The sequence below is a fragment of the Onychostruthus taczanowskii genome, unplaced genomic scaffold (assembly GCF_017590055.1).
Source record: "Onychostruthus taczanowskii isolate IOZ18803 unplaced genomic scaffold, ASM1759005v1 scaffold40, whole genome shotgun sequence".
Lineage (NCBI taxonomy): Eukaryota > Metazoa > Chordata > Aves > Passeriformes > Passeridae > Onychostruthus > Onychostruthus taczanowskii.
In genome coordinates this window covers 1,697,820-1,841,492 of record NW_024501460.1, presented here as the reverse complement: position 1 = coordinate 1,841,492, position 143,673 = coordinate 1,697,820, and the positions used below count along the sequence as shown (strand labels likewise).

General features: G+C 40.0%; 4 protein-coding genes across 17 annotated transcripts in view; 2 read left to right on the top strand and 2 right to left on the bottom strand.

Moving 5' to 3' along the window:
• The window catches only part of LOC121340462 (tRNA selenocysteine 1-associated protein 1-like), a 13,562-nt gene extending 4,853 nt beyond the window's left edge, over positions 1-8,709 (top strand). For 5 of the 8 annotated variants that reach the window (XM_041413240.1, XM_041413236.1, XM_041413239.1 and 2 more), the window contains 5 exons: positions 510-641; positions 1,545-1,664; positions 3,774-3,969; positions 4,533-4,578; positions 5,096-8,709. In XM_041413240.1, coding sequence (XP_041269174.1) covers positions 510-641; positions 1,545-1,664; positions 3,774-3,969; positions 4,533-4,578; positions 5,096-5,232 — 631 coding nt within the window. In that variant the 3' untranslated portion in view covers positions 5,233-8,709. The remainder of the gene's footprint in view (positions 1-509; positions 642-1,544; positions 1,665-3,773; positions 3,970-4,532; positions 4,579-5,095) is intronic. The other 3 variants (XM_041413243.1, XM_041413242.1, XM_041413237.1) reach the window with 2 other exon arrangements.
• A 2,121-nt stretch (positions 8,710-10,830) lies between these two features.
• NUP153 (nucleoporin 153) lies at positions 10,831-54,507 on the top strand. Of its 5 annotated transcripts, XM_041413227.1 has the most exons (23): positions 11,038-11,110; positions 14,997-15,156; positions 26,836-27,052; positions 29,269-29,517; positions 30,790-30,929; positions 31,012-31,140; positions 32,867-32,983; positions 33,111-33,155; positions 33,252-33,305; positions 35,971-36,117; positions 36,837-36,889; positions 39,402-39,540; positions 41,144-41,281; positions 41,647-41,739; positions 41,968-42,058; positions 42,360-42,479; positions 44,135-44,749; positions 46,187-46,381; positions 46,983-47,825; positions 48,405-48,764; positions 50,411-50,683; positions 52,726-52,885; positions 53,347-54,507. In XM_041413227.1, the coding sequence occupies exons 3-23, from the start codon at positions 26,875-26,877 to the stop codon at positions 53,429-53,431; spliced, it is 4,224 nt and encodes a 1,407-aa protein (XP_041269161.1). In that variant the 5' UTR covers positions 11,038-11,110; positions 14,997-15,156; positions 26,836-26,874; the 3' UTR covers positions 53,432-54,507. The 5 variants fall into 5 exon arrangements, with proteins under 5 accessions (XP_041269163.1, XP_041269160.1, XP_041269159.1 ...); XM_041413229.1 differs by lacking the exon at positions 14,997-15,156 and having other exon boundaries at positions 10,831-11,110; XM_041413226.1 differs by lacking the exon at positions 14,997-15,156 and having other exon boundaries at positions 10,851-11,110; positions 31,039-31,140.
• Positions 54,508-56,605: 2,098 nt separating this feature from the next.
• On the bottom strand, positions 56,606-65,732 carry FAM8A1 (family with sequence similarity 8 member A1). The gene is made up of 5 exons (XM_041413230.1): positions 65,205-65,732; positions 60,749-60,869; positions 58,421-58,544; positions 58,057-58,196; positions 56,606-57,741 (listed from the first exon to the last, which is right to left on the bottom strand). Exons 1-5 carry the CDS (start codon positions 65,695-65,697, stop codon positions 57,597-57,599), a joined length of 1,023 nt encoding a protein of 340 aa, XP_041269164.1. The 5' UTR covers positions 65,698-65,732; the 3' UTR covers positions 56,606-57,596.
• Positions 65,733-72,676: 6,944 nt separating this feature from the next.
• On the bottom strand, positions 72,677-141,435 carry CAP2 (cyclase associated actin cytoskeleton regulatory protein 2). Of its 3 annotated transcripts, XM_041413186.1 has the most exons (16): positions 141,253-141,435; positions 135,368-135,477; positions 129,433-129,557; positions 125,827-125,927; positions 107,167-107,244; positions 105,692-105,698; positions 100,176-100,180; positions 94,871-95,002; positions 94,559-94,644; positions 92,725-92,830; positions 81,080-81,275; positions 80,076-80,251; positions 78,731-78,854; positions 78,425-78,507; positions 75,792-75,932; positions 72,677-74,250 (listed from the first exon to the last, which is right to left on the bottom strand). In XM_041413186.1, exons 3-16 carry the CDS (start codon positions 129,554-129,556, stop codon positions 74,167-74,169), a joined length of 1,443 nt encoding a protein of 480 aa, XP_041269120.1. In that variant the 5' UTR covers position 129,557; positions 135,368-135,477; positions 141,253-141,435; the 3' UTR covers positions 72,677-74,166. The 3 variants fall into 3 exon arrangements, with proteins under 3 accessions (XP_041269120.1, XP_041269119.1, XP_041269122.1); XM_041413185.1 differs by lacking the exon at positions 135,368-135,477; XM_041413188.1 differs by lacking the exons at positions 135,368-135,477; positions 141,253-141,435 and adding an exon at positions 141,021-141,041.
• Between the last annotated feature and the right edge of the window lie 2,238 nt (positions 141,436-143,673).

The window sequence follows — 143,673 nt, the reverse complement described above, 5'->3', positions numbered from 1 at the left end:
ATGTCATCAGTTATTTAAAAAATACTGAAATGGCACATCTGGTGTCTATACACTAAGTATTGCTTATGGAATTGAATTGCCATTTGAATAACGATTTTTTCCTGGCTTGTCTTTTTCATAATTGCTTGAGATGTGGTGTCAAAATAGTCTTAGCTGTCTTTGAATTCTGGCTGTAACTTAATATTTTTTCTTGGTGTTTTTGGGTGTCCTGCCCTTCAGACAGCAAATAATAGTTTCTAAAACCAACTTCTAAGAGATTCTTTAATAGATCTGAGTCTTTATTGAAATGCTTGCAAAAGTGGTAGAATGGACTCAGAAATTAAGAACGTGCTGGAGTGATGGCATTGCAGTTCTGTACAGTGCTTAGCAGAGTTTTGCAGTTAATACTCTTTCTATTTTGTCTCCTTATTTGTCCAGTGATAACTACTTGCTTGTATGTTAGGGGCTTCAATACTGACGTGAACTGTATTATTCTCAGTCTTAATGGTGGTCCTCTTATCTTTTTAAAGACCGGATTATTCAATATTTGTTGGGGAGCTGACTCCAGAAGTAGATGATTTTCAGCTCTATGACTATTTCCTAAAGAGGTACCCTTCATGTATTGACTGCAAAATAGCAACAGACCTGCTGGGATATTCCAGGTAATGCCTGTGAAAATGTGTTAATGCTGTCAGTGTGTGTGTTGCTGTAAGTAATATATGAGAACTTATATTTGAACTGGTTTTGAATTTTCTTCAGAGGCAGGAAGAGAGATTATTCTCTGGCTTATTTTTAACAACATAGATCCTTGGGGTTCTGAAGCTTTATGGTTAGTTTTAGCTAACTAATGTGTTAAGATTCAATTCAGCCAAAAGCATATCCACATGAAAGCAGTTAGATGGTGGGAGAAAGGAGAGCTCTGCATGGACATCTGTGCTTACCTACAGCAGTGTGTCCACTTAGTGCAGTACTGATGACAAAATAATTCCCTTTTTACACGTGGAAGGGAAGTGTAAGGCCTAGCAAATCTTAGGGGGTTGGGAAATGGAAGTACTTGTATTAGTAAATAAAGCTTAGTAGAAGTTACACTGACCAGGCAGAGAGTGAAGCAGGGATAAGTGAATTTGCTGAATTTTCAGAAACCACTGGGTGTAATACTAATTTAAGAAAAAAAAAAAAAAAAATAAGTCTGAGAGAGTAAATTTAGAAAGAATGTTAGAGCTGTAGAGCAGTAGGAATGGGTTAATACTGATACATTGAATATACTGAACTGCTGTAAGTGCAGAAGTATATAATCTGGTTACTTACACGGATAGCAGTTAACATGTATTGTTTTGCTGGCTTTCAGCAAGTTGCATCTTAATGCTATCAACAAAGCTTTTTGCTTCTGGCCCAAGTTTTTAATTTTGTGAAAGCATCTTCTGTGCATGCGCACATGCCAGAGAGGTTGCTTAGGTAATAGAAGCTGTAGTAGCTACTGTTTTCGTGAAGACAGAAATTGAATTAATTGGCTTTGTAACTGTTATGAATACTAGAATTTGTTTTCTCCCTTTTGAAAATTGTAGAGGGTATGCCTTTGTCAGATTTGGTGAGCAAGGTGATCAGATGAGGGCACTGCAAGACTGCCAGAATGCACCAGGTCTGGGGGGAAAACGAATCCGGCTGAGCATAGGAATTTCTAAAAGGTAACAAATGAGTTGTGCATTGATAAAGTAATTCTGAATAATTGGATTCTTTTAGCTCTGCGTTTGTAAAGACTGTGGCCCTTGTTATAATGGCTGTACAGGATGCAAAATCAAAATCAAGAAGCATTGTGTTTTGACTACCTGGGTCCATCAGCCTCTTTGAGGATTGCTGGGGAAATCCAGCTCTTAAGTCTAGCCAGATTTTATAACTTGGGCTTAGCTGCTGTTGTGACCAGCCTTAATGCTTATGTAGTAGTGAAGCTGTATGTATTTGTAAGTGTTTCATGTTTGGGCCTGAAGAAGGTAGAAGGGACAACAAGTGTTTATTTTTATGCTAGGAAGATCTTCTAGGCCTTTTGCCTTGGCTTAGACAAGGTAGCACATTGATAGTTTTAAAGTAGGCTGGCAGAGGAAGGCTCTCATTAGTGGAAAAACACAGAATATAGAGGGGAAAAAGCCAAAGGAGATGTTGCTTGAATAGTTTGTTGAGAATACTACTCTTTGCTCCTCAAGTGATTAGGGCAGCAGGAAATTGAAAGTTGATTGGGTTTGAGAGGGTTTTTTCCTGCCAGCTCAGTTCTCTGTCAGTTATTCAAGACAATCCAGTTAGAGACTTGGTACCAAATTTGATGAACTGTGATCCAAAATACAGACAAAAATAGAGCTGTCTGAAACAATTTCAGTATATATTGATGAGGTTAGCTTGTGTGTTCTGTTAGAAGGCTAAAAATAACAGCTCCTGCTTCTCTTCCCTGGATAATTTTGCCAATGTTGCCTCATTGCTTTGGAACAGAAGTGCCCTTTCTGAAGAAAGCACTGTCCAGATTTGCTTTCACTAACTTGCTCTGAAAATGAGGTCCCAAAGAAAGTTTCCTCACTTCTGCTATCCAGAAGAATGTCAGCAGTATTTTTAGATGTTTCTTTCCTACAGAGATAGACGTAGGAGAGAAGTTGGAAGCAAAAGACTGAGACATTATGAAGCATTATTTATTTACTACAGTAGTAAGACAATAAAATACCTATTTATTAGAATGTGTGTGTAGCTTCACAGTAATGAAGTGGAAATGTAGTGTGAGTATTGAAATACACAGCTCTAATCTACACCCATTTCTGAGTGGCTGAGTACTACGTTCTCACAGCATCCAAAAATCCAGCCATCAGAGTAGTTTGTCATTAAGTCACTGACACTGGAAATTATTTCTGAGCTCCTTCAGTTTGTGGTCTTGGCAAAAAGCCCCAATCTGAATTTTCTGTAGCGAAATGGAGATAGAGATGTTGGACACTGCAAACACAGGAGGTCTGCTTGTATGTAATCAGTGAGGAAATGTCTCAGCATAGGGGATTTCTTGGAATGTGTAGCTGATTTATCCCAATGTTTTTCATGTGATATATCTCTGTTTTAGAACAGACTGTTCTCGTTTGTTGATACTTGTCGTTAGTCAACTTGAAGTTGCCCCTGGGAGAAATCTCCTCAGGAGAGGGAAAGCAGTGAAATCTAATCACCTGGCCCTTTGGTCTTCATAACTAATAAGTTTTGTAATTTTCCTGCTGCTTTGGCTTCATTCTGGATAACGGCAGTGCTGACTTCACCTGACAGCTAAGCTTTGGCAGCTGTTCATGGACCAAAACTTGAGAAGGTGAAAGTAGACATGGTAAATTGACAGGCAGTGTCAGATGCTCCTCTGAAACAGATAATCTGACTTTACCCTGTGTTTCTGGAAATAGCAAGATTTAGTGTTAACAAAACAAAAGATGGAAGGACTAATTAAACATTTCAAGTGCCTTTAAGAAAGTAGTGCTTGGTAAGGGTCTCTGATCTTAATTTTTTTTATCAGTAGGTTGCTTAAACAATACCAAAAATATTCAAACTTAATATAGATAAGTGTAACTCAACTTAATCCATAGAAGTAATTACTTTTGGTGTTGGTGAAGGTGAACATTTGCTCTCCTCATAAACATGAGTTATTGTGCTGTGACATAAATCTTTGGTAACTATTTAGGCAAGTTTCCTCATAAATTTGGAAGTGTGTGAAATTGTTTAACTTCAGCACTGGATTGACAGTTGTTTGTCCTCAAACTCTTAACTGTATATACCTTCTCATATTTCAGACTGAAAGCAGAATTCCAGCGGTACCAGTCATACAACTATAATGATTATTATCAAGATTATCAGAACTACTATTCACAGTGGAATTACGATCCTTATGCTGACTACAACTACAGCTCCTATACTCCCTATGATAGCATGCAAGCTGTTGGAGACTGCTCTTTAGGAGATGCTGTTATGGCTCCAGCTGTTTTTGAGGTAAAGATGCTACACAATTAATTTTAAAAACCCCAACATAATTAACGTGTCATATGGGTTGTGTAAATCAGAGGAAAAAAGTCCTAAAACTGGAATCATGTAGTCAGATAAGTGTGAAGGTTATGTTGAGAATTTTGGATTTAAGTGCTTGCGTGCATCTGTAGAATTAGATATTTATGCAGTAGTATTTGTTCATGTATGTCAAATAACAGTTCCAACAGCAAGTTTTTGCATTGTTTCTCTCACCCTGTTTTTCTGATAATACTTTGCTTAAAACAAAATAAAGAGTTGTTGTAAGATGATCATATCTAGGTCAGTCAGTTGATCAATTACACCTTCCAAAAGTGCATTTTAAGTGGAACTATACTGTGGTTTTCTTAAAAAACCCAACCAAAGCATTAAAAAATAACAAACACCCCACAAGAAACCCCTCCCCAACAAACACCACCTGCTCCTGCTTATTTTATAGTTGTGGGAGGAGGCGAATATTAGGGAGCATAAAATTATTTTGGGTTTGTGATGCTTTCTGAAACTGACTATGAATACTTTCTTTTTTTTTTTAGGAAGCTTCAGCTATGACTGAAATCAATGATGACCTAATAACTGAAGGTAATGATAATTCTATCACTGCAGGTTGAATTTAGCCATATTTCTGCCCTTTAACAATACAAGCCAGTGACTATTGGATAAAGAATGGGTTATAGCTAAGATGAAGTAGAATTTTAAAGCTTTGCAGTAGGTTCTTGTAACTTTGCCTTCCTTCTCCTTCTGGAATGGTCTGTTGGAGAAGGTACTATATCTTTGTATTGATTCTGCTAAGATTATTGTATGTTAAGCTTATTAGTAGAGACATCTTGTAATAGTGTCCAAAATTTTTAATTATCCCAAAATCTCTGCTTCATGTGGAAATACCAGTCCTAGCATTTGACTACACTAATTCCAAAAGAAGCTGGACTTGTTAGCTTTGTTAAAATTCTAGGTGAGTAAACATCTTACTAGGTGTATTATTAAGTTAATTAAATCATTAAATTTACCTAAAGTACACTTTGTTAGGCATTTACTTCAGGTTTTTGTGTGCAGGTCTCCCATGTTCTGACACTTGTAATTACCAGGCTTTTATTTTCAGATCCACAGCTGTACTTAGATGTTGACGAAATGAACAGACAATTTATGGAGACAAGTGAAGAACTCTATGATGCCCTCATGAATTGTCACTGGCAACCTCTGGATACGGTCACTTCTGACATCCCCTCTGCTATTTAAGTGTCTTATATAGCATGACCGTTATGACCAAGGTGCTAAAATTACATTTCTTCTACATTACTCTAGATCATAAGTTTTAAAGCACAATGATAGGTTGGGGTTTTTTTTGCTATGCTTTTGGCAGTTTCTGTAATCTTTTTTTGTTTTGTTTTGTTCATCACTTGGAGCATCTTGAAATCATGTAAATATTCTAGAAATGTAAAGAGTTCAATGGGGTCTAAAGATAGACTTGCCTGTGTAAATAAAATTTTGTTTCTGCAAACTGGCCAGCAAGGGATTTTACTTATATATGCAAAACACCTCCTCCTTCTGGCTTGTGGAGTTTAACTGGAGGCAGTAGAGGTATTTCACTTGTCTTTGGTATGGGCATCAGCACTAGCAAGAACCAGCTCTCACATACTTCCAAGATACCCAGGCAATCTTACAAGGTGTAAGATTAATCTTAACATGCTGTACGGTTTTGACATACAGAAGGGTAAACTCAGAGCTGCTGTTGCTGCAAACATTCCAAAGACTAAGGATGATACCTACTGATAGTTTTATTTGTACCCTTCTTGTTAGTCTTCTCATCTGACCTTTTACAGCAAAGAAACTGGTGTAATATAATACGTGTTCTTATCCATAAAAATTGGAGAAAACCCTGTGGTTCAAGGAAGGAAGAAAAACCCATCAGGAATTAAAGTATCCCAGTATCCTCTTCAACTAAGTTGCACCCTATCCTAAACATATGTTATTTGTTCAGTCTTCCTGCTCAGATGTTTCTTAGTGACAAGGTTTATAACACTTTAGGATGACAGTTCTCAGTATTCAAGTCAAAAGAGGTTAGGGGAGATGGCAATGAAGAAAGTTCTGCTTTAAGATAGCAACTTCTGAGTGGCTTCCTCTAAACTGTTCTTAGCTAAAAGTGTATAAAGTATTTTCCAGTCATAGGGTCAATTTAAGCTCCTGTTACTACTTAATGTACACAATTAAATAAATTCAGGCTGGAAACAAAAGTACTTCCTGAAGAGAAAAAGGCAGAAATTATCATGTAGCTAATACACGTGAAAGGTACTCCAGGTGTTTTGGTACTGATGTGTGTTTTGGGAGCAGTCTAAACAATAATTGCTAGGATAGCAGGGTTTTTTTTCTTTAATGACTTAATTACATTGAAGTGGTGGTCATAACCTATATGCTGTTCCTAAATGTGAAACTCGTACTGCATTGCAGAGTGATGACTTTGCACAGCATGTCCCTTCTACCTGGTCACCAGAATCTCCCTCTTTTCACAGTTTAATTTCAGCTGGGATTTTTTTTAAAGTCCCACCCATGAAATACAGGTGGTCTAAACTAGAAAAGTCTTTTGGTGTGATATAGGAGTTTCATTCTTCATAAATTTTGTGCATTATGTATGTAGAAAGAGAAAACAAAAGTCCTTCATTTAGGCAGGGAGATTACTATCGCAGTCTTTGGTGAGAACTAGTTGCAAAATGGCTGAAAGCTGGGATTTTGTACATGAATGTTTCTCTGGTGTGAGCTGGTCAGTCTTTGGAGGGTCACAGTAGGGAAATTAATAGTGAGAATGTGACAGAAAGTGGAATAAATGAAGCAAAGAGAATCTGGATGGGGAAGGGAATCGCGTGTCTGTATAGAATTGTTTCACAGGATTGCAGAAGGGAGGAAGCTCAAGATCGTTGATGCAGGCCCCTAGAATTTGCTTGTGGGGTTGTTAAACTTTGAAAACCATGCTGGATTTGATGTCACTTCAGTTGTAGTGCACAGTGGTGCTTGAGCTTGGTAGTACAGACCAGTTGCTAGGCAAAGGATTTTGTATCTAGCGAGCACCGTCATCACAAGCTGAAGATTATAACCCAGGCAGAGACCTGGCAGCTTCCTGCTTTGAAGTGCATATCCTGCTTTGCATAGCATTACCTAACACCGTACTTCACTTGCAGCAAGTAATTTGTGGAAACCTTTCATTGTGTTATCAGATACTAAGGGTGCATGTTGGCTTGGTAGAAATACTATAGAGTATCTACTGATTTTTTTTTTTTTTTTTTTAGCTTTTGGGAGGTTGATCCATGTGTGGATTATGTAATAAGGAGCCCATGTAGTTGTGTGATGTCACTTTGATCAGCACTGTATCACCACAGCACATAAACCTCAGAGTCTGTAGTCACCATATTTATGCAGATTTTACATCTTAGCAAGGTCTCCACGCTCTGCAGTAGACTGTTGTCAGATATGCACCTTCTGTTCTGGCCTGTGAAGTACCCCTATAGTGAAAATACTGTTTTTGAAATGTAGTGAAAGAGGTTGTTTGGGCCATTAGTTGTGCAAACCTGAGAAATGTTGGGGAATATATTTTCTTTAGTCTGCACAGAAGAAAAGTGAGGTGAAGGGGACGTCTGCTGGTTGCAACCTGTGTGATAGTGTTTTAAATAGCTCTCTTTGTTTTCTGTCTCGTGAGCCTTTCTAGTCTATGCTGCTTACCAGTTAGGAGTGTATATATGGGATCAAGATACTGTGTGCAGCACACTTCTTTACTGTAAATGCACACTGAAAAGGCTTCTGTATTGGTGTAAGCACAAATTTGAGAAAAAGTGAGCGCATCAGATCTGCTGGCATTCATTGCTGAGACTTTTAACTGAGGAAACTTCCAGCACTGGTCTGTAGCTTCCAGCTACTGCCTGAATTAATGAGCTTACACAAAGACCTGAACATGTTCATCATACAGATGCCTGCTCTCAATTCTACAAAGAGCTGATTGCAGTAGAAACATTAAAAAAAATGTATTGGGAGCAATGTTTTCAACACCACACTGTTTCACTTTGGTTGTGTTTTGTCTGTTTTACCCAGATGAAATGTCGTGGGGCTGTTTAACTCTGAAGAGGTTTTTTTGAAGAATATCTAGTATTGGTTTTATAAACTCTTCATTTGTGTAGACTCATGTACCTAGCTGTGATAGATAGTGCCTTTACCTGAAACCCACTTATTTCTTGAAGAAGAGTAATGTTTTTGTTTTCCACTTGTCTGAACAGAAAAGCTTTAGTACCATGGTTTGAGGGGCTAATGATCCTGCAGTCAGTGAACAGGGAGAAAAAAACAGGCTAAAAACCAGTGAAGACTGAAAAGTGTTCAAAAAGGTTAAATGGTACTTAAGCCGTCAATGTTTCTTTTTGCAGGGATGCTCTTGGACCAACAGCTTCTTTCTAGTGCTACCTCAAAGTAACTTGCAGATATAACTCACAGGGAAGATTGATCAAATGGTGATGATCACTATCATTCTGCTGGAGATACATATATATTTGCCTTTTGTTTTGTCTCATTTTCAATGACAATTATTTAACTTCAGTGACTCATGTCAATAGATGTTGTTTGACTACATCAACAAGTATTTCTGAGTCATGAGTTTCTTTAAAGGTATGTCACCATATGGAAATTGTTCTAAATAGGTAAAATAAGTAAATAAAGCAGCACTTGAATTTACAGAGCAAATGTCTAGTGTAGCTGCATTTGACGTGTATGTGGAAGAGAAAATTGTGTTTACAGCTTACCTTAATATTCATAGCATGCACGAAGAGGGAAGCTTCTTTTAAACTTGTTCAGCTCCTACCTGACCAGCACAGGAATGATTTAGTCAGTTCCCCACACAGATACCATTTTAGAAGCCAGCATTGTCACTAATGAATGTATGTTACCAACGGGCACAGTTTCCGTCCCCTCTGTAAATCTAGCTCTTCCCATAATGGAAACACATTATGCTAGCCTTCCTTCCCCTCTTAAGCTGAAAGCTAGCATGGTAATTAGCTCCTGGACAAATGAGTTGCAAATCCAGGTGAAAATACTATTTTTTTTTTGATAATTATGTTGATGTAGATCTTGACCTGCCCATTGTGGAAGCAGACCATTGTTCTAAAATTGGGCCGCAGCTGTAGCACAGCAGCCATTTACACAAAATGAGGTGGTTCTTGCAAGTGACTTCAGACAGGTGTATTCCAGGATAGGGATAATCTATCACTGCAAGTCATTCCCCTGCATGTAAAATTGTATTCCCAATTGTGGGGCAGGAGGGTAAGAGTGTAGTCTATTTATGAGGAGAAATATAGCACAGCAGCCATTTACACAAAATGAGGTGGTTCTTGCAAGTGACTTCAGACAGGTGTATTCCAGGATAGGGATAATCTATCACTGCAAGTCATTCCCCTGCATGTAAAATTGTATTCCCAATTGTGGGGCAGGAGGGTAAGAGTGTAGTTTATGAGGAGAAATATGTGGAAAGTAATTCCACTCTGCTGGGTATTGGATAATGATTATTTCCTATAGATAATGAAAATGGGACAAAGAAATTGTAAGAGAGCTGGGAGGACCCCAGTGAAGTTCAGAAAAGCCCAGTATGAAGCAGATGAGGCAGCACAAAATTCCCCAGTACAATTTCTTGTTACAGCTGTTCTTATCTAGCTGCTGCCTGTTTACATTTCTGCATGCTTTCAGAATCACCCTTTTTTTTTTTTTTTTTTGGTGGAAGGGGGGGTTCTTATCTAGCTGCTGCCTGTTTACATTTCTGCATGCTTTCAGAATCACCCTTTTTTTTTTTTTTGGTGGAAGGGGGAATGTGGTGCATCAGGGCTCTGTCCTGAGTAACGTTTTTATTGACTTGCACATAGGGAAGATGCTTGTGATTTTCTGCAGTGCTCAGCTCCATCCTTCCCACGGCAAGTTGATACTAAAAATAAAATGTGAAACCATATTTTTTTCTCAACTTTACTTTCAGTAAGATAAAACCCCCACATTTTTACATATTTTAACTTTGTAATAGGAATGCGCTCTTCCTCATGTTTTGAGGAAGTAAAAGCTAGGGCGAAGCTTTTTCCCCGTACCTCCTTTCCACATGCCACCACTAAGCGATGAAAAACCTGCACCTGCTGTTTCTCTTGCTCACACAAACCCACTCGCTACTGGCAGCCTGGGGGCGCACCGCAGACTTCCCGGTGCCATTTTCCTGCCTCGTTCTCCACGCTGTTCCTGTCCGTTGGGGAAGTTTCAGCGTGGGTAACTTGTGTCCATGGCGGGGAGTGTCAGGAGGACAGAGGCAGGCTCTGCTCGGTGCTGCCAAGCAGCAGGTCAGGAGGCAAGGGGCAGAAACCGATGCACAGGAAACGCCACCGAACTAGGAGGGAAAAAACTACTGCGTGAATGACGGCAGACTGTAACATGGTGCCCACAGAGGGTGTGGGGTCTCCCTCACTGAAGAAACTCAGGAACTGTCCGGGTGCAATCCCGTGCCATGTGCTCTAGAACGACACCGCTTTAGCGGAAAGGTTACACCACATGACTCGCCGTGGTCTCTTTCAACCTGAGTCATTCTGTGAAACTCCGCGGGAAGAGGGGAGACGGCGGTGGAATCACCCGCGGCGAGACCCCGGCACAAAGCTGCGCTCTTAGCCCTCAAGGCGTCCCTGGGCTGCGCCCGGGGGCAGACGATTCCCCCGCCACGTTCCTTTGCGGGTCGCGGCAGCTCCCAGCGAGCGCTTTTCCCGCGCAGCCGGGCCGGGCCCGGCCCTGGCCCCTCCCGCTTCCCTCAGAGCGGGGGCGGTGCGCGTGCGCGGGAGCGGCCGGGCCGTCGGCCCGGCGCCGCTTGCGCGGCGCGTGGCGGGCGGGAGCGGCGCGGGGGGAGAGAGGCCCGGCCGGGCGCGTCCCCGCGGGGACGGTGACAGCGACAGCGCTGCCGGGCCGCGGCGGAGCACAGCGGCCGCACCGGGAGGAGGAGGACGAGGCCGCCGCCGGCGGCGGGCCGGATCGCATCATGGCCTCGGGTGGCAGCGGCGGCGGCAAGATCCGGACCCGACGGCACCACCTGGGCGCCGCGAAGCCGCCCTATGCGAGGAGCAAGCAGCAGGTGAGGTCGCGGTCAGCCCCGTGAACCCCTTCCCCTCCTAGCCCGCTTCTCCCCGGCGCTCCCCTCAGCGGCGGCAGGAGGCGCCACGGAGGCCCGACCTCTTCCCTCCGCCGCCCTCCCCCCACTCCGCACTCCACGCAGTCCCACGTGCGCGGCTTCGGGCCGGGGTTTCCCGGTGGAGCGGCCCGTGGGGAGGGAGGAGGGAAGGGTTTCCCGCCGGGCCCGTGGGGATTGTGGGATTTCCGGGCGCTCACCCCGCTCCGGCGCCGCCGGGCTGCGGGGGGATTCTCGCCTCCCCTTTGTCTCCCGCCTGTCCCCCGCTAGGGCAGGAGCAAAGGCGGGAGGAGGAGGAGGCGGCTGGGAAGGGGTAGGTGCGCATTCCCTCTCCTCGCGGTTGGAGCGGGCTGGCTCCCGCTCCGTGGGATGCTCGTTTTGTTTCCGGGCTGCCCGGTTAAATCTTGATTAAATTGATCTTAACTGGCTTATCAAGTTAGAGTTACTCGTCAGATTTAAGTGCATCACTTCCAATATTTGCTTTTCATGACAAATTCCAGCTTGCAAATGAGTCTGTGAGGGTGCTGGATGCTTAGACATCTTCCATCGTAGTTTCTTTTTTTTTCCTTTTTTTCCCCCTTCTTTTATTTCCTTTTCTTTTTCTTTCTCTTTTTTATTTTCTTTCTTTCTTTTTTTTTTTCTTCTTTTTTTTTTTTCTTCTCTGTAGGATGCTGCCTGCGAAACCCTCAGGTTTTCTTCAGTGTCTTGTCTGTGCCTAAACGTGCTGGTGCTAAATGTAATTCATGAGGCATTTGTTCTTTGTATTGTAGGACAGAATAGATAAATAACAGAAAAAAACCCAGTTTTTAAATTGCAGTACATAGATCCAAAGATCCTTCCCAACTCGTGTTTGTCAGAGAATTACAAAATGCTTGGAGACAGTGCTCTGGAAATGCCTTTCACGTGTATTTATGAACCTGAAATTGACTGTAAAATCAAAGCGTTTACGTTATTAAATCGATAATATAAGCCAGGAGATTAAATACTGTATGTAAAATTGAGGGCATGTTACGCATAAATTGTTGCCCAATTAGTTTTTATTATTTGGGAAGTACTATACTTAATCCTTTGTATGGCACACTGATCAGCAGTGTTGTCCTTGTAAAGCGGGCAGGGTGACGCTTCATCTAAAGAATCACTGCACTGGCAGAGCAAATGTTGAAAGCTCTTACGTGAACAACGGAGTAATGTTGAAATTGCAATATCCTGCACGTGGTGATACTGTGTAGATAACTGATAAAACAGATTAATTTAAAATAATCAGGTGAGATGGTTTTCTGATTGTTCTATTGTCTGTTACCTCTGTGTGTTTTCTAGTAGGTTTATTTAAACAATGGGGCAAAGCAAACACGTGCTTGGGGGGATATCTGTGGGATTCTGCCCAGAGCATGGATGCTGAAAGTCAAATACATCAATCAAATTAACAAGTAATTGGGGAAGAAATGCTAAATAGTCAGAGAGATAGGTGTCAGATATGTGCATTTGTTGTAAGGGATGGCTTTTTAACTCTGTGTAGCTTGCTAACCTGCATTACATAAAAAGATGAACTCTGGGTAGATAGCTGAGTTGAACTGGAATTAATTGATAAGTGTTCCTATTTTCAGTATAACATCCACTCTGCAGAAAGTGTTGTGTGGTTTGGTGTTGTCTCTCAGTAATGAGTTTGGGAAGACGTGGAAGTGCTCAATGCAGTCTGGATATGATCTCCTGCTCCCCTAATTATTGTCAGTAAGGAAGCTCATAGAAGTACTCTGTCAAAACCGTTCTAAGTGCTTGGGGTCAGGACTGCAGTCCTGAAAACTCAGTGTCTTACCACCAAGCTCCAAAGGTGCCTAAGCACTGAACGCCATGTTGCTGATACCTTTGAAGTTTTTGGGGTATTTGATTCTTTTCCATTTGTATGAAAGATGAGTAGCATGATGCCCGGCTTACAGTAGTAAGTCTGTTGTGTGTTTTTCTATAGTTGTTATGCTTTCTTGATGTTGTTATTTTGCCATAATCTCCCAGGGAGCTTGGTCAGGTGGGAATTCTCCAGTCATGCCCAGCATGCTGCAGAGTCAGTCTTCCATTAAGTGCAGCAACGGCTTTAGAAGACATTTGGAAGAGGAGATGCTGCTGCTTTTCAAAGATGATTAGCTGAAGCATTTGTTCAAAATGTGGTAGACCCTGCTTCAGAATTTTTTCTTTTTTTTTTTTTTTTTTTTTTTTTTTTTTTTGCCTAGAGACATCAACCTACATCTTCCACTTTCTGGGCAAATATCCCAGTTGCCAAGCTGTGTGTTGTCTTTGAGTTCTTCTGACTGAAACTGTGTTATTATCCAGAAAAAGAATGTGTGATTCATTGAGCCAGGAAGAGGATGTATAAGATGTTACCTTCCAAAAGTGGAGACGTACAGCCTCTGATCCATGATTTCAGAAGTTATTTGTTTTATATATTCTTGGAATAAACATGGAAAGTGCAGAATTTCCTGCCCTTTTCTCCCCAGGTGCCTGATAGAGCCATATTTCATTTTGCTTGCATGTGTGTTTTTTTAACTGTAGAGTCTTTTTTTAAACCAGTCTCAAACAGGAGGGATGAACAGATGCTGCTGGAGGATGTGACTTGCAGCTTGTATTTTCTCTTGGAAGATGGAGCTATGAGTAGATTTCCCCCACTAGTGAAGGAACTAAACCACGGTATTTTTTTTTCTGGGCTGCCATCCTACTTTATAAAAAGTGCAGTGTCAGCAGCTGTACTATTAAACCCAGAAACAAAAAGTAGCAGCACCATGAGGTAAGGACAGTATCCACTCACTTATCATGAAGATTTGAGGTGGGGCAGTCACATATCAGAATGAAAAGAGTCTTTTTGCATCTCTTTGGTTGGTGTTCTTGGAGTAGAATTGTGGAGTCCTTCCCATTGACTGTGCTTTCCTAGGGGTAGAGTTGACAGCTCCACACTGAATGCATTGAGCTGTGCTCAGCACGCTCTTTACTTGGCCATCCCATGCTGAAGTACCCTGCCTCCTCCTGCACTTTTTAAGGAGCTTAGGCACTTGGGTTAAAATTACAGCTTCTTTGAGAGCTAAGCACATACCAAGTGAGGGAGCTGTTGTGTCCAGCATCTGGGTTTCATCTTCCAGATGTGGCCCCAGTGTTTCTAAGTGCTGGTTTGTCCTGGTCATTTGGATAGACTGATGATGGGAGTTACCGATGCCGATGTGTTAAATGGGAGGGATGTTTGCATTGCTGGCTTATTAAACTGCTTCTAGAAGAGTATTTGTGTGTTCCTATTGTTCATTTTATGTTTAATTTTGTGCTTTCGTGTGTGTGCTTGTGCTGGTTTAACTTGGAACAGTGCCATTCTCATCCAGGTAACAGATTTCAGAGATTTTAAGTGTGACTTAAAGGCGAAGAGAATAAAACAACTTTTTGTGGTAATTTTTTTATTTGAGTATTAAGCATTCAGATGAAGGAGTCAGAGAACTTTGATTCTCCTGCACTTTTATTTATACTCATACAAGCAGATTTAAACATGAGAAAAAAACAGTTACCTGAAAAGTGTTTATAACCTTCCCATAAACTATATTCACGTTAAGCTTTAGCTTAGAGCTGTTTGATATTAGAGATAATGTCTGTAGATTAAAACTTCCACTGAGGAGTGGTGTTTTCCTTTTTTCTACGTGTGTATGTGCCAGGGCATATTTATAAAGTAGATGTCCAAACCCAGAGATGCTTTCCTTGATGAAACCAGTGTAAGTCTGTGCATGTGTTGTAATTGGTCTTGTGCTGATGTAGTTAGGACTTAACCTGACAAAAGGGACCAGAATGCCACTGGAAGCCTCTTTCACAGGTCTGGATTGTGAAAGCCCCTCTGGATTTGTGAGTTTCACCAAGTCACTTGAGACATCTTGTAAAATTCTTCCCAGAGGGACTAGCTACAGGACTGGGAACTGAAAACTGTATGCAGCAGTGTCTACAGGATTGCATTGTTGCCTGCTGCTGTCTTGAAGGTAGGCCTTGCTTGGCAGGGAGTGCAGGCAGTGGGCAGAAGGAATCTACAAACCACCGGGTTTATTTTGTGAGGAAATTTTGAAACTCTGATGCTTAAGGGTTCCTAGAGTATCATATTGAGCAATGTAACCTAGGTAATGTTTCATAGGCCTTAAATGGGAAAACACTAATTTTAAAAGACTTTATTAAGAATGTCTATATGGACCTACACAAATACCATTGTATCAACTCCTGTCAACAGGATTGCACCTTGAAGCACACTTAATATGGTTGTATTTGTATGAAATTCTGCTTGATTTGGTTTAGTAGTAAGCTAGCACATTGAGATAAAACAAATAGATTTGAAGAAATGTTTAATGTATATTTAAAGATTTGTTTTAAATGATGGGCTGATAGTCAACATCAGAAGTTTTGTGTTTGTCTCAGCAGTATGATACTGTATTAGCAAAACAGGTGTTTAAATTTGGCACTTGGCTTTCTACTGCTGCTGTAAAAAAGAATGTATCCTAATTGGGAAGAACTTATAAAACTGAGATATTGCCAGTTTCCTCTCATTTAGGCTAGTAGTACTGTACACTTGTACAAATTGCAGATGATGATTGCTATAGCATTTCATTAATATTCTAGGGTTTGTTTCAAAGTGTTATCATGACAGTCTTGGAGGCTGTGAGGTGTTGGGGACAAACAGTATTAGTGAGTGGTATCTTAGGAGGAGAAAAAAGCAGATGAAATAATTGACTGTGTTAGCTGGGACACTGCAAATTGTCTTTGGTTGCTGGCAGCACATCACTTCCTCTGAGTTATTTATTCCTCCAGTCAGTAATTAGAACCAGTTCTTGCTCCCCTGCCATGGACAAGCTGAGCTGCTGCTGATTCTAACAACTCGGCAGGACAAAGTTCAAGATCTCTTTTGTGTGCCCAGAAATGTTTGAGAAAAAGTATTCCAGGTTGCTGCAGGTGGTGGGCTGCCATAGCATCATGTAATGAATTCGTCACACACTGGGATGACTGGCTCAATGGAAGTGGGGCAAATGGCGGATGTTGTTTACCTGGACTTTAGCAATGCCTGCAGCATGGTCTGCCATGTGATCCCTGTTGTCCACCGGTGAAATACAGACTTGTCAGGTGGACCGTAAAGCGACTGGAAAATTAGCAGGACCATTGACCTCAAAGGGTTGTGACCAGCAGTGCAAGGATCCCGGGGCAGCCAATTGATAATAGACCTCTCAGAGGTTGCTGTTGAGACTGATGCTGTTCTATGTCTTTATTAACAACCTGGGATGAAGGAATGGCAGGGATCCTCAGCAGTTTCCTAGATAATACCAAACCCTTGGGAACTTCAGCCCTGTTGCATAATGAAGAATAGGGCTGTCATTGAGTGAACTTGGCAGAAGTGGGCTGCCAAGAACCTTGTGAGTTTTAATAAAGGCAAATGTGAAGTCCTTCATCTGGGGCAAAACAAGCCCACCTACCTGCTGGACAGCAAGTTGAATGTGAGTCAGCAGCATGCTCTTGAGGTAAAGAAGGCCAGCTGCATACTGGGAGGTATTAGTAATTGTGTGGGAACGATGTTAAGGGAGTTGCTTTTTCCCCTGCATGCAGCACTTCTAGGACTGTATCTGGACTGTTGTGTCTAGTTTTGGCCTCTCCAGTTTAAAACAAGACAAGGAAAACATACAGGAGTGAGTCTGGTTGAGAGACGCCAAAATCATGTTGGCTTAGAGAACTGGGTATGTTCAGATTAAGAGCAGCAGATACCTAATAAGACTACAGAGAAGGTGTAGTGAGGCTCTTCTAGGAGATTCATAGCAATACAAAGGGACAATGAACTCAAGATGCCAAAACGGAAATTCTGATTTCATTATAGGAAAAATCTTTTAGCTGTGAGGCTAGCCAGCATGTTGGAAGAACTGCCCAGAGATGTCTCAAAACCCAGGTGAACCTGCTGGTTTTGGCCATTCTCTTGAGGAGGAGGTTGTGGCAGTAGGTGATCTCTGGGGTGCCATGCAGCCTCTGTGTGTGTGTGTGGCTCTGTCAGAGCTGCTGCAGCTGGACCAAGCAGCACACACGGGCATGGTTTCAGCTTAAATGTCACTGTTGCTCTGGGTTGGTAATCATTTTGCTGGTCCATCTTCTAATTCTGTCTTTGGGGTTGTGCTGTCTCTTGAGGAAGGAAGTAATGCCTGTGTCTCACTTGCAGTATTTCCAGAGTAAATTGCGAGCTTGCCCTCAAAAAGAGAGTAACTAAGAGGTTTTTTTTCCTAGGGTTGTTGTTTTGCTGACCAATTTTTGAAAATGTCTTCTGTCTTTTTAGTGGTAGGTCATGTGATATACTTTTCCATTTTTCTGCTATTAAGTTGTAAAAAATCTTGTGTTTTTTGCTTTTTGATGTTCTGTGTAATCAATTCAGTATTTATTGTACTGCTCTTGGCTTGGTGCAACCCCAGTATCAATGCAAGCTGGGGCACAAGTAGATGGAGAGCAGCTCTGCCAAGGACTTGGAGTTGCTGATACATGAGAGGCTGTGTATGAGTTGGCAATATGTGCTTACAGAAAGCCAAACATATCCTGGGCTGCCTCCAAAGCAGTGTGGCCAGCAGGTTGAGGGAGGGGATTCTGTTCTTCCATTCCTCTCTGGTGAGGCCCCACCTGGAGTATTGCATCCAGCTCTGGGGTCCTCAGGGCAGGAAGGACATGGACCTCTTGGAGTGAGGCCAGAGATGGCCCTCAAGCATTGTCAGGGGGCAGGAGAACCTCTCCCATGAAGACAGGCTTATAAACACCTTTGAGAGCCGAAAAGGGACTTCGAAGCTCCGTCCCTAGAAACATTTAAGGTCAGGTTAGATGGGGCTCTGAGCAACCTCATGTAGTTGAAGATGCCCTGCTCATTGCAGGGAAGTTTGAGCTAGATGACCTCTAAAGGTCCCTTCCAACCCAAAACGTTCTATGAACCTATATGTGTTGCACTTAAGTACAAGATCTTTGGGTGGGTTTGGCTTGAGACTACTGTGGTTTTTTCAAGTAAACATGAGTTCATCTTTGCATTCCCATTTGCTGGGATGAAATGTGTGTGCTAACACAGATACATCAGCATGGATTGAGTCCTACACCTGTGAATAGCACATACACAATTCCCAAATACATGAGCCAGTAGAAAATTTTCTTCTTGCTGAGGCTATTTAATGTTTTTTTGATGGTTCTGCTCTTGGAAAAAGTTGTGTGAGAGTATCTTGGGGGAGCTGGCTGACTTTGCTTTTAGTTATGATTGTATTTTGAATCAAATGTTTTTGAAGTAGATATGTCTCAAGACTCTTTACCTTATTAGAGCTCAAGGCCTAGTGACTTCCAAGACTGAAGTAAATCAAGCAAAGAGCTAAACTGTTCAGTTGTCATTTTCTTTGAGACTGAATTGCAGTGAGGCACTGAAATATTTATAGTAATGAGATAATAAGTTGGTGAGACTGTAATACCAGGTGTATTTGTAATTAAAATTATCCTAAGAAAAACAGATAAAAACAAGGCTTAAACCAACTTAAATGTAGCTGTGTTCAGGAATTGCTGTGGTGCATTCAGATATATATTAAATTTGTCTATAACAGTGCATGTGTTCTAATGTCAGCCCTCAGTATTTGTTACTAAACTTACTTTACAGAGTTGTAGAATATATACATATTTGTAGATGATACTTAAAAGGTAGGAAGGCTTTGAGTTTTGCTGTAGTACCAGACTGTCACAGCAAATAACTAAATGCGATGATTTTAATTTACCTGTTACAATTTGTGAATTAGATAACATATCAAAGGAACAGGATTGGCTGTATATTTTGGGAAATGACTGGTATGTGGTATTATCAGCTCAGTTTATAGCTCAACATGGACAGAAAAGATACTTCAGTGGGAGGATGCGAATATTTTGCTGTTTTTCCCTAATACTGTTTATGTTTAAAAATTTAATTCCGGTCTTCTGTTTTGAAGAGTGTGTTTTCCAAAATGTCAGGAGTGAGATTTTGTAGCTTAGTTTTGTGAAATATGCTTCAAACCTTCAAGCCTTATCCTCACTAGGAAGCACTGGACATAGGAATGGACATTGGCAAGCTGCAAGTTGACCTCAGATGGAATTTAACCGTTGCTTCAGGAGTTGTTGCAGAATTTGGGCTGCCGTTTTTTGGGTTTAAATACATAGTGTGTCCTCACCACTATGTGCCATAGTGTGATGGTACCATGTTTTGTTTGTGAGTGCTTTCAGGCAAAATGACATTGAAATTGTTTAGTTCTTTGCTGGGAGCCTTGTGCATGGTAGCAGGTAGCGAATTTGTAGTGTGGGGTATGATGCATTGATAGACTTTGTATGCATGAGCTCCTTGGGTGTAAATGCAGGAAAGAGGAAGGCTTTGCCATTACCAGTTATGTTTGGTGATGTTGAAATACTGTAATGAATTGCATCTTAATGTCTATAGAATACCTGTAAATAAGATAAGCAATTTTATGCGTAAATAATGTATTTAAATCCTAAATATAAAATGTGTGTTATACTTTGCAGAATCTGATAACTTGTGCTAATGGACTTGTAAAGACCATCTGTTGCCATGGGAAATGTAGTTATTGATCATTCTAGTTTTAAACTTTTCCATGTGGTTATGTCAGAAATAAAAGTAGTAAGTTTAGACTATAGGGTTTCCTTACAGGAAAGATATTTTGAGCAGCATTTCAGTTAATATAATTCTAGATACTGCTTGTGAAACATACCTGGAGACACACTATAGCAGCTGAGTTGAGCAGTCTTCAGTTAAAAAGTATTAACTACTTGGAGTTCCTTCTTAAATTGGGAAAGAAAGAATTTTAAAACTGCTTTTAAAGTTGTAAGGGAAAATAGTCTCATGAGTCTTAAACTGTTTGGTTTTGCTGCTGATAGATTTCCATATAAAAGTGTAATACTGAATGTAATTTACAGTGCCCATTGCTCATTCTGCTGAGGGTTAGCTTGTGCCTGTGTAGTGCTTCCTAAAAGGAAGAAAGAAAGGTGCCTTGTACTTCGTGGTGTGTTTTGTAATGTTGTCACTGTGTCAACTGAAGATGTGGACAAAACTTCAGATAAAACCATTCAGTCTCACAAGGATTTAACCTACAATGTTAGGCACTGATTTATCTCTCAGAGCAAATACTTGTGTTTTGCTGTCATTTGTAAGTGATGATCATGTATACAGATGTGCATACCGTGCCAGAAAAGACCTGAATTTCCCTGGAATGTTTATTCTAAAGCTGACTAGACTAAGGAAAATAAGGCTCACTTAAGCAATAAGAAAAAAATACACAGGCATCTGGTAATATAATCCCTTCTTCAAGACTTTCACGAATAAATCTGAACTAGTCCACTTGCCTTAAATAAAGTTGTTGTTTTTCAAATGTTACATAATTAATAACATTACTGAAACATATTGTTCATATTAAGTCATAAGTTTTATTGTCTTTTTTCCTAAATGAAATATCAAACTCTGCTGTCCTACATCCAAATTGAAGCCACTCCCTGAATAGCAAAAGCAGAGTTAGTCTAATCCAGTCTAAGTCTGCTGCTGCAAGAGACAACCATGTCATGTTTCCATTTCTGTTCCTGCTGTTGCATGAGCATCAGTGCAGGCACATGGTAAGCTGCACCAGCAACCTGATGCCCCTGAGGGGTAGTCCTCACTGTCCTAGTTTATAGACAGATTTTTGGTTGAATCTATTTAATAGAGCCTTGCTACAGTTCATCATTTGGTTGCTTGTATGTGCTAGTTGCAGCACAGGGAAGGGTGAGGTGAAGAGGAGAATGGGACAGTGTTTTTAATGACAACACAGACACAGGATGATTGAAAGAAGGGAGAAGTTTTATTTCATGTTCCTCCAGTTCTGGCTGCCTGATCGTGCTTTCTCTCAGGCCAGTTCTGGTGCACTGAGCCAGTTTAACTCATTGGCCCAGCAGAGAAACACGTACTTTTTGCCAGATTAATGAATTCAGCTAGTATGGAGAGTAGCCTGCTATGTGCCAGAGCTGGCATGAGCTAACTGGGGGCTGGAGGGCAAGAAAATTCCTTTTTGGTGTTTGGAATTGGTTAGATTGATCTGCTCTGTCTCAGTGAACTTCACTAATAGTTTTCTTTTTGGGGACATACTGATTCATGTGTTCTGATAACTGAAATTAGAAGTAAGGAAGTCTCTGAGAGGTAAGAATTTGATGCTTTTCAGAGGCGTGAGTACAGTGGAGTGGAAATCAGCTCTTGTGTCCAGTTATGTATTTTCCCTCTCTGACAAATTTCTGTAAGTGTATGACTGTTAATAATTTTCATACAGTTTTTTCATACTTAAATCTCCTGGACTGAAATCAACTCAGTTACAAAACGGATGTTTTCTAGTAATGTGTCACTGCTGAGTGCTTCTGCCATTACTTTCCTCACTATGCTATGTGAAAGACCCTTACAAGCTGGAACAACTGTCCTATTCTGTAAATATTTTTGGCCAAGAAATATATTTTGGCCAGCTATTGCCTGCTTTTAAGTTTGGAATTCAAACTGTGACCACAAACTACTGATTTTTCTTTCTTTCTTCATATAAATCCTTTGGAGAAATGGTCTTTTAAAGCAGTAAATTATGACACCAGTTTGTTAACTTCTCTCTACATATCTTTTGCTTAGTGTTGCAGCCAGTGTGGGTTTATGAAGGTAGATCCTGCTTGACCAATCTCCTGTGATAGAGTTACCCACTTAGTGGATGAGGGAAAGGCTCTTGATGTTGGATGTCATCTACCTAGAATTTAATAAAGCCTTTGACACTATTTCCCATGGCATTTTCTTGGCTTCCCGTGGTGTGAATGGATGTGATCTTTGCCGAGTAAAAAAAGTGTGTGGATGGCCAGGCCCAGAATGTGGTGGTGAATGGGGTTACATCCAGCTGGTGACCAGTGACAAATGGTGTTCGCCAGGGCTCAATATTGGGGCCAGTCCTTTTTAACATCTTCATCAATGACCTGGACAAGGGGATCGATTGCTCCCTAAGCCACTTTGCAGATGACACCAAGTTGGGCAGGACTGTTGATCAGCTGGAGGACAGGAAAGTTCTAGGCAGGTGTCTGGGAAGGCTGGGTAGATGGGCTGAGGCCACTTGGGTGAGGTTCAGTAAGACAAAATGCCAAGTCCGGAATTTGGGTCACAACAACCCCCTGCAGTGCTACTGGCTGGGGTAAGGTTGGCTGGAAAGCTGCGTGGCAGAAAAGGTGGTGCTGGTCAGCAGTGTCTGAACAGCAGACAGCTGTGCCCAGATGGCCAGGAAGGCCGGTGGCATCCTGGCCTCTATCAGCAACAGTGTGGTCAGGAGGACCAGGGCAGTGATTGCCCCCCCCTGTACTCTGCACTGGTGAGGTACTCCACACCTGGAATCCTGTGTTCAGGTTTGGGCCACTCTCTACAAGGAAGACACAGAGGGGCTAGAGCGTGTCCAGAGAAGGGCAGTTGGAGCTGGCACTTGAGGATGTGGTTTAATGGTGAACATGATGGTAGTGCTGAATTAACAGTTGGACTTGATGATCCTAAAGGATCATCAAACCTTAATTATTCCATGACCTTATGAGAAGAGGGCTTTGGACGCTCCAAGGAAGAATTTGAGTCTTCTGCACAGGGCTTTGGCCTCTGGAAATGGGCTTTTGCAGGTGAGTAGGAGGGTTTGAACCCTGAGGTTAGATTTTCTTGGATTTTGTGCCCTCAAATGATGCTTCAATACCTTGAACTGAGGCTCTGCTCCCTAGAAATGGGTTTTTGGAGGCATAGAGGAAGACTTTGAGCCCATTATATAAAAGGCTGAATCCTAAAGAGGAGGCTTTGGAAGCTAGGGTTTGGGCCTGGAGGTGTGCCTTTGTGCTCTATAAAGAAGACTTTGAATTCTACAAGTGAGGGTTTGGGCCTTCCAAATCAGACTTGGAGCCTTCAGAATAATGCTCTGGGCCCTTCAGATGAGTCTTGGGACCTAAGGAGCAGGGCTTGAAATTCAGTAATGAGTGTTTCTGCCCAAACAAGGAGGGTTTAGACTCTTGGGTCACAGTTGGACACAATGATCTAAGAGGTCTTTTCCAGCCTTAATAGTTCAGTGATTCCATGATGTCAAGCCAATATGCCTTGGAGTAGCTGTTACTGTAGTTACTGTTGCTATGATGTTTGTATACATAGACTTAGATAGACCTAGCAGAGCTGCAGACACTTGAGATGATGCACAGATTTTAAAAAAACTGTTATAAATACCTATTCATAGGCTACCGGGTCTTTCTGGTGGATTTTCATTTTGTTCAGCTTTCCTGCTGATATTTTTTTGGATGAGTGTATTTGAGGTGATAGCAGTTGATACTGACAGCAATTCAAACCTCTGAAATTAGTCAGTTGAGGAGTAAAACATGTTCACTGAATAAAACACATCAGTCACACAGTTGGGATTGCCCCTCTGAGTCTTCTGCCCTTCTGTGATACTAAGTTTGGTACCTGTGTGGCCTGTAGAAATGAGAAGTTATGAGCATCAGACTGCGTGTGCCGGCGCCACGTCCTCTGCTCCCAACCTGAGACTGGGAACTAGAACAGTTTTTGTGCAGTAGCGTGTTCAGAGTAGCTGTAGTGAATGAAGGTGTTCTTGAAGAGGCTGGTTCATATTTGTGGCATGAGAAGATCAGGATCTGAGCAGTTTGCTGGAGAATAAGCCTGCTAGAGTTGTCTATTGCTGTGTCTTTTGTATTTCATATCTGAAGAGCTGTTGGCATCAATGAGATGTGTACTATCTTTGTCAGCCTTCTAGAAGGATTAGTGATTCCTCTCTGAGGAGATGGGATGGACAAAGTGCAGAGCTGGTGACACAGAAGTGGTAGAGGGGGAGTGCTCTACTGCTGGCAGGGTTGGCTTGTTTGCATGTGTAGAGAGAGAGGGGGAAAGGGTGTTCAAATGCATGTGCTGAAGTTGAAGTATAAGAAGACTGCAAGTTAGGGTAAGATTAAAATGCCAGCTTTGAAGACAGTGTAAGGCATGAATTGTTCTGACAGGAATAAACAGTATGCATGTTCAAATGTGTAGTTGGTCAGTGGTATCTTAACTGTGACTTGATCAGGAATCCAACCACAGAGCTTTATTGATTAGCTTTTAGCTCTGATGGGCAGATAAGAGATGATGAAAGGAATTTTTTTTTTTTTTGGTCGTCTATGTGTATTTGAATAGGCATACCTGGGGAATGTGGAATATATCTAGGGGGAAGGGTTTTTTTTAATGGGATCTGTTTTTGATGCTGGCTCATTCATAGTGCCTGCATAGTTCTTTCACAGTGCTTTTAATGTATTCTGCTGACAGAAAATATAGGTGCCTTTACATGTATTTGCCTTCTCCTGCTTTGTCACTAAGCCAGCATTATTGTGGAGTATAAAACTATGCTTCTTGTCTGTCACTGTGCCTAAGCCAGATGGAGCAGGCCACTAGTACTTGATGCAGTACAGCTGTGCTGAGTTCCAGGTCATGGGTAGGTTTGGGAAGTTACCCTGTGTTACCCAGCTTGGAATGCTGATTATGTGGAGAATGGCAAGGCTGCCATTTGCAGCCTTGACAAAAGGGTCAAACCAGTCTGGTGTCAGATATGGATGGTAAAATGTCATCTTAGTTAATTACTAGTCTAGCTACATTCTCCAGTTACTCATTAGGATTACTAATGATTGGGTGTTTACTCTTCTGGATACCTATGGCTTCTTCCATCTTGAGTCTCAGGTAGCTTTCAGTCCTGGTAGGATTTCCTCAGCAAGAGGATCATACTGGCACCTGTTTTATGACCAGTAATGTCTTACTCTGTAATGGAGAGGTTCTCTAGCAATACTGAATATAGTAATGCCTAGCTTTTTGGAAAGAGCAATTGTCTTGGATGCAGTTTGTGTCCTGACCATTTGGTTATTTTGGCAAATTTTGACTCCTCTGAGTTCCTGATACGCTTTTTTTCATAGCAGCAAAATACTCCCCTGAAGGGGGACAGTGTGTCACAAGTAAAGGTGAAAATGAGGGGCTGGGAACAGAGTACAGACTGCCTCTTTGTTGATGCCATGCTTGTGAGCTCTGGTGTTGCACGGTTTTTGTTGTTGAGAAGCTGAGGCTTAGTGTTTATGTAGAAGAGCAGCAGCACCCTAAGCATGGCATATTAGTGTGCGTCTTAGTGTGGTAATTGTGATAGATGCGTTTAGTATGCTGTACTCTGTCTAGTTTAACTGTCCCAGGATAGATATTCTGTCTTTGTGCAAGTAAAAGATTAAATTACAGATCATTATGAAAAATGTCAAATTGTAAATTAAGATGAGTTTCTTTCTGTGAAAAGACTTTTGTTTCCTGCCTTCCTTTTCTCCTCTTTGCCAGCCCCTATCCTAACTCCAGATTCAAGGGTGTCCTGTAAGTTGGTGTTTGTGTTACAGTGTATGAAAGATATGAATGACAGATATGGGCTTCTTCTTCCATGTGTGCTGAAGTTTTAAAGAAAGTTGAATACAACAGGGTTCTTGTTTCACAGTTGTTTACTAGACTAACTACTACATGTTCAAAGAATATTCTCAATTTTCTACATATGAATAATAATTTTTAGAAAATGTTTTTGCCTAAACCCAGAAGAATAAGAAAGTACCTTGATGCATATGTTAGCAACTGGCAGTAAAGTTCATCAAAAATCTTTTTTATGCTCTTGTTGCTTTTCAGTTTCCAAAGTGTTGAAATTGTGGAGGTAGCTTCAGCACTTTCCTCAGCCTGCAGAGGTTAGCAGCTGGTTCTGTGGCTGCAGTCAGTGTAAGAGGGGCAGCTCCATGTTGCAAGCACTCTGCTGCACGGGGTTGAGATTTGACAAGAAGGCGTGTTGAAATTTGAGGATGTGATGGGGAACAAGCGACTGCCTAAAACAAAATGTTAAAAAAATATTTCTGACTAGAATGTAATCATTACAAATAATTGGTAAATGTCAAAATGGAAATGGCTTTTATGTATTCAGTAGCTGCCAAATATTAAGGTTTGTAGATACAAAATTTTAACATACCATGAAATGAAATTTTATCAAATTGAATCTATTCAAAGTCCTGTAGTGAGGAGTCTGTTGTTCAACTGTAGCTGTTTCTTCCAAGACCCTTTCAGGATCCCTTCACTATTCAGAGCATAATAATGGGGGTTTTGGAGAGCATTGTTCCTGCAGTTCAGCATTAGAAAAATAAATACTTAAGTTCACTGATTTTAGTAGCTATTACTGCTCATCACTATTGCTGTAGATAATTGCTGAGCTTCTGGGTTGATGGTTTTTCAAGTGAAGGTGTTAGAAGGAAAAGTCCTCTAAACATCAGGAGTTGTACATCAGGAGTTATTTAGAAATTTAATTTCTTTATGACCTTGTGACTTGACAAACCTTTAGTGAACTTCAGCTGTAGTTTCAGGATGTAGAAGTTTTGCCAAGGTCACTGGGAAGTGCAGAAACTGATGGGTTAGTAGTAAATCAATGTTAAGGGTATTTTTGTCATGCATGTTCCAGAAGTATAGGAATTCTTTATGAAGGATCCGCCACCTTCTTATCTTACTCATCTGAATATTACTATCTAATGTCTGTCTTTGAGGTCTGTGCAAGGTTGCATCCCAGAGTATGCTGCTGACTGTGCTCATATATTTTTCTTTCAAGCTGGGGCTCCTTAGCAGAGTGACCGAATCAGTGAAGAACATGGTACCAGCATGGTTGCAGAAGTATTTCAATAAAAGGGAAGATAAATGTGTAGATATGAATGAATCTGCAAGTGAGGAAGAGAATCCAGTAAACTATCACCACGATTATGCAAATGAAGATGCCATGGTAATTGATGGGAGAGTCACGCCTGAATCAGCAAGAATTAATTTAGAAGGTATGTGAAATATCATGTAGTATTCTGACCATCTGTATTTATTCACAGATTTCTAGTTTTGAATCTACGTTTCTAGGGGAGGCTGGAAGGAGCGTTTGGACAGAAAAAAAGCAAACAAAAAACCCTGCAACAACCAAACCAAAATGACCAACCTGCTGAAAATCCCAACCCAAAATAACCCCACACATAGGAAAAACAAAGGAAAAAACCTTAGTAACTCACTTTTAGAACTACCTTAGCTTCAAAGTTTAAACATACTGGAAGTTCACTTAGAGCCCTTGGAAGTCATGAGTTAACTTCAGGCAGTCAAGTAGCCAAGTGCAAAATATTGCTAGCATTCATCTGCGAGTGTGTTGGGTTACATTTTCTTTTTAAAGGATCTGGGACGAAAGTTTATCTAATTGCTTAAGGTAGTAGAAACATTAATTTGTTTTGTTGCCCTCAAAAGAAAAGACCAGATGCTAGAATGCCAGAGGAGAATTCCTTCGTGTGTCTTGATTTTTTTTTTCTTTTCCTTTGGGCTTCTTCAATCAATTTATTAAATTTCCTTGTTAGTTTAGTGGAGATCTGGGGAACTTTGGTTATGACATTATTATTTTTGAAATATTTTGCAACATTATGTGGCATTACTAGCTTGGGATCTTTGAAAAGTATTTGGATCCTTGGCAAAGAAGTTTACAACTCTTCTATCATATTAAAATTAATCTGTGCTTTATATCTATGCTTCTCACTGTTTCTGTAGTACTCTGTAGATTTGTGTATGCTCATTTGAGTTTCTCTTAAATTAGCAGTTTTGGCAACTCAGTTTGTAATTAGGTGAGAAATTTTGTCTGAGCACATGCACATAACCATCTGTGTGGACAGTCAGCTGCTTCTGTTGTTGGCAGAATGAGGAAATACCTTTCTCACCAATGTTATCTAATTGTAAATAAGGAGCTTTACTGCTCTCTGTGTAGCTGTAGCTTGAGCATAAGTTTGTTTAGAGGAATAGAGAAGGTTTTCATGGATGAGTAACATGTGTTTGCTTTCTTGAAGAATTGTGTGAAAGGACCTTTCAGTGAGAACAGCTGCACAGCAAGCTTTCTAGCTCCAAGAAATCAGGAGCAGATGGGACCTACTAGAACCTTCAGTAGCTTGTGTTGCAGTTTGTGGACGTTGTAGTTAATCTTTCTAGCTATAGTTCATAATATTTTTTTTTATTGTTACTGGTATTTTTATTTTAGAAAGCCTGTTTCTTTGGCTCTGAGTTACCAATGTGCAAGAGCCTGTGTTCCTTTGCTTGGCCAGCCTTTGGTCTGATAACACTTTCTTTCATCTCAAAAAAGACAGTATTACAAATCTACCAGTGCTTTGGAGAATTAATTACTAGCAGTGCAGTGCTTATGAAGATTGAAGTAGCTAGTTCAAGCTTCAGTGCAGATGTCAGGACGATAGTGTCTCAAAATTATGTTCATACCCAGAAATCATGGGAGGGACTATAGACATATGGGTATCAGGCAAGATGGTCATTAATTGCTATTCTGTTCATGTGGCAGGCTGGAGCTGTGAGACCACCTCTTGCAGGACACTGGCAGTGCTTACAAACACTTCTCATGAGGAAAAAATGCCTGTCTTACAGCTGAGGCCACGTTGCTTACTTTTCCTTTGTGCCAAAATCTCAAAAACCAATGGATAGGAGATAATTTTTCTATAGCATGACCTGATATGAATTGGAATTCATAGAATTTGGAAGGGAGGATGATGGCACCAGAACAAATAAACCCCCAAAAATCTTAGCAAATACATATTTTTATGTTACATATTCAGACTAACACTATCTTTTTTACAAGATGATGAAAACTGTCCGTAACTTGTCAACGTAATCTCAAGTTTTGGACAGTTTATTGTAAGCATTATCTGAAGGAGGAGGAATTTATAGATGTTTGATTTAGTGAAAGACACAGTTTAAGCGCTTGAGTGCAGAGTCAGATTTTGATGGAATTCAGAAAAATCTCATCCTTAAGTATTTCTTAATGCGACATTAATGCTTGGTATTGCAAGCAGTGTTGCTGTTGTAATCAGACAGATGAAACCGTATCTGGGTGAGGAAGTTAAATTCGGCTTCTCTATTTTTGTGCATAGAACTTGGCAATAAGCATGGCTGTCGATAGAAAACAGGTTTTGGCTTCTGTGAGCTTGTCTGTAGTGAAGCTGATTGTCTCGCTGTTCTTGTTCAGAACCATCCACGAGCAGGTCTGCACTCAACTTCTCGGATGTATTAACAAGGCCCTCCCTTCACCGGAGCCATTTGAACTGCACCGTGTTGGATTCTACAGTCCCACATTGTCAGCCCTCCACATCTTCCACGCTTGGCATCGGCAGTCCTGGGCTGTCCCTCGTAAAGGAAATAAAAGATTCTACCTCTCAGCATGATGACGATAACATCTCAACAACCAGTGGCTTCTCCTCTAGAGCATCTGATAAAGGTAACTTTTATGTTCTCTCTTTGATTTGTTTGATAACATGGAGTACTTTGTGTTCTTTAATATTCCACATTGCCTTAGTAAATAAAGTAGGAGAATGTCAGCTCTAGATGTTAGAATTAAATTTAATTTTTGGTATTTTAGAAGTATATAATCCTGTCACCTTTTAAATATAACCATTCTTGGAATACATTTATGAGTATGTTATATTCTAAAGAGTCAGTGCTGATAAATACAATTTTAGCTTGATTATCTGTAGATCTTGAATAGGAATAATAGGAGATGACAATGACTTCCTGTAGCTTGATAGCTGGGTTGGTTGCCTAGGAGGATTGATTCAGAATATCTCACAGCTGGCTAAATATGAGTAAATACAGTTGAAAAACAAAAACACAAGATATTCTCAATTTTTTTTTTTCACCAGGAGTCAATAAAGCAGTTATTCTGATTGAGCAAGTTTGGGCTGCCTTTTTTTTTTTTTTTTTTTCCCTGTTTTTGGTAGAGGGCATAATTTGTTTTTTGCCAAATTCAGTAAAGAATGTACACCATTTTTAAGGAAGAAAACCCCCAAGACGTTGTATTTATGTAGAATGTGACCTAGGTGTCTCACTGGGAAAGGGCAAAAGAGCAAGTTTGCAAATTTTTCTAGTTTCCCATATAAATGGGGATGGAGGCATGCTCAAACACTTCTCTGGAGACCATAGTTTGACGATTCAGAGTAGGTGTTTCCAGCGTGTAGCAATATAACCTGAGTTTGCTAGAACTTTCTGGCACGTCTCCATAAGACATACAGAAAACAGGTGGTTAACAGTGTTAATTCAGCCTTCGGGTAATTTTTCAGGTTTAAGACCTGGTCAGTTCTGTCCTATGCTGGTTTCCCCCCTCTACCAACATAGGAAAAACTTGGTATCATTAGAGATGCACCAGTGTTTATGCAGTTCCTTTATTTTATCATGAAAGAAGAAAAAAAATTTTTGTTGTATTGGAAATGTGCTATTAACTTGTGAAAGCTTTTGAAAGATAACTGAAAGGTCATATATTCGCAGTTCTGTGAACAGATTTTAGGTTCATAATTGGTACTTAGGTTTCATACCATATGTGAAATTAATCTGTTTGAAGAGCTCTGAAGGTTAGAGTGCCAGAGAAACCAGTGTTAAGGGACCTTTTCATTTTGTGAGATGGTTTTGTGGAGAACTCTGGAGTTTTTGTGATGTTTGATACCAAATTTCTCTTTGTACACAAGGCATTTACATATGGCATTTGTCATTTTGGCAGATATCACAGTTTCAAAAAATACTTCAGCACCACTGCTCTGGTCCCCAGAGGCTGAAAGATCTCATTCCCTCTCACAGCATCCTGCATCTAGCTCTAAAAAACCTGCATTTAATTTGTCTGCTTTTGGATCTCCCTCTCCTGTAAGTACTGCACAGTATTGATTTTTGTCAAGTTGAATGTGTAGCCATTTTACTAACCACTTACCGTAATACCTTTCTATAGTCACTTGGAAACACTTCTGTCTTTAAGACACGACAGCTTGGGGATTCTCCATTTTACCCAGGAAAGACCTCTTATGGTGGTGCAGCTGCAGCAGCGAGACAGACAAAAGTGCAGATTTCTGCTTACCAGGTAAGAGAACAGTAGTGCAGTGTGAGGGAAAACTTAACTGAAATACAGAATGGGGAGCTTGGCCAAAAAAGCTCTGAGCTGGGAACTTAACTTGAAAAATGTGGCAACAGTTCCTATCTTGCCCACTCAGCCTACAATTTTTGTTTCAATTCTTGTGTAACGCTTTATGTAGAAATGCTTATCGTAAGGTATGAGAATGACAGTAGCGTCTTACTTGCTGGACAGTTTCTTGTATTAGGGATTTCCTCTGTTATGCCTTCCAGAAATTTCCATTTTCTGCCATGGTCTGCCTCTGACTGTATTACGGTAAAATAGCATGTAAATAATTACAATGATGGCATAACTTTGAAAACTTTGTTAATAGCAGCAAAAGTTGCCTCCCTGATACTTGCCTGTAGATCTTATACAAGCACTCAAAACTATGAACGTACCGTGCATTTTTAATATAGTAGTATAGAAAAAGCAAATTTGCTCATCCTTTGCAGTTCTATTACTGAGAGGGAGGCATGCAGTCCTACATGCTACATATCACAATAAACAAAATGGTGCTCTCTATTTTACTGTCGTTCAGATGGCTCATGAGAAGAGCTGCTTGTATTCTTTGTGGTCTAAAATGAACCAGCAAATTAAAAATCCTGACACTGCTCTGAGTAGCTAGAGTTGAATCTAAAAGCAAGTCAGTAAAATCTGATTTGGTTCTAATTTGTTTAAATGAGAATGCCCTTTGTTAAAAAACTAAAAAGTCAAAAGGAACTTCAAGGAACTGAAGATAAGTTTGCTGGAACTATTTTGGCAGTCTGTTTCTACCGTGGAACAAGGGGTCTCAATTTCCTGATTCAGGGTTTTCCTGACTTGATGTTGAGTCAAATTAAGAACATTTAAAATTTCTGTAAGCTAGAAGTCCTCTTGGGCCAGCTAATTTTATTTTTTACAAAAATTCTGGATTATATTGGAAAGAGGAAGCAAATTTTAGGCTTTTAAAGGAGAGACAAGCTTGTTTGTTGCTGCATTCAGTGAGTCTCACTTCTGTGTTCTGTGTGTTGTGTGATCTGCTTCCTGTCTTCATGTCATGTAGGAAGCATGACGTGGTTACATAAGAGGTGTAACATGTTTTTTTTAAAAAAATGGTCACAATGAGGTTTTTTAAAATTATGTTCAGTCATGTGGTACAATATTGACTTCTTCAGTGCATTATTTTAGATCTGTTACAGTTCAAATCAGATCTTTATCTTTCTAAACAGACAATATCTGCAGTCAGCTGCAGTCTTGGGGGAAGGGAGAAAACAAGAGAAGTAGAACTAGAAATTCATGATGACGATTTAATACTCTGGCTTAAGATGCCATGCTTACGCCATCGTGAAACTGCGAGATCCGTTTTGCTACTGAAAGTACTTTCTGCAGCGCAAGCTTTGGCTTAATTTCTGTTTTCCTAATCACTGCTTCAGAGACCCTATGAGCCCAGTGTCTTCATTTTGTGGCCTTTTACATTTAAGGATTTCTTTTGTTGCTGTGTCCCGTGTGCAAGATATACGGGGCCCCACTTAAATTTCTGTAAAGTCAGTGGAGTATATTTTTCTTCTTCATGCCCTGAATGCTGAGTTGAGTGCATTTTTCTCTGTCATTATGAGAGTATTGGTTGTGTCACCAGTGGAGCCGTAGGGCATAAAATGCACACGTGTGTAACTCAGAATGCACCATCGTAACATTGGCAATGCTAATTTTTCAGCCACCGATAAAAAGACAAATGAAAGCTAAGCAAGCAAACGTGCAGTCCTATGGCGTGACAAGTTCCACAGCACGGCGCATCTTGCAGACATTGGAGAAGATGTCAAGCCCTTTGGCGGTAAGTGGTGCTCCTTTTAATGTTTTTTTCCATGTGTTTGAAAAACACAGTGAATGTGCCAGTATAGGATGAAGATGTTACTTGATGTCATGTCCACTTTAATTTATTGCACCTGTTTTTTCAACAGGATGCTAAAAGGATTCCATCTTCTGTTTCTAGTCCGCTGTCTTCTGTAAGTTGATCACAAACCCCCTTTGTTTTTGTTGGATGGAACCCTCTTATAGGGGAAAAAACATCCTCTAATTTTGGCCCTTTTTTCTCCTGTTAGCCTGTGGACAGGAGTGTGCTGAATGTGACTAGCTTCCAATCCAGACAAAAGCAGGTAAGAGCCAGTAACATGTTAAGCTGTGGTAGGTAACTTTCTCTGCTTTACAGCTCTTAGAAGAAATATCACAAACCTCAATGACAACACACACTTGAATTCAGTGTGAGTTATAGCTGCCTTGGCTGTGTGGAAATTGGTAAAAATGTCTTTTCAGTCCACACTAGATGAAGGACTGTGAACATTACTATCTTTTTGTGGTGTTGTGCTGATGCATCAAGAACAATGTCGCTAGAACACACGAAGTGGTTTTATCTTGGCCTGCAACTTGGGGTTAAGTTGCATGTTAACATTCTTGTTTCAGAAAGCTTTCTCTTGCAGAAATAACAAGGAATAGAAAAATATCAATTGATTGTTCAGATCTTGTGCAGATTTCCATGTTTATTTTAAGCAAAAAATAAATACTTCCATTTTTTATTACTGCTCAAGGCAAGGAGAAAATTGGGACAGTCGTTAAATTTTGTTACTTCTGTAAATTTATGCTCCTAAATTCCTATTTGTAAGTAGCGCAAAATTGTTTCTGTGGTAAATCATTATTTCCTTGGTTTTGTTTAAAAAATGTTGGAGTATTATATTTATTAAATTGTGAAACTACAAAAGGTTACTTCTAACTCCAACAACCAAAGGAAGAAAAATGGTTTTTCTTCAGTGCAAACTTTTAGTCTGCTGTTGTAATGAGCATGTGGACAGAATGTTTTTAAACGTTTCTATGCTATTGGCTTGGTTAGAAGTACAATAAATTCTGCAGTCGCTCAGGAGTTTATAAACATCTCAGATCTTCTGTACTATCTTTGGCCAGATGATGAATTACAAGAATGTTGAAAAGTAGAACATGTAAGTTTTTTACCACCTCTTAAATATTATCCCAGTAATTAAAAACAAAGTTGATATGGATTCTGCATTAAAATGCAGAACCACACCTGTGATGTGTGGTTTAAAAAGATCTACCAGATTTGCAGCATAGACCCTGGCATTGGTCAGAAAGTGAATGTTGCATACAGCTGTCACTGGGTCAAAATAGAGAAATTGTCTACTCATAATGCTAGAATTCATAAAATTTGGCAGGGAGAAAGGGTAGCCCTTGATGAAAAGAGAGGACAGGATTGTATGTGCCCAGAGGAGGGTTGTGTGTTTTCCTGCTAAAGTGAACAAATGGTTGACAGGACACTTGGGTACTCAGGCAGAAGTTTTACAGGTGTGTTTTGGTGTGGGTTTTTTTTTTTTGTGGTATTTTTCTTATTTTGAGGATCTACAGACAGAATAACTCTTTATGTAATGAACGTGTAACAGTGTTCCTTTTTCTTCTTGTTGTACCTACCTGTTTCACTAGTTTGGTACCCTTTTGCAATAATGTCATTGGCCAGGTGTGTGAAGATAAGGTGGCAGATGTAGTTTCCTAGATTTTTGTGTGGCTTTTGGTACTGTCCCTCTTGCGTCCTGGGCAAGTTTTCCAGGTCTGGGTTAAGCTGGTTGAACAGGAGGATGCAAAAGGTTGCAGTGAATTTAGCTACATCTGGCTGGTGACCAGCCACCAGTGGTGTTCCTCAGGATCAGTTCTAGGGCCAGTGCTGTTCAAAATACCTCTCAGTGATCTGGAAGCACAAACTGAATGCCCCCTTAGCGGGTTTGCTGATGGTATGAAACAGGGAGGGGCTGCTGACTCTCTTGAGGGACAAGAGTCCTTGCAGAGAGGTAGAGTGGAGCACTGGGCAGTCATCAGTGGGATGAAATTTAACAAATCCAAATGCCAGATTGTCATCATTGAGATTGCGGGACTGAGTGCACCCTCAGCAAGTTTGCAGGTGACACCAAACTGAGCAGTGCAGTTGACACATCTGAGGGATTCCATCCCGAAGGACCAGGACAAGCTCTAGAAGAAGTGGGCCCATGTGAAGGTCATGCGGTTCTGCACCTGGGTTGGGGCACAACCATCTGTTGATACTAATTTAAATACTAGGTACATCCTAAGTCCCACTCTTCCTATCACGAAGGCTACAGGTTATTTGATATATCATGGGGCCTTTTTGGGTCTTCCTTCTTTCTCTATTCACTTAAGCCAATTTTGCAGAATGTATAGTGCTTTCTGTTTAATAATTTGCCTTTGTCTGTAAAAAAGCTTTGACAAGAAAAGTCAGACCGGTGCTTTTAAGAGCATCAAATGCAAATCTAAAATGCTGGAACATGTATTGAGACGATTTCTTTAAAAATATTTCACAATTTTTTTTTTAAAGTGTGACTTCAAAGGAAAAAAATGTAGAAAAAAAAGAAACCCAGAACCTGGTTTAACTCTGCTTAAGAGTTTCAATATTAAATCAATGGATTAAGTCAATAAAAAAATCACGGTGAGGGCAGAGGAGTAGAAAGGATGGGAGCATATTATTGCAACATGAGTTATTCTGCTTATAGTTTATCTTGTCTGTGAAGTAGCTGCCAAAGTTTGACACAACATTCAGTCAGACTTTGACTATTCCTATAGCTCTTTGGGTTTTATAACTGATTTTCTGGTAATCTTCTGCAAGCTAAATGTTTTCAACACTTCCACATAGTTTTCACTGGGTGCTGAGACTGGTGGGAGGTTTATAGTTCTGTAACTTCTATCATCAGTCAATGCTGTGGTAAGTTGGGTGGGTGCAAGGATAAATTGATTGCTGCTTCCCTTTCAAAGGTGGATTCGCAACATCCTCCTGTCCAGAAACTTGTGACACCAAAGCCAATCTCCCTGACAGGGAGTCGGATCACGTATTTTAAACCATCTCTGAAATCAGCTACTAATTCCAGAAAAATTCACCAAAGGGTAGATACAGACCATCAAGTAAGCAAATTTTCATGTCGTAATTTGCCTGCTTCTTGCAAAATTGGAATGTGTCTAACCAGTCTACTAAAGTGCTCTTTTTTGCAAGAGCACCCATAGTATACTTTAGGTAAGCATTAAGACAGTGGGAAGCATTGTGAAAGAGCTGTTGAGAAGTTTTATGAGTATAATTGTATCTTTGGCATACTAAGTGGCTGGTGCTTATTTTCAGAATGTGGTGGTGTGCTGTTGTGCCAGGGTTTTCACAGTGAAAGAATATTAAAATACAGAAACACAAATTTCCTTTACATATGCTGCTGTTCAGAAAGCTGATGGAACATGCTGATGTTGTGTATAAAATGTTTCAGGTGAACTGCGAGATTTCTAGCAATTACCAATTCAGATTGCTTTTTTAATTGCCCATTCTGATCACTTTGGTGTCGATGGAGTCCTTGATAAACTTTCCTTAAAACAATACTGGTATCTCTTTCAGGGAAAAAATCACCCATGGTTTCAGTATTATTCTGTATGTAAAAATGACCAGGTATTAAATATATGGGCTGAAGATTAGGTGGATAGTCAGGGTAGTTAGGGAACAAGCTTAAGCAGATGAGGTATATTTAGTGGTATAAATAAAATAACCAAAACAGCACAAAATGTGTGTTTGGTTGTCTTCTCTTTGTGTTTTGTTTATAAATATATTCAGATAAATCTTGAAATAAATAAAACTTATTTTGCAGGATATGATGGAGGAGAGTTTTCCTGCAGAAAAGCCTGTAAAATCATCTGAAAGGTATGGCAAATCTATTAATTTAAAACACTTGAAAGAAGAAAGGCCCCCCCCCCCCTTTTGTCAGTACACTCTACATGCTTGCTTTCTTTTGGAGGAGCAGGAACAGTTCTCAGTAAAAGGGAACAGAAAAAGTGAAAAAAAATTGTATTGTGAGAGAGTTTAACTACTTGTGTAACTTGGTGTTCATTCGGGGAGCAGCTGCTAGTTTAAGGTAATTAAATAATTACTTGGTGTCTGTAGGCTTTGTGTCCCAGGAATCTCTTTCTGAAAAATTCTTTATAATGTGAAGTGTCTTACATTTCAGGAGTAAATTCAATTTTTAGGGTTTTTTGTGGTGTTGGTTTTGTTTGTTTGGGAAACTGTTTGTTCTCATTATTTATTTATTTATTCATACAAAAACCTAAAGAAGGATTGGTTTTTTTAATCTTCCTTACAAAGGCACTTGTCTGCTCTGTGAGTTTGCATGAAAAACAGAAGCCCTTTAGAGTCATCTGAAGACAAATGCCAGCTTGTCTCTGAAAAAAAAAAATCCGGGAGAGTTAATAATTGTATTTCTTCTTGAGGAGATTGTCTTGCATTATGCTGCTTGCTCAGAATAGAATGACATGAGATAATATTGATGACTCTCCCTTCTGGGGAACTAATCTTTTGGGTGAATTAAGGCACTGTGTGCTCAGAAGATACCCTTTTTTTTTTTTTTTTAAGATTCAAACTTTTCAGATAACAGTATTAGGGAATCTCCTAATGTGTTGGCTCTGTGTTCTTCTTCCAAGCAATTCTTACATTGCCTTGGGCATTCTTTGGCTTGGAAAAAACCCCAAAGCCGACCCTTTGTTTTACAGTCTAATAGTTTGGCTTTACAGGAACCATCTTTGGTTTTGGCAGGGGTGCTAACAGGTGTTAGGTTTTAATTGTGGGTATTCAAACTGTTCTAAGTTTTCTTTGGTGCAATTCCTTTTTCCATGTAGAAGGGAGATCCAGGAAACTGATACTGCTTTTCATTTGTTCCACAAGTTCTACTGCTGTGTTTCTGCTTTTGACTTAATACTAGATGGTCCTTTTATTTTAACTCTTTCATAAAGCCAATCTCTATTGATTGTCATGCTGTGGAGAAGGAATACAAACTAGTAAGGGCCAGAGTCTCTTCCTGCAACTAAACTGCAATACTTTGGTACATCTCTGTTCAGTCTAACAAAGGCTGTTTAGTTTTTAAACCCGCGTCAGAACTGTAGATTGGACTGACTTGCTTGAAGACAGAACTGTCTTTGCCCCTTAGAAACTGACAAGTGTTAACAGAAGAGAGGAATATGGACTATCATAGACATGCTGTAATTGTCTGAGTAAAGGTTTATTTTGACATGAAATTTTATTTCATAATTCAAATTGATTGTCACTTTGGATTACAGAAAAGTTTGAGCATATGGCCTTAAGGATCTGGTTTCCTGTCAGTGGTTACAGTGCTGAGCAGATGTTTGCAACTATCTGAGAGGTTTAGACCAATTCTTTTCCTCAGTCCTCTAGACACTTGACCTGGTACCTTCCAGTGTCATCCAATGTACTTTTGTAATGACGGACTGATTGGCTGCAGGATAAACTTGATATAGTAATTCTTTTCAAGGATACTTATCATAATGCCATGCTACTTTTTATTGTTATTATTCCTTAGTTCACTTCTATTTTGGGATGTGGCTTTGGTTTAGTTTGATTTCTCGTTGTTGAGTGGGGGGGTTTGTGTGCGTGGGGAAGTACACATTTGTTTGTTTTGAGGTTTTTCTTTTGTTTTTTGTTTTAATCCCACTTGGATTAGGGAGTCTTTCTGGTTTAGATCTAGGTTTTTGTAATGAACAGAGAAATGCCTTTGTATGCCTTACAAAAGGGATCTGTATTCATGTCTAAATAGACTTCTGGAATGTTGGCACACCCAAACACCTCTTCTGCTGATGGCCTCAGGAAAGCCAGAGCTGCTTATGCAGCTTCTGTCATATTTTCTTGCCACACAAGTTTAAGCCTCTCAAATCCATAAGAGCTGTTGGCAGCATTTCCTGTGGGCACACGCGCACGCACACGCCCGCCCATGCTCGTATATTTTTAGTTATTCTTTTATGTCCCTTCAGAGATACATGTTCATCACAGAATCAGAGAACTGGCAGTCAAAATTTCCACTGTCTGGACTATTAAAAGCAAACATTAGAAATAACAATCTAAATCAGTTCTTCTATTTCAGGTCTTCTGGCTTAGTCATTACTCATTTATGGATGTTGTTTTTTATGTATGTTATTGTCACTGCTGCTCTTATTCATCTTGTGCTGTTTTGAACACCAGCTATTTACCAGCATTTAGGAACTTGTGGGATAGTTTTTTCTGATTCTAATTAGCACACGACAGTTCTAGAATTAATAGTGGCTATAATAGCTTGAAACAGTTACTTGATAAATTTTGGAGGTTTTCTCCTTTTCTTTTTTCTTTCTTTTTAATCCCCTTCCTCAATCTATGTATTTTTGTTCTGTGCCAGCAATTTGAGCTACCCCAAACTTGATACTCCTGCATCCAACGGCCTGTCTTCAGGAGGAAGGATGGATAGTGCCTGTGGCAAGATGAGAAGGGAAAGGGAGCGATACTGTGCATCAAGACCTGCACAAAACCAGCAACTGGTAAGGGTCCCTCAGGTTAATTGATCTCACTGTGATTACTGAGATAAGTAGCTTCATTGCCTCTTAGTATTTTACAGTAATGCCATTTCAGTTTTGTGGGTGTTTGGCTGTGGGTTTCAGAGCAGGCTCCAGTTCAGTTATCTGTATAAGTGCTTCAACTTTGGTTTTATATTTTTAAAATCTTTCATTGTATTTTCTTGGATATTCTTCATGCGATAAAATTTCTTAGTAGTTGTTGAATGAATAAATTAGGTAGAGGTTTGTAGAAGTTTTAGAAAGGAATGAAGTGCAAAGTATCAAAAAAAAGGGGGTTTTTATTTTGGTTTTTTTTTTATATGTAAGTCATGTAGAAAGGTAAGGGCCAAGAGCCTGAGGCAGAAGACAGTGTTTTGCATGTTTGCTAATAATCATTCACAATTGTTGGCACTTGATCAAACTCCTTGTGAAAGGGATTTTTTTTGTTGTTTTAATGGGGAAACTCCATTTAATGCAATGATAGTCCTTATTGTCCCAAGGATTCGTTTTCTGCCTGAGTGTTACATAAGCTGCCTACTACTGGATCTTAAATCTAAAGAGGTTAATTCAGTCTTCTGGCTGATGCAGAATGAAGAAGTAGTAAATACTGGAGAATGTAACAGAAATGGTCTCAATATCAGATCTCTGAAATACATAATCTGTGAGGTACATTAAATGTCTGTAGTAGCAAAGTGCATCTCTGCTTGGTCACTTCTGAGTAGACATTGATACTAGTGTTCAAATCCTGAAGAGATTGGCTATTCCCAGTTAAACTCTATCCAATATAATCTTGGTAATCAAAGGGTTTAAAAGACAAGGGTAAGAGCAGAAGTTTCTAAGGTACACTGATTTCTGAATTTTAAATTTGCATCCTGATACATGATACTGACTAGATGTACCAGAGTATGATCCTGTATGTCACTCGTCAGGGTTTCATTTTTGACTTTCTGTGCTTTGGTTTGGTTCAGGGGTTTTGGTACTCAAAGGAACATACATCCTTCCTAAAATACTATGTTTTTCTAAGTTCAAGTGACTTCAGAGACTTTGTCAGCTGTCCTACCTCATTTTGCAAGAGGAACACTTTCTTACTTGCCATGGAGTTGTGCTCTTAATTAAAGAGTTAAGGGAATAATAGAATCCTAGAATGGTTATGTCTTTCTAGATCTTTAACTGAAGGACAAAACCAAAAACAAATCTTATCTGCACTCACTCTCTTCTGATTCAGGTAACAATTTTGAGCTTACTTTCAGTACTCTTACTGGAGAGGTGGTGGATATAGTATCACATAGAAACTTGCCTGCCATAAATAAAAATGATGTGGCAGACTTAAGTGGAAGGTTAGGATTCCTTTTGAAAACATGCTTTGTCTGTAGGTCTATTTGTTACATTTAATTTTTGTTAAGAAGCTAATGGGGGGACAGGATAGGATGGTAGTAGGTCTACTGAAAAAGAAAAACTGAAATTTACAACTTTTTATCGAAAGAGAAAGATTAAAATCTAAAACTTCTCTAAAGAAAGTGAAAAATTAAGATTTTTCAGCTTCTTTAAAGAAAAAATCAAACTAACAAAAATTAAAATTTGCACTTAGGAGATGGAGCAAGAAAAGCTACCTGAAGTACCCCTGCCCATCAGTACTGCATCGCTGCCAACATTCAACTTCAGTTTCCCTGCCAGTAGTGCTGTCTCCTCATCACCCAGCATTGTTTCAAAAGCAGTGATGAACAAGGTAAATCTTTCGCTGTATACTGTGAATACTTGTTCAGGGTGAGTATACATCCTTCTTGCTGTATGTTAACTTTTTCTGTGGTGCTCGTGAAGCTAACTAACCTGAGTTTTAACCTGTTGAATTAAACAGGGTTTTATTCAGATCCAGGGGGTGGGGAGGATGACATATTTTGATATGGCTTCTATCTTACACACTCACTTGCAAGCTTTCTCTTAGAACTCTTAGCTGTGGATCAGAAATATCAAACATCAGATTTCCCAACTTCACTGCAGAATATGTGTTAGATAGTGAATTCACGTAGCTGCTGTTGTTTCATTGGGATGTTTTTCTCTTGGGTACAAACCTTAATTCTTTTGAAAATACAGGTACAACCAGCAAGTAATGTTGGCAGTCCTGCATTTGTATTTTCATCTCCAATTGTGAAATCTACTGAGGTGGAAGTGCTACCTCCCTTGTCTGTAAGTAAAATAAATCCCAACGTTTTCTCAAGGCTTTAGTAGAATACTGTGGAACAGTAAAGCAGAATTGGCCCTGGTAAGGTGGCAAACAAATATATAGGTTTCTGATTTGTAATTTTTCATCCTGCACCCACCAAAAGTCTGAAGACTGGGTTTCAGATTATTATTTGTGTGTGAAGCTTGATTAAAATTTCTTAGAATCTAAAAAAAACCTCTCTTTTTTTATAGCAAATTAAGTTTACATTTAGTGTTCCTGTTGTAAAGTCATCGGAGCTTTCTGGATCCACTGATACACCAGTGACATCCATCCTTAGTCCAGGTAACAAAAATTCTAGCATTTCAAACAGAGTGCTAATTCTCTCTCTTTTTTTTTTTTTTTTCTAATGTTAGATAGTTAATCTGTCGTTTCTAAGCTTGTTACAAATTCCAGGCAAAGTGTGTTCTTTCAGTGACAGGTCTGCTTTTAATCAGATTATAACTATAAACTCTTGTAAATAAGGTTAAATTTTGAAGCTTCTTATTTAAGAAGAATGAAGCGTGGAAATTCTTGTTTCTAGCAAACATGAATGTATTCTAAGTGGATTTCTTTGTAAGAGGTGGGTTTTGTTTTATTTTTAAAGGTAGTGCCACTGTAAACAGCACCAGCAATAAGAAGGAAGAAGAAGAAGAACATGATGGGTTCTGCAAACCTGCTAAGTTCTTAAAGCAAGGAAGTGTGTTAGACATTCTAAACAGCCCTGGTGAGATAATGAACTCTTTAAAAAAATATTTTGCAGGGAATACACTTGCATATAGCTGCATTGATTTTTAAAAACCCCAGCACAATGGCAACCAAAAAAACCCCCAGACAATTTGTCACCGTTAAGGCAGTGTCAGCAGTAAACACAGAATTAAATGCTGTATCTTATGCTTCATGCCCCCTTCTGTTATAAGGGGCTTTCATTGCTGATGGGAAAACTGCAGCTCCAAACCAGATGCGCTGCTTCTCCTTTACAAACTAGGTTGTAATTCAAACTTTGAATTAGTGTAAAAAGAGTTAGTCAAAGAATAAGTGTTTTGTTTAAATAAATAAAATGTATGTGATAGGAAAGGAAATGTTTGTAAAATGCATTACACACATTCCTCTCTCACCTTCACCATCTCCAGAAATTAAGAATGGTAAATATAATTTCATTCCTAAAGGTGTTTCAGAAGTTGCATATCTTTTGACCTTAAATGACTATGGGTTCAGATGTAAATTTTAAGTAGCAGTGGGCTGTCTCACTTTAAAAAAAAAAGGTTTTCAAGTAATTGTGATTATTTTCAACTGTTGAGTAAAAAGTGTAGTTGAGTAAAGTGTGTGTAGATGATGTTTTTTGTTTTAGGAAAAAAGGACTGAATTGAACTTGATCCTTCCCATAAGCTTTGAGATACAGCAGGACTTACTATGAAATCTGTGTGCAACTTAAGACAGTGCCTATTTTTCTGTTGGGAAGAGCTAAGTGAGACAAAATACACTGTGTGTTTTGTCTAAGGAAAGACCTGTGGGTGAAGTGGCATTAGTTTTCTTTAGCAGTTTAACAGAATCAGGTTCTAAATCCACACTGTTCGAAGATTTCACTTCTAATATGAAAAAACAATCCCAAAGCAACACTAATAATAACAATAAAAAGAGAAACTCTGTATTTTAGCTTTACACTTAAACTGTGCTAATATTTAAAATGTGTTGCTATAGCATTTTTGTCAGTGTTTCCATATTGGTGGTTCTTGTTTTCTGAAAAGTTTGCACCTTTAAATAAGAGTTGGCCTGTGCCCAGTGCATTTTGAACAAAGTTTATAGGAAAAAAAATTGTGTGTTTGTCTTAATTTTTATTGCTTAATTATTACTCAGTATTTGTGGGGTAATACTGTGTGGATTGCTGCTCCAAGAACCAACTGCTATACAGCTACTAAGTAAATGTGAGTCATCTACTATGGCAGAAATAGCTTTAGAAATTTGATTTGATTGGGCATGGTGTCTTAAAATGAAATTGGATTGTTTCCAGTTGGTGACAGATCATCAGCTTTCAGTTTATACTTGAAAGCATTCAGCTTTCAAGTATAAACTGTTTGTTTATACTTGTATCTACCACTGTAGTGGCAGATACAAATGAGATTTGTATTTAAGACTTCCTTGGACGTGAAGAGTTAAATCAAGCTTTAAATAAGTGTTCTGTCGTGTCCCAGCTCGGCATATGAAATTTCATCCCTTTAGATATGATTTCCGTGGACTTCCTCTTGCAGTTAGTTGGAATGTATGGTTGTAACCATTGACGCTAGGTTTACATTTGTGCTGTCTAGTATTGTAAGTAACTTCCATGTAGCCAGGGTACAGCTTCATCAGTAAGACCTCTCCTTTTTGTTTTTTTTAAACTAGGCTTTGTGTCTGGGAAATCACCCTCCTCTTCATCTGCACAGCCTGTTACGAGCACAGTGGTCTATACAAGGCCCGCAATAAGTAGTTTTTCTGCAGGTAAAGACGCCTCTAAACAAGCGTCCTCGTTTTGGCAGTCTGACACAAATGACCCGTGTCTGCAGAACAAAACCACAGATGGCAAATGTGTAACATGTGAAGCTGCTAAAGTGTCCACTGTCGAGAGTACGAAGCAGACCATCAGTGTGAGTCCGTGTGTCTCCTCCAAGACAGCAATCCCTGCAGCGGCTCCACTGGGTTTTGAAGACAAGTTTAAACCGGCACCCAACACATGGGATTGTGATACCTGTCTGGTCCAGAACAAACCTGAAGCTACAAAATGTATAGCATGTGAGACACCAAAGCCTGGAACAGGAGTGATGCCTGCTCTGACAATGCCAGTTGTCACAGAAAACTCGGTGACAGTGACATCCACCTCCAGCAGCACTGGCACAACAGTCACTCTGGGGTTTGGAGACAAATTTAAACAGCCAAAAGGCTCTTGGAACTGTTCAGTGTGCCTTTTACAAAATAAGGCAGAAGACAGCAAATGTGTAGCTTGTCAGTCTGAGAAACCAGGTTTGTTCTTTTCTTCTCTGTTGTTTCAGTCTTAGTCTATGTGCGTTTTTTAAAGAATAAAATATGTTGCACATAAAAAAATATTTTGAGCAGCATGGCTGTATGCCAGGCAGGATGGATTAGTGGCTCTCTGCAGGAATGGTTGCAGGCACTTTGGAGGTCTCAGCCCAGATTCCAGCCTGTCACATGAGTTGAACTGATTGTCAAATGTGTTAGTGCAGATCTGAACTGAAGCAAATATACCCTGCTTTATGGCTAGTTAGGAAAGATGACTAAAATGGATGCCTTGATTAACATAAAACCAATTGACTCATTTTTATTGGGGGAAAATGTGCACTCTTTGCAAGGAGCTAAAAACTACTGGATTTGTTGGGGTTTTGTTTTCCTCTTTCAAAACATAGGTAGAAGCAGTATTTGCACAACATGTGTTAAAATGTCTTCAATTAGCATTTGTGTGGAATTGAGCAGGGGTATGAAGCCAGATTCCAAGTCAGTGTAGTCTTTAGCTAGTTGTCTTGTGCTAAAACAAAACCATATGTTCAAAATTTCAAAGTTACATTATGTTTGTAAAGGGGACGAGTGAAGCAGGTAAAATGGGAGGACATAAATTCACTGGATGTGCTGTGGAAAAGAGCCATTCCTGTCTAGGAAACGTTACTGCTTTGAATTTGAGAAATTACCTTGTGTCTCTGTCTTGAGTGCCACCCTCAGTGGTTCGTTGTAGGTGAAGAATGCAATTACGTGATGCTTTTGTGCCTTTGGGATGTCTGCTTCACTCCTGACACTTGTGAAGCTGAAGTTTGCTCTCGGGGTGCACCATCAAGTGCCATTTTTTCCTTTACAGGGTAGAAAAGTCAGAGGGCAAGTGTTGGATTTCACACCTCAGCAGCAGTAGGTTTCTACTGCTGTTGAAGGCAGTGTAGCTTGTGTGGTGAACACAGACTTGTGGGTTTGGAAGCTTTCAGTTCCTTTTTTTCTTTTGTTACTATATAGTTTGAATGTGTCCTGTCCTTGTGACTTGCTGATGAATCATTCTAGTAAATTCTCACACTTGCGTCACTTGACAGTAATTATTAACTTGAGTGATGCTAAGTTTGACTACTGGTAACTGGTGTCACCAGGAATTCTTCTAGTAATTCTAGTTCAGTACAGCACCTGTAATTCACATCTGAAATAGGCTGAGTTGCTGTATTTTATGAACTGTAGTTGCTGTTTAAATGTCACTGGTTCAATTTGTTCCTGAATTCATATGTAGATTATAAAGAAGAATCCAGGTGTGTCTATTGTTTACATTCTCAGATTGTGTTTGACTCAAATCAGCTTGTAGCTTGATGGTTTTTTACTGTTACATTTGTGTGCTTTGCAATTTAGTGAGCTTTTCTTAAAAGTTTTGTGTATGATTTAAGCAGGATCGTTAACTATCTTCTCCTTTCTCAGGGAGTTCAGTGCCTGTGACCAGTAGCAGTGTTTCTGCATTTTCTGCTTCTTCTGGAGGTTTTCCGGATTTAGACAAATTCAAGATGCCTGAAGGAAGTTGGGAATGTGAGGCCTGCTTGGTCCAAAACAAAGCAGAAGCCACAAAATGCATAGCCTGTCAAAGTGCAAAGCCAGGCACCAAAGCAGAGCTCAAAGGTAATACTTACTGAGAAGAACAAGGATGTGCATTCTGCAACTTTTTTCCTTCTTTTTTTAAGTACTGTGATTTTTCCTTTGAGTATGGCAAAACTGTCCATTTGTTGTTTAGGAATATTGCTTAAATAGGATTTTGTGCATATGTTTGCACACCCATTTTCCATAAAAGGATTGGGTTTTTTAGAGGAAAGCTTGTGACAGTGACATAGTTGTTTGTTTCAAGCCCTTATGTGTGTTGTTCATTTGGAGTTTAGACAAAACCATGGTCTTTCAAAGAGCTCAGCAGTGTGCCTTTCCAAGCCAGGTGCTGCACAGAAGAGCACCATTGCAAAAAGATACCTGTAGAGAGGAAGTGTGGAGTTTCCTTACTTATCTGTCGGGGAGGGGGGGGGAGGGTGTTTCGTTTTGATTGCAAAAAGATACCTGTAGAGAGGAAGTGTGGAGTTTCCTTACTTATCTGTCGGAGGCGGGGGGGGGAGGGTGTTTCATTGGACAGTTTTTACTCCAGGAAAGCTCAAGACTAGAATCCCATCCATGTGGCTAAAGCCTGCATGTATTACATCATATATTGCAAACTTGACGTTGTTGTTTATTTCTGCAGGTTTTGGTACTGCTACTGTGTCTACAAATGCTGCAATGCCATCATTTACGTTCGGCGTCCCATCATCATCCTCTGAATCTTCTCAAACGTTAAGTAGCGCAGGAAATTTTAAATTTGGAGAACAAAGTAGCTTTAAGTTTGGCATTGCATCCGAATCTGCATCGTCCAACACTGTGACTGGAGGATTTAAGTTTCCTACTGGTTCAGGGAACTTCAAATTTGGAGTTTCTTCCTCAGACTCTAAATCAGAAGACAGCAAAAAAGAAAGTAAAAGTAACAGCTTTACTTTCGGACTTCCATCCGCAAGCAGTCAGGCTCCTTCAACATTTCAGTTTGGAACGACGAGTCTGGGACAGCAGGAAAAGAAAGAGGAACCAGTCTTGGGAGGTTTTGGTTTTGCTGCAAGTTCTACTTCTTCCATAGCTACTAATGAGAATAAAACTGGAGTCGGTGGCTTCACTTTTGGAACTGTGGCAGAAAAGGATGCAGCATCACCTGCTTTGCCATTTAAGAAGTCAGATGAGAAAAAGGATGAAACTGTTTCAACGAAAGGAGGCTTTTCTTTCGGCAGTGTGGAGTCTGCACCTGCCTCACAGTTTGTTTTGGGAAGGGCAGAAGAGAAGCAGGACTCTGTCACTTCTGCTGGTCCGTTAGCATTTGGAAAGAAAGCTGACAATGAGGAGTTAAAGGCACAGCCTATCTTTTCATCTGGGACAGCTGAGCATACCAAAGAGGAGAGCACAGCAAAACCTGTATTCAATTTTAGTTTTGGTAAACCGTTGGAAAAGGAGAATGAGCAGGCAAAGGCACCTTTTGCCTTTGGGGCACCAACCAGTACTTGCGGTAAACAGAACATCTTTTGCCTTCACTTCTCTGCTCGTGTCTCTCAAATAATACCTCTGAGGCTGTACTGGACAACATCTATGGGATTGATACACTACCTGCAGCCTGTCTTTGGTTCTAGTTGTTGATGTGTAGGCAGTTATGTGGCAATTTCTTTGTAGATTTAAGTGAGTTTTAATACTATGTTTAGACAAAAAAAAATAGCCACACCTTAAGGAACCTGTATTACTGCTTGTGTAAGCACAGAAGTTGTACTGTCTCAGTAGCAGCTCAGTTGGTGATACAATCTGTAATATGGCACAGTATAGAGGCCTCATACTAGTGTTGTGTTTTATAGTGAAAGGGAAGAAGAGAGGGAATATCTTCTTTCCATCTACTTGCAGCTGTGCTGCAGTTTCTCTACTGCTATAAAGGTGCAAAAATTACTTCATAGATATTGCGCAGTTTTGTATCCTTTAATTTGTTGAAAGTTTGCAGTGGAGGATTGAAGTTTTTCAGTGATGGCTGCTGTGTGAAAAGTTCTTGGTTGTTAAACTCCATTTGAGTGACTCAGTAGTAACTGTTGTTTCTTCCTTTCAGATCAAGGAGCATCCTTCAGCTTCTTGAGCTCCAGTTCCTCCAGCACAGTGGTACCCACCACTTCAGCCAACAGCAGCAGTGTGTTTGGCAGCACCCTCTCTTCCTCAAACCCTCAGCCAGTTCCCACTCCCTTTGTGTTTGGACAACCCAGCAACACTGTGACCAGCTCTGTTTTTGGCAATCCTGCAGAATCTGCAACATCTCAGTCTTTTGGCTTCTCTCAAGAGAACAAACCAGCAACCACATCTTCCAGCACTGGCTCGACTCTTACTCCGTTTCTCTTTCGTTCAGGAGAGAGCAGTACCAATGCAGCAAATTCAGGATTTACTTTTGGAGCCGCAACTACGTCAAATTCAACAGGTATGTTTTAAATAGCTGTTTCAACAGGTATGTTTTAAATAGCTGTTCTTCTCATATTCTCGTTTTATTTTGTGCAGTAGCCTAAGGAGATGCTGTTTCATGAATATTTTACTTCGGAAAATGTGCAGGCTAAATGCATAGAAGTAGAGAAAAATACTGAGGATTTATATTCAGCAATGTTAATTTGGGCTCATTTTTCTTCAGTGTGGGAAATACAGTTTAGGAATGAACTGACACCACAGTTGTTTTGTGTAAAGGACAAACCTTTACTGGATTTCAATTTGTACAGGAGCTTTTCACCATGGGAATGATAATTTCTTTCTTCAGTCACTGTTAGTCCAGTGTTTACAGTTAGAAGTCAATGAATTACAACGTTCCTGCTTTTGCACTTCTATACCTAAAACTCTGATTTCCTGGAAATAATGTCAAGTTTTGCCAAGTCCTTCCCTCACAAGTAGATATAAAGGGAGTACCTCAACGTGCAATTAATGCTGCTTAAGGGTTGGCTTCTACTAAGTCGTATGGCCAATGCATGTTAATTTTCTAGGAATTTAGAGAAGACAGCAGTAAGAAATACAGAGTTTCTTCATGTTTTATGTGTGTTATTCCACTGCCTGAATTGCTTGAACAAATGCATGACTAAATACACCAAATTATGTGTATTCCTACGAGCCATACAGGATGTTGGAAATAAGATTAACTCTTTCCCTTACAGATTCAATCTAGTTTGATCCTGATGGCTTAACTTTGTCAGTCACGAAAGTTTAATTTGCAAACTTTTTTGTGGATCAGAAACAGAAAACAGTCCTGAATTACAACAACCAACAGATCAATTTAAACTGCTTACATTTGGTGTAATTGTGTTACTAGGTGACACCATATTTCAAATATCATCACAAATTCAGAAATCTTAAGTTTTACCATGTATCTCATCTTGGAAAGAAAGTCAGCCGTTCCAAGTTATGGTGCAGTCAGAGTATTTCCTGCTGTACGCACATTAGTAATGCTGTTTAAAATGCCCCTTTGGCATTGCAGATCTGCCATGTACTTTCGAGTCACTGTTCAGGTGAATTTCATTATTTCTGCTGGCCCTGCAGCTCAGCCGCTGGGCTGGTTCTTTGTTGATGAGAGGTGGAGAACTACTCTGCTAAACCGAGTTTTTGAGGGTTGATTTGGCCTCCAGAAGTTAATAATGGTAAAACACTTAATGGGGAGGGATGAAGCTGCTGAAAAGAAAAGATACATGTTCTCCTAGTCGTAATAAATCAGGAGCTGTATTTTGCATGTCTGAAAATCCAGTGTGAATGAATATTCCATGCATGTGGTAGAAACAGCTTTTAGTAAATACAGATAGATTTCTACAAACAGTATGTTTCAATCTGCGCAACATGAAGAGGCAACCAGTGTGTTTGAGATTTAATTTTGTCAGACTCTCATGAACACAGTGTTTCTCATGTTGCTTAAAAGAAAACATGCAATTCCTGTTGTGGCTGAGGTAGTGTCTGTTTTATATGCTCATACAATTAGTTTGAAATTAGAATGAGTATTCAGCTACCAGACCTGAGGCTTGAGAACCTTTTGTTTCTGGATTCATTCTTGAGGGTGGGAGGGAAGGGACCCATACTGACATCCCTCTTGATCCCAAGGGTCATCGTCTTCGTTTCTGTTTGGCTCTGGGCCTCCAGCGCCTGCTGCTGGCCCAGCCTTTGGCGCCGGTCAGTTATCAGCGTTTGGCCCAAGCCCAGGCTCCGGCCAGCAAAGCGCTCCAAGCTTTGGATCGCTGTCGACAACGTTGTTTTCTGCTGGCTCTCAGCCTGCTCCTTCTGCCTTCGGCTCGGTGACGAGCAGCACTCAGCCCTCGGTGTTCGGACAGCAGGCAGCCCATCAGCCAGCCTTTGGCTCTGGTACCCCCAGTGCTGGTGAGTGCCGACCATCCTCTTCCGTTTAAAGATTATATATTTTATTTTATTTTTCTTGAAGTGCACCATGAATTCTATGGAGAAAGACAACTTCGGCCTTGTTCGTGTGTTTAAATATAGGAATTGCTGTCCATAAAAATAATGGGTATAGGGTTGTCGTTTATGTCCCAGTCCTAACTGTAGAGACACAATGTGCCATGGGTATCCAGCTTCACAGTAAGCCTTCTCCACGAGAGACTTAGCAGACATGGAGGTTGCAACTCTACAACTAAATTTTGAGCTTTATTTTCTTTAGAAACCTAATGATCAAAAGGAACTGTTGAAAACAACGGAGTAATCACTGGTAAGATTGTGTAAAACAAAAGAGCAGACACAGTGCAAAATTATTATTTTTTGATTTGAGAATTGAATCAATAATTTTATTTTGTAAAATACAGTCAGAATTCTTCAGGGGTTTTTAAGCATTTATGGGTTAAGACTGTATTAAGATCTTTTTACTAATGAAGTATAAAATACCATGGGAAAGGGGCAGAGAATGAACCTTATAACTTAAGAAAGACGTGTTCTATACTAGTAATAATTAAAAAAAACCCAAAAACCAGTGCCAGAATGTCTGTTTGATATCACATCAAATACTGAAAGGGAAAAGCCTCCTTTTTTCCTCTCAGAAATTTTACAAAATAGCCTCCATTAAAAGTAGCTGATATTTTTGTACTAATCAGTAGATTAGTACAAGCAGATTAGTGCACAACACATTACTCAGTTGATCTTTCATTAATCAGGTAGCATTTTAAAGGTGACATTCTCTCTAGATTTTCTGTATTACTTATTCGTGTACTCTGATGATTGGAATGTTTGGGGTTTTATCAGACAAGGTACTGCTGGCACATTAAAGGAAAGGAAGTCCCCAGATCCATTGCATGAACACAGGAAAGTTTATCTGAATATAAATTTACAATTTAAGACTTGATTAATAAATTCAGTATGCACAGGTATAAATTTAATGGTGCCATGGAAGCTAGCAAACAACTAATTATCAGTGTGCCAGCAGTATTACTTTAAAAATTCCTCAATCTGCGTGAATGGATGGACGGGCAGAGTCCAACAGGATGAAGTTTAATAAATGAAAGTGCCCAGTCCTGCATTTTGGCCACAATAACCCTCTGCAGCGTTGCAGGCTGGGGACAGTGTGGCTGGACAGAGCCCAGGCAGAAAGGACCTGGCAGTACTGATGGACAGCAGTCTGGACATGAGCCAGCAGTGTGCCCTGGTGGCCAAGAAGGCCAAGGGCATCCCGGCCTGTATCAGGAATAGTGTGGGCAGCAGGAGCAGGGAGGTCATTCTGCCCCTGTGCTCAGCACTGGTGAGGGCACACCTCAAGTGCTGTGTCCAGTTCTGGCCTCTCAGTTTGGGAAGGACGTTGAGACACTGGAGTGTGTCCAGAGGGGGCAACGAGGCTGGTGAGGGGCTGGGAACACAAGCCCTGTGAGGAATGACTAAGGGAGCTGGGGATGGTCAGCATGGAGAAAAGGAGACTCGGGGGTGACCTTACCACTCCGTACAACTCCCTGAAAGGTGGCTGTAGTCAGCTGGGGGCTGGGCTCTTTCTCCAGGCAGCAGCTGACAGAACAAGAGAACACAGCCTTAAGCTGTGCCAAGAGAAATACAGGTTGGATGTTAGGAGAAAGTTTTTTACGGAAGGAGTGATAAAGTACTGGAATGGTCTGCCCAGGGAGGTGGTGGTGTCACCATCCCTGGATATGTTTAAAAAAAGACTGGATGGGGCACTCAGTGCCATGGTTTATTTGAGGTGTTAGGGCATGGCCCAATGATCTTGAAGGTCTCTTCCAACCTAGTCATTCTGTGAATTGTGAATTCAATAAACTGTTTCTGCAGTAATCTGACACTTCTGGTGCACCCCCCCAACTTTGTCATCTTGAGCAACCTGTAAAACCTGGGGAAGAACATGAGGATTTTGCTGAAAAGGATGAACTCAGATTTCACCTTTTTTACTACTTTCTGCTTCCACCCCATCTTCCCAGGTTCTGTATTCCAGTTTGGAAGTAATACTACTAATTTCAGCTTTCCAAATAACCCAGGAGTATTCACTTTTGGTGCAAATCCTCCTGCATCAGCAGCTCCTGCACCACCTTCTGGCACTTCAGGATTTTCGTTCAACCAGCCTCCAACATTTACAATGGGGTAAGAGACCGTATCAGAATTTCCCTTGAGGTTTGGGTAATATCAGTGGACAGTGTTCAGCCTCTGCTGTTGTTAAATCATGAGGTGTTCAGATGAACCTTGGAGTTTGAAACTAAATTTGGCATCCTTCCTTTTATTAGCCTGACCGGCTAACTAAGCACCACTATCTGTAAAGGAGCCTAGCTGTCAGGAATGTCACCCATCAACACACGTGAGGTTGTCTTGTTCTTGAAAGGTAGAACCCATATCCAGCCATTATGCTGCTGCTTACCTTCTGAATAAGAGAGATTTAATTGATTTCTGGAACTCTCTTCCTCCTGTTCATCATTTGCTGCTTGTTGCCAGCTGGTGACTAGTGAGACAAGACTATGAAACAGTTGTTCTGGAATATCTAATCAGTGCTGCTACTGAATTTTCAGCTACACTGTCCTAAACTCTGAACTACTAATTTCTTTTAATAGGACTAATGGGAAAAATGCTTTCTCTGCCTCTGGACCTTCAGTTGCTGGTCGGAAGATAAAGACTGCAGTTAGACGTAGAAAGTAAACGCCTGATCGGTAAAGCATCAGAAACATTGGAAGCAGCTACTGTCCTGAATTGTTCAGCTACTATCCTGAATTGTTCAGCTACTATCCTGAAATGTTCAGCTACTACCCTCAATTGTTCAGTTACTGGGATTGTACCTCACGCTGGCTTGTTGGAAGTCAGATCTGCCTAAAGGAATATAAAACTTAGCTTTCCTGTCCTTCCCTCCCCTCTCCCCGTTACGTTTTTTTGGTAGCAAGTAAAGTTGGCAACAAGGCTGTTCTCGAGCAAAAGTCTCAAGTTACTTCTTTCACTGACTCAGCATGGTCTGGCTGTAGCCCTGAGTAGAGCCTGCACAGTGAATGGCTTGTCGATACCTCTTCATCCGCACCACTACGTGCGCTCATCCGCGTTTACTGACGCCTCAAAATTGTAATTATATCAGCGAGGGATGCTGTATAGAGTAGAGAATGTTGATAACGAATGATTTCTATGCTGAGTTTGTGCTGGTGTATGTGTGAAGTGAGTGAGTTTGGGTGTATTGTGCACTAAAATTTTCTGATAGGGGAAGACTGATTAAAGGATGATCCGTGCTAAGGACTTGTTAGATCTGTAGTTCTTCATTTAATAATTATATGCTATTTCTATATTTTCATTCTTACAGCCCTTTATCACCTGTCTCGCCTTGTTATTTTATTACGAAATGTGTAAATACAGTTTTGTTTCTCTATGTACTTTTTTGGCATAACAAATCTGTGAAATTGAAATTTCAATTTTGTGTGTTACAGCCATTTTTGTTTAGTATTGTCTCAGATTTTATGTAAATCCCATTATTCAAAGTTGCCTAAATCCATTTAGAAAATCTTTAAAATTGGGAATTCTTAAAGTAAGTTTATTGGCTTTTCTGATCCATTTTTGTTTGGACCAAAAACCAGTATTGTACAAAGTATTAAGTATATATTTTTATATTTACTGAAATGGACTGTGGTGACTTTGGATAATAAGGAAAAGTTTAATATTAAAGCCATGTTTATTACAGTATAATTAACATGTTAAACCATGGGATAAATGCCATCAATAAAAACTGCGAAATATTACCTGCAATTCTAACTCTCTGTAAAAGCATCCCCAGCTGTAACTGTATGAGGTGTGCTTCCCTCAACCTGAGCAATGTCTCGTGCTTTCCTCAGTCTCTGCTTTTTCACATTGATTTTGAGGATCTTAAATTCAGAAGTCTCCTGTTAGGAAGGAGAGTTTTATTGTAGGCTGAAGCTTGGAGCAGCTTGTCAATGTGTCAGCTGACTGCAGCTAATTTTTTTGTAATGCTATTAAAGAAACCCAACGCAGCGTTTATAAACATTCACCACTGTTCTAACTGAAGACTGGAAATGAGTAATCGGGGATGGGCACTTCTGTCGCAGTTACAGGAACTTCTTGGAGAACAGACATTTTTGTAGTAAAATCAGAGGAAATGTTTGTTCATCTGGGGACCCACAGCTGAATTTGTAGCAAGTCACAGCAGTCTATCTCTGACTCGGACATGAATTCTTCCCTCAGCTAGAAGGGCAGAGACCTGCATCACTGTCAGTGGTGTAAATGTCTTCAGAGGCACTGCTGGGGCCTTGGCTGGCACTTCTGCCATGCATCCCAGCAGTGCTCCCTGCTCCTGCAGGTACGAGGTGAGATGCCTTTCAAGCCACAAGCTGGACATGACAAGAGGGCAAAGGCCAACTGCTCTTTTCAGGTGTAGGCCCCTGGTCTCTTTGTCTAGAAACAGAAAATGCTCAGAAACTCGACTGTCAAAAAACACACACACACTCCCACTGCTATTCAGGCAGTCAGATCATGCCACTGTAGCCATGAAAGGGTTATTGCCTGTTTCCAGCTGTCTACATGTGAAAAATGCCACAGATTTCCACTTTTCCCCCCTTGGGCCTAAATCGCCTGCCAAGCACTTGTCCTTCAAGCAGAAACAAGCCACATCTGGGACGCAGCTTGCATAAGAGACCAACTAAAAGCCAGCCAACAGCACAAAGTATACAAATTTCCATGGACAGGCTCTGTTCTTGCATTGCAATTGTTTTCTTAACCTGTTGTGATAAGGGTGGTATTTTTCTGCAGGGTAAGAGATACCTTCCCTTATACCTGAATTGGTAGTAATAAAGTTTTAGCCAACAGTGTCGCTTTTCCCTTCCTCCCCCATCCCCCTGCTTTTGAATCCTAGTTTTTAGGTCACTGCTACAGTAAAGAGAATAAAAGTTCTTGTTGTGAATATTACCCTATTGTGAAAAAATTACCCTAGAAAGGACTTTTAAGTTGGTTGTGATAGCTTTAGCTTTCATCAGGCTGATCGCCATGCTTGACCTCAGTGCTTAAGTCTTTGAAAGAATGGAGCACAAGCCCTGTCAGGAGCAGCTGAGGGCATTGGGAGTGTTTAGCCTGGAGAAAAGGAGACTCAGGGGTGATCTTATTCTCTACAACTGCCTGAAAGGAGGGGCAGGGAGTGGGGGGAAGTTGGTCTCTCATTCCAGGTAAGAAATGGTAGGACAATAAAACGGCTTCAAGTTGGTGGCAGGAGGTTTTGACTGGATGTAAGGGGAAAAAACATTAATGGAAAGGGCTGTCCATGTAAGTAGTAGGATCACCACCCCGGGCAGTATTCAAAAATGATTAAGCAAGGGCTCTAACAACAGTGTTCTAACCCAGACAACTTTTTTTTCCTTTACTTCAAAAATAAATATTTCAAAGTAGTTATCTAAAAAGTTAGTGACCTCATTCTGGATACGTAATTGAGGGCAAAATGTCATTCTGCGACTATAAGCATGAGATCTAGTCCTGAATCATTCCAAATGAAAACTGAAATGCACGCACAGTACAGTCATACACAGAACACAACCTGTCCAACAAAAATATTGCAGCATATGAACACGTTACTGATTAAGTTACTACCCTGGAGACAAGAGCGATAACCAAGCTGTCAAACACTGCTACTGTCACCCAAGCCCTTGTGCAAAACTGAAGGCAGGGCAAGAACTGCAGCCACTGAGCGGCATGTTAAGCCTAGGAGAGGAACACACAAAAACTGCGACTGAAGAGTTCCAGACTCTGACCTAGAGTTAGTAAAACATTGATACTGCTTACATTAATTTCCTGAGATACTAATAACATGAGAATAAATGAATCATGGAAGCGATATAGTCATGCAAAATATTAGGTTTCTTTATTCAGTATTTAAGTTATTCTGAATATACAAACAATTAGGCAGAATGATAAAGTGAAAATAACCAGTATTTGTACTTCTGCAGATTTACACCCATAACACATTTCAGTTAATGTTTTCTGCATGCTCCTGAAACACATTCACTTCTGCTCTGCATTATATGCAAGAAGTAGACAAGTGCTTTCACTCCAAACAGAAGCAAAAAAGTTACCTTTCATTAGCATGGTCTGTACTGTTGATGGCTCCAGAATTAATTACACACACCAGATCACTAACACTGCAGTGTAACATACCCTTCCCAGAAGAAAAAGCAGCTATTGTTTCACTTCTTCATTAGCTTGGACAAGTGAAGTAAGTGACAGTGCTTGAGACAATCATGCAAAAAAACTTTTCACATCAATGTTGTGAGAAAATACTTAAAAGGTGAGGAAATATGATCTGTGAAGCAATAATAAAAGACACTGATAACCACTGCAGATCTCTCTAAATACATGGCAATTTAATTAACATCATTTGCCTTGCTGTCTAATACTGCAGGTTTCTTCCCCCTTACCCTGTGACAGGCAACTGCCTGGAAAAGAACTTCATTTTCTAGTTATCTGCCAACATCCAAAACTGCAGGAGCAATTTTAAGCTTTTAAGGTGGTATAGTCTTACAGATCTGCAGTTGCTTTTGCAGTTAAAGCAGACACGTTTTGTCTCATCAGTCAGAGGTTAATATTCCCAGACTTTAATTCATATTTTCCCTCCCAAACTTCTTTGGCGTCTATGAAAACTCCAATACTTTGAAGGTACTTGCTGGCATCATACAGGAACCATACATTTTCTTTAGCTTCTGAATCAGTTCGTATTTAATTAGGCAAAAGATTCCAACAGACACCTCAATTTCAGTCCTGGGGTAGGTCTTTATTCACTGGGGCTTGGAGGGGATGTTCAGAACCAGTCCGGAAATCTCATTTTTTGGTATCATCTGACTCCATTTCTTCTGACCACAATAGTTCCTGCTACAATATCATAGGCGGTTCTGTTATGCTGGAAAAACAGCAGTGTAATGAACGCAGGAAAAAATGATGCAATAGAGAAATTCTTGATCAAAGCTCGTACTGTGGACCTGAAATCAGAATAGAGCATTTAGTGCCTTACTTTCACTTTTCTGCTTACGTTAGTAGTTAACTTCCAAGTTCAGTGCCCAAATTTTGCACAGCACAGAAGTTGAGCTCTAGAGGAGATTTAACCACCTACCCTGAAAAATACTCCATGTGCCTGAATAATTACCATTTTATTCTTAGATCACAGAATCCGACAATAGCTGTTGCAGTCTAATTATTGCAACGGTCAACAACAAAGCAACAGTGAACTTCCTTCCAAATCACACGCTTTGACACGGTACACCTGAATGCAAGGAGACTGAGCCAGGAGCACTTACGTTGTCATACTGACATTAGAGGATGGAATGACTAACACACGGCTGGGTGCAATAAGTACGGAAGTTTCACACGTCACAACTCGCAGCCCAAGCAAGAATTTTCCTGGGGTTGCTCCACCTGCTCCCCAAATACAGATTATCTGTAAAAGAAAGGCTATTTTAATTCCACACACCGCCGTGTTGTTGACAGGTCTCCCAAACTTGGTTATCCTCAGAACTATGTGAATGTCATAAGCCTCAACGTAATCCAAAATACCGTTAAGAGGATTTACTTTATTGGCCAACGATAACTTTACTTTTTAAAACCATTTCTTCAGCAACTCACAACTATTAATTACAGGGGTTAATGTTTATGAGTAGTTACCTCATAAAAGCAGACTAATAACCTGTAGATGAGAGCCACTATCATCATTTTCTGCAAATCTTCCATGGACGTATCTTCATCTATTTCTTCTATGATGTAATGCATGGCAAATTTAGAGATGTCCCTGTACAAAATAAAACTGAACTTCAAAACCATACTTCTTCCAATACCAGTGTTACCCCTTTCATACCAGAATTCACTCCCTCCGTTCTGGTATTATAAGAGAACAAAAGCTCCTTGCCCTCTCTGATACTAAATAAGCCATTAAAATTCAGAACACTCAGTTTCATTCTGAGTTACTGCCTAGTTTGTTTTGTCTTTTTCATTAAGAAAAGATCATTCTTTCTTACCACTTTTGCACAATGGTGTCCCTGGGTAGTGAGCTGCAGAATTGTTCTGGAAATTCTCACACTTCTTGGGAGGTAATCAGATTCTGCACATAATCATCTAACTTGATACAAATGGAAGGCATCCAAGTCTCCAAGTACCTTCTTACACAAACACTCAAGGAGAAAGAAAAGGGCACTCTTTATGAATGCAAGGGAGAAGTTGGCAGTCTTCCCTAAGAAATCAGGGGAGCCCTATATCCTCCTCTGCATGATCAGGGCTCTCATCAGGATTTCTCATTCTTTACGGCGCACCATACTCATCTGGAGGCACCTTGGTATGCAATAGGAGGATTCAAACATAAAGCAATTGAAATCGTAAGGTTTATGCAAAGCATCCATTTGGAGTTAATGGCTGATTTTCATAAGATAAACTCCACAGACATAACATTCTTATCTGATACCTGGAATGGATATACTTGCAACACACTAAGGCAAGAATTTTTCACTCAGGCATCTAATTAAGGTTCACATAGAACTGTGCAGTCCTACTTTGAAACAGCCCATTTGTGCTACTTGCCCTCTTTTTTATTCAGACTTAAGGACTGAAAAAAAAACCCAAAACAACCCAGGAATTAAAAAACCAATGTAGCACAACCTGCATTTCCCTTCAATACAGCTTTGGCCTGAAGTGCCTTTCTTGAGCTTGCGAGGGCCTATGTTTTCCATGACAATTCAGCCTAACCCCAAGCACACCACGTGTCTCAAGCAGAAAACCCCCCAGAACATTTCTCTGAAGTTCCCTGTAAGCAACTGTCTCACAAAACTATTAATATTGAAAATGCTGTAAATTACTCTTTCATCATTTTACAGCAGCAATATACATGTGGTTGTTCCCCATTTTCCCAGTGCTTCACTTTGTATCACTCTCCACCTACTAAAGGTAAAATGGAAACACAAGCTGTCAGGTTACAGCTGGTGAGATCTGGCCACTAAACAGAAATTAATGTTTGGCATTTTAATTGCTGCTTATCTGAATAAAACCCAGCGATCATTGACATCTACGTATTTACTGTTTCGGATTTGACCCTCTTCCACACCCCTTTCAAGCTGCAGGTGAAGTGTCTGGAAGATGTTATCTGTGTATCTGTTATCACTTTACAGTCAGGCAACATTTGGATGGTTCTTGAGCAGAAAGCCTGGGTTCCAAAATGTGTTTGTACAGTAGTGGAATTATCAACTACACCAAGATCTCATCTCTTAATCAGACTGAAATATTTGATTACACTAACCCAAAGCAGAATAAGTGAGTTAAGAAGGAAGATATCTACAGTTAAAGAAGCAGTTACAAAAGAAGTGAGGTAAATTACTCCATCTGTGTAGCAAAATGTGAAATGATGAATCTTTCAGTCTAATGTACAGTTGACACAATGCTTACTTGCACTTTTTAAGAAACCCAATTTACACCCAGTGAAGCCTGCAGTGTGGCAGTATTCCTAGAACCAGGCTGTATTTTCAAAGTACATACATATCTGATCTGCTTGATCAGATTTTTTTTTTGGTGGTGGTTAGCATTGTTTAGGTCAGAAATCTAAAACGCAGCACCACAGAAGATGTTATACAGAAAATTAACTTAATCCCAGCCAGACCTAGTACATTTTAAAGGCTGTATAAAAAGTTTGTCAATGTTTTTAATTTGAAAATTCAAAAGAACTTTTTAGTAATCTTGCTATTTCCCCCCCTCCATAAATGTGCAAGTCTAATCTTTCCTTAGTAGTGAGTTTGTGAGCCGACAGACCAGTACAAATTCTGTGTTTCCATCTGCTGACCCAAAATCAGGATGTATTTACAGTGAAGTTAGCCTAGTGGTGCTTTTCCTCAACTTCTGTCATTTATTTAATGATATCATATGCAAAAACATAGCATAAATACAACCTGACACCTCAAAGAGCATAAAAAGCTTAAAGCTGTACGTAACAAAGCTTTAAATTGTTCAACTTACTTTATTCCACTGAGATGCATAATACTTAAAATGATGGCTGCCTTTATAAAGAACAGAATAAAAAAATCCACCATCTCTGCTATGAACCTGTGTGCCAGTGAAGGGATAAGGAACTCCCGACCTGCAACAGAAATAGTTCACATTACCCAGATTTTACTGCACTAACACGAAGTCAACACTAAAGCAAAACCCACATTAACCTCTCTACAAGAACATAATCAAGAGCTCTGCTCACATGTTCTTTGAGAAAACTTCTAAAAATGTATGCATAAAAAATAATTTGAATTGTTTAAGTTGAATTAGAAGAAGCTTCTTGAAGAACTTCAACTGTTTCAGAACTGAATCTCTCATAATTAGGATCACAGGCAAAATCACACCCTGCTAAAGATCTGAAGTACACTGAAGAGGCATCAGTTTTTGTGTTCTTTTGTTTAGAATAACGTCATAGAGAACAGAGTTGTGTAAATCTGAGAGGTCAGATTAAAAAGAAAATCAGACCCTCAAGGCTTCTATATATACCAAGTTCTCAGAGTAAAACACAGCCTATTTTATCTCCACTCAAATACAAACAGAAATGGATGAAAATATCAGTCATACTTGACATAAACATTTCTACACATTACTTTTATTAAAACACAGCATACTGCTCTACCCCCAGCCAGAAAACATAACATATTCTCCTATTTAATTTGCCACATGCAAATGGGCACAAAGTAAGGAGTCACAAGCTTTTGCTACTCAGGTGATTTAAGCAGAGAAAACATTAAAGAGTGTCTTAGAAAGTTTCCAAGAAATACTGTTGCAAAAGAATTTCATCTGGACCCAGCTACTCCTGTATTTTCCAAAGGGTGAACATGATTCTCACATGAAACGTGCAATGACTCACATAAAAACTTCATTTAGAAATGTCCTTCTACTACCAGATGGAACCTGTGGAAACAGCAACTGGTTTTGTTACTGTTTCTGAGAATACCTATCCCCACACAGAGTAAGGACAAAAGAGGAAAGAAAATCACACCACTCTCTAGTCTGAAAAATCATCATAAAATTTCATTTAGAATAAGCCTCCCCAGTTCAGCTGCTAAGACTGATGCTACCACCCATGGCCCTGTGAGCTGTGAGAGCCAAGCCAAAGCCCACAGCACTTTTAAATGGAGTAAGAAGAATCAGGCAGAGAACAGGCAAGAGCCAGCTCTTATGTAACACACCTGGGTTTATACAGCTTCGTTTCATGCCTGCTGCACTGACCACTACATCAATAGTATCACGTAGCCTGGTTTTAGGTAGCAGGGGCCCACAAAGATGGCCCCTGTGAGAAGCTGCTGAAGCTTCCCACCATGTCCAACTGAGCCAATGGCTGATGGCTCCAAAGATGGGTATGCTGCTGGCCAAAACTGGGCCACTGAGGGAGGCTGGTAATGCCTCTGTGACCACATATTTAAGATGAAAATCAAAACAAACTAATGTGTTTTGCTTCTACTTAGAGAAGAGGAGGAGGAGGTGAGAATATGTGAGGGAAACAACATGGAGACACCAAGGTCAGTGGAGAAGGAGGGCAGGAGGTGCTCCAGATACCGGAGCCCAGATTCCTCTGCAGGCCATGGTGAGGACCATGGTAAGGCAGCTGTGCCCCTGCAGCCTGTGGGGATCCACAGGGGATGTAGAGATCCACCCACAGCCCATGGGGGAGGTGCCCATGCCAGAGCAGGTGGATGCCTGGAAGAGGCTGTGATCCATCGGTAGACCCAGTGAAGAGAGGGAGTCCCTGCATCCAGGCTGGAGCAGCCTGTCCTTGGAGGACTGCATCCTGTGGAAAGAGAGGGAGGACTGTTTGCCTGTGGGAGGGATTCACGTTTGCAGCAGGTGTGGTTGGGACCCACACTAGAGAAGTTCATGGAGAACTGTCTCCCATGGGACTGACCCCACAGTGTCACAGGGGAAGGACTCCTCTTCCAGAGCAGTGGAAGAAAATCTCGGTGATGAACTGACCAAAACCCCCAAGCCATATTTCCCTGCACTGTCGGTGGGAAGGAGGGAGGGGCTGGGGGTGAAATGGTGTTTTACAGGCTTATTTTACTTCTCATTATCCTTCTCTGATTCTGTTAGAAATAAATTTCACTTTGCAATGTAAGTTGAGCGGGTTTTGCCCTTGAAACAGTCCTCCTTGTCCTTATCTCACTCAAGAAGCCTTCTCTAACTTTTTCTTTTTCCTCTCCTTTACTCAGCTGTGGCAGGGGAGGATGAGCGAGCGACTCTCGTGGGTGCCTGGATTTGGGCCAGTGTCAAACAATGACATGTATAATACTAAAATGGATTCCACTGGCATTGGCAATGCCTGTCCAAGTTCTCTATTAAATTCTAATTAGAGATTCTTCAACTAAGGCAGGAGGGAACATAGCAAGTCTAATCCTGGCTTGAGCACACAGCACCAGGTGAAAGCTTTCATCTGCTCTGTCAAAAGCAGCACATTTTTTGAAGTTGGTGGAAGAGACCGATTTATTCACCATTGAATAAATTAAATTAAATTACTACCTAAAGAAGAAGCTACATGGGGCTAGGAAAATAAGTATTCAAATTATGTTTAACTCCATCATATTATGAAACCTTGGCAACCCTTAGATCCTGGCAGATTTACATAGCATGATTCAAGCTGTTCATATCAGAAATCCACTCTTTTGCCAAGGGTTACTATTTTTTCAGCAAGGACAGCCAAATTCAACATCCATCCAGCTCAATGGCTAGGATATTACATCCACATAGTGCTTAAGAGGAGTTTGCAGCAGTCAGCCACAGGGCAGCTGGGACTTGGATGCACCTTTTGCCCTACTGTTCCCAGCGGATGAGCAGTAATCTCCGGCAGTAAAGCAGGGAGGGACGAGGCAAGGAAGTGTCTTAAATCACGGCGACTGTCCACAAAGAGCCTGTCACTGCCCAGGGTGCTGTTAAATTTTGCTGCTCTGACACACACCTGCAGGCAGACTGAAGAGGCAGAGGCACTTAACAATCCCACTTTTTGACATTCCAGTTTGAAATCTGCAACATTAACATAAGCTGTCACTTATTTCAGCTTACGTAAGCACACGGGCTGTAAACTGCACTGGCACAGGGACAGATACATGACCTGCCCTGCCTCACTGCTGTGTGGCAATAATCTACAGCAGGGAACAAGGAGCCATAATCACTTGAGCTGTTCCAGATATATCCATCTGCAATCTGAAGCCAAAGCATCAGCACAGAAGTCTTTGTTTATAACTGTATTGCATCGCTGCATCACATACCTAGTCCCCTCAAGGCAGCCAAATGTGTTGTAATAGCATGCAATACTCAGAATAACCATGTTCAGCAGCATTAAATGTTATTCACACCCTAAATAATCTTTAACATATGGAATTAGCTCCTGAAAAAACAGGTAAAATTCCAAGGATCATTTCAGCCTAGCCTTTGTCCAACCCTCCCTTTAATGACTGGTAATAGCAGTTCATAACCAAACTGTAAAAGAATCAGGCCATAATTACAGAAAATACTATTTTGTGTCCTAACCATGTTTAAAAAAAAACATCTGCTTAAAAACCTAAGAAACAACCTCAGAGGCTAGGCTCTCTTCTCTTGAAAATAAGGGAAAAGGATCGAAAAACATCTTCCACACACATACGGCCACTAAGCTTATAAATAACGTCACAGATCGGGAATGTCGTACTTTGTCCTGCAGAGAGAAACGAGCTCTGGCTTTTTTCCAAAGTCCGTCAGCAGTGCTCTCCTGCACAATTTCCTACCATTGCTCACAGCGGTACGAACATTCAAGGAATGTGACCCAGGCACTCCTCGACTTGTGAGGAGTTGTTGCTTCTCCAGGTTTTACCTCTCATGTGATCAGAATGAGTTTGCTTTATTCCCGAAAAACATAAACAGAAGGCCTGCTGTGCACTGCCTTCCATGTTTACAGCTGCAACAGAGGTTTGTTTATCTCGGGTCCCACTGCCTAAGCTTGTTCAACATCAGCATGTTTTCACTTCTCTGCTTCGATTCAACGAAATTATTTTATTTGAGCACCAAGAGCTCACTAAAACAGGCAAAGTTAGTTTAGATTTCATAATCCAAATGGACTACTTATAAAGCTAGATGCATTACAAGCCTGTGACCACAAGAATAAGTTCCACTGGGAAAAAAAAATTAACTCCTTCGTATGCACGAAAACATCTTAAGTTCTGAAGCTGTATATGCAAGTCGATCGCCCCTAACCTGCTTATGCATCAGGTTCTGGATTTACAGCCTCGGTATGAGGGCTGTCACCCTGTGTCACAAGGCACAGCCACACGCCCGGGGCCGCAGCCAACGGAAGAGCAGCGACTCCCAACGTCGCACACCCCCGCCTTCCCTCTCCAGATCCCGCTGCCCGGAGCTGCGGCTCTCATCAGGCTCCTCTTCCTCCCCAGGCCCAGCCCCGGCCCCCACTCACCCGCCGGCCGCCCCGCGTCCCTGGAGGCGCCGCTGCCGCTGGCGCTGGCGGCGCTGCCGGAGGCCGCCCTGGGCAGGGGCGACACCGCGCCCGCCGCTCCCGGCCAGGCTGGGGTGGCAGCGGCGGGGGCGCGGGGCCCCGTCCCGGCGGCTGCCGTGTGTGCCGGCGGCGGAGCGAAGAGGTAGAAGGGGCTGTAGTAGGCAGCGGCGGCGGGCGGGGGCGGCTGCGCGGCGGCGGCGGCGGCGAGGAAGGCGGGTGGGCAGCCCTGCCAGCCCAGGTACCCGCAGTACGAGTCCCACAGCCACTGGTGTACGCGCCGCGCGTACTCCGCCGCGCTCAGTGGCTTCGGCCCGCCGCCCTCCGGAGGGGAGCACGGCGCTGGCGAGGACGCTGCGTTGGCGTTGGCTGCCTCCTCTCCGGCGGCGCTGCCTCCCTCCGCCATCGCCGCCGCCGCCCCAGCGCCGGCCCGGCCGCGCTCCGCCACCTCCTCCATCGCGGCGGGCACTGAGCGTTCACCGCGCGTGCGCCCGAGACGCGCCTCGCCTCTCCCACTTATCGCGGCGGAGTGGGGGGGGGAAGGGCCTGACAAAGAGAGCACTGCGCCAGGGGAGAAACGGGCTTCCCCCCCGCCCCCACCACGAGATGGTATCGGCGAGCGCTGAGGCGGCTGCCCCTGACGTGCGAACGACGCGGCGTGCGGAGCTGCTGCGGGTGCGCAAGTTCTGCGGTTTTATTTTCCGGTATTAATGATGTGGGGTTTTTTTTCCTCCTCTATCTCCCCCTTTTTCATCTTTTCCCCTATCACATTTCATGTTCGTCGTCTGAAAAAACAAACAAAACCGAAACCAACAAACAAAAAACCCCAAAACAAAACCCCCACAATCCACAGAATCGTTTAGGTTGGAAAAGACCTCTGTAATCGAGTCCAGCCTATGACTGAACATCACCGTGTCAACTAGACCAGGGCACTGAGTGCCACCTCCAGGCTGTCCTTAAACGCCTCCAGGCACGGCCACTCCGCCACGTCCCTCGGCGGCCCATTCCAATGTCTAACCAGCCTTTCTGCGAAGAAATTCTTCCTAATGTCCAATCTGAAACTCTCCGGAGAAGAGGCCGATCCCCACCTGGCTCCAACCTCCTTTCAGGGAGTTGTGGAGAGCGACAAGGTCACCCCTGAGCCTCCTCCACGCTAAACACCCTCAGCTCCCTCGCCGCTCCTCGTAGCACTTGCTCCCCTCAAATGCTGAACAAAGAACCAGCGGCAAGTTTAAACACAGTTCTTCTAACTAACTTTTAGTCTTGAAGGTTTCTGTTCTGTTCAGCATCTCAACCAGACCAAGAGTTCTGTCTGACAGAGATGCTAACACAGCTCAATACTGAATTAACAAGTAAAACATACTGTGGACCTGGAATGTTTCCCATGTTGAAGACAGCACAAGTCACAGCTGAACAAAACCAGAAGTTGCTCCCTCTCCCCGGTGAACTATTTTCCCATTTAATCTCACCTAATTTTTAAAAATGAAGTAATTTCATAAAATCATAGAATCATAGAATGGCCTGGTTTGGAATGGACCTTAAAGATCCCTGCCCCCTGGGCAGGGACAGCTTCCACTAGCCCAGGTGGCTCTAAACCCCATCCAACCTGGCCTTGAACACTTCCAGGGGTGGGACACCCACAGCTTCTCTGGGCAACCTGTTCCACTGCCTCACCACCCTGACAGTAAAGAATTTTTCCCATGTATCTAACAGAAATTTCCACTCTTTGAGTCCCAGAAGTTTGTGTGGAGTGAGTCTCTAATACAAGCTGAGATGAATTGCCTAAGTGATTATAAAATAGTGACCCATACAACATAATGCAGTTATGTAAGGCGCTGGCACTCAGTATGGTTTTAATTACACTGGCATGTTTTGTAACACAGACCTTGGTGAAATCAATATGGGTAAATGATTAGGGAAACACACCAAGTTCTAGCATGATTAGGAAGGAAGAAAGGAGGGAAGATAGACATGTGTATAGAGGGAAACATGGTTTTAAACCACCTATTAATTCCTATTAGAAAAACTATTTTGGAAAACTGACAATAAATATAATGTAACAAGACTTCTTTCCCTATAATATTTCATTTCTTCCTTCATGAGTTGTAGCCTATTTAATTTTTTTTTACCACAAACCCTTCAGGACCAAATAGTGTCTAGCCTTTTTTTTTGTTTGTTTGGGGGTGGTTTTTTGATTGGGTTTTTTTGGGGGTTTTTTTTGGTTGGTTGGTTTGTTTGTTTGGTTTTTTTTTGGTTTTTTTTTTTTTTTTTTTGCCTCCGTGGCCGCAGGTTTTGAAAGCCAGATCAGATCTTAAAGTACAATTACAAGATCTGAGATTTCATATAATGCTGCCAGTCACATGTAAATCTTAGGCTCACCAGCAGCAGCATTACACAGGCATAACCATAGTAAGAACTCAGTATGAGATTATTCTGGATATTCAAGGTGAAACAGAATCACTGACAGCAGAGAGCAGGGGACTAACAGGTAACAATGTAATGTTTCCTCATGCCCAAATTTTTCAGTTATTAGTTTTTCATTCTTCTGCTTAAAAAAAAAAATACCCCACAACTGACCCACAAATTCTGTGAGCATTCAGATTTTCTATTCTGGGATGCATATGACAGAGATGCTGTGACAACACAGCCTGCCAGTAGTGAGAAACTCTCAGCTTGGGCTTTTGATGACAGAGAGTCTTGTTTCAGTGCTGTGTCAGACTGCCACACAGGGCAGTATTTATAGGCTTGTGCAGAACCAATTCCTTGCTACATTGCTTTCCCTTGTGGGTGGGAAGCTCATTGTACCAGCTGATGAAAGTAAGTAGTTGAATGCCTTGGCAGTTCAATATGCTCTTCCCTAGAAATTAGGTAAGAGGAAATGTTTTGAACTTGAACCAGATCAAAAGAAGGAGGTAAGCACCTAGAAGCTGGTGTCATAACAATTAAGGTTTAAGGGGAATCTGGAATCTCACCTTAAGCTCTTTAAGTGTAGGTAATGCTGAAAAACCTGATCAGTCACTCTCGAGTGGGAAAACCTTCATGGTCAATGGAGGTAATGAACAGTGGCGTGCTGTAAATCTGGCTGTTGTACAGAGCTACAGACATTGCACCTTTGCTCATTTCTGATATGCCTTCCAGCATCTTGTTTTCAAGGGTTTTAAGCCACTTTTAAAACCGAGGAATCGCCAAAGCTTTGAAGTTCAGTTCTTTTCTTTGCTTGGGGGATAACAGATCACATCTCCTGCATCATGCTGAAATATTCTATTAATAGGAGCTCTTCTAAAGAGTCCTTGGATGAGAGTTGTTGGACATTAATCAACAACAAGCTCTTGTCATTGCAAAGTGGTTAATTATTGTTGGGCCCAGCAGCTACAATTTATGCTATTTAGACATTTGTTTCTGGCATTTATGATCATGTACAGAGTGAAATTAAATGCAAATGATGGTTAAAGAGATTCTTCATCACTGAAACTATACAGAGTCACTAAAGAATGAGAACCTTCCCCCTTGTTGGGGCAAGCAGACAGATACACAACACGAAACTTGAGCCAAAAAACATATGTATGCACTTACATAATGAAAAATACTATACATCTAGTGTGGAAAATGGTACAACTTCCTCCCAAGTTCAATTAATTTAGCCTTTCACTCTGAAACTGATCTGTCTCATCCATCTAAGGAACTTGAAGGAGAGAATGGCTCTAAAGCCTTACACAGTTGACTGTAGCAACTTCTTTCTAATAGATGCAACTCCAAGTGCAATACAGAGAAAACAGAAGCCTGGTGGTCACAGTTGATAAAAAGGTCATCGCAAATCAGCTGGAGAAAAAAAAAAACCAACAAATTTTTCCACTTTTATCTTAGGGTACCCAACTGTTTTGTGTGGTTGCCTGTTTATTAGTACTGTCTGTTTAGGAGTTGTGCTTAAACACCTTTATCTGCCTTTTACCGTGGCCTTGTTTGAAGGAAGAGTAACAACAAAACAGCTTTACTCAGGAACATGGCACTGGGAAGCCTTATCAGTTACCTAACTCCCTTCTCTGTCACATTCCCTTTTCTTCCCAGGGAGGAAATATGTTGAAGCAGCAGTGGGACTATGGCTTTGGAGAGTAAGAGTCTTTGGTGGTCAGTGGTGATCAGGTATGGTCCTCAGCATCCAGCAAGACCTAGGGAAGAAGGGTTAAACCTAGGAAGTCACCACTGAGTTTTGGGTGGTGGAGTAGGGAATGTTCTCTATTCTTCTACAAAACTTCTGCCACACAAAAAGATTTTTCAGGGTTATTTCAACCATAAAGACAGAGCAGGTTCTTGTCTTCTGGTAGTCAGAACATTCCTTGGGGAGCATTATTTATTATTTTTATCTAATAAGAGGGGGATTTTATCATAAGCCAGGGACCTGTTTATAGGCTTCTTCAGAGAGCAGCAGCTACTTCTGGACAGTATTTTCAGAGCAGCTGGGCCCAGATCACCTCCAAGAGGGAAACTGAATCTGCTTGTATGTTCTTGGTAACTACTGTGCTTGCTAGCATATTGTGCAATTGACTGGACCTCACCTCCATTTGTCTGGAAGCTGTGTAATTTTAGAAGGAGCCCAGTTGAACAGCACATCAGGAGAGAGCACTAAGGGTGCACACTGAACTGAGCCCCTGAAGCATTCCAATGGCCAAATGTTTCATCTCTAGGAAAGATATGTGAGTCACAGGGGGATGAACACACAGTGCAGTAACACTGAAGGAACTCCTGCAGATCCAGCTACGTTGAGGAGTCAGGAAAGAGTAAGAACAAAAATTACTTGTCTGCAAAATAACTATGGCACAGGGAAGCCTTAGCAAGCGCCTACTTTGCTAGCACATGGAAAAGATTTCTGGTTTTCAAACACACATTTGAAATTACTTACTCCTTTATCTTCAATGGCTCTACTAAATATTACTTTTAATTTCTATCAGGTGTTTTTTTTTTTAAATGGAGAGATGCTTAGCAGCATAAAAAAAAAAAAGAAAAAAAAAAAGAAAAAAGGAAAAACAACCCAAAAGATCTATTTAATAATTGGTAACAAATATTCTTCCTCGTTCATCCTCCTCAAAGCTTTGCCTTTCACCAAGATGATAATTTCAAGATCAAGGTAATATTAAGTGTTGTTACAGTGACTTTTAGAGGGCAGAATTCCCCAGCTCCATGGCGAACAGCATTCACGCCCTTCGCAAGCTCCGGCCGGCTGTCGCCGAAAGCTCCCAAGGGCCTGGCCTCGGCTGTTTCCTGCCACCTGGTGGCTGCGTGGCGTTACTACCGCTAACTTCCGTGGGCTCCCGGCAACCGATCTTCTGAACAACTGAGCGAGAATCACAGAACGCGCAAGGAAGGGCTGAGGTTGGCCCTCAGGGACCTCTGGAGTCCACCTGGCCCCTGCCCAAGCAGGGCCTCCTAGAGCCGGTTGTGCAGGGCCATGTCCATGGGACTTCTGGATTCTCCAAGGAGGGAGACTCCATCGGCTCTCTGAGCGACCTGTGTTAATGTTGGTCACTTGCACCTGGAAACAGTTTCCTGATAGACAGAGGGCATCTCCTGTGTTTCAGTGTGTGCCCATTGTCTCTGGTCCTGTCACTGGGCATCCCTGAAGAGAACCTGGCTCCCTCCTCTTTGCACCCTGCTCTATTTTAGAAAGTTTGACATCCATTGAAGCTTTTCATAGGAAAAAAGCTCTTTACATTTAGACACTTAAATTAAAAACTCACCTTCCCTTTTACATGTGTTTTACTGCCTGATTGACGGCATCTGTGCCAGTGAATATCTGACCCATGCAGGTTTATAGAAATGAACTGGCTAATTACACCATACACATTTTTTCCCTATCAATATATGAACCAAATTCACTGTTTTCTGTTTTGGCAGTGGTATTGACTTTAGGGCATGACCACAATATTAGTGCAGTGTAACACAGAAATCAAGGGGTGTATCTTGTGTGACAGCATGCAGTAAAAAAAAAAAAGATCAGTGGGACCTGAGGGATGCTCAGCATTTAGCAGTTCATTCCTTGCCGGAATCAACCATCAAACACAGATCAGTCTTGCTGCTGAAAACTTGGTGGCTGCAACTGCTCATGGTTGAGATGACTCATCAAATGACTCTTCTGCAGTTTGTTGGCTATTTCTATTCTTAAAATAAACTTGATTTTTCACAAAATGAGTTTTTAACCTTTAATTGTTCACAAATTCATGTAAAGTAGAAGCAGAACTTTGTTCATTTAGCACTCCTTTGTAATTTTGAATTTAATGACAGGTTGCAGGGAAAGAACAGTCCAACCTACTGGAAATGTATGACAAGTATTTTTTATGATGACCAAACTGAACTGACAAAAGGTGGTTATAGGTTTGTTGTTGTTGTTGTTATGTGGTTGACTAAGAGTGCTGGGTATGATCTATTTTAGAAGTCCCTCTCCTACTTTTCTGGTGTTCAGTAATGCATTGACTTGGTATCCTTTTCTTCATTGGAAGCAATTGCCTTGGGTCTGTCCATGAAAGGCCTGCATGTCCTTTTCTTTTAAACTTCTGCCCTCTGACAAAGGTCTGAGGTGTGCTCAGACTGTCAGGCACGCGTTGTTACTTTACAGGACCTATTTCTGCTAAGTAACCAGTCAAAGTAACGTACTTAACGTGAATGCTAAGGTGAAGGTCTAGCCATGAAGGAATTTGCCTTCAAATGTTAAAGGAGAATCAGATCAGCCTTCACGGACTTTGTATTTGATGGAGGAGTTAAATCCCTCAGAGGAACTGTAAGAATTTTCCTCTGTAGTGATTCAGGGCTGTCTTGCTGCTTTCTGTTTATCATCAGGATTTGATACCTGGTTTGTGCTTTACCTCCAAAGCAGTAAGTGGCATCCTGCTGCTGCATAATGCCTTGTCCCCTCTTTGATGCTGTATGAAAGAAAAAGTCAGTATCTCAGGCTAGAATGCTCCAGAAAGAGATTATTTTGTGGAACACATTACAATTATGAGTTAAGGATTAAACAGCCCTTCAACAATCCTTTTACCACGACAAGTATGCAATGCCCATTCTTCAGAGATGAGGCACATCCAAGTGATATATGGAGTGGACCACCTGTGACTGAAGCCATATAGAGAAACAACAGGAAAAGCTAAAAATAGAAGGCAAACCATACCAACTACATCATGGTCATCTCCCTAGACATAATCCCTGGAAGATACAGGTGTACCTAGAAGTGAGAATCATGAAAACCTCAATTTGCTGGCTGTCACCAAAGTTATGTGCATGACACTTCAAGTTTATCTACCAGCATACAGAATATGCTATTTTAGTGAAATGGGAGGAGGAGCTACTTTTTCTCACTCTACCTTTTGAAACATGGTTTAAGGAAGAGAAAGCCTATAGGACAAACAGTGCAATAGGTTAAGCTCTGAACAACTTTGTTTTTAAACAAGTACATTTTCCTTTTTATTTCATAAGAAGTTTACTTGTTGAAAAAATGATATATATTAAAGCAAACACAATTATACACATAGGTTAAACATCAGATAGCAAAACTGTAAGGAATGAGCACTACTGGTTGTATTGTATAGGTTTTACAATCAAACGTATACTTAAAAACCCTTAAGAGTTAATGTACTTTCAAGGTAAGTTAGGCACAAAATTTAGCTTGTAACTAGCTCTGCAAGCATGTCACTGTGATTTAACTGACACAAAGTATTACAAGTGATCAAAAACATAAACTGACTTTTAAAATTTTTGAAGTTTTATTTGTACTATGTGCTGAAATAGTACAAATGTATACAATACTCCACCTTTGTTAAAAAAAAGCATAGGGACTGTAAAGTAGGGTCAAAGGGCTAAACCAGAAATCACCCCTTTATTTGGGCTTCTAATTAGTATGGCATAAATCTATGGCTTTGCTTTGTGAACGTATTTGAAACTGAGTAACTCCTACAAATGTGGGGAAAAAACCTGAGGATGATACTTTTGATGAACATGATGAGTTACAATACAAATATTTTAAAGGAACTTTATAAGTAAGGGCAACCAGCTGGTATCAGATGTGTCTGTCTTCCTTGGTTTTCTGTATAAGATGCAAAATAAAATGTGAAATTTTAAAAAGTGAGAGATTGTGTCACCCAAAAAGAAAAAAAAAAGGGAGAAAAAAAAAAAAAAGAAATCCAAGGAGCAAAAAACCTTCAAGTAATTTCCTGCAAGGTTTTAGCATTGATGAGGCTCTAGCTTAGAAAGAATTACTAATTTGCAAGAAATGAGAGGGCAGCAGCAAGTCTGTGAACCATAGTAAAATCTTACTTCACAGAAAACTGTGGGATCTTCTAAATATGCATATTAAAAACATTTTTGATTAGATGGCCAGATTTTCTTTTTTCATTTTCAGTTAGCAAAATATATTGCTGTGGTGAAAGTTGTCCTTTTTTGCTTGTTTGAAACGGAACACATTATGATTGCCACAGAACTGCAAGAAACTGCATACTTTCTACAGGTACATTTTTACTGCATCATACAGGAATTGCTTAAAAGGCAAAAATAAACACCTTGAAGTCTTACTGCTGTTTTGATTAGCAGAAATACAAAAAGGAATGCACTGAAGCAAGATGATAAAAAAAAGTGTATCATGCAGTACGTTGGCTTAATGTATACAAAATTTCAAACCAATGATGTGACTGGAAGGTGGGGGGTTTAACCCATTGCATTCTCATTCAGAATTAAAACTGTATGTGAAGGCAAACTGTGTGGAGACGTGACCAGGACCGGGCTGCCTAACAAAAAGGTGCCAGATGTGTAATTGTTCCTAGCATGCAGAGCTAATGCCTGAAGGCCTATGACAGCAGCATGAACTCCTGCTACCTCTAGTTCTTTACATTACTGCTTTGTGTGTGCTGGCCTCAGCAGTCAGCAAGTGCTCTATGGCGTGAGGATGTCAACCCACAATCTCTGCAGGTTCAGTGACCAACTTAGATCCATCCCATGCTGTCTTGAACTGTTCAGGAACCGGAAATTCTTTCTGGTAGGAAACAAAAGCAACAAAGATGGTTAAACAAACAGGGGATATCTCATGAAAACTGGTGGAATACTATTAGTTCTACATGACTGCGAAAGCACTGATAGCTCAGACATGCCAGGATTAGAGAGAAGCCTTCTTCATTACCCTAGGAAGTTATTTTACAATGCCACACAGGAAAAAAGCCTGATTGCTACCCGGTTTCAAATAGCCTTGCTATGGTATGACTTTGCAATAATCTCTCTCACACCATTATCTGCATCAACTAAGTAAATAAGCCTCGTCAGAAATTACTTCAGATTCCATTGATGTCTGGGTTGGAAGACAGTAGAGAGGATTTAGATGTGGAGATTAACCCAGGAGTCTAATTTTAAGGACAAAAGCTATACTGTAATATGGAAGAATAAAATAGCATTTAAAAACCTAGTCATTTTAAGTGTGATACACTTCAAAATAGTCAGCATCCTTTGTGGGGTACACAAAATGAAGCAGAACATCAAATGAAGTGCCCTGCTATTCTACAAATTCAGTGAAATGGTCGGGTATGTTGTTGAGTATTTCTCTGCACCCAGTGAACAAAAAATTATGTAAAGAGAAGGGTTTTTTGTTTAGACCTCAAAGAGGTGTTTTGGTATCCAGTATTTCTGATGTTATGGTGTTTTTGAGGCAAGACTGAACAAAAGGACTCTTTTTTAAAAAAGAAATAAGTGAATATGAGCCCACTAAAAATTGTTCCCTTTTTACTTGTCTAAAGCTGGGCATCCAGCAGTCACTTTTGGAAATGTGAAGCACAAAAGTTCTCATTACACATTTTATTTTATAAAGCCTAAACCCCTGTACTAAATTCCAGCCCAAAAGACTAACAAGAAATTTAAGTTCTGTCTATGGCCATGCATTGCAATTTCAACTCTGCTCTATTGATGACACCAGGGAACTATTACGAGCACACTTTGCCTGCTTGTGTGTGAAGTGACAGAGCATGACTTTACTAGAAAAGCCACTGTGCATTATATGAAAATTTTACTAGAAGCGGAAGGGAACTGGAAAAATGCACCAGTTTAAGTGGCTTTTAAGGACATATGTTGAAAACAGTACAAAGTACTACAGCTGCTACCCATGTATCAATAGCTTTAGAGAAAACAAGTAAATTATACTGTATTATTTTACCTGTAGTAGCATTACATTTATCTTAGTTTTAGCCTCATCATCTTCAGACTTAAGTGCTCTTCTGTGAAGGCAATTTCTTTGGGAGATTATATTTAGATATAAAAAAAAGAAGATCAAATGGATAGGATATGAAGCCATTATCCATCAGAATGGAAAGAGAGGACATAATTTCTGATCTCTGAAATTACTTTGTGCCCCAGAAAATGAGGAATGCTTCCTTCTGAGATACAGGTACATAGAAATTAAATTGTTTTGGATCATTTTTCAGTGACATAGTTATGTGTGTTACATTAGTTCCTTTCCTAGGAGCTTAAGTGCTCTTAACTGCCAAGACTAGTATGAAACAGAAAGGAAATTTTAAAAAATGTCTCACTCACATAATCACCATCCTGGGGGATGAGAATGTTCATCTCAGATGACTTGGCACTCACAATCTCACAATCCAGTGACTCCTCACTGAGGTAGATGTGGCAGCCTTCTGTTTTGTTAATAGAAATGGTTGGCACTTTCCCCATCACCTGCAAAATAAAATCTATTTCACATCAAATCTTAAAATGCAAACAGAGATACTGTTAATAAAATCCTCATTGCCTTCTAGGTCTAATTTTGGCCACCGGCATCTGATCTATGTGTCACCTGCCTGTGTGACACTTTCATTTGATTTGTTGGACACTGAAAATTCTTGGTGGTGGTAACAAAGACCTATACACAACAGCAAACCTGTAATGTACAGCAAGCTTTTAATATACAGTTTGATGACAGTACTTCTCTGATTCTCTCTAATTTCAATGGTACATTTGTGCTGATATTCAGGCAGTGTTCACCTTGTTCAGCAGTGAGTACTGGCTAAGAAGTCAAACATGTCAACTTCAACGCAGTAAGGGCAAAGGAAAGACTCAGCATAAAGCAGTACTCAACAAGGTATTTGTAATACACTCTGAAGACTTCAAAGCTCTTGCAGCATGCAACAGGAAAGCGTTTTTATCCTCTTCAGGCAAGCTATAGTACTGAATATGTACTAAGATTAATTTAATTAAATCTCTAAAACTATTTTGTATGTCTCTTTAAAAGCAAGCACAAGATTTACGTCAAGCGAGGAAGGGAAATCTTCTCTTGTTTACAATTTTATAGACTGAAAGATTTCTTCATGGCTAACAGTCTGACTCACTGGTTGTCAGTAAAAATTCCTGCTCCTGCCCTCTCTAGCAAGGATGGCAATATACTCTTGACATCAAAACACCATAGATTATCCTAGGCCATAGAACAGTGACAGCACATGACAGAGATGTACTTGTTAATGACAGTGTCCCCCATCACTTAATTAAAGAATATCTTTCAACTTCAGTTCCTTAAATGTGGCAGTAAACCAAATGGTGTGTCCTCTTGCATCCCACCCTTATCCTGAAGTCTGAGCTACACAGCAGATCAATGCATCTTGAAGTTTCCCTTCTTAAATGGGTTCTTAGGCAATGGAGAATAGAAGGAAGGGGTGTTTAAAAAATTTTGCAATCATCTGGCAAGAAAAAAGATACCACTGAGATAAAGGAGAGACAAGCAATATGGCACTGAAGTCACTATAGCAAAATCTATAGGATTAATTTATTGAAATCTGTTGCATTAACATACCATGTATTTGGACATTATGAACTCAGGTCTTCAAATTACTGAGGAAACTGAGGTGCTTAGCACTTGGGGTACACCAGCCCTGTGGGAGCTGCCTGATTCAAGCAGCATACAGCATATAACCAGATCCTGCCTTCTTAAGTGGATCCCCACTCTGTTCCATGACATGCATAGAAGCCTTATGCAATATTCACAGAACATGCTTAATTTTGATTTTAAGAATTTTGATTCTTATAAAAGGTATTTCCACTTTATTTGAGTATTAGCAAGCTGGGGCTTTGCTATTTATTACATACTAATTTTTCAGCTTTCATGAATAGTTTAAGAGGTAATGATTAAAAATAATATAATTATTTTAAAAGTGCCCAAATAAGTGCCTGGGATCCTTAACTAATTGTCTCCTCTGCTGTAAAAAGACATGTAGTGATCATGAATAAAACTGGTTGTTACAGTTCAAAATATAATGCAAGTCACTTGCATAAGGTTCAAAATATAAAAACCCCATCTTGCTTCTATTCCTTGTGGTGGCTGTGACCATTATTTCTGAAACATGGAGCAGGACTGCCTATATTTAATGTCATACAGCAGGCACAGCTTCTTAAGCAAAAGACCTCACTTTGAAGAGTGGCAGTTTGATATAAATAATTAACATTTCTTTTGCACTTAAAATATTATGTCCTGGAGTCCCTTCTTGAGATTACACTCTGTGTGTCAGACACAACCCAGTATAAGAGCAGGTAGTTAGACCTCTTTGGAACAGGATGACTGAAGTACTGTAAATGTCAGGCAGACTGTATATTTTTAGCAGGACAAGTGTCCCCAGTAGAGAGGGCAGTGTGTAGCTTTAAAATATGTGTATCTTCTTTTCATGAGAATCACAAGGAAGATGATCTCTGATTAAGATTTTGAAGGCAAATAAGTACACTACTTAGTTATATAAAGTGTCACATCACTGGCCAGGGAGATTTTTTGAAATCCCAGCACCTACTTTTATGTTATAGCATTTAGTTGTCCTTTGACAGTCTATTCATCAATTAGCCAACTGCTAGAATTTCTTCTGTAAGCACCACTGAAGTTTCAAGTGCTGGGAGATGCTTAGCATAAAAGCAAGCAGATCAAGGACAGAAGTAACAGCTCTGCCACTGTACAGATCTCTCAGCTGCACCAGAACCAGAAGGCTATGGGAGGTTTGTTCAGTGATAGTAAATAGTTTTCACAAGCATTTTTAAAAAACATTAGCAGAATTTAGAGCATATAAAGATCCATTTGGATACTTCTTACATTTGTTGTGCTCTGTGAGTTTTTAAAATGTCTTGCAACTACATGCTGGGCTTTTCTCCCCCGCACTTGTTCTAGGTCTGTCTTCATCTCTCAATTGGATATTTACCTGAATCTGGATATCCCTGGAGTTGATCACTTCCACGATTCCCACAACATTGTCAAACACAAGGCCAAACTTTTTACAGTTGTCTAAAATAAAAGCAATCATAAATAAGAAAGGCAAGACAAAAGGAAATACATGCACACCTGCTACATTAACTATGAAAGCTCCCAGTCCTGCACTGCACAGCTGAGTGACTTTACTCTTATAATCAATCATTAAAGTGAATGGAATGATTCAGATGCATTATTAATCACACAAGTCAGTTTTTTCAAGATTGTCATTTGAAGCCCAGCTGAGCTACCCACTCACCAATAGTAATTGAGTTGATTTTTCCTTTTATCTGAAGTGTGGATTTGTTACACTTAAAAATATAGGCCACTTGCTTGAGTTCAGTGTTGTTAATGACCAGGTCATTCTTATCCTCTTGATATTCCTATTTCAAAAGAAAGTTTATTTAATTGGTTGTCTTTAACTAACAGTCTTTAGCTAACAGTCAGACAGAATTTAGTACAATTTATCCTCCAATCATTGCATCTTCAGTTACAACAGAGCATTATCCTTCCTGTGGCTTAAAATCCTAATCTGCTTGGTGACCAGATATCTCACCTAACTGACCCTTAGATGACACTGTATCTTTTAGAGCTGCAGAGCTGAGGAAGTTAGCACAGACAATGATAAAATCCATTAATTTTGCAGCAAAGATGTTATTCTCACAATTTAAAAAGGCACTCACAAAACGGCTGTTTGGCTCCCATCTGATTCAGACTGAAGAAAAGAGCAAGTTTTCCTTCCCCAAGTGTTACATAATATTGTGAACACACACACAGGCATTACCATATATAATAATGGAGTAATAGGCAAAGAAACTTCCTTTCATTAGGCTTAAAAGAACAGTTATACTCCATGGATGTCCAGGAAAGCCTAGGGATCCACAAGGAAAGTTCCAAGTAGTAGAACCATAACAACATAACACAGGAAAACAGTGACTGCACCTTATGCAAACTGGACTCCACTGCAATATACACTGACCGTGTATATAACCTTCTGCATGACTAAACTTGCATATTCTCTCTGCTCTCTCTTAACCAACAGAGTCACATCAATTTTCATTCATAGATTCTTTGGTATATGCCTACATAAGTTAACACCCAAACTTTAAACAGATTTCCTTTTTCCATCTGTAGATGGGGCAAAAGGAAAACACTCGTCCTCTTTTAAGCACAGAAGACATGTTTGCATGGAATGGGCAATGAAATATAAATGTATAACTCCATTGGCTAGGGAAACTAGAGAGTGTGGTCTGTGATGACTGCTCTCTCTCATTCACAGGAATGGCCTGCAAAAAGGTATTTTAATTGGTGCTCTCTAATGGACTTGTTTCTGGGGCATTGTCTGATTTTGCAAGGAATTCATATGCTGGTTCCGACATTGTCCAGTGAGATGAATTAATAAGTGATTCTCAGAGACAAATGAATTAACTTAAGATCCTACAAGATAGTAAAAGTTGAACTGTAGCAATGCAGAGAAATGAAGGACTCAGCCCTTTTTAGTTGCAACGTTGTTTTGCTGCATGTTAATGACAGACAAGCTGTTTCAGTGCTCCTCCTGGTTTGCAATGTGCAAGGTGCAATTCAGAGGAGTGACTGGAACTCACCACTCTCCACTTCTTTCCCTCTAGCTCCAAGACAGGGGCATGGTTCTGCTGTGGGGAATTCTTGGGAGAGGTAGGACTTGGAGTATGGCTTTTTGTTGGAGAACAAACAGGTGGGCCTTGGGCACGTAGGCTGGGGTTCTTGTGAGTCTTCTGGTCATCAGAGACATGTCGAAGCCCTAAAAAACCAAAAAGAAAGGGTGCTTGTGAAAGAGAGTCTATTTTCCAATCCTTAAAGTGCTCATTTTGAAGCATGAGAAGTTTGTTTGTAGTTGTGTTATGTTATTCTCTGAAATTAATTTTTTAAAAAAATTCCTCAAGGTTTACCTGAAGTGTAACTGCTGACATACTTTTAGCAGATCATATAAAAACTCTTCTACTGTGGATGGGCTCTTAGTATCTTCAACAGAAAATCCCACAATGTCTTCTAGGTCCCTCTCTGTCTGTAGCAAGCTCTGAGAGCTTGTTGTATCATGTTTTTCCATCAGTTTATTTTTCTAATTTATGACAATATTTGATCTATCCCTGCATCATTAAATGCAAATATATCAATCATATGTATTTAAATGCACAGATATATACTTAAATTACAACTGTCAAATATTAATACAAAAAGCTTTATTTCACCTGACACGTAAGACGTTTTGACACAGGTTTGTACAGTCAATGTGAGTCAGAAAGAGGGATACAACTTTATTGCAATTGCAACTTAAGAGGCTGACCAGTTACTGGGGGCTGAAGATATCCAGCTTGGCTGCCTTAAAATTAAAAGGATACTTCTAAATGGTGTGAATGTCAGGTATACTGAACTTATTTGGGTACTGCGGCTTCTAAAGGAGGTTTTGGTATACAGCCTTCTCCATCAGACCATTGCAAGCCTCAGAAGGATCTCAGCTGCTAGACTGCAACTTAAAAATGCTGTGAAAGCTGTGAAATGCTGTGAAAAATGTAACAGCTCTTGATGTAGTTTGAGTCCTGGATCACGACTGGATTTCTTTTCTCCTGACCTTTGGTAATTGCCTCTCCCTGGTTGAGCTGTGCAAAGAGGGCTGAGCGAGATGCAGTTCCTTCGTCCTTGGCGGTTTCGGTTTCCGTATCGAAGATGGGGGGCGGTCCCGGGGGCGGCGGCGGCGGAGGCGGCGGGGAAAGGCAGGAGCCGCTGGTTAGAACAGATCGCATGGACATGGAGGATGCAACAGGACCCTGTTTGAGACAGAGGGAATTTTACATACAGTGTTTCAAGGAACATTGTATCACAACAGCTCTTATTTATTAACATCCTTCAATGCTGCGAGTTCTGGTGACTCTAGAAAGCCACAGGCTCAGGAGAATTTCTGGCTTCATAATCGAATATAATCCTAGGAATCCTTCCCTGCAGCTGAGCAAGCACAGCTAGAAAGACTGACAGACCACACTCTACCCTTACTCCACCTAAAATATTTATCTTAAACACTTCTAAGGGCTGATGTTAAAAATCTTTAACAGTAACTATTCCATAATTTATTCCAGTGTTTACTTACATAAAAAGGAAAATGTCTCCTTTTTTTTTTTCCAGATAAAGAAGATGTTCTGGTACAACACAAATAACTGAGAGGTTCATGAACTGTCAGTTACATATAGGGAACATGATAAATTGTATGCAAGATGTAAAATGCTATCCTTTGAACTGTTCAAGTTATCTGTAAAGATTCACATACCACAGAATGTAAAATGATGGTGATTCAAATATCTTGATTCTGAAATTCAATTTTTGAGTTTTCTGTTCAATTTCTTAAATTCTTTTTTCTTTCTTTTTTTTTTTCAGTTGCAAGAGATCACAGCACAAGTTAGGAGTGAAGGGGGCCTTGTCAAAGTAAGTAACACAATCTTTGTTTCAGTTTGCATAATCAAAAGTATATATTTTGATCTGTATTACAATTCTTGCATAGAATATTATCAAAAAGATGGAAAATACTAATAATTATCTGACTAAAATTTAATAAGAATGCCCTAACATCCTAATAATAGACGTTAGAGACAATCTGAGAATCACTTTTACTATCCTGCCACTGAGTGTCACTCTGATCCTTCATCTCTGCAGCACAGAAGAAACTTTTAAAAGAACTATTGAGAAAATTAAGATTGGTTCTGATTAGTTCAGGTAGCTACAGAGATACTGTGCATTGCAGCAGCAAATACTAACAGGTGGGCAGATACAATGGCAAAATTACAGGGACTTACGGAGTCACAGCTCCTCTAACTGGCTACCTTTGTTAACAGATACAGGTTGTTACTGCATCCCTGGTAATCCATCCTGGAAACAGATACTGCTTAGCTGGCCTCTAAGGATATTTTTAACCATTTATGGTACTACTCTTTCTGCTTCCCTCTAAACTGAAAGAGCAAAACATTGATCTGGTTCATGCATCTCACAGCAGTGGAAACTACAGCTATTTTTTAAAAAGTAAAATTTGTTCTGGCCTGTAATCCCAAACTGATTACAGGAAAAGGGCCGAGGTTCACATGCACCTTTTTAACTTACTCTTCAGATATACTTTGAAAAAAAAAAATAAAAGCCCAAGATCTCCTAAGGGAATAAGCTCTCTTCTTGTTATTAAATCTTTGATCAAATGTAAACAAATTAGAAGATTCTCCTTTTGGAACCAATTATAACTTATTACCAAGATATACTGGGACTAAAGTTGACTGCTTTTAGAGCCATTCCATTGTTACATGGATACATTTAACTCAGAGCTTCTGCTTGGATTCCTCCTTGTTATAGGTCAGTGTTTTAGCCTGGGGACAACTTCTTCACTGAGCCCTCAATTTATAGTGACTTTTCCCTGCTTCTGCTAGTGCTAGTGAAGTTACCTGTAGCAGAGTCAGTAGAACTATGAATTACTATAATTTAAAAAAAACCAGGAATGTAAGTGGATTTAGTGGTGCAATCAGTTATTGCTGCCTGAGTTGCAATACAGATCTTCCCCTTCTGTTGCCTGCAACCATAGCAACTGAATCCACTATGCCCTGGTTATCCAGAATTATGAACATTGCATTTCCAGGGCTTTTTAAAACACTCAGATACTCAGAAATGGCACTCACCATTCACAGTGTGAACATGCAGTTATGAATTATGTATGCTTTATGAAAGGCAATAGCAGTAATGGTATTGGCTAATAACTTTTAGTCTGAGATAAAAAATCCACTTGCCAAATTCCAGACTGACATCTGATTTCTCAAAAATACCTACTGCTTCCACCTGCCTATCAGTACAGGGCTATAATTTTCCAGAAACTTGTGTTAAGTCTCACACATCCACTTAGAATTTACACCATCTAAATTGTGCAAAGGCTGCAAAGATTCATTAGAGAAAAAAATTCTGAAAGCTATCTGGGTATTCTGCATATAACACAGAGTGGTAGCTCACTCTGGCAGTCTCTTTGCTTCAAGTGTCAAACTCAAGACCATCACAGACCAAGGCAAGACACTCTAGGCTAAAATAATTCTGCTGAGTAGAGTATCAAAGGCAGTTTCCCAAATGGCAACTAAAGTATGGGAATATCCATGTAATGAGACAGAAGCAAAACTCAGAAAGGTTTATCTGTGGAAGGGGGTCATCTCTGTCCTAGAACTCTGAAAGAACTTCCTTGTCAAAGTACAGATAAAAGGAAGGATTTTAAACACATCAGTTAAGCTTGGACATGGTTTTGTATGACTGGAGATTGCTGTCATATTTATTTTCAAGAAACAGAATATGAAGGAAAGGATCTGGGAAAGTAGGAGCTTTTTTCCTTTTAGAGCAGTACTGACAAAAAAACAAGTCTACTCAAAAATCTCAATTCTTGACCTGACCAGCTAAGATATTCTAGCCCTTTTAAGTGGGTTCCAAAAGTAAGAAAAAAAAATTTATTCATTGCACTCATGCTGTCCATCTGCCTCTTCTTTTCTTTACAAGCCTGGTCCCTCCACCAAAGTCAGTGGTTATATCCACTGAGCACAAAAGATTTTGAGTTATATCTAATTAAGAACATAGAAGCTATCACAAGGTAAAGACACCTGAGGTTCTGTCACCCTTCCCACTTTTCCTCTTAATTTTGTGCAGTCACAGAAATAAAAGACAGACTGAACCCTGGTTGTTAGCTTTTCTCCTGCATGGCAAATCTTGTCTAGTTTAAGACCTGAGTTACAGCTACACAAGCTAACTGATATTGTAACATGCTATTTTCAACATCTAGGACCATTCTGGAAACTGCAAACAATTTCAATCATAAATTGGGCTAGGCAAAATTGAGGGACAAATCACAGGAAAAAAGGTCTCTGAAGTATATGGTTTAACTGCTCCCCTGTAGACCTCCCATCTTACAACATGGATTCCTCCAGTAGGACAATCTCCCATGGAAATAAAATGGCATGGAAAACACAGACAAGTCTCACTAATGAGAGGATGCACAACCTGCTGGGAAGGGTACAGTCTAACTCTGGCTACAGTCTTCTTTTCTTTGCCATTTTAATGTACCTAACTGAATTAAAAAATTCAAATGAGGTGAAATTCTTTGTGGGAGAGTGGCTCAGGGAAACTCTCAAAAGGGCCAGAAAGCACAACAGCGAACAGGAAATGCAGAATACACATTTCACTTCTTGCATTCCCTGCATGCCAGGAAGATGGGACCTGTGCTGCACTCAGACACACTGATGTAAAGGGCAACATAAAATTAGCCATGTGAAGTAGTTCCAGGATTTTTTTTTTAATTCATTTTGACATCTATTAATAAATGAACCTCCAAGTTACCAACCTCAGTCACTGGCAATTACTTTGCTTTCCTTAGTTCCTCTTCTAAGACAAGTTACACCCTCAGGCTCTAGAATATTTCTGAATCAGACTCTTAAACTGCTGTGGTATCTGGTAATACTTGTGTATAGTCCTATCCAGTTTCAACAGAAGTTCCCTTCACAAAGTCCATTCATTTCTGTTCTGTATAGGGTGGTTGTGAGAGCTGCTGGGAATAAAATAGCATGTTACATGCCCACAAAAGTTCATCTATCCTAAAGCAGCAGGTGCTTAGCAGCTTTGCTATTTGCAAACAACTCTTCAGATTAACTTCACGCAGATGTTAACAACAGTGTGTCTTTACATAAAAAGTATTAGGAGCCATTTGGACCAGTGAAGGCGGTTGTTTGCAAGCTGCCTTTCTTCCTCTTTTATTTCAGCTGTTTGCCTCGGCAACAGCTGCTGTTCTCAGTGCTGTGGTGTCTGCAGACACCAGGTCAAGTTATACTGATTGCTGACTGCTTCCATTAACATGTTTGTACGGTCATTTTTCCATCATTTACAAATATGCCCCTAATGAGAATTACCAGGGGACAACAGATAGATAGAGTCATACTTACTTCGTGAAAATGTAACACAAAAGCAAGCTATAACTTTTAACCTGGTAGCTTTGCATCATAGTGAACTTGATGTGCTTTGAAATGTGCTCCTGGAGCTTTTTGAAATAGAGGGAAATGTAATTCTCTGAGTAAGGTCCTATCAGGAAGAGGAAATGCAGGCCCTGTGACCATGTACTAAGCTCTGTAGGGGATAAAACATTCCAGAAATTTCCCCTCAGGGCTGTCTTCAGCTTTCACCCATGCTCTAAATGGGGTGTCAGGAATGGGTCAGGGTTTGCTCCTTGCCAGACAGGCCAAAGCCATCTGTGGAGAGGCCCAAGAGCCTCCCATTGACTGTGGCAGAGAAGCTTCCTTTAGCAACAGTGTCTGATGCTGCTCACAGTGCTGGGTCTGATAAATGTCACTGTGCAGAGTTTGCAGGATTGTGTACAGCCTCAAAGTATGTTGTATTTCTACCTTCATCTTGTACAACTGGCAGAAGGGTGAGGTACACTTCTTCTTCTCACCTAACTAGCTCACTGGAAGAAAGAAATTATGGTTTATGTTGAGAAAGCTGCCTGGTTGAAATTCTCATTTAATTGCCTTGAATTTACAGCAGAGCTGAGTGAAGCTCTTTGCTTTTGAGAACCTGGGCCTTGTTAAGCACATTTCTCCTAAAGGCTTCCTTCCCCTGGAGCAGAGGGCAAAGCCAATCTTGTTAGAGAAATAAAATGCTGTTCAGATATAACACAAGTGCTCTGGATGCCATACTGTCACTACTTTTCAGTGGCCATATGCAGCTTGACATGTCTTCAGGTCTGAACCCAGCTACCGAGAGACAGTAAGAATTTCTTTTTATGTCTTATCGCAGATGTTACTATTTCCTGAGCTATTCTTGCTGAACAGCTCCTGGGTTAGCCTTCCATGTCACTGTTACTATATTTGTAGAACTGCGGCAGCAAGGAGCTCCAGTCAGAGCTCCTATCTCTGGGGATATGAGGGGCTTATGTGCCAGACCCTGTACAAACACCTGCAATGTCCCTCTGTGTTTATCCAGCTTTCAGCTGACACAGTGCAGCACGGACACTGAGGGCAACAAAGTTCTTGTGCTGGGAGCCTGATGTGGAGCATCTGAACAATGCATTTCTTGTAGCTGCAATGGTTGATTTTACTCTGAGCCAGAAGATCATAAGCCTCTAAGTCATGCATTTAAATAAATTATATATGCATGTGTACGACATACAGTACCTATTTCGTTGGTTATTCCTATTAAGAGGTATCTATTTTCTGAAGCAACAGGTGGCTTAGAGAGAGGTCATGAAAACCATCCCTTAATTTATTGAAACACCTTCTTTTCATGGCAGCAGACAAACAGGAATCCTAATGGGGAATACATTCTTCCCCTCCCCACCCCCCCAAAAAAAAATAAGGAAGAATATCCCTGTTTTCTCCCCCTTTATAGTAATCCTAGTTTCACACCTAAAATGATTACAGCATTCTGTATTGTTCTTTCCATACATATGCACAGCCAAAGACAAGAATTGTGGAGCTCAAAATATCACATATCAGCCTCTGGGAACAGGTGGACTGTGACTCAGAGGCACAGAGCTCTTGTTAAGGTGTTTTTTGTGTAAAAGTAGCTTAGCACAACAGTTCTATTACCTACTCTATTTAAGCCACCTGTCTGCAAGGAGTTATGCTGCCCAGAGAGCTGCAATTTACTGGATGAAACAGCTGACTTACAGGGCCTGTAATCTTTGTCAGTTGAAACACAAAACAACAAAAACCAGGCTATGTTCTCTTCTTGTTACTGAGTCTCAGCAGAATTATTTATCTGCAGAGTTTTCAAGCTTTGCAGCCCCCTGTAATATACTTTTGCTGTTCATCACCTGTTCAGGACTTAAAATGATGCTTACGTCTTCAGAGTTACCCAACCAGACATGTTTTATAAAGCCATGGTCTTCAAAATCATTTGAGAACTGCATGATAATGTAATTGCCAACAAGTAATGTGCCCCAACAGGCAGATTCAACCATCTTTTATTTACAGAAAAATTTGGTTAAAAAGAAGACCAATCCCTTTAGTAAGACAGTGAAGTTTTAATAGGTATACCTTTCCTTTTCTCTCTCATACTTTCAGTTTTGCATTTCCTTTCTCTTTTCCACTGGAACTAGGCTGCAGGCCTTGCCCAAGTTTTCCCTTAACGTGTCTGAATGGTGCTTGGTCCAACTTAAGAGAATACAATTGATATACAATAAAGACAAATATTTTCACCCACTGTTGGAATAAGAGAGTAAAAATACTTTCTTTCAAAAGGACAGGGAGGGATGTGATTGAGGCAGTCTCCACCAAAGAGGCAACTACACTACTATTGTAGAGATGCCAGGATAGCCAGTTTTTTTAATTGATCATGTACCAAAAACCAGAACACTGCCTATTCTCTGAGAAAGAAACGCTTGCAACTAAAGCATGCATTTTTTTCAACAAAAAATCATAAGTGAATAGGGAATAGGGAAGGGGAAGGGTAGAGAAAGGAATGGAAGGTATACAGAAAAGGAGAGAAAAGGCTATCACTGCGAAAAACTGAGCACTGTGGAAATGTCTACGTCTTATCCGTGATACAGGCATCTAAATTGGTAGATCTGTGCTGCCCTTACTTCTATCTGAACAAGGCCCCTGGGATTGCAGTCCTGGCTGTGGTTGGAATTTGGCACTACAGTTTTGACCTTTAGCTTTAGTGAAGTGGCTCAGACGATGGCTGCTTGATAAGTAGGTCAAACTAAACACAGCACAGAAGAGATACTGGGCAGATAATAGGAGGCTTTTGCCTGCAGAAGTTGGTCTTTTGCAGCTTGTTCACATCAATCTGTACAGAGACAATGTATTACAGGAAAATGTTTTGATAAAACAGGAGAGAGGCAGGGCCAATTTATAAGAAAATATCTAGAGGTAATTATTTTAGACTAGAATAAAAACCCCAAGTCTACACTGAGACTAGAAAAATTGCACTCAGTAAGGCTAATGTAGGAATTATGATGGTACTTCTTGGTGTGGAGTTTGTGGAGAATTCCAGCTTTTAAAGAATGTTTTTAGAGTACTATCTAAGGAGTAATAAATGTTTTTTAAAATGCTATTTCAGGAAAAAAAAAGACTTGAAGATACTGGCTTCAATGTAAACAGGATTTAAATAAATCTCAACTGCTTTTAAAGATGTGCAGACTTCATCCTAAGTTGTTTTGATTTGTAAAGGGGGAGAGGATTTCACTCATCACTTGAGTGAAATTCTGTAGTCTGCTGGTAAAATCTATTCTAAATAACTATTGTATACAAAGAACAAAATGTTAAGTACATATCCACCTGCAACTGAAACATTCAAGACAATTATCTTTGAGCAAGATTTGTGTCTTAACACTTATTTGATATATGGAAAACTACAGCAGTCTCTTATTATTACTGGTTGTTTTCTTGCTGCAAGGTTAACCTGCAGAAATAGGAACAGAAGATTCACTTCCCCCAGATTACTCATGCAGGCCTTGTAGCAAACAAACTTTTCATCAGGCATTCTTGTGAGCTTATACTTATATTACAGCTGTTCATTTATTTGCATCACCAAAAAGAAGTGGAGGGTAGAAAGAGGCATGCTTCAACAGAATCTCTTCTTAACAAAGGCACTTGCTCTTTGTCACAAAGAACTGAAAAAGGACAGGTCACTTGTACAGCTGTGGATTGCTTGTTAAAGACAGAAAGCTGTAGCAAGCAAAAATGACACTTACTGCATAGGCAAAATGCTACCCTGGGCACTTAAAATATTTCATTGTAACAACAGCTTTTCCCATAGTCTCACTGACATCTAAGAATGTCATATCTGGTAGCAAATTAAAACAAATCTCCATTAGGCTGGTAATTGCTTATTGTCTCCACTGTCAAGATAGTTAAATTGAGATGTAGTGAATACAGTGAATGGCCACTCAGCACAGGGTGTAGGAGGCAGAAGGACACTTTACATCCAAGATAATGAACTACAAAATTACACTTTTAAGGAAATACTGTAGATCCATCTGACTTGCACTGACAAGCCTATTTTCTCTGCCATAGGCACAATCAGTTAATTACTACTTCAGATTACGTTGAAAATACATGGAACTTTTCACTCTCTGGGACAATCCTGCTCACAAACATAAATTAGTAAGTACTTTTGTTCTGTGAGCACAGTACCATCAAATATCCTAACCATATCCATCATGCCTAACCATATCGAAATGCCAGTTTACACAGTTCAGTCCGGTTCTGTACCACCACTCCACACGAGGAGCAAAACAGATTCAGATGCACAAAAGTCTAAAGGTCCTTAACTACATTATTTCCTTCTATGTGTATTCTTAAATACACTAGATTCTTCACTAGTTCCTTGGCTTCCCACACATCTTGGCAGAACCAAAGCAAGACAGACCTGTGTTAGATCCAAAAATCCATGAACATCTGTTTTTATCACAAACTTTTTATAAATCAGACAGAGATAACTGTTATTGTCAGAAGTGACTGCTTGGACATTATTTCAGCCCTTTGCACCTGTTTTTGTGTCTGTCTTCTAATTTATTAAGACACTTCTTTCTCTTTCCTCTGAAGTGTCAGCCTGTGTGCCTGCTGCCAGAGCCACGAACACTTTCCTGTATGTACCAGTGATCTGTTCTAAGGCTGGCTGCAGCTGCCCTGTGCAGCTTCATGGAAGGGTATGGGGTGCTGGAAATGGCACAGCTTTGGGATATCACATGGACACAAATGTGCACACCACAGTATACAGCACCCACAGCTCAGTGGGCCAAGCGCCAACTCAAAAATCCTGTCCCCTTTTTGGAAACCCAAGCATAGGAAATCCTCTGATCTAGGCTTATGCTCCTGGGGTTTGGTAGGAGTTCAAGCACTGACAATACAGCTGGGAGAGAAGAAGTAGTTAATATTCTTCCTGACTCTTCACTCTCGTTAGAAATATCCAAATGTGCTACTTAAAAGCTTTTTATAGAAACTTCATGCATTGCTTTGTTGACTTCTGCAGATATGAAGGGTAAATTATTGGTATAACACACTTTGAAATCTGTACTTATATGCCCCAAGACATTTCTTTCTTTCTCTCCCCCTCTGTAATAAAATACCTTTTTTACACCAATGTCTACCTTTCATAAATGTTCCACTTTGTTAACGCCTTGCCAAACTACTGCTTTTTCCTTTTTTCCTTTTATGCACGTAAGTGGAAGCTGCTGTGTGCAATGATTAACAACTGTGTCTGGAATATATCTACAGCCTTTATATATCACATTTTTTGTCTAGACCCTGATTCTGCAGGCCTTTATGCTTAACTTCACACAATGTGAATCTGTGACTTCCATTCTCACTTTAAAACGTATAACAAAAATGAAATTATCACTTCAGCAACTCATTACTTTCTGGAATGTACTTGTTACCAAGCTTCACAGAAATATTTAAATAACATTTAAGCAATTTAAACAACTTGCTAACTTACTGGATTCTAATTTTCTTACATGCACATTTAGTAAAACTTAAAAAAATATATACATCCATAAAAATGAGTCTGCAATTTAATTTTTCAGACTTGTATCACATAAAGGGTAATTTAAATGAAGCATACTTCCAAGATAACTTCTAGATATGAGTGATATCCAAAATGAAGTGAAATTAGTACTTCACATGCAGTGATGGGCTCATCATTCATGATGGAATGAGCACTGTCGGCAGGAAACTATGCTTAATATAAACAAGCAAGTCACACCTAGATTTCAGCAATTTCTTGGACAGCTGAAGACAGAGAAATATAAGGACACAATGGCTGAGATAGTGGTTTTAGGATCAGTCGAACATAATCTGCAACAGCTACCCTTCTGAGTAAGACTACCAGTACTCACCAGCACTGAGAGCTCCTCCTGTTTGATCAAATGGCTGTAACAAACCTTTACCTTATAACACTATTTCCACATTTGTGAAGTTCTATTAAAGGTGAAGATTATTCTTTTTCTGTATTAACAGAATGAATTATGTCCCAGATTCTCAGGCTAATTCAGCTAATGGGGTACTACAATTCCTTTTCCTTATGTAATAATAATTTAAATATCATTAGGTCTTCTCACGTTCACTGATCATAACAGAATAGGACGTACCAAGTTTGAAATTTTGTACTAAATAAAGGAATCATGATTAATGTTTAAATTTTTTACTATAGAAACCTGTAACGTAGCTAATAATTACAGTCTTCTAATTTATCATGTTCAAACATTTTTGCATTGCTTCAGACTAAGATGTACATGCAGATCACAGTTCTCTCCCATGTTTGAACTTGCACTCAAATACTTGAGAACTGAAAGGCCTTGTACAACGTCTCATGAAGGGTATGAAGAGAAAGCTGCAGCCTGTTGCTGAGCACAAGTAACCTACATTCTCTTACATGTTATAAGCTCCACTGAGGGAGAGAGAAAGGAACTTTTCCAGGTACCATAGAATCAGGGAAAGGTTTGGATTGGAAGGGACCTAGAAGATCATCTAGTTCCATCCCCCTGCCATGGGCAGGGACACTTTTCATAGACCACATTGATCAGAGTCCCACCCAACCTGGCCTTGAACACTTCCAGGGATGGGGCATCTACAGTTTCTCTGGGCAACCTCTTCCAGTGTCTCATCACCTTCAAAATAAAGAATTTCTTCCTTATATTCAGTCTTTCAATTCAAAACTATTGCCCGCTGTCCTGTCATCACAAGCCTTGGTAATGTCTTTCTCAGACCTTCTCACAAGCCCACTTTATATATCACAAGGTCACAAAAAGGTCTCTATAAAGCCTTCTCTTCTCCTGAGGCTGAAAAAATCCCAACTCTCTTGGCCTGTCTTCACAGGAAGGGTGTTGCAGCTCTTATTCCATGTTAAGCTACACTTCATAGAATGACAGAATGGTTTGGATTGGAAGACTATTAATCTGAAAGTTCTAGTTCACTTCCCTATGTTCCCAAGTTGTTATAAATTGGCTTTTTTTGAGAACTAAATGGTGACCTGTGATCTGCAGCTGAGAGTTATGGCTATAATAATCCCAAGTAATTATTTTCTCTTCCTCCAAATCTGTACTACAATGGCCTGAACATCTCCACCTGTATTTCAAACATTTATTAGCTTGGTTGAGAAATCCATGGACCATGACTTCTGTTCCTGGCATAGATATTTATTTTTCCTGAGCCAATGACCCACATTAAAAGAAAAATAGGTTACTGGCTTTTTATGGTTCTTCTTGAAGAAAGAAAGAGTACTTACAGTTTTACTCCAGGTGAGACCTGTGGTGTGATGCTCTTTGATATAAGCTTGAAGCTCAGACCAGATGTTCAGATATGACTTCACCCAATCAACATGGCGTGTGTCACTGTAAAAAAGAGAGGCAATATTTATGTGTGAATGTACTTAAAAACAGAGAGCAGTGCTGCTTAAAGCAGGTAAGACCCAATGACTGCCTTAAAGCCATGGACAAATCAGTTAGCAGGCAGACAACCAGCCCAGTGCTGCAAAGACTGAAGCTACTACATTGGAAAGCTTCTAGATTCTTCTAGAGGACAAACAAGAGCAAAGGATGCCTCTAGGAGAGAGTGCTTCCTGCTAGAAGTGTGTGTCATCATCCTTCTCAGGCTCAATGTCAGCTGAAAAAGCACTAAAGGCACATTGAGCTGTGCAGCAGGTACCCAGACACAGTTTCAGGGTGCTGAACTTTATAAAATTAAATATCCATGGATTCTGTAAGATACTCTGGTTGCCACATTCAAATGTGGCCAAGGCAATACTGGGTCATGTTGCAGTTGTCAGACTAAAATATTTACACATGAAGAATTTTTAAAATACAAGTCACAAGTTGGCTTTAGAATTTTTATTGTTAGTCCTTCAATGGGACTCATAAATGAAACCAGGAAATATGTAGAGAGAAATTGCTTGTAAGATGAAGTCCATAGTTATAACAAATTATTACTGAACACTGACGGCTTACAAAGATTTGTGTGTCTACATTTATTTCCTTTGGAATTTTATCCTTAATAATGCAGAGGACCTGAGTCAACAGGTTTAATCCAAAGCCTACTGAAGTCAAGGGAGAGCCTTCCATACTCTGGAAGACATTGTCGTCTGATCCAGTGAAAAAACAGGAAAAACTTCTCATTAAAGAAGTAAGAAGAATTAAATACCTAAATAATGTACTCCATTTATACCATTACAAGAGACACTTTTTTTCTCCAGTGTAAATACTGATGCTGTGTTGTAAAAATCATTAGTTATCCCAGCATCAGTTACTACCTTCAGTAGGTAAACTCAGGCTTTAGGAATAAGATATAACATATAATATATATAAAAGAACATACTACATATAGAATGTAATTTATATTTATACACATTCAAGAAACATAAATATATGTGAAAGGTTTTAATATTTAAAACCTTTTCCTCACTAAAGAGGAAAAATCCAATAGCAAATACCATTCTTCACTGGGATATAAAAATCAAGAGCCAAAATCTGGCCTTCAAAAGCATCAAGTCAACAGGATTTATACATGACTTTTCAAAGAGGGCATAAGAAGGACCTGAATTTTTTTCTCTTTCTCCATCAGTTCACAGATATCATTCATGGAACTTTTTTTGTGAATTCCTTGTACTCTTTGAGAATAGCAAAGTGGTACAGAAAAACATCAAATTAGGAGCTATGGAATTTGAATCTGTATATATCTACCACCTAAATACACATTTTCAAGCCAAGAGCAAGAACAGCAGCAGTATGAGAGCACAAATGAGAGGAGGAAGCACAGCAGCCAGCTAGCCACACATCACTATGTAAATAGGCATCTGCATATAAGCTCATGATGCTGGAATGCCAGAAAAATAAAAAATAATCTTAAAATGTGCAGAGTGAAAACCAGCACTGCTAATGCTGCTGCCATTCTCACTGCAGCATGCTGCAGGTCAGAGGTGAGGAGGGGAAACTATACTACTGCAAGAAGGTTTCATCAAATGCTTTTTAGTTTACAAAACACTTCCCGTGATAGCACTGTGAACCCTACTGGTAGGGTTAATGCTCTGTTCTCTGGCTAGTCGATACTGGAGCTTGGCAACATACCTGTTCTTGTAGTCCTTTAATACCCTGTTAGTATAAAAGGTAGCAGCATCATTCATCTCCTTGACATAAGGGCCTGGTTTAGGAGACTAGGACCATCACCCCATGGTAGCAGGAAACAACAGAAGGAGAAAGGAAGTAAAACATTAGTCAGACACCTCCCCTGACACACTAGGTTTATTACCTTCTTGGGTGTAGTAGACTGAAGAACTGTATAGATGAGACTGCAGAGCACTGCAAGATTTGGAATTATCCTGGGCTGCACCATCCAGAAGCTTCTTAACAGCCCTCCCAACCACACCGTGTGTCACTCACCACTGCTATCCACCCAAGGGCAGGGATGCTCTCACTGACAGCTGAGAGGTGGTTGAACATTTTACTTCCTCTGTTCCTTTCTCTGAAGTTCTGGATTTCCTGAATCTTCTCTGATATCGGCTTGAGAAGCATAAAGAAAAGAAAAGAAAAGAAAAGAAAAGAAAAGAAAAGAAAAGAAAAGAAAAGAAAAGAAAAGAAAAGAAAAGGAGGATACTGCTGTTAACAGTGGGTGGTCCAAAAGCACAATGTGGTTAAATATTGTCCTCCTTGCCTATGATTTAACATCTATAAAGAAAGGTCATCATAAATTTCTACATTACAGCAACAGTTTAATTATCCTCCTATAATTGCAGTGATAAAATGCACAGACATTAAGTACTAATGTATTGTAGCAAAAATTGTTCTCAGCAGTGGCAATGTTTTCACATGCTGCCCAGATTAAGACCCATATCGACCACATAGCTCAGTTAGCAGAATGATTTCATTTTTATCTGATATCCCTGGAACTTCTTCAGATGCTTCAGTTTTTCATATTATTAACCAAGTTGTTTTTCCCAAGAAACACAAACTACTTGTTAGTTGCCTGTTATCATCTGACAACAGGACTGAGTAAGTAATACACTGTAGGCAAGATCAATTTTACCTTTCCTCCTTGGTACATTTAATGTTTTGGCTGCAAGTAATGCAGGAGGATTTCATGGGAAATATGCTGTCTGCAAGCCATGGTTTGGGGAAGTTCTCCTGGCTTAATCAGAAACAAATGGTATCCATGGGAATGACTGCTGAGTGGAAGGAGTAGTGTTTGGAGTGAAGAGAAAAGCAAAATGAATGCAGAAGCTATCCAAGCTCTTTCCTGTGCAAAGTGAATGCTAATCACACTAGTCCACTGTCTCAGAAAAACTAATTTAGAGCACTAATTCACTGGGAAGAATTCTTCCACTCAGAAAACAGCAGACTGAGGGACATGGAGTCATCAGTTTACAGGCAAAACAACTGCTGTACCTTGCAACCCTATAATATTACAAAAGTATGCTCACCAAACCCGTATAATGTCCCACCAAAGACAGTGCACCATTCTGATCCTCCCTGGCACTTCACCTGGAAATCACTCAGGATGTAGCAGAACTCTGCATTTTTTCTCACCTTTTCCGGGGCTATTTGTGATGTGCTTGCTGGAGACAACTAATCCTCATGATCTTGAGGACTAATGCTGCCATGACACACACAAAATGATGGGCACATATGTCCTGCCTGATCTCTGTCATCTTAAGGTTTTTCTTTTCACCTTTCCAGAAGACTCCAGCATTAGGAAATTTTATGTCACCTTAGAATAAGCATGTTTGCTACAGATCAACACAGGTCAAAGATACTTCAAAACATGTCAAAAAGAGGGTGTGCATTTTGAAAAGTATTTTGACCTACCTACAGAGCCTGAACATTTTAGTGGTAGAGTACTTTTGAGAAAGGCCTAAGAATCAGAAATACACGGGCATATGTGATCTTCCCTACAACAAAATGGGTTGGGAGAAAACAAATATTTACACTATTACTGTGAAATGAAAGGATTTTTTGTTGATGACTTAATGACCAGCACAAGTCATTAAGTCTGAAAAAGCCCTGAAACCCCCGTGATTTGTAGTTCTTAAAACATGATGTTGTTGCCATAACATGATAAAGTCTGCAGAAATTCTCCTTTCTAATTTTTGCTTGTTTACAACATGCTGCAGCTGGTATTTGCTTGGGTATTTTCTTATTTTTCAGGGAAATCTTTCAAGTATGACAGTAGTTAACAAAACTGAAATTTAAGAAAGTGCTTGTTCTGCTTTGATATTATGCCAGTTTTCCTCCCATAAAGTCTGAGGGATATTTACAGTCCTGAGCTTACTGTGAATCTTCATGGCCCAGTTCCAGACAAAAAGAATATCAGGCCTAAAAATACAGCTCCACAGATGCCTGGTATATCTAGAGAGCACTGGGAGGCAGCACATTTCTGTGGATAGTGCACAGAAATGGGAGTCCTTAAATGGGGGTTCTCTTTGCAGCTCTCCCACCAAATTGTCATCAGGTTTCAGGAAAGCTGTGTTAGCTTTCTGTGCTTTGATTTCCTAGATATGTAATGGTGTTAACATAGCTGTTTTATTTTGTAGAATACGTTGATTTCTAAAGATAAGAAGGCAAAATTAGGGTCAAACATTTCTCTGAATGACCCACAATGACCCACAACTCCTCCTATTCCTTCTAGAAAAGCTCTCAGCCACTTTTCTGAAGATCTTCTGTCAGTCGCACAGAGATTATTTCTGTCCCTCAGAACACAGGACTTAATCTATCCAATGACTACATATTTATAAGAAATGTTTATAAAAATGAAGTGGATTTCTTTAATTTTACAGAACCTGTGCAAGTTTTAAAGATGAAATATGTATTGTTAAGGAAAGTTTCTCAAGTAATCATTCCTCTGGCACTGCAGTGACACCAGAGTGGTCTTGAGGCTTTGCTTTTTTTTGTCCCATGTGAGAGGTCTTGGCAGAGCAGCAAAGTCTGCCTCCCTTTCACTCTGCACCCATCCTGTTCTGCAATGGCTGCACAAAATGTGTGTGTTTGTGGAAGTTTCTTGTCTTCTAAGTTTCTGTGTAAGAGTTTGACACAGGAACACAGCCTGCAAGGAATCACTAATTGAGTTCTGTCTCAGCTCTAAATTTTTAGTTAGTGATTAAACTGCAGATGAATTACAGCGTATATGGCATATGGGTACAGAAAGGCTCATTAATTCCGGCAGTAATCAGTCTTGTTTGGCTTTACAATGCAGAAACAGTTGTGCTGAGGGTTCTAGAAGAATAATCTCTTTATTGCAATGAATATTAAAACAGCTGACTTAATACAATTAATGTCTATATTGTATCTCTAAGAAAAGGGAATTCCAGGAGATGAATCAGAACTGTTGGAAAAATCTTCAGCATGCCTTTGGCATGTGCTAGATAAAATTTCTTGTCATTTAAGACACAGCACAGTTGTTTAACAGAAATTTAAGAGTCTCTTTATAAACACCATTCCTATTATAATATCAGTTTTGCTGAAATGCTTAAAAATGAAACATGGGCACAACTGACAAATGTCAGAAGTAATTCCCAGTATCCTTTTTTCCTTTTTAAATAACGATTAAAACCAGCTTGTCACTTTAAACACAAATAACCAGACAACCAGCCAGCTGATAATATTTTATAATTCTTATTAGAAAATCAAGAGTAGTAAGACAATTGCCACAAATAGCCAAAACACTCCAAAAAAGTTTCAGCATGCAAAAGAACTGCCTTAGGCTTTGGCTTCAGAGACTTAACAGTTTCAGCCCGTAAAATGGCCTGGAATACCAGTATTCCAACAGACCACACTACACAGACTTTCTTCTCCACATATTTGCATTACCCACACAATGAAATTCCCCAGGTGACAGGCTTAATAGGACTGGTGGATAGGGACATTCAGTTCAGGAGAAAGACCAAAGATTTGGGTTTTGTGATGTTTGAAATCTGCCTGTAAAGTCACATTAAACTGAATGGCTTGCTTAAATTATGGCTGCTTGAGCCAGTGATTACTTGAAAATCTTAGCTTTAATTTGGGAAAATGGGCATTTTCTCAGGACCACTGTTGTCCAGAAACCTGTCAGCATGAATCACAAAGGCACAAAACACAGCAGGTAAATAAAAAATATAGTTTTAAAGATTTTATGAATTTTTAAGCTAATCTTACATGGTTTTGAGGTGTGAGATTGTTTACCGAAGGATTTTTATGTTAATGAGTGGCAACACAATTCAGACCTCACTATTACAGTGTTTAAATCAACCTGACCTATTATGAAAAAAGCATGTCAAGAGAACAAATACACTTTTAAGTTATGCAAAATGAGGGCATGGCAACTCTGGCGTAGGAGCAGCGAAAGAAAACTCAGAATTTGGAACCAATGGCCCCTTCCTTTTACTCAGCTGCAACCCGAACAGCGTGAGTACAACCTTTATTCCATGGTGTACAGGTCTGTTAGTTTCTCCTTCATACTTACATAAAATCTCCATTATACTTTGTATTTTTAGGGGGCAAGTTTGAAACATGGAGTTGATCTGAATCAGGTATCTTTGTATGTGCTGGCAAGCAGTGCAGCCTAATAGGAATGGTTCTGCAGAGCAAAACGGTGCTGAGGCTCCAACACTCACAGTATGTATGTAAGGGAGTGCTACTTGGGACTAGCTGTAAATTGTGGTTTAGATGCTGCCTGGGAATGTATCTTCCACTTCACCAGAAAGATACCCACTTTGTACACCTTAAGCTGCTCTATAATGTGAAACACGACATAGTAAACGGGGCTGATTTGAAGGAGAAATACAGTCGCACAGTGAGCTAAAACACTAATGTAGACACAGCCATTATCTCTGCAAACAGCCTAGTACAGTCCCATCCCACATTTCATCCTTTCAAGGGGTGAAAGATGTCATGGATAGCAACCACCCCACTCAGTTCTAACAATTTAACAGGCAAGCATCTGCTCTCAGATGAGACTTGATTCCCTCTGCTGTAAATGAAGAAAGACATGTCCCTGATGAATTATTTGCCCGTATTAATAGATATTAGATGACTATATGTTAGAAGACATTAATAGATGTGAAGAAGTGGACCCTAGAGGTGCTGGCCATTACTGTTAAGAGAGCCTAGGAAAACACCTTACACAATATTCCTACCTTGACAATTTAAAGCTGATGAGCAGAAGCCCATCCTGTGTCTACAGGAATAAGATCACCAAGGAGATGCATTTCTGCTGTGAGTGGCGTGATTCTAAAACTGAAACAGTTTTTGATTAACCATAATTTCCCTTTTTTTTTTTTTTTTTTTGCATTTTCAAAACCTGTAAAGAAGACTTTAAGTTTGTACTTTTTTTTGGTAGGTATGCAGTTTAAGAAAGGCCTGTGTTTTTTCTTTAACTCTTTATTCATAGCCTCGATGGAATCAGTGTTCAGATTAATAACCTAACCTGAGAAGCAACCTATTTATTTAAGTATATATAAAATATATTTTTTTTACCCTACTCCACCCTTATCCAGTGTTTTCTCTGCAACTATTTTCTGACTGGCTGTAGAGACCATAAGTGAAATTTTTCTCTGAGATCACTACATTCATGTCCGTCTAGTATTCTGATATTTTCAGGGTTCAAACCTCTCCTACCTAACCACATTAATTTATTACGGCTTAGTTTTCTTAGACTGTAAATCTTCAACATAGTGGTGTAACAAGTATTTGATGTGTTAGTCAACAGTACAGGTTTTGCCACTTCAACTCACTGCTGTGCAGCAGCAGGACTCTGACACAGAGAGACAAATCTGCATAACTGTCTGGTCAGCTTCATCAGCACAGAAGCTTAGACACATTTGTGTGCTTCCAAAGTGACTTAATTGGTATTTGGCTTTTATTCCTCTTAGATAGCACAAAAATTCTCAATCTAACAGCCAATATCAGCTGTAGCAGTTTTGTCCTTTGTGGGAAAAAAACCAGGGAATACCAACCCGCAACCCCACATGACAAATTCCTACTTTAGTCATTTGTGGGTTTATTTTTAAATATAAACTCTGAGGCAGGGCAAAGGGAGAGGAATGTGAAAGACAAATCGCTTCTAACCAGTGGAGAAATCCAGGGCCCGATACAACCTGCATGCATCAGTTTACAGCAGGGCAGAATCACACCCACTGCCTTTGGCCGGGACTGGCTGGTTTTAAATTGACTTGAATGTTCTGCGTGTTGCGTTCTTGTCCACTGCACCTTTCTGTGGGCAGCATTTTCAACAAGAAAGGGTCCTCCTCCTTTAGGCACACAGGCTACATCCCACAATTAATCAACAAGAACAATTACACTAATAAACTGCTTTCAACTTTTTGATTAACTACTCCTCAATCCTAATGCTGTGATTATAATCCAGTGTTCGGTGGGGTCTGGGGCATTCCAGGTAGCAAGGTGATTCTGTTAAGCCACAGTTTCTTTGTTCACAACATCTGAGATCTTATGAATCTTTGCTAAGAGCAATCACCTTTCATGGGGCATGTCCCAGGAAAGAGATGTTAGATGTTGCAGGTTTCCATCCTTGGCCAAACTGTAAGACTGCCCAGTTTGTTGAGCAGTCCTGGAACTGATGTAAGTTTTGGAATTCACAAATGTGGTCTGAATTAGACCAAAGTAAAATCTGAGAAAAAGAAAATAATTAACTAACTTGTGAATAAAAAAGCCCTGCTTTTCAGTCATCTGTACCCTCAGTGCTTTCCTTTTTAGAAGGTTATGTGCATAAATCCCAGGAAAGAATTGTGTAACACAGAGAAAAGAGAGTACTAGTTTGGATTTGCGTTCAGCAGAAATAAAGAATATGGTACTTAATGGGAGAGGGAGTGCCCTATCAGCTTAGGGGTAGGTAGGGTCTCACATGGCACAGTTTGAATATGAACATTGCTACAGGGACTGCAAACTATCCTGGTGATTTTTGGACATTATGTTACAAACAGCAGAATTCCAGTAAAGGCTTGCAGATCCATAGAATTGCTTAGCATGTCAAATGAAGATCCAGAGCATACAGGTACACTGGAGGTCACAAGTGCAAGGAGCCTTTGGTTATTGGAGCCTGATTCTTGCACAGAATGTGAATTGCTGGCGAGTCTGTGACTGGGGATGTTGGTGTGAGCCAGTCTGGAGCTGTCACTGATGTGAATCTCTGCCTCTATTCTGTACAAGCTGGGTGATGCTGCCCTGATCATGGCCCATCTGCATTCCCATGATCCCTAAGTGTCTCTGGGCCTTCTTACTGCTGAGTGTACGGGGGCAGAAGTAAATCTCAAATGCATTCACCTTTTATTGACCTGAGTTTTGGCAAACACAAGTGAAGAAAGTGAAATGGGACAAGGATTCCTAGAGAAGTTAACTAAAAGAAAGACATTGAGGGGCTGGAGTGTGTCTAGAGAAGGGTAATGAAGCTGGTGAAGGATCTAGAAAGAAAGTCCTATGAGGGGCCAATTAAGAACCTGGGGGTGTTTAGAAAAGGAAGCTCAAAGAGTGCTCTCTACCACTACCTGAAAGGAAGTTGAAGTGAGGTGGGGGTCAGTTTCTACATCCAGGTAACAAGTGACAGGACAAAAGAAAATGGCCTCAAGATGCAACAGGGGAGGTTTAGATTGGAGTTTAGGAAAAATTTCTTCACTGAAAGGATTGTCAAGTACTGAAACAACTTTCCCAGGAAAGAGGTTGAACCACCATCCTTGAAGGCATTTAAAAGACGTGTAAATGTGGTGCTTAGAAAACATGGTTTAGTGGTGGAGTTGGCAGTGCTGGGTTTATGATTGATGACCTTAAAGATATTTTCTAACCTAAACGATTCTATGAACTGAAAATACAATGACTTTGAGGCTGATAAAATGCAGATGAGTGATTTTGAGACAGAATTATGAGGTAACAGGTGTCAGGGGCTATCTGGATGTGAAACACAGTAAGAGCTTGCAGCAATATCCAAAAATGAGCCTGTGAACTCTGCACTGCAGCGGGTTAGTCTCTGGAAACTGTTGGTCCATCCCTGCGGCTGTGACCACGCATCACATGCAGTTGTAGGCTTGCAGATAACAGAAGTATGCCAACAGTTTGGCAAGATTTCAGAGAACAGGACCGGGGGAAGGGGTTCCCTTTCGAGCTCAGGACTCTCAGACTCCTGTCCATGTCACTCTTGGCACCTTCTCTGAGTTTGAGGCCTGAGGACCTTAAAAGGATCGAAGTAAATTCCTCTTTAAGCTATTTCTAGACACAGAGGAGCAGGTTAGCAGCAGTGAACCAGCTGAGAGAATGGCATGGAAACTCAGCCCAAACTCTTTTGCATAAGAATGTAATAAATTAACAAGGTGAGAAGTATCCTACTGTTTGTATTTTTGGAAAACAGTAAGGGTGATCCCAGTAAGCATGAGGAAAAGTAGGGGGAAATGGAATGACAAGCAAGTCAAGGTAATTAGAAAACAAATCCTGCTAGAATGCAGAATAATAAGTCCCAGGAGTCCTGTTATTGAAGTACTTCAAAATAGAAAGAGAAGAAAATGAGCAATCCCACACTGACACAGAGTAGGGAACTGTGAATCTTCATCTTTTGATTTCCACATAAAAATCCTGAGAATGAGTCCTTTATTCAAAGATTTTGCCACAACTAATCTACAATAGACATTTTTTTCTTTTTGCTTGGCTATAAAAAATAAAAACAGAAGGGCTTGTTCTCATGGCTCTAAGTCCAAATTCAAACACAATTTCTTGGGTTTGTGAAGTGGGGTAAGGTCTCCCTTTTCTAGGAAAAAAAAGGAAAGCTCTCCTTTACCTCTCACTTTTTTTCCACGCCTCTCCTCCCACCTGTGTGCAGGATCTAGATATTTAAGCTAGGTATTTAATTGGAATGTTTGTCTGCACAATGTTAGGAATAAATCCACGAGCTTTGGCAGTCATATGAACTCAGCATTCTTCTCTAATGAGAAATTACGTAATCATTTATAGTCTGAACTGCATCTGTCATTTAAATCTGTTTGTAGTACTTCTTACCACGGACACGCTCATCCTGCATATGCTTATATTGATTCACAAAAAGAATAATCTCATTAATTTGTTCTCAATACAGGAACAATGGATTCCTCAAGCCCTCAAAGCAACTCTTAAAACTGTTTGAACTTTTAAAGTGAAATATAACAACTCATAAAGAGAAGGCAGTATATGAGTCACCATCCACAAAGAATTTAATGCAGTCACTTTGAGCAGTGATCAGTATTCATGATCGCAAATTAAAAAAAGGTGTTAAACAGATAAATTTGCTCAGAAACACTAATAACTTGTCCAACTATTATGCAATGAAATAAAAAACACATTTCAGTCAGAATTGTATTTGGCTTAGACTGTGGGAAATAGAAAATCAGATCCAAACTGTTTCAGAATGTTTTTTGAAGGTTTATGCTAAAACCTGTCTTCTGAATGGCCCAAGCAACATGCAAACATGTGGTCTCAAAATATCTTTTTAAACAACTTCTCACAGATTACAGCAATATTCTAATTTATTTTCCCATCTTCTTTGCACTCTCTCATAAACTCATATATTCTCTTATACTATTTATAGTAGTAAAAGATTTATAACAGACATTTTTTGTTTAAATGTTTGAAGTTTTGTATCAGTTAATAATTTCTCATAAGTAGAAGGACTGAAAAATCCCATCTTGCTGAATGAGGCTGTATCTAGCAGCCATTAGCTGGGACATACACAAACAGGAATATCAGCTGGTGGTTTAGTCATGTGATCTCTTCCACTGCACATACAAATATAGAACATGACCATAAAAAGTAACAGAACATGCTCTCTGCAAAGTAATTTATTGCAGTTGATGCTAGATTGGTATGCCAGCTGGAATTACCTTCCTGTCTCCTACTATTTTCACATATACAGATAATAAAGGCTGTGCACTGCAACAGATTCCAAATGAAAAAAATAACATTATCAACAAAAAGCAAAACTCCACAAAAGCAACTTTTAGCAATCTTGACTGTTTGAAAATGTTTGCTAGTGACTCACAGCACGAATTAAAGAGCAAAATGAATTCTAGGACTTCACCATTTTCATAGAGAGAAAAAAATACCACTTTTTGATGATACACATTTCTCTCTTTGCTGAGCACAAAAATATCCAAGGATTATTATAGATATAGGAGCTTTCTTTTTGTTTGAATTCCTTATTCATTAGTTTGTAAGCTGCAAGAGCTGAGCTAATTTATTTTTCCAGCACATTTTCCCCTCCCTCTTTTTTTTTTTTTAAAGGCACCATGTATGACATCCCAACCTGACAGGAACTCAGTAAATCCCCTCAGTCTCCACACCGCTGTCTCTGAATGTCTGCAAAGCTACTATGCCATAATCGCAACTCGCTGGCTCATTCACAGCTTTACATTATAAAGCAAACAGTCTAGACAGCTGAATGACAGAATTACTCTCTTTTCTCTTGCATTTATAGATATGCTGTCATCTTCATTTGCTTTTCTCCACTCTGTGCATTCTGATACACTAATGATCAGCTTTCCTGTTTGGATTCCACACCGACTCCATGGCTCTAGGCTATAAATACAGAGCCGAGGTGACATCACAGCAATAAGGTCCCGGGGGAGCAGGGGCAGGACGCCTATTTCTTTCCTTCTCCTAGGTTAGCTGGTGATTACCAGCTTTTTCAAAATGCTTAACCAATGTGACTTTATAATAGAAAGTTTTTTCTTCATTGTGATGGAGATATAAAAAACCTAACACCTGGAACCATAACACTCTGCAGTGGGAAAAAAAATATTCAATTTGTACAGCATAGGCAGCCTTCAATTATTTTCACATCTGTCCATAGTATAATTGAGTGTGTCTGCACAAAAAAATATATGCAAAAAAGAGAAAAAGAATGGACAGCAGTGTGTGTTTTGATGTCTATAAAAATGCGTAGCTAACAGTCTTTAAAAAAATGTAAGTAACTATAACTAGACTGGGTTTATAACTAGACTGGCTCTCACTGACAAAAAGAAACTTTCGTCTGTAATATTCCTGGTATTTTAACTTTGGAATGATGTGTACACACATATCATGTGGCACTTCCACTGTGCTAAAGGATAGTTAAATGACAGAAGTGTACTTTCTTGCCTTCAACAAACTGCAGAAATGTATGCAAGCCTGATAATGTACTACTAAGACATATGGATAGCCAGCTCTGGTGATGTTTATGATAAGATTTTTATTATTTATTGCTTTTCTTAATGCTTCCGTAACCCTCATTCTAGATTGCTGGAGAATCTTTTTTTACGTCTACTCTTTGTTGTTTTTTTAGCATGTTTAGTTGACATTAAAAAATAAAAATTTCTAAACTTTACAGTTGAAAAATCTCAGACTTGACCTCTGACTGAGGTCAGAAAGTTGTAAGGGTAGGAGTAGGGAGAAGCCATTGCCATTGTCACTGGAAAAGCAGAGAAAATCCTACTGATAGCACATCAGCACAGGAGGCCAAACCAGGATCCACAGCTTATTCTTGTATCAGAGCTGGGACAATCCCAACACTTCAGAACATTGCATTACATTACGGGCCATCAGAAACTGGTCACTGGGGAATATTTTACCTATGAACATGTAGAATTTTGTGGGCCACTGGGTGCAATTGTATTCACAGCCAATATAAATGACTGCTCGAGGCCTGTACCAATGGGAATTTTCCCTGTTCTGTGTGAGCCATGACCCACTTTTACTCCCTGAGATCAGGGACAGCTGGAAAAACAACTGATCCTTTCTTTCTTGGAACTCTGACGTCTACCCTTGAATATCTATGGGCTTGCTTTTTTTTTTTTTTTCTTTTCCTTAAGTATCCTTGCCATTAAAACATACTGATTAGAAAAACTTCTAATTTGTGTCTCTAAGAACAACAGTGACAGCAAAACTTCAATAAATTATACCATGTGCAGAGAGTTCTGATTTGCAAAAATGGATTTTAATGCACTTTGGAGCAGGGAACCAGTGGAAAAAGGCAGAACTGAAGGCCATGATGAGACAGGGCAAGGGAAGACTTCATTCTCTGCATACTCCAAGAGGAAGGTTCAACGGTGGTCCCACAGAAGAGCTAACCGATTGCTACTCCCAGGAATGATAAAGCGCTATTGGCCCTGAGCCTTCTAGAAACTACAAATGAGATTCATAACAACTCCACAGCTTCTCTGAACTTTCTAGTGAGAGGAGGAATTAAACAGTTGCCACTGAAGCAAGTATATAAATCAACTTGATAAAAGTTTGTTTTTCATTTTCTTGACAAAATGCTTTCCCCTTCCTCTCAGAATTGGCCTAACCTGGACCTCAGTTTGGGGAATGCTGAGTGTATGGGCTAATACTGGTTTTTCTCTCACTAGCTTATACCCCAACTTCAATGTGTACCACGCAGCATCCATGGGGGGCTGGCAAATAGCAATTCTATTCCATGGCGTTTCCAGCTTCCAGAAAAAGACTGATCCCACTTAAAAATGTAAAGTGAACTCCTCCTTTGCCTTCTTCAATTATCTTACATGAATTAGTACAGGAAAGGTTCTTAACCCAGGACCATGGCTTTCTCATTATTACAGCACCATGCTTATAAAAGTGAAAGCAAGCCCCCAAGTGCACTGTGTAAATGAAGGAACAGACAAAGCAGATGCAGGATCAATAACATATGGCAACACAGACTTTTTTATGCACTGCCTCTTGAAGCTCCAGGTCACTTTCCTTACCTCTTGAGGCTCTTGACATTGAGATGCTAACAGCAAGAAAGATCTCTGCGCTTGGAAAGCAGCACGTACCATCTCTGCCTGTAACAAAAGGAGGAATATAAATTAAACCTCAGCCTGTAACCTCCAATGCCTCTTCGTGGCAGCTGAAAGTCAAGTGTGACAGCTCAAATCTTCCTTGCTGCTTCTCATCTAAATCACAGCAACACTGACTGGAAGAAATGTAATAAAGTACTAGCTTAGCTATAATTTATTTTTTTTTTTACACCTAAGTTTAAATTCCCTATCTTCTTCAGACAGGAAATAAAATGAGTTGTTAAGCAGGCTTTTAGTTATAATTCCTACTTTTAGTCACAGGAGGACTTAATTTTAACACTTCAGAGTACGTCTAGGCATTTTAATGGTGATGCTTATACCCAAGTGCATAGCAAGAACTTATTACCACTGGGAACAGCAATCTGCAAGCTTTGTGTTGAACTGCAGCTTAGGCTGTGGTGATGCTCAGGATAAGTTGAGCTTGGCACATTTGCTGAGGGACTATGCTGTAATTCATTCCTTGCCTGTGATCTGTGGGCACACTTGATGGCCATGAGACATAGTGGCTGAAGGTTTTTGGGCAATTTTCCACTCACAGAACTCCAGCATTTGGGTGAAAACTGCACCTGACAGGATGTTTTCATGTTACCAGTTTGGATGGGTGATAAATCTCTACACTGATGGGTGTTTACTAATGTTCAAATTTCTGGGTTTTTTTCATTTATTTGAACCCTATGCATTTTCTATATATTCTTATTGATATACATTGATTTGAATGGGTATTCCAGTATCACCTCTACCTCATCCAGGTGGAGGAGTAGTGACTAGGAAAAAGCATTACTGGCATAGAAAATAATTATTCATAACTAGAATATATTGCTAAATACAAACCAAGCCAAACCAAATGCTGCTAAGTTAACCTAATATGAATAGGTGCATTTATAATCACTTTGTGGAAGGGTGGGGAAGTGCACGCCGTTTTTCCTTGGGGTTTTTTCAATCTAAAGAGAAAACAAGGTAATTATATATACAGACCCATGTGGATGCAACTTAAAATACATAAAAGTCAGGAAATTTGATGTTGTAGCAAAGTAAAACAGCCAAATTGTGTTTATTCATCTTAAAATGTGATGGCATGAATAAAACATAGGTTGTTAGGATGAAAGTCACTGCAAGGAAGATGGTAAAAGAGACCCAGCTTGGACAGTATTTGGGGAGAACGGGATAATATGGTCTGACAGGCTGAGATTTGGAAGGGTATAATCATCTCTATAAATAGATAAAGAAATAAATAATAAGGGAAACCTAAATTTTCCAGCCAGAGACATAAATACCATCAATAATAGCAAGGTTTAGATATTCTTAGACATTTCAGATGACTTTTTTTTGGTACAGAAATTCATAAAACAACAACATGTGGGTTATTTTAAGCTTAGGGGGGTTTTTGTGTGTGTGAGGAGAACCTTGTAAAACAGCTGAGAAAAACTGATATTCCTGAGGAGGAAGCAATTATGAATGAATTCAGTGCTTTTAAATTGCAAGATGGATAAAAATAAATCTGTAACTAAGGCTTGGTATAAGGCAAACTTTTAGAAAATAGAAAAGTCAATGAAAAAAGATGATTGGTCTAAGGAACTTAATGATGTGAATGCAGGAAAGGATGGATTCACATTGAGAATGGAAATAATCTGTGTGCACTGGGCAGGAGAGAAAAAATGTAGGAAAGGGTTAGAGTCTCTAAATGAACAAATAATGAAAGCAATATAATAAGAATAGGTAAAAAACCCTCAGAGAGTGAGAGGAAGCCCAGATTATCAAGCAGAACTTCTTTTCAGGCACTGTAACACATACAGCAAAGATGCATAAAGGCTTTTTTTAATTGTACCTTACATGGGAAAGTAAAACAAAGACATATTTTTTTAGCTACTGGAACAATAAACAATAATGAAGAACAATAAAGAGCAATGAAGTGAAGCCCTGACACTGCTCTGAAGGGCAAGCTTGGTATGTCTACATTATTTTGATGTATAGATTATCTGTTGCTGAATAACATGCTTTTCCCCAATTTCAAGGAAGTCGATGTACATAAAGATATTGAAAGGGTAGCTAAGGAGAATGATGGCAAATCAATGGGAATTGCATTATTTGAAAGGGAAGTCAAATATCTGCAGCTCAGTTACAGAATCATTGGGTCCATATTATCTTTTTTCCAGACTACTGAAGACACTGGCAAATGGAAGCACAACTAGAAAAGATGTCAAATATATATTATTTGGAGACAGTACTACGTGTCAGAAATATGCAATGATGGATTGGGCAAATATGCCCAGGAAGAGGGAGGGAAGTTATGTCAAGTGATATCATGACTGTTGACTTCAGCACCATGAACATTTAAACCAGATTTGAAACAAGTGATTAAAACACATGGAAATGAAAAGCAGGAGAAATTACAATGGGATTACCTATGGTTGAAATCATTACTTTACTTTTTACACAAAGATAATGTGTCAAATCTAGTATATCTGGGTGTCATATAAAATGCTTATGTCATGGAAAAGTCATACTTTGAGTGGAAATGACACAAATTAATATTGAAATTCTTCAGTTGGATAAGAAGCTTGATAAGCAGAGGCAGTAATAAGGTACTTGAGAGGAGGAAAGTTGCTAGTTGTGTTTCTCAGGGATTAGTTTTAGGAGCAATCAATACGTTTCTTAGTGTCATAAGAGCAAGAATTAGGTGTGCACTCATAATATTCTTGGGCAACCCAAGGTTAGGAGGTTTTAACACAGTCAAGAAGGACTCACTCATCACTTAAGAAGAGTAAGACAATTTTGTTGGCACAGATAATATGAACTGGATAAAATGCAGCAATCCTCCCTGGTGTCTCTTTAAAACAATGCATAGTTCTCGGTGTAAATATGGAACTGATTAAATGGAAATGCTGAAGACTGGAATAGACAAGTATAAAAGCCAGGAAGGTGGCTTTGTGAAAAGAATGTATGCAGTTCTACAGAGGATGTGGCAAAGTATTTTTAGTAGATCTACAGAAGTGTTAGTATCATTAGAGAGAATCTCCTCTGGAATTCTGTGCACAGAATTAACAGTCACCTGTGTTAAAAAAAAAAAAAAAAGATGAGTTTAAATCAGAGTTGATGCTGAGACAAGCTACTTGGATTTTTAAACCAATGAGTATCTGTCACACAAAGATAAACTTTAAGTTTCACTTATTTTTCTTAGCAAGAAAGTGACTGAGGAATATGACAATTCTTTCTCATACACAATGCAAATAGTAGAGAATGAAGAAAATGGTAGTATCAGCACATAATCACAGGTCTGAAAACTGGGCCATGAGTAAATGTGATCTCAAATTTATAACATTTCCAACAATGCAAAAAATGAAGTTCAAAACGGATCTTTCCAATTCCCCCAAAGAGGCAGCATTATTTTAAGACAGAGCTTTAAATGCTGATCAAACAGATCATAAACATGAGGAAAGAGTCCTTAAATATAGAAAGTTAAGATTATTTATTGAGTTCTTGAACACATACTGAGCTGTAACATCAATGAGGTTTGAAAAATGTGCCTGTCTGGCAGTTTGTCTACACTGCATTAAATACACACTTTTGGGATCCCAGTGGTCACTATGGAGGCTGAAGAGGATTTTTTGATCCACTCTGAGAACAAAGTAACAACTGGTTTCTTGTTTCATTGTTAATTTCTTTTTATGAAGCACTGGAATTTGGTCAGAGCTGGAGACAGACCACTGGATGATGCACACTGATGTTTCTAAAAGAACGACATTCCTTGACTATGCCTCATATGTGTGTGGAAACTATTGTTGGATGTGGAATCAGGATTCACTTCTCCTCTAGAACTGTATTACTTCTCCTTTTCTAGTGCAGAGTGTGGCCAAGGCCACTTTCTCAAAACGTCGGGGAACTGTCTTTAAGAAATCTTGTGCTATTGAGTGCACACAAGCCATAGGTAACACTCTCTTGAGTTACCTGTGCTACATTTAAATGGTGGCTTCTTGCATTTTTTTATTATCCAAACTTTATTACAAGATGTTTGAAACATTCAGTTGTCAGTAGACTACTATACATCGATTGCAAGGCTTGTGCTATGTGCCCAAAATGTATCCACTCCCAAAAGCTTTTAACTGTGTAGGGATCAGAGCAGCCAGATCTCTCACCTCTGAATGTAAATCTTAATAAAACGATCATGCTAACACAGTATTTGCATTTTACCAGAAGAATTTTATAAGCATTCTGCCACAGTGACTTCCTTCTTTCTGCAACAGCATTAAAAACAGCTTTCAGAGTTTTACTGCTTCTAAGCATGCCGTACTTTTTTCCCTGCATCCCTTCAAAGCAACAGAAGAGCTTCTTCTCATTAAGAATGCATTAGTCAGTCTATCACCATTCCATTTCTTTCTTGTAGTCTTTCAAACATGACACTTCATTGCTACCTCCTTGTGCTTGGCAGCCAGGCTGTGTAACTAAGCAGGCAGCACTACAATTTTGGAGGGAGGTGACTCTTTCATGAGACACCCCCCACAAAACCAGCAGAGTAATGAGTGAAAACACACCAGAGGGGATCTGTGTGTTTCTCAACAGCTTGTGTGGCTCAGACAAAAGACTGCCACAGAACAAATCAGCTGAAACTCTTTCAGTTATATTCAATTATAGTAATGAAGCTTGAGTGCCAAAAATAGTATAGGAATCGTGAGTAAATTGATCAGAGTAGAGTACACCATCAATTTGCACACATCTATCTGCAGAAAAAAATGGACATGTTTTGGAGCAGCAGAAAATTGACATCTGAAAACTTTGGGTAATCCTTTTGGCATTCTTGGGATTACATACAGACACATCAGTCATCAGACAGATTCCTCAGATGAGGTGCATATTCTGAAAGAAGCAAATTCCTCAAAGCATTTCCTACTGTGCTTTCAGCAATTTGTTCTAGAGGCTGGAGGAGACCGCTGTGACTTTGGATCTGAATTCCAGGACCATGTGGCATTCCATGCACCACCCCAATTTCCCCACTGGTAAAGTGGGGAGTAACACATCTTAATCCTTCATCTTCACCACAGGTCTGTTTGACAGCTGACTCAGGTGACTGATATGGCTGGAAGAGCTGAAGTTTGGCATGTGTGCCATGACAGGCCAGTTCCATGCAGTGGAAACGTGTGATTGAGTACAAGTGATCTCTCTGTGGCCACTGCAGTAACAGCACGGACTCACCTCCTCTCAGTTAAGCCTGCAGAGGTTAATGGAGGAATCATATGTATTTAGAAATAATCTTTAAAATAGCAACTGGTTTAACCTTCTCTGTCATAACATAATGCCAAACTCTGGTATTTGTCAGAAGCCACTGCTTGAAAAATTGCCAGAGGCTCTGTGAGAGATGTCTGATGAAGACAATGCTGCTGACCTGTTTGAAGAAGCATGAGTACAAATTCCACTCAAACTTGCACTGTTTCAAACTGAGTAGATGCAGATGCACTGGACCTGAAGCTCAAATTTCCAGTTTGCTTTGCTGAGGTTCAGCTCTCCAGAGCACATGTGGGTTCAGGATCTGCCTCTTTCCCATTTTAAATGTTCTGTTCAATCTAAGTTGACCTTCACTATGGTATGCAACTACCAATAAAGATAAATATTATTTATGTGCCAAACAAGCTACAAGAACAAACAGGCACATGCACTGAGATCTCAAGTTACATGTAAATTCACTAGCTGAAAAAAACCCCAACTAAATAGAAATAAGAGAAACAAACATAAGATTTCCTAATGAAATTTTAGTAAAGAAAATTACCCTACTGACCTTATAATATTGAATTTGTCAAATGTCATTGTATTTAATACTGTATTTCCTCAAAATCACAGCATTTAAAAGCACAGTGTAAATATCAAAATCCACTGGACTTTTATCGCTGGAGAATATTACACATCTGCTTATATATACATGCTAACATTAACAGAGATAATTAGCAAACCAAAATACAGTTCTAGATAGTAAAGAGGACACAAGGGAAAAATGGGATTTAGTGGTCCTGAGTTAAAAATGTAGTTTCTGCAGAAATAATTATGGGTCCTTTGTATCTAGCAAAAGACACAGTGACTGACTGTAGTTTTCATTTCAGCAAATGAAAACTACAGATGAAGCTTCACTGACCCTAGCCTTTCTCTAAGAGGGACAGCACTACCAGAGGAAGAGACACTGTTTGTCTTTTACATTTTGCTTTCAAAAGCCTCTTCAAAGAGAAGTGGCGAAGTGGCTGCTGGCTTCAAGGGAGAGAAAAGAAATGGAAAAAGAACAGAGTTTAAGTAAAGATGGGGCTGCTATAGAAACCATCCAGGCTAGTGAAAGAGACAGTATTTATTTTGAACAGCTAATTGGCTGATAGGGATTTTTAAAAACTGGACCAAGCCTTAAAGAGTCACTGGCAGTTCTCTAAACAGAGCACTTTTTACTCTGGAAAATGAAAAGTAAAAAAGAAAAAACTTGTCACCTTTCTCTCACTGGTCCCCATGCAGAAAACAGGGTTGAAATTCAAAGGTTCAAGGCAAAATTGAAGCCAGTGGGAGATTTGCCATTGGTTTTCACAGAACCAGTCACCACCCGAGATATTTTCTTTTCTACTTTCAGACAGATACATTGGCTACCACCAATTAGCTGTCCCCTATACTGAGGTTTTTTAGTGGTTTTCAGCCTTTATGGCTATGTCTATATTAGGGAATTTTAGTTAAAATTTCTCAGCATTGCTACTGCCTGTACAGTACCAACCAGTGGTATCAATTGTATCAGTGCTGGTCTCTCTGGATGTTTATATCTGCCAGTGTCTTAAACACTGCATCATGTAACTGTGAACAGTATTACTTGTTTCAGAGTAGCATCCGTATCTCAGTTCTTTAATTTTTAGTAAGCTTCACTGTGACTTAAACCACTCAAGAGTTCTTACTTCTGGTGGAGTTCGAACCATACCATTCTTTAAGAACTCTCAGCACTAATTAATTATTTAAGATGGATGGAATCCTTTAGGGTAGATTGCTACATTTTTTTTCTCCATTTGAAACAGGAACTGTACAGATGAACTGGAGGAAAGGGATATTTAAAAGCACAACAGTTGTTTTTGCATTAATTTAATATTATTGCCTTGGGTAAAGAATATACATGTTCTGCACTGTTTGCACCAATAAAGTCTGCCACAGTGTTCCAGAATTTCCTCTAAACTCTCTCAGTTTTGAATGACATGTGGTTTTCTGATTGATTTCAAGGGACTGTTAAGTTTAAAACATAATGAATACTATTTAAATGTCAGCTTTGTTAATTAATTATTATTAAAATTAGTAGCAGAAACAGTCAGTTATTTTGTTCATCTGTCACTGCTTCAAACGGATATAAATATTTTGCTTTAGGGCCACTGCAGCTACTTATTACTGCCAAGTGAAGCAATAGGAGATCATATTCTCCAAAAACGCCTCAAATAACCTTCACCACCCATAACAGAGGAAGAGCAAGGCCAGACCAAAGCTATTGACTAGCTGATGCTCTCCTAAAGCTCAGGCTGCTTTTTTTTTTCCGGATTCACAAATTCTTCATTAACCTCTTTGACAATAGCCAAAAATCTATGAGTCTCTTGACCTCTGTTCATTTCAACTTTTACATAGAAGTTCCAAAAACAGATATGGTGTACTGATAGTTAGGGCCTCCAGAAAATTTAGCATTAAAAAAATACTGAGAATTGTGTGCAGAAATAAGAAGTCCACTCATTACTCAAGATGTGGTTTATTTTCAGACTAAATTGTTGGTGGCTTTACAACACCTTTCTTTTCTGAGCAGGTTTGAAAGTGTTCAAGAATTCAAGTTTGCCATTTCCATTGCAGACTTCTGCAAAGTGCCAAGTCACCTGATGGAGATTTCCTGCCATCTCACTGCACAGCACACAGCCATGGATCTACATTTAAAGCCTCCACATCAGTGGAGTAGTGGGCAGTAAAGGGTGCTATTGCCACATTGCAGCACCTGGTCATCTAGATGTAAGCACCTGGTCCCTGGTGCTTCTCTATAGACCAGACACAGCCACAAAATTGTTTGTCAGCTGTGCAGGATTTGTGCTGTCATTTTCTGCCTCTGTAATATGTCATTAGTGATCACCATAGACACAAATAGATAAAAAGAGCCAAACATTTTAAAAACAAGCATAAAACCACCATAGGAACAAATGGCTTCTCTTCATCACTACAATACCAGGCAACCATTGTTGTCTGGAGTTTCTAATAACCAAAGACTGTCAATACTGTATTTTATGAGTATTAGGGTAAGAGTAACAGCAATCAGTGATAAGCAGGGATTTGACCTGTCTCCATTTTGTTAAATAACCCAGGACTCCTGAGGTAAAAGGCTTTTCCAGGGGCAATACATTTAAGTAAAAACATGACATGAATATTCTTTGTATCACATATCAAAGATTATGCCATGACAAAATGATTTTTGGGTTTTTTTTTGGTAATCTGTATTTAGGGAGAGTAGACAAAAAGCTAAAAGAAAGCTAAAACAAAAACAAAGCACCCCAACCTGCACAGGGTAGAAGTTGTCCACAGTCTTCTTGAGAGAACTCTCACAGCTCTTCATCCTGACTAGCCTACATAAACAAGCAGGTTTCTCCGAGAGTGATGGCAAAGGGAAACCAGCTCAGTTCAGGCTTTCACTGAAGAACAGAAAGTGGGGTACATTAAAGTTTCACAGCCCTTTGAAGCCTCTGGTTTCTCCTGTTACCTGAAGCTACACTATGCATCTCTGGAAAAGTGCATTACTTCTTTAAATACTACTTTCTTTAAAAAAACAGAAACTACATACAATGCACTGAAGTAATGAAGTCTAAACGTTGTTATTACCAAGATCAACAGTTTTTCAAATTCAGGTGCCTTTTTCCTTTCCCATGAACATCTGAGCTCAGAGTTCTTTGGAGGACCTGGTTGCCAGCATTGAGGAACTATTTGTGGAAAGACCTCTTTTCCCTGAGGAAAAGCAAACCTACATTTCCTCCATGGAACACATCTTGTAAGCCAGCACATCAGAGAGCCACAGAGATCTCGGGGCCTGCAGGTCTCATTGTGATCTGCACAAACATGCTTTTCTGTGCTGGTTGCAGGAACTCTTGTTATTTCTCTGCTGGGCTGCTTTGCCCCTGAGGCTGCTGCTTAGCACCCCCACTCTCTATCACCAGCTATTCTGTCAGAAGCCCTTCTCAGTGAAGGTCCAAATCCATACAAAGGAAATTTCAGAAGACTTTAAAATTTCACAGACCTTAGATGTGTCCCTGATTTAACAAATACAAATTCTGGAAAGTTCAGATGCTTCTCTCTGTAAATTAAAAAGGTTACCGCACTTCTTGAAGTTTTACTTCATAAATATTCTTCTAGCAGTTATCACTGAGCAACCTTCTGAAGAACTGATTTCTTGACTTTCTCTGTCTGACAAGTCGCCTGACAAAGACTGAAGACCCACTGACATCTAAGAAATTGTACTACCTTTAGAGAGAAAACTTGCACAGAAAGGTTCTTATACGGAAAATACTTTTTTGTATGTCCTGCCTCCATAGAAACAAATAGATAAAACGAGCCAAACATTTTAAAAACAAGCATAAAACCACCATAGGAACAAATGGCTTCTCTTCATCACTAAAATACCAGGCAACCATTGTTGTCTGGAGTTTCTAATAACCAAAGACTGTCAATACTGTATTTTATGAGTATTAGGGTAAGAGTAACAGCAATCAGTGATAAGCAGGGATTTGACCTGTCTCCATTTTGTTAAATAACCCAGGACTCCTGAGGTAAAAGGCTTTTCCAGGGGCAATACATTTAAGTAAAAACATGACATGAATATTCTTTGTATCACATATCAAAGATTATGCCATGACAAAATGATTTTTGGGGTTTTTTTTGGTAATCTGTATTTAGGGAGAGTAGACAAAAAGCTAAAAGAAAGCTAAAACAAAAAGAAAGCACCCCAACCTGCACAGGGTAGAAGTTGTCCACAGTCTTCTTGAGAGAACTCTCACAGCTCTTCATCCTGACTAGCCTACATAAACAAGCAGGTTTCTCCGAGAGTGATGGCAAAGGGAAACCAGCTCAGTTCAGGCTTTCACTGAAGAACAGAAAGTGGGGTACATTAAAGTTTCACAGCCCTTTGAAGCCTCTGGTTTCTCCTGTTACCTGAAGCTACACTATGCATCTCTGGAAAAGTGCATTACTTCTTTAAATACTACTTTCTTTAAAAAAACAGAAACTACATACAATGCACTGAAGTAATGAAGTCTAAACGTTGTTATTACCAAGATCAACAGTTTTTCAAATTCAGGTGCCTTTTTCCTTTCCCATGAACATCTGAGCTCAGAGTTCTTTGGAGGACCTGGTTGCCAGCATTGAGGAACTATTTGTGGAAAGACCTCTTTTCCCTGAGGAAAAGCAAACCTACATTTCCTCCATGGAACACATCTTGTAAGCCAGCACATCAGAGAGCCACAGAGATCTCGGGGCCTGCAGGTCTCATTGTGATCTGCACAAACATGCTTTTGCTGTGCTGGTTGCAGGCACTCTGGTTATTTCTCTGATGGGCTGCTTTGCCCCTGAGGCTGCTGCTTAGCACCCCCACTCTCTATCACCAGCTATTCTGTCAGAAGCCCTTCTCAGTGAAGGTCCAAATCCATACAACGGAAATTTCAGAAGACTTTAAAATTTCACAGACCTTAGATGTGTCCCTGATTTAACAAATACAAATTCTAGAAAGTTCAGATGCTTCTCTCTGTAAATTAAAAAGGTTACCGCACTTCTTGAAGTTTTACTTCATAAATATTCTTCTAGCAGTTATCACTGAGCAACCTTCTGAAGAACTGATTTCTTGACTTTCTCTGTCTGACAAGTCGCCTGACAAAGACTGAAGACCCACTGACATCTAAGAAATTGTACTACCTTTAGAGAGAAAACTTGCACAAAAAGGTTCTTATACGGAAAATACTTTTTTGTATGTCCTGCCTCTCATGCACTTCAAGACAACTGGTGACACTGCCACCTCACTCTGCTAGTAGTCCCATTGAGCTCTCTAAAGCAACTCAAAGGCTAAAAGTGCCAGAACTTGTCTCCTGTAAACTCACTTCCACTTTCATCACCCTGAAAGAATCCCAGGCGCCCAACCAAAATTTGCTAACATGGAAGTCAGTTCAAAGTTTAAAGCTCAGGCATCTATAATAGTATTTCTTCCCACCTGAATCATATTTTCCTTTTCAGAGGAAATAACAATAACAGTAACAATAAATAACAATATACACAGAGACAGAGCCTCAGCCTCTCTGAAAGGCAAGGATGTGATTGAAAAGCAGATCTGAACTAAAGTGTTTTTTTAAACATAACATGTATTAAAGCAACAATAAAGAAGTATTTCAGCCTCAAAGTTCTACATAAAGATGCTTAATGAATCTTTTTACTGTATCTCTGGGATAAGCCAAATAATTAAACTTATGAAACTCTGCATCAATACTTAAACTGCTTTGCAGTGCAGATTAATTGTGGAAATACATAGTCCCATTTATGGGTGTCAGTAGACTAAAAAGAAGTTAGCAGTGACAGTGACATGGTTTAATCTATCCCAATGGACTCTTCAACATTCAGAAATTAGACCATATTGATCATGCAATTCATACTGGATAAAAAGAAGCAATGCACGTTTGTGGCCACATTATACCCTCATCACTCCTGACAGCACTCCCAGCTTATTTAAAACAACATTCAAACCACACACTGGTTTCCCTTGTGGCTTAATTCTCATTATTCACTGAACTCCTTTTTACTAGAAACTGACTGAAGAGCCAGATTCTGAGCTCATTGTTTGGTTTTTTGCTGACGACAATGAACAGCCTTCTCGGTTTCTAAGCCCAGCATTTCTGTACACTCAAAACAGTTGCAACCAGCTAGCAAAATAAAAGCAGGTCAGGGATGGGGAGGCAGATGAGTGAAAAAGTGTACACGTGCTCTTCAGAAAGAATGAGACTGAAAATTAATAAAAGACTTACTCATAGCCTGTAGCAACAAATGACATCATTCAAGCATGTGTCCCAAAACAGAAAAAGAAATGGGGGGAAAAAAGCATTAATGGATGTGTATTGCTCAGATTGAAACAAAAGGGTTTGAATTACATTACTACTCCAACTCATAACCTTCAGCAGAGAAATAAGAACTGTGAGCATCAGTAAAAAGAATTTTCAGTCACAAGAGAGTCATGCTGATGACAATAGCAAGGATGCTGTCTTCGTTCTTCTGATGGATCAAGAAAGTGTAACTTGGCAGTGGGTCACTAGAAATTACTGCTGTGAGAACCACACACCTCACAGCAGTTGTGATGCTGGGTGCCTGACATGACTGTTACCTATATGCTCTCTAGATCCTAGACTGCTTTGAAACAGAGAAAAGTAATCACCAAGGCTTCCTCATGGAGCCTGGCTCTGTGCCAACTCCATATATCCAAGCCTCCCTAATAAGTTTTCTCCTGACTTTACACCAGCAAGTGTCCTAGGCAATGGCTTTGCAACAGGCTTGTGGAGACACACTCACACTGTACTTGTGGCTGTGAATGTAGGTGGTTCACACTCTAAAGCCATCTGTAATTTAGCTCGCTCTTTTAGCCATGTTATTTTATCACCTTATGATTTCTGGTTAAGCTGACGCAGTGGTTTTCAACTTGTGGAACTCTTATGCTTCTAGTCTGTACACTGCTTCTCCTGGAAAACCACCAAGAAAAACTGGTTTCCTGCCAGTTGACTCAAATATTCTCTTAAAGGGCTCCAAAGAAAAAATTTATATGGATAGCAAAATTAGCATGAGTTACAGCATATGATCAGTTCTGACTTTGACTTCAAATGGTCAAAAAGGCAAGGTATGCCTTGATTAATTGCTCCATTCATTAAGTAAATTGATTGGTAAAACATGGACATTATATTTAGTCTAAACACTAAATATTACTCTGAATTCATCTGGTCAATTAAAGAACCTTTCATGATCAGATTTTTTTCATAAGAGCAACTTATCTAACATTTTGTTGGGCAAACATGATGGATTTTTCCTTGTTTTCACACTGCATATAAAGTTTCCCACTCAAATCATTCTCATACCTTCTTCTAGCATCCTTGGGACATCAGAAAATCCCATTGTACTGAGTAACCATATACAAATAAAATCCTTTTTAGGGTACAATGGTTTTAGACTTTGGTCTAAAATGGTCTGTAATGGTTCCTGATCAACTGCACTAATTTGAAATCAATTGCTTATGGATTAAGTCAGGAGCTACTCATGCAAAAAAAACTCCTGAAAACAGGTTATGAATAACTCTTGACAGCCTTGAGTGTTTGTGTTTCTGATATCTTATGTTTCTGATTTCTTATGTTTCTGACTAAATGTCATATGGAATGTTCTCATTATATATTCCCACCACTGTCCCCCCTGAATTTACAGGTGCATGTTTCTTGTGCCAGCAATACACAACTAAAAGCCCACTATTGGCCACCATGGCATTTATTTTTCAATACTTGTTTGACTTTTATATCTTTCTTGCCTTTTTAAATAATAAAAAAAACCAAACAAGTGGTATTTACTGCAATGTCAGTGTCAAGAAACTAACAGCCTGATCCAGTTCCCATGAAAACTGTTGGAAAAACTCACACTCTTTCAGGAGGTGGTGTTCTAGACTTGGAATGGACAGGTCCTTCATTCTCAGGAGCCATCTTTATTCCCAACCAGGTGTCTTACAGTCCAACAGGTACAAGCATGTCTGCATACCACTGCACCAGCCTCAACAAATCCTGCTTGTTTTGAAAGCCAGGTTCAATCCCTAGGCCATATGGGAAGTTGTCCTTTAGAACAGAGCAATCAAAAGTTGTAGAACTCCTAGAAATGTCAGGTTTTTTCTAGACTAACCTCTAAATTAGCCTCTCGGCTAGACTGCATATATTGCATTTCCATCTTTCTTCTCCTATTAAAGTTAATGTTCTTTAGTGTTCATTTTATGAAGTATCTTGTAGTACATATATAGGGTGAGAAACACAGCTGAATTAGCATTACAAAATCAACTTTAAACACTGACAGATTTCCAAGGCTGATGATTTTATTTTATTTTCCCTTTTGGTGGACAGCACTACCATTTTCTACACTCTAAGACTCTTTCTCTCAGTTGAGTGCAATTTGTATGCTGTCAAAAATATCTGTCTTTTTTATTCTTTTTTTAATGTATTCCATTTTCCCCAGTCCTGCACTAACACCTTGGTTTGGTGTTTATTCCGTGTAGCAGAAAATACCTCTCACAGAACTGCAAAGGCAGCCTGACAGCAAGCTTCTCTTTGGGCATGTTGACATCATCCTCTTCTCTGAGCTCTAATTCAACTTTCAACACAATGCCTAAAACCGCACAGCTTCTGAGCACAAAAGATGAACACGAGAGTACACTTGTGCATTCTGTTGCCCTGTAAGCAAATTGCCTTGTGAATGAGGAATCAGTCAAATAATGGGTTTGATAGTCTGCATTTAGATTAGCTAAGATAAAGCGCAGAAGTGGGGTTTTTTTTGGTGTATCACAGACAGCAGCACATCAGGCTCAAAGTTCAGGGCTATGAACATCATTGACTCCATCTTCAGCATCTCTCACATGAAAAGACAACATGCAGCTATTTCATGTGTCATAACTACTCCTTTGAAAAAAAAGAGGAAAGTAGGATTTTTCAACTGCACTGACAGTCCAAACAGAGTGGCACTTTGCAAAGTGCATATATATCTCATAAAACATACCTCCTGCTTTCAGCTCTCTCAGTTTCTATTTACATGGACTTTACTAGGAAGAAGAGAAGAATGTCACGGCTTTCATGTAATAGATAAAGAAATTCTCTGGGTACATGCATATGACATTTGTGGGGTGCACATTGCTTTCTCTGCTCACCATGATAAGAAACAAGTGCATGTACACAGAGAACTGCAAATTGGATAATGTGCTGTGAATTACTTCTCGGTGCTAAACTTGTTCAGGCAGCCATACATGTAATGGATTGCATCCAAACTCTCTTCCAATAAGGAGCAACTGAACCACCTACCACTTCATTTCTGAATGCTCCAAGCTCTTTGAGCTTTTGTTTTGAGCTCTGCATTTCAGCAGCTGGAAGTTGATTGAAGAAAGGAGGGAAAAGACATCCATATTTTTATAGTTTTTCATTCCAAGATAAATATCTTGGATGAGAGAAGAGGGAACATAAATGAATCACACAGACAATCTGTTCTTTCAACTGGTGGAGTTGGGAGGTTAAAAGATTTTTACAAATAAACATTTTTAAAAGGCAAGTATTAGCTTTTGTGTTTGACAGAACGCTGCAATTATGCTCTGCTCTGTACCACATAAAATACTAAAATATGGAAATGTGAGGTTATCTGTCCTTCTCTTTTAGAACCAGTACATTCTCTTCCTATCATGATGTCTCATCTGGTACATTACTCAAATTCAAGCCAAAGTATTCCACCACTTGAGATAGCACATAAACAAAAATAATGTGAAGAAATTAGTAATAAACTCATGACAAAAACCTGCTTCTTGGCCTTCTAAAGTCTTGGTTTCTTTGCTTTGCCAAGGTGAAGAGCTCATCAAACCTGCTTGAACCCAGCTTCACTGGGACACAATCTAAAGGTGGACTATGCCTTCCACAAGCAGCTCTTTTTTATCTTGACACATTTTCTGCAGTGCTGGATTCATAGCCTATGCTGTAGAGTCACAATCTGTTTTATACCGATTTTGAATTTCCCTCATTCTGACAGAAGGATAGTTTTTGGTGTTGGCATATATGGTGAGTCAGCTTCAGGGCTGTTACAACCTGTAATGGTTGGTGACAGCCTCCAAGACACTGGTATGTCAGGCCAAAGACAGCTGGTTGGTAGCAGTCCTGGCCACATTCACTCTTTCACTGACTTCACACACTCTACTGTTATGACATGGACAGCAGAAAGCAGTTTCATGAAATCTGTGCCTGTAGGGGACTTTGCATTTCATAGAAATATCCATATAATCACCAGATCTTTATTCCACAGTGACAGAATAGGGAAAAGGTCTTATCTTAGCTGTTCAGGGTAATTTGTTTTAAATAGAGTATGTAAAAGCCTAACCATTCTCCCTGTCTTTTAAAAAAGTGGTTAATTTCTTCAGTGCAGTTGACCTCAGAGATCCACCACCATATGCCCTGTAATGTGAATGAGAAATATCTTGCTCTTAAGATTGAGCCTAAGCAGGACTCTGATAAACTAATCTTTGTAAAGCCCACTGCGCTGCTGTGTTCAAGAGAGCCAGAAGCTAGCTATTAGTTCTTTTTGTGGTTGGTTTGTTTTGTTCTCTTTCAACAGACTTTTTAGAGTACGGCATGCTGGAAAAATAGGAATGAGGGTCCCCAACAGATAGCAGTTGTGTCTGAATTCTTCCTTTTGCCAGGCACACAAACCACACAACCGTTACAGCCATCAGCACAAAACACATCATGTTAAATCCCTCATTTTTTTAGCACAATATGAAGTCTCTCTTTCTCTCATATTACCATTCTGGTCTGTCAGGTATGTGAGGTTTTTCAAGGCAACAGGTGTTTTTTGAAATAAAATACAACCTTCCCTTCAGCTCATTATGTGAAAGAGACAGCAGCTGCAAGTATAATGCTGAGGACACATGGTCTATAAGACACCCAGAAGAAAAATACTCCTTGTTCCACTTGTTAAGGTAAAGCACAGATGTTGCTTCAGTGATAAGCATGAGCATAAGGCAACCACAGTCTGCTCCACGTTGTAAGCACAGAATCTAAGATTTCAGAATATTTAGTAGGCTGCAATCAGAATCACCAGTTTCTTTATGTAAAGAAAGCTAATGCAATGTCTAAGCTCATAACACTAACAAATACTCCATATCACAGCTTGCATTACACTATCATCAACAATACGCTAGGGACTATCCACAGACTTGGCTAACAAAGTATTAATAATCTTTTATATGGACTCAATTATGAATAAGAAATAGTGACAAATGCATAAATTAATACACTTACTGATTTAATGATTTAAACATTTACAGATAGTGTATATTAAAAAGGGTTTAGCAATTTAGAATGTTTAATGTAATCCCTTTCCCTGATTAGTATTGGAAGACTATTTTTGTATCACTCAGATCTAAACTGTTGAGAAATCAACTGCAAAATAATAATATCTAATCAATGCAAAAACCAAGCTAGAATCAATCCTTTCCAGGGAGCAATCCTCTATTCAGTTAGGTTCGTAATTCTTCCTCCAACCCTCTGACTCCCATTTATTTATTTTCCCCTAGCTTCTCTGAAGAACAAAGTACATATATTGTAGCTTATAGTATAATTGTCTAGGCTTTTTCAAATAAAAAGGGAGTGCAGCATTTCCTTAGAAAAACAAAGATCATCTAGGATTGCCTGGTATCCTTACTTCCTCCTGTTTTCTAGACCTAACTAGGTCAGAAACTCTGTCCTACAAACCAGAACATGTAACACCAGAGAAAAAAACCACAGATCACAGAATAATCCAGTCATCTTTCTCTGTAAATAGACTGGTTGCTTTGGTTGTGCTGAAGAATATTTATGTTGGCCTTGCAACATGAATCTCAGTATCTTGTAGGACTGCATGTTTTTCTGGTTACAGTGTTTGTTGTGTAGGGCAGCAGCAATCAACTGGGAACCGTACACACAGAGGAAGACCTGATGGCATGGATCTGCTAGAAAAGTCAAAAGCATCACATTCCTTCAGATCCAGCTTGCACCCCAGCTTTCTTATGTGTGGGATGTTTTTTTGGTTTTCTTTCTCCAAATCTATATTGGTAAGCTGTTGGTAAGATGACTCCATCCCTTGTCAATTCCATCACCACCCATTTTAGGGAAGACCAACTTAAAAAAATAAAATGACACAAGTTCTGATCACAAGGTTAAGATCATAAGGTTAGAAAGTATTGGCATCATGAAAATGATACCATGGTACTTCCTTGCTATAACTTTTATTTTTAACAAAAGGTCATTTAAATGGCTGAATCATTTTTAGTTTGCCACATTGTTACAAATGAAAGAGATGTGAGTAATAAAAACAAACAATGAGAGCAACAGCTCTATATTAATTGGAATGATGATACACATGCCTAGAAAACAACCACAGGAAGTTATGATTGCTTGGGCCCACCTGTTGTTTGCTACTAATTTGTTGGCACATGTTCTTAATTGTGTTCCTGTCCTGCAAAGAGCTCAGCAGCCAAGAAAACTATTCAAATTGCTTCTGACTGAGAATATTGATAATTTTGCATTCTATGGTGTTCAACTTTAGTGCTGTAGAAGGCAAGCAATCTCTTCTTATGAATCTACACAATCTTGTGCTGTTCCCAAACCAACTATACTCAGTGTGTTATGCCAGGCTATCTCTATTACAAGAATTAATAACTTAGAGTTTGTTCTGCTATTAATATACTCCTCTAATCAGAAATCAAGGCTGATCATGCAGATTCCAAGACTTGTACGCTTCCATCATCATGGGAAATTCTGAGTAAATACTTACATGTGTCTTCACATCACCTTCGAGAATCTTGCTGTACCTGAGAAACTCAGCAACACTTCCATTCAGCAGCCTATCAAAGGCTTCCACATATGGTGCTATGCCTGTAGAAGAGGAATGTTCCATTATAATGGGTTCATAAAGTATATAATGCATAGGACATGTAGCAGATGGAGGAGGTGTATTATAGAAACTGAAGAGACTGCTGTAACTTCATTTCTGATTTATGAAATCAGTGAAAAAGCATGTAAAATTATTTTTGTCCTAGATAGAAAGAAGAGAAAAAAAATCCTGCTCTTAGTAGAACTTGAATAGGAACCTGCAAGAGAATTTCCTGTGTATAATGCAATGGGAAGCCTCTTGCGTCTCAAAATAACACGTGCTAAAACAAATATCTCTCAGCCCTTCAAAGGAGTGACCTGAGAAGTCTAATTCTCTTAAAAAAATTCCCTTATTGTACTTTAACCAAATATTAACCCTTAAAAAGAACCTGCACTGTACTTAACAACTATTTTTATACTACTCCATTCCTGAAGATCTCTGTGATGTTTGGTGGCTTTTAATAGCAACCAATTCCATTTCCAGTAAGAGTCCTTGGAAGGGGTTGACAGTAGATTTATGCAGGGAGATATGGCTTTGTAATCTCCTCATTTTGTTGTCTCACCTTGAGAAACTGTCACTGCATAAAGAAAGCTCAAACCAGTCTTCCAGACAACACATCCCACTGACTATATATATGCTACACATTACAAAGGAGGAATAAAGCTGCTATTTTCTATATGGTACACAACGCAGTTTCCTGATTAAATGAACAATCAGAAAATGCAGATCGGCCTCAGTTTCTTAAGCACCTGGCTTCTACATGGCACTATGTAGTACCTGTTAAGACAGCAAAAAGAACCTTTCCTTGGATGGTTTCCAACCCTCCCTTTACTCCCTCATGTCTTGTCTGTGCCTCAGAAGCTTTGCCAGATCCAGCATGAATGACACACATGTGAATCTATGACACATGTAGGATCTGAGAGAACAAGGTTAAAATTCTTCCCTGCCTCTCTCCCTCATTAATAAAACCTGAGGATTGCTCTGAAGAGGTACCAGGCTTTCCCCAGAGAATATGCTTTAACCTTTTGGCACTATATAACAATTGTGTCCAAATTCATAGTTATGAAAGCCCTCTTTATTCCACAAGAGTCATCTGGCTCCATGACAGAATAAAAGACAGGCTCTGGCAACTGGAGTTTGCAGTGGCCCGTGTGAAAAAGAAAATATAGTTAGTCAGCTAGGTGGGATTTCAAGGCTCCTTTTGTTCTCTTGATGCCATTCACCTATAATTCTGAGGAATTTCTGGGCTTTCTTCCATATTAAGTGTTTGTGTGCAAACCCCTCAAATGACCTAATGCACAAAAGGTTTTAGCTGTGGGGATGCTTTCCAAAGCCCATTTATGTTCTTTTTCAAAATCTGTGTATGTTTCCAAAAGATTCATTGTAACATTTGCCTTTTAGAGCAGAGTTTTACATAACAGTTCACCAAATTCTCCTATGCAGAGCTAGAAAGCAACTATGCTATTTTTTACTATTCAATGCAGCTCACTCCCAGAAGCATTTACTAGAATTTGCTGTGGGCCGTGCAGAGCAACAGAATGATTTATTTGCAGTTCTGCTGTTGTAATGCCATTTAGGAAAACAGTGAAGGTACAGATCTCCCATCCTGTTTCTGAAAATGTATTAATTGAAAAAAGCCAAGTTTTGGTTTTTTTTAAATAATTCTAATAATGGAATGGTCTTTTAGGGGATAGAGGTCATGGTTGAAGAAAGAAATGTACCTGCATTTCAGCTGTAGATTTTAAAAAGGTCACACTCTGGCATGAGTGACAGTTTTGAAGGAAAAAAAGAAAGAAGACTGTTTCCTTCGCAATGGACAGAGTGGTGCACTGTAGGTGTAGCAGTCACACAACTGAAGACTTTCCCAACTGCACCAGCAAAAGCTAATTCCTGAGTCCCTGTGTGAGACACTCTGCCTGGAGACATTATGCAGCCTGGCAAACACCCCATGGTGCTGCTCATCTCAGCTTCTTACTGCAGTCTCCCAGTGGGTGTGTTCTATAATCACACTTCAACAAGGCTTCTCAGTTGGTTTCTTCTAGGGATCTGTTGGGGTGTTCAGGCTCTGGCTCCCTGGGGGGGTGAATCTTTTAACCTGACTGAGCTCTTAGGTCAGGTCAAGAATATAAGCAGTTTTCATGGAAGTACCTGGCATGGTGAGTTGTCTCCTGTTCTGAAAGCAGCCCTGGTTCTGCAACACTGTGCTCTGGATAAATACATATTCACATAAATGGACTCATTACATGACTAAATTCTTTGAGAATTGCACAATTCCAAGTGGTGATTGATTTATTTGTCAGTTTGTACAACGGATCATATTTCTCCCTGACTTTGCTACAGTTTACTAGCTGCCTAGGTTTTCTCTGAACTGCAAGCACTTTTTTACTGAAGCTTTCTGTGACTGGCTAACTCATCTGCCATGGAAGCCTGCTGGAAGATGCTCCTTTCCTGCCACAGAAACACACTGCTCTCAGTCAGCTGCTCCACAGCAGCTGCCAGTGTGCAGGCCCATGGACACAAGGGTGCAGGGAACGTCCCTCGCATGTGTCGGCTGGCGTAGGGGACAATACAGCAGCTCACACACTTCTCTTGTTGCTGTGTCAGCAAAGGAAGCTGCCTGCAACTTTCCATGTGTCCTGGAGCTTCTGTACAGCAGCTGAGTCCGTGCTGGGATGTGCTGTTATCTGGAGAATGCAAGAAACGGCAAGGAATACAGAAAGCAAAGAACATGAAGCTAATAAAGAGACATATGTTGGGGTTCTGGATGAAAAAACAAGTTTTGGAGAAAGGAAAGAGCAATTCTATTCCATCATATTTAGAAGTACCACATATGTGAAGTTATTTAGCCTATAACGTCAGGTACCACAAAAATTAAGGCAAAAAAAAATATGATTTGATGATATGATATGAAAAGACAAAGAATAGTCTTTCTTTGGTATGTTCTCCACTGTAGTGCTTTGGAGAGCCACTTGAGAACAGACAGCTCAAGAGATAACAATGTAAGGCCATGGATATATAGCAGTCTTTAGTGAGCAAATGCTTCCAAACAAACTCATATTTGATTAAGGATGTTAAACAAATTAAGTGGGTCTGAACTACGAAATTCCAAGAGAGCTGGCAAATCAACAGTGTTTATATTGGTGACTTCTATGGGAATATTTATGCTGTACATTTAGGGGATGTCTCATTTCTTCTCTTAATTGGGCTCAAGCAGACATTTTCACCTGGGGAGTTATTTACAATGATATAATTTGTAAATATAATTGCTAAAATGGAAAGACTAACAAAGCTTGAGACATGGACAGTATATTTAAGAAACAGTAAAATCATTAATTTTCTAGGTCATATTAGTTTAGAATTGTGCATGCTACTAAGCTTGTTACATGGCACTTCTAAATAAAATTTTTTAAATATTACTTTATTTTGATACAGAATTTGTAGAAGACAAACATATATATTATTTGCAATTTTTTAATAACAGAGAGATGGTACTTCAAAATAACATACTTCCATTGACTCCATTGATGCCGTCACACTCCATTCCACCAGATCGGTGTGAATCTGAGAACAATGATTCAAGTCGAGTCACTGCTTTCTCCAATCTCTCCATTAAGCCATGAGTCTCTGCCATTCTGAAAAAAATCATTATGGGCAGAAACAGTGTTAGATCCCTCTCAGTGCTAGACCCCTCTCAATAAAATCCTTGCTTCATGCTGCAGTTCTGTTCATCTTGTGGCATTTTCTTTTATGGTAAAACTCTCATTTTTTAAGCACTGTCTTTCTGGCACAGAATCAGTTGCAGTGAAACAGCTGACAAAGGGTAACTTGCTCCTTTGTCAGCAGGGAATCAATTCAGTACTCAGCTCTGGTTCTTCCTTCTAAGCAGCAGGTTCCAACCACTGCTAGCGTAGCTTTTAACAGTCTGCCTGTGAAGAACTTATGACAAAATGCATATATATGCTCCAAACCAGAATCTGAGATGACTGGAAGAGTCATAGAAGTAGCTGGTAAAATCTTCTGCCTATAATGATTTGAGTCAGCGTTTATAAAGACTAAAATACAGACACAATTAATACTCTCTGATTTTTTAAAAGGTTCATTCTGAAATTTGCCTCGGTCTTTTATACTTTGTAGTAGGACCCAGCCACTTGATTAAGACTACACAAAAATCCAAGAAGGTCTTCTGTTTATTTTTCTTATATGATTTATTATCACTTTTCTCCTTACAGAAGCACCTGATATGAACCAGTGTTTCCCAAGCTTTTAAAATCAAATACTAATTAACATTTGGATAGAAAAAAAAAATCCAGAGGCCTGCTTTTGCAGTACTGCTGCAATGCTTTTAAGATTAAATAGAAATTAGGTTACATTTTTAACAACTCACACATTGCCTTCTTTCCTCACAATGTGATTATCTGCTCTCTTACATGTGAGGCAGTGTAGGCATTGACATTTTTGAATATTGGCCAATCTCTCGGAAAAAGTGCTATATACCATACAGAGTGAGAAAAAGTTATATAAGCAAAGGCAAAGCTATGTTTAAATCCCCTATCATTTAATAGAGCAAGTTTAATGTACACGTTCTCCACTTAAGGTAGTGACTGTTTGATCCTGATCAGTGACATTCGGCAAGGGGTGTATGTGGTGATGACGGCTCTTGATTAACATGATCCCTGTGGCCACTTCCAGCCCAGCCCCCACACTAGGCTCCAGCACCGGGATGTGCAAAAGCAGGAGCAACAGGGGAATGCACATCCCCAGCTGGGGCAAGCAGGGAGTCAGAGGCTCTCTGGGGCCATCATCCTGTGGTGTTCTTCCACAAGACATTGATTCCCGTATGGCTCAGAGACTAGAACAGTTAGGCAGACATGGAACAGAAGTGTAAATGTATTACTTCCTAAAGAACAGCCTGCTAGTATTGCAGAGATATTAAAGCCTAACAGCAGATTCCAATCAACTGCACCACTATGCAACACTCAGCAACCAAACCAAACACTGCTGCTTCAGCGTCTTCACAGCCAGTGCAGAGTGCTTAAATGTTATAATTAATAAGTAAAGTGCTATGGAAATAAACGTTTTCATTTACAAACAAGTACTACTAATTTTTATTAGTAAAATATAGTAATATTTTTCTTCTAAAAATTTAAGCATGAGAGGAAATTAGCTACTAGGACTGTGCAAAACGTGCAAAGCTCTTGTGCTCTGAGTCATGCTGCCTTTCAAACAGGGTGGGACCAACAGACTTTATAAATGTAATGAGGTTTGTGTTTGACCTAAAAGTGACGCAGAAGATTTTACAGCATGAAACCCTTGAAAGAACCATTCTTGTGAGAAAGTTTTGTCTGGAATTGATGGGGTTTTCCTATTAAATAAAAAATCAAACCCCCAAAAGAGGACGACATTAGGCAGCACGCATAGGAACACTGTAAAAATTCAGAGGGGCTCTCTTGTCTTATCACAAAATGGGTCAGGTTGGAAGGGAACTCAGAGGGGTCATCTGGTCCAACCTTCCCATTCAAGCAGTCATCCCAGAGCACATGGCACAGGACTGCATCCAGACAGTTCCTGAATATCACCAGTGAAGGAGATTCCTCAACCCCTTTGGGCAGCCAGTTCCAGTGCTCAGTCACCTGCACAGTAAAGAAGTTTTCATCATATTCAGGTGGAACTTCTGGGCATCAGCTGCTGCCCACTGCCTCTTGTGCTATTGCTGGACACCACTGAGAAGAGCCTGGATCTGTCCTCACGGCACCCTCCCTTCAGATACTGATAGACATTGATGAGGTCCCCTCTCAGTTGCCTCTTCTTGAGGCTGAACAGGCCCAGCTCCCTCAGCCTTTCCTCATGGAAGAGATGCTCCATCTGATGCAACTTTGACCAGCCAAAAGTTGCTTGGTCAGCTTTGCGTCCTTCCACTGGACCTGCTTCAGGAGCTCCATGTCTCCCTTGTGCTGAGGAGCCCAGAACTGGACACAGCACTCCAGGTGTGACCCCACCAGGGCTGAGCAGAGGGGTGGGATCACCTCTCTTGGCCCACTGACAATATACTTTCTTTATACTGCAAAATGCACACTATTCTGCTTGAAAAATCAATTCATTTAAAAAAGCCACACCTTAAATTTTTTGTAAGGTTACAAATATCTTGGCAGAAATGAGACAAATTCTGAAATATTCAAAATTTTATGAAATATTAAAACTTTTCTTAAAACAAAGCACTGTTAATCCTAAAAAAAAATATTATGAGTGCATTCTTTTCACATTTTACCCTACTACATAAAAGCCTAAAATGGTGTTTATTTTAAAAGTTCTGTTTTCAACCACTCTAAAGTCTGGATGGTGCAACATAGCATACTAATGCATAACACAGCATACAGTCAACTAATTTCATCATTATTTTAAAATATATTTATAGTATAGTATCTATTTTTCTTTATGTGAAGATACAGTCTGGTAGGTTGGGGTTTTTTTAATTTGCCTTAAAATTCTCCTGGATGATGATGTCAAATATCACAAAAATTATGCACAAACTTCTATGGAAGACCTGTTACTTTTCGGCCTCTTCAGCCTGACTTTGCCTGTGAAATAATCCAATTATTTGATTACAAACTCAATAATTTGAGTGCACACACCAGGAGGTCTGAGGAATCTCACAAATGAGCAGACTTCTAATGTATTACCCAAAAAATGACCTTCTGTAAGACACTAAGAATACAAATTAGAGTGTCAGAAGTTCAAGGCAATAACCCAGTTCAAATACTTGGAGGATCTTTTTATGCAACACTTTCCTGCTACAACATAATCTTTTACTCACTATATTCTTCACTGTTTTATTCTAGTCCCATTAACTGGAGAACTACAATGTTGTTCTTCCAAAAGCAGGGCATCATCAGCAATCACAGAATACTAAATTGTTAGAGTCTTTAAACAGAAATAGAAAGCATTTTACCCTAATATTAGGGATGTCAGGTTTCTATTCTTTTTATATAGAATATTACACTTAATAATTGTCATGTTTACACTCTGTCTACCTTTTTATACATTTATATAACCCTGAGTACACGGTATCTGCATCTGTTTCTATACCTGTACATATATGTACATGCACATCACGCACATAAGAATACACAGTTATGCCTGTCATGTATGAATAAAGTGTAAAAAACACTTTTGTGATGACTGTCCATAACACTAAAAGAGCAATCAGTTGTACATATACTAATCTTACATTTACACCTTGCTTTACCATTAAATGACACAGTGATTTATCCACCTTACAAACAACACAGAAATTACTGTCCTAAACATCCACTGAACAATAGCATGAAAACTCTTTTCATCCATTCTCAATCTGAACACTGACATCTTTGCCTTTATATTGGGATTTACATATTTGGCTCATGTTATGACACACTTCAGCATTTTCTTGGCCTATATTCAGCTGTTTATCTGATTACTTATTCCACACTGCACTTTGCATGGTCAAAGAGACACCACAAAGCCACAGCTAAAAAGGAATCAGAACACAAATGGCACAGCTTGACTCCGTGAAGATACTATGTGCCATGATACAGCATCAGAGCTGATATTATAAATAAATAATAAGATTGGTCTACTTACAGCGTCAAATTAAATCTCTGCACATTAAACAAAGATGATGTAAATATGTCTATGGCATGCTTCCACTCTCCTAAAGCATGTTTTCACATCAAGACAGACTACCTCACCTGTCAGGATTTTAATTAAGATTTGATCTTGAAGTGATTATCAGGGTTAACCATGTATCTTTTCTTGGAGTTGATGCTGACCACCTATAAAGAGTTTAAAATATCAGTGCTTCAACTCCCATGAAATTCTTATCCAGTTGCTCTCCTGGTGAAGAAGTACACCGTCCTTCACTGAAAATAAGGTCACCTGAGAGTCAGGAAAGGTGTTAACAAACATCTACTGACAAATCATTTATACACTAACATTGGTAACTGTCTCTTGGGCACAAAATCAAGATAGAAAATCCACAGCTCTGCCGTGTTTACTGTTAGTGGTATATTTTTTGGGAGTGCTAAAGGCATGTGGTAGTACTACCATCTGTCATTTATTCCACAAAAGAAGAAAAGCCAAAACCAGGTAGAAGAAAGTACACTGAAACTCAAAGAGTGGATTTCTTCTCATAGACAGGCCTTGGGAGATCACTACTTTCCTCCCCAGCTGTTTCAAAGCACCATTTATCTATTATCAGGGGAAAAAAAACTTGGCTGTAGACTGGAATTTCCTGGCATACTGATCCCAAACAGCAAACTCTAAGTCAGAACACACATGTACTATTCCTGTTACTATTGTATGTGCTTTACAACAGAGGACAATATTGCTCCAGCCACAAGAAGAAACAAGGCGTAATGAATGCACAGAGAAAAGCAGTACAGTAGCATAAGGGGAAAAAAACCCGTATGTTGACATATCAGGCATGTAAAAATGGGGTTTTGAGCAAAGCAATGGTGCTACCTTGTAAAGCACAACATCAGCAAGAGATAGAGTACAAAGCTCCAGTTTGTTTTACTTCCTAGCACTCCATTAATTGGAAAGGAAAAGAAATGATCTGTTAATTTATTTTCTTTCCTCCCCTGCCCCCACTCAGTACCAGTTCTTCCAAATTCATCTAGCATCTGAAAATTGATGCAGGTCTCATTCATGCACATCATCTGATATCCCACATGTCAGATTTGGATTTCCTCTCTATGCCAAAAAAGTGCAGATGCCTAAACCAGAATATAGGCAGTAATGTGGCATTTTAATTGTGTTTACCATAGTTGCACTGCCTTGGAAGTGGAAAATCACACTGTCCTTAGAAGTACAGCACCTTGCACATGTGCTTTCTCTCTTAATCTTTTAATAAATTGCTACCAATACATGAAATAAAATACACAACCCCCCAGATTGCCAGCTGGTACTATCAGAGAGCCAGTCAGGAACATTTTATAGACCCAAAGCACTGTGTCCTCTGAGAGTTCCTCTGTACAATTTATGTCAACATACATCAAGGGAGGAGAAATGCATTCCTGAACATCCCCTCAAATTACAAAAGCATCTTACAGCACTTCATTTCTGACAAAAACACAAGACAGCCTGGGTCTGAAATGGCTCTTTTTCCTATATCATCATTCAAGCACCTAAAAATCCAAGCTGTTTTGAGTAGGCAGTCTCTTTGCCACCTTTGGCATGAGACCCAAATTCCTGCTGCACCCCATTCTTGTTCAGACCCCCACTGGCTTGGGGTCTTGGGGGTTTCTCATTCCCAGACAGAGCTTGGAAGCAGCTCAGTACTGGCTGGGTGGTAAGAAGGAGCACTTGAAATTTTTTGTGTTGCTATCATAAAAGATTCTGGGCAGAGAATGCAAAGGGAACAGTGGTGAAAAGAAAGTATGTGTTGGTAGACCAATAGGAACATTACCTTGTATGGTTTGTGTTTTGTTTTCCATTAGCTGTAGGGAAGGAATGTAAACAGAGTCTTCTCAAACTGATGTCAATTTGGATTAAACCAGAAGACCTCTCAGTAAGGCCCTGTGTGAGAAGAATGATTTGAGTTTCAAATCAGAACCTTTTTTATTGTTTTGCCCCTAGATCTACTACAAGCTCATTTGGGAGCAATTCATACTTAAGTATAGAGAATTATTTAATTTTTAAACCTAGTTAAAATAGTTAGTTTTGTATATCAAACAGTATTAGAATTTTGACCTTTTTTTTTTTGTTAAGATGGACAGTTATACCTGAAATAGCAAAAAGGACAAAAATGTCTGTATGACTTCTGCTTTTTGTGGATGGATGTGCCATTTTCAGCCATTAAGTTGATCTGAAGTCTTGGCTGACTCTAGTATACTCATCATAAAATATTTCTGTCTAGCTCACTGTGTGTGTTAAACCCACTGCTATGCTATGAATGAGTCCCTTATGGCTGTGCATAAGAGTGTGCTACATCAATTATCTTGCGTGTGGACTTCTTTCTTTGGCATAACCTCTGTGTTTTTAAAGAGCTACTTTTTTATAAGCAAAAAAAACATTTGCATAGAAGAAGTAAAAGCAGGTTCATGCTGAACCTCTCCCATTTAACCCAAGTGTTTTCCTTTGTCTGGCCTTATGCTGTTGGTACCACAAAGCATAATTTTCTGTTTGCATTCTGGCTCCTCCTCTGCTTCTCTCCCTCTCCTAGTGATCAGGCTGCTGTCTACAAAAACATGCTGAAAAAGAATAGAGCCCTTTATTCATCCCACTGTTCAGAAAAATTGTAAAATTTGCATCGTAAAACAATCTCTGTTTTGACAAATACCTCTAAGACTGTGGATGCATTTTAGACTTCTTATCACATCCCAGTTTAGGTCCATAATATGGGTGAGTAACTGCACACATCAAGCTGTATGTCTACAAGTCAATGTAATAATAACATGGACTGCAGTTAGGTCTCTGATAATTTAATATGAATTCTTTAAAATATGGCATGTACTCATGTATGTGCTTAGTATCTTCTGGAGTATCAGCTCACTTTCTAATTGTTGGGAAGTTCTGTGAAGAGGCTGCTATCCCTTGCTGAATAATTTTGACTGTCATGAATTTTGTGATCACAAAGAGCAAGTTCATTACTTAATGATATACTGAAGCAGTCAAGACTGCTTGACAGTTTGTGTAAGCATGATTGACTTAAAATAACCAAGGCAACCCAGTTTCTAAGTACATTCTCCTATTCCTTTTATGCTCACTTTTCATGTCACCACTGCTCATGGTCTTTTGTCTTGGTTTTATTTTCTTTTCTCCCTCAAATGAAGTGCACGAGTTTTAGTATCTGTGCAATCAACAGAAATGCAGTGTTCTTAGCCACCTCATTTACTATATATTAGTGTCAGGCTCTTCATGTAATCAAGCATCCTAAAGGCCTTACAAGCCATTTAATTACCTGTCACAAGTCCAATTACTGTATGTAAGCAGACTGCCTTGCTGAACTGAGAAAATACTGTATGCAGGCATTGATTTTATTCAAGTGCTTCAGTTCAATTCATAATAACTGAACAGTAAGATCCTTTATGCTATGGCTCCAAATAAATTGAATTTGAACTCTCTAAAAGGGTAAATTCCACAAAGTACAAATGTTTCAGTACTTCCAGGATGTGAAAGGAAAAAAACAAAGGAGGAAGTTAAAACTAAGTGAAAGATATTGCAAGCTCTAAAAACAGAAACTGTGAAATTACTTCTGAAGAAAAGACAAGACTAGAGTTACTCAGTACCAAAGTTTGGAACAGTTTTATTTGCTGTGCTGGTGGCCTTTTACAAAGCTTCCACACCCTACTTCTCATGCACATCCATACTATGTTGAAGCTGGAATAGCTGGGCTTGATTTCAGCCAAGTTTGCAAGTGTCCCTGTTTTTACCAGAACATCCTGCTGCAATCTGTGTCTGATGGTCTCGGGCTTATCATGGCTGCTCCACTCAGCCTGTAGCCAGTGGCTCTCCCTCCAGCATAGCAGCAGCCAGCAGGGCTTAAACAAACTTTTTGCCACATGAGTCCTCCCTCTGCTCTGCAGCTCAACTGGGATCTTTATTGGTCACAAATACTTAAGGTCTTCTTGCACCTCCCATTCTAAAACTTGTCCCACTGATTTTGCAATACTGCTGGCATTGCAATTTGTGCCTTTGCTTCTGATTCAAGATGAAATGGGCCAGCTGCTACTAAAACAGACTTTTCTATTTCCTCATATAACCTGATTACTACTTAAGAGATCCTAAGCTTTAATGATAATCCATGCTCACATACAAGATCACAGACATTTAACTACTTATCCCTCTATTTCAGTGTGAGGTCTTGCAAAACACAGAGAACTCAAACTGGACCTACCCTAGAGGCTTGTAAAAGTCAGCCTTTTTGAGGATGGTTGTTGCTTTAGAGGACCCAGAGCTGCTAGGTGAATTAGTCTGCTCTTTCTAGACAATGACAGACTACACACAAAAATGTAAATGATTCTTTACATTCCTTCCAAAGAGCAATTAATTAAATATTTTAACTAATGCAAAACATAGCCTAGAGCTTAGGATCTGAGCAGATCTTCTTGGAAAAATGTGCCACTATTTAATTATGTAATTGAGCATTTCCCTGTTTCATTTTTTTTATATATAGCCCACAAAAGCATTAAGGCTTTAATTCCCAGCATACTACTACTGGTATTTGGAATTCTACAAGCAACCTCTTTGACTTGCTGTTCCCTGAAAAACTGTGGGTCAGACAAAGCAATTCCCATTAGCATATACTCAGGAAAGTAGCCTCAATGGGACCTTTTAAATAACAAAAAGTCCCTGAAACTGACAGTCAGAATACCTTAAGTACACAGGTGAAATTAAGACAGCAGCAGGCAGTATGTGTACAGACTGCAGTGGTGTCTATGCCATAAAGTCTTGCTAAATGGTGACAGAGGTCACAGAGATTTAAGAACCCCCAAACTCCTACTCTTGATGAACCATCTGAATCAGCAAAATCATTGCCAGAGATGCAGCTGTGCTCATGCATGATTTTGTCACTTTAGCATACAGTGCTTAGTAAAGGTGTTGCTATTCTGGTATAGTTGTTAGCAGTGACATTCTGAAGACGAGACAAATCTTTAGAGTTTGCAGTATTATGTAAGCAACTGGAGTGGACTCTGTATCACATGAAAATGACAAGTTCCCATTTGTCCCCTCTACTGCAAAAGATGCACCTGAAGTTTTAGAAAAAGGAATGAAAATTATTTGTATATATATCAGGGGTACTTTATCAAGCAAAATCCTTTAACCAGTTGATAATAAAGCAGAAGAATAACTGCAAAAATGTATGCCTTATCTATCATAGGTGTTTCTTTGGTTTCGCCCCAATAAGCACAGAATGTTCTCTTTCATGTAGTCAGATGTTCCAGTAGGCAGCAACTGCAGCAATTGAGTTTGCTGCTGTTGCATGTGATGTTAGAACTCGTGCAGAACCACTAAGAATATTCTTTAACATATTTGGTAGTTCATCATTTCTCTCCCTAGAGTTCAAACCAACTGCAGCTTTATTGCCACTGACAGGCCACAGATTAAAGCACAGATCATCTGACTTTGTTCAGGTGATGTTGCAAGTCAAACTCGAGGCTGAGAGCTGAATACAAGTTGCCTGGTTTCCAGCCCTCCTTATTCACTCTATTTTTCCAGTACCTGCTAATTCAGATTACCATGAATTTTGGACCTGGATGAATTTTAATGACTTTTTTTTTTTTTTAAACTTAGGGTGCCCAATGTATTTTGCATGGTTAATAAAAACTATACAGTGGGATCAGAATATCTAATGATGGGAGGGAATTAAATACATGTAATCTCAGTACCCTTGCTCTTTATGGTATATACTAAGAAGCACTTTTCTCCACTGAAGTGAGAGCCACAGCTGACAAAGAATAATGAAAACATGCCAGAGGTTGGTTATACCATAATAGTAAATAATGCACATCCTCTTCATTTTTATTTAATTGAGAAAACGTATTTTATTCATTATGTTTGGAGTTGTGCCTGTCCACCTTCCACATCTGAGCAGCATTCTGGGGGAAAGACACAAAGGAATCATAGCAGTATTCAGAAGACTTGCATTTTTGTTAAGCCCAAAACCAAAATGTTGATATTGTTGTATATGTGCCTGGCTTTGTTACAGAAGGTAGACTGCCTTTGTTCTTATGCAAACTTGCTTAAAATAGAGCCAGTGTTATGAAATCCTGGTACTGCATAAAATGCATAAAACCAGAAAAAAGTTCACTATCATTTGCATAAGAAGTAATTAAAAGGAAATGCTAGGATAAAATTTGCATTAAAAATTAGGGTACCTGACTCACAGTAATGTCTTAAAAGGCCAGATTTGAGAGTACTGTATTGAGTTCAAGCTCATTCCATCAACCACTTTACTAGTCTCAGTAATTTTTCAAGTTACATTTCTGAAGTAGGATGAGTTTTCCAATTACAATTTCACAAAACAATGAAACATGGTAGTCCATAAACTACCACTTTTGCCTGGATTAGAAACAAATTTATACAATCTGCAGGTTTATCCCACTCAGACCCTCTGCTAAACAGATCCCTTCCAACTATTTCCTAATGGACTGGCTTCTGTGAAGGGTTTTTTTCTGACATTTTCCATCACTCAGAAACAAACACATTTAGGTAAGGTATATAAAAAAAGCTTTCTTCCCCAGATGGTCTTTGTTTTTTAAGACTGCCCCTACACATTACAAAATCGCAATTCTACTTGATAAAAATCCTCACCATTGATGCTGTAATGCCAAGATACAAATCTACAGCAATCCCCAAAGCAAAGGACAGATTACACATTTTTAGGTGAGGTCACAACAAGTTCTTCTCGGCTTTGCGCTGGCTGCGTCTCTGGGGGAGTGCTCCTGATGTCAAGCTACTGCAAAATGCAGGACCTCGGCTTCACGGGTCTTCATTTTTGCCTTCCTCTTGCCCCCTCTGAAAGCCACCTTGTATGTGAAGTATCCTTTATATATTTTTACGTAAAGGTATATATTACGCCTTTAGGACGCTCACCGTAAGATGCTATTTAACCCTTTCTTCTGGGCTAAACCTGTAGGCTCTCCTGCCACCTCCACCACACGCACACCTCCGGCTCCAAGGGCGGGGGGAACCAAGGGCTCGACGCCCCAACACCCACCGGCACTACAGCCGCCTGCCTCAGAATTAGATCATCTTACGCTGATTAAGAGAGTTCAAGACCGGCATCGCTTGACAGCCAGGTCTGTACAAACAAGCCGAGCGCATTTTTAATAACCCGTCGGCTGCCGGGACCCGGGCGGGGGCTGAGGCACAGCCGAAAGCACCCCCGGAGTCGCTCCCGGCGCTGATGAGGGGCTCGGCGGAGGAGATCCGGCTTCGGCCCCACAGAGGATCTCTCGCGTGCCGTGGTATTTCGCTCGGGTCTCCCCTCTCCCAGCCCAGATTACTTCCTTCCCACTTAGCACCCGGGGGAAGGGAGGGGGAGGTTTTCCGTGCGCAGCCCGGCGCAGGTGACAGGAGGGAAGTCGAGGGGCAGCGCGGGTCCCTGACCCAGATACCTCCAGCGCACTGCCTGCCCAAGGAATTACTCTGCCGTCCTGCCGCCCCCGGCCGAGCCCGGAGTCGTCCCCTCATCACTCTCCCCCATCCCCAAGATGTCCGCTGCGGCTGCTCCTGCCGCCGCCACCGGCGGGAGCGCACCCGCGGCCCCGGCCGCGCCTGCCCGGGGCCAGGGGGGTCGGGCCGCCCCCGGCATCCCGCCCCTCCCGCCGCCGCCTGCTCTTGAGTTACCTGTTTTGATGACCCGCGTAGCCTTTTTTTTCCCCCCTCCTCTCTGCAATGAAAATCCGCGGCCGGTCACTCGCTCCCCCACTCCCTCGCCTCGCCGTTGCTCTCCTTCCTCCTCCTCCTCTTCCTCCTCCTTCTCCTCCTCCTCCTCAGCGGGAGCCGGTGTCAGTCAGTCACATCAGCTGCCCGGGCAGGCAGGGAGAGCAATGCCCAGCAGCTTCCGGGAGTGCCAAATAAAGACAAGTCCAGAAAGGGAGAGAGACGGTGGCAGAGATGGAGAAAGAAAGCAAAAAGTGGGTGGAGTGTGAAAATGGAGAGAGAGGGAGAGGGAGAGGTGTCTCACGGCGGCGGCTGGGAATCTGCGGGGAAATGGCAGTGGTGGAGCATCACGGAGGAGCAGGGGAGACTGCAGGCAGCCCAGGGTGGAGGGCACCCATGGCCGCTGGTATTGTGGCCCTGCTTTGCCGGTCGGGCACGGCTTGAGAGGGTTGGAAGTGAGCGCCCCACAAGCCACTGGTCGGGTCCACAGCGGGAAGGAAGAGTGAGGCCCGTACAGAAACCATCAGACCCCTCACCTCACGTGGCAAGGAAGGTTGAGGGCATCCTCATGTACGCCTGAATACTTCATTGCCTGCTCTGGTCTGGACTAAACTGTGCCAGCCTGACCACAGCTGTAGCTGGGCCCACGGTGGGGCTGCTGCCTTCATCCAGTGTGGCCATGAAATCAGGACTTCCAGTGGGCAAACCCTCGTGCTTAGGCCTCAGTTGTCAGGCTCGCCGGGCTTTGCACCAGTCCGTGCCCGTGCCAAATGGAAGCGTGAGTGTCTGCAACTGTGCGGTGCTTGTCACCATGTGGTCCCAAGGGACATTCACGTGAAATCTGCTTCATGTGCTCGTAGCAAATGAGTTGGCTTTCTGCACGGAAGTCTTGGGAGAAGACCATGAGTTCACAGCCTCTAGAGAAACAGCCTGCTCTTGAATGGAAAAAAAAAAAAATCATTGGATAGTGATAATAAAACAGACCACATATATTTTTCAAGTCAATATATTTTTCAAGTCAACCATGTGGCCATGCGAAAAACAGTAGCACATTTTTCTATCGTATAGAGCTTATTTTAGAAGAATTTATGTTTCATCTCTAATGGTCTGACAACACCACTATAAAACATAGAACATAAGGGTTTGTTTTAATTGTGCAGCAGTTAAATTTGGGCTGAGGAAAGTCATATTTTAACAAGAATGCCATGGTTAATAGCAGCTCACAGACCTCACTGCCTGAAGTCGGTGTTCAGCAAAAGCAAGCAGACTGCAAGGATCTGTCTGGGATGCAAGCTCAGTAATGCAGACAATGTAATTGGCGTTGGAAATTGCCAAAAAATCACTGGTGCAGTTTGCCCATATGAAGTGAAATGAACTAGTTCTACTTGGCATGTACAAGCAGCCAGATGAAATCAACAGAACAGCACATGTTTTAACCAGAGCGTCTTGCCAAACCTTCGAAAAGGGTAAAGGTAGTGTGGAATTGAAAATCTGATTGAAAAAATGCACAGAACACAGAAACTACTCAAGAGAAATTTGAAACAAGCCAGAAGATCTCCTTCTGGAAGGAAGACCCAAAAGGATTAAGAAACAGTGAAACTACTACATTTAGAGTAAAGCTCCAGGTCTATATTTCTTACAACTCAGAGGAAAAAAAAATCTCAAGACTTCTGTAATGTCAGCATGACAAGTTGAAACTTTAGGATGATGAATGGAATGGAGTTTCTGTAGAATGTCAATTTAATTTGAGAAAATGTATTGTAGTTAGGTGATGAAAAGTTTTATAAGCTCTTTTTGTAAGAGCCCAGTTGAGCACTTCACATCATCCTTTTACATAACGGGCATACAGAAAAGAAGGATAAACTATGAGGCATTTCTTTTCTATGGAAAGTTTTATGAGGCTACCAAACGACCATATCCCCTACATGTCTAAAACATGTCTGTAATCCATCTTTGCTCCTGTCTTCTAGTGCTTTCTTCAGAAAACAGTCAACTTATTTCTTCTTATCCCAAGGAGAATTTTGGCAAACATAAAAGGCTTAGTCTAAGGTAAAAGGACCAACAAGAAGTAATAAATTTAGTAAGAAGAGAAAAAAAGGAGATTCAGTAACTGTAAAGTGACCTCATAAAAAGCAGGAAACCCAATGGCAAGCAAAGGTATAAGATGTAGTGAGTGAAAATGCTAGAGACGAAAGCCTTGTGCTTTCTGTAATAAATAAAGGTAATCTGAAAGGGCAGTTCTACTGGAGAGCTTCTGAATTTTCAATTCAGGCTGAGCAACATCCCCCTAAAGAGAAGAAAATGAGAGATGTGCAAATTTTGGACTCCGCAAAATATTGTGTGTGCAAAAAAATTGACTAGATAACATGCCTTTGTTCTCTTCCA

What these genes read in the sequence shown, in the direction of transcription:
- NUP153 (XM_041413229.1), top strand. Translation starts at nt 11,018, where the DNA reads ATGGCCTCGGGTGGCAGCGGCGGCGGCAAGATCCGGACCCGACGGCAC. An exon ending in AGATGTCAAGCCCTTTGGCG is followed by an intron (nt 32,984 to 33,110) that starts GTAAGTGGTGCT and finishes TTTTTTCAACAG; the next exon opens with GATGCTAAAAGGATTCCATC. An exon ending in GACATCCATCCTTAGTCCAG is followed by an intron (nt 42,059 to 42,359) that starts GTAACAAAAATT and finishes TTATTTTTAAAG; the next exon opens with GTAGTGCCACTGTAAACAGC.
- FAM8A1 (XM_041413230.1), bottom strand. Translation starts at nt 65,697, where the DNA reads ATGGAGGAGGTGGCGGAGCGCGGCCGGGCCGGCGCTGGGGCGGCGGCG. An exon ending in ATGCATCTCAGTGGAATAAA is followed by an intron (nt 58,545 to 60,748) that starts GTAAGTTGAACA and finishes TATTTTGTACAG; the next exon opens with GGACATCTCTAAATTTGCCA. An exon ending in TCTAATGTCAGTATGACAAC is followed by an intron (nt 57,742 to 58,056) that starts GTAAGTGCTCCT and finishes TTCTGATTTCAG; the next exon opens with GTCCACAGTACGAGCTTTGA.
- CAP2 (XM_041413186.1), bottom strand. Translation starts at nt 129,556, where the DNA reads ATGGCAGAGACTCATGGCTTAATGGAGAGATTGGAGAAAGCAGTGACT. An exon ending in AAGGTGATGTGAAGACACAT is followed by an intron (nt 107,245 to 125,826) that starts GTAAGTATTTAC and finishes CTTTTGTTACAG; the next exon opens with GCAGAGATGGTACGTGCTGC. An exon ending in CCAGGGATATCCAGATTCAG is followed by an intron (nt 75,933 to 78,424) that starts GTAAATATCCAA and finishes TTTATTTTGCAG; the next exon opens with GTGATGGGGAAAGTGCCAAC.